Source organism: Chlorocebus sabaeus, chromosome 24, assembly GCF_047675955.1.
Source record: "Chlorocebus sabaeus isolate Y175 chromosome 24, mChlSab1.0.hap1, whole genome shotgun sequence".
NCBI lineage: Eukaryota > Metazoa > Chordata > Mammalia > Primates > Cercopithecidae > Chlorocebus > Chlorocebus sabaeus.
Genome location: NC_132927.1, coordinates 64,172,536 through 64,316,714, shown reverse-complemented (window position 1 = coordinate 64,316,714; position 144,179 = coordinate 64,172,536). Strand labels below are relative to the sequence as shown.

The 144,179-nt window shown below is 38.7% G+C and overlaps 2 protein-coding genes across 5 annotated transcripts; one reads left to right on the top strand and one right to left on the bottom strand.

Moving 5' to 3' along the window:
• Positions 1–20,291: 20,291 nt before the first annotated feature.
• On the bottom strand, positions 20,292–31,919 carry GPR65 (G protein-coupled receptor 65). The gene is made up of 2 exons (XM_007987506.3): positions 31,843–31,919; positions 20,292–25,694 (listed from the first exon to the last, which is right to left on the bottom strand). Exon 2 carries the CDS (start codon positions 25,242–25,244, stop codon positions 24,231–24,233), a length of 1,014 nt encoding a protein of 337 aa, XP_007985697.3. The 5' UTR covers positions 25,245–25,694; positions 31,843–31,919; the 3' UTR covers positions 20,292–24,230.
• A 10,560-nt stretch (positions 31,920–42,479) lies between these two features.
• GALC (galactosylceramidase) lies at positions 42,480–99,749 on the top strand. 4 transcript variants are annotated; one of them, XM_007987503.3, is made up of 17 exons: positions 42,480–42,700; positions 47,148–47,216; positions 47,463–47,526; positions 49,095–49,208; positions 51,194–51,333; positions 53,495–53,533; positions 59,278–59,408; positions 67,234–67,389; positions 70,133–70,257; positions 72,489–72,616; positions 82,009–82,098; positions 82,840–82,926; positions 84,917–85,067; positions 87,097–87,277; positions 91,246–91,409; positions 92,820–92,896; positions 97,893–99,749. In XM_007987503.3, the coding sequence occupies exons 1-17, from the start codon at positions 42,506–42,508 to the stop codon at positions 98,037–98,039; spliced, it is 2,058 nt and encodes a 685-aa protein (XP_007985694.1). In that variant the 5' UTR covers positions 42,480–42,505; the 3' UTR covers positions 98,040–99,749. The 4 variants fall into 4 exon arrangements, with proteins under 4 accessions (XP_007985694.1, XP_072867337.1, XP_007985695.1 ...); XM_073011236.1 differs by lacking the exon at positions 42,480–42,700 and adding an exon at positions 42,753–42,853; XM_007987504.3 differs by lacking the exon at positions 42,480–42,700 and adding an exon at positions 42,818–43,350.
• The last annotated feature ends 44,430 nt before the right edge of the window (positions 99,750–144,179 follow it).

Here is a 144,179-nt window from a genome sequence, read left to right as displayed (position 1 = left end):
AAAGATGGGGCCATTAGAATTAATTTATTTTGTAAGATCTAAAAATCTATCACCTGGCCGTGTTCACTCAGTGAACACAGAATATACTCCATTAACCAAAGAAATAAGGAATGCTGTGGTCAGAGGGAACTGACAATTGTTTAGAAGTTTAATGGAAATTATCTTTGTAAAAAGGACTGATGGTTAGAGATGCTGCCATAAAATTGGGCTCTATATTATCAGTGGGGATGACAGGATTCTAGGGTGGCAGAGCTTGGAATTCTGATAGTTGAACTATCAGAGACATGGTGGACATAATGTCTATAATGAGCACCAAGGTCAGGCTGTCAATCAAAATGCCTTAATGGGGATCTTTGGTGTTGGCTAATAGACCATGGTGTTCTTAGATGTGAGATAGCTAGACTGCTGACAAGGACTGCTGACTTGCACTATTTTATTTTAAAAAATGGAGAACTACAGAAGTATAACATCCATCACCACAATGAAATCTGCAGTCTTTCTTCCAGTTTAAAAATTTGTTAATATGTAGACCTAGAACCCACTAATTGAAAGGGAGGCTGAGTTCCCTTAAGGAATAACATTGCAATGCTGTTGCAAATATATATACACATATGAAATATTCCTTATAATCCTTCCCCAAAGGGACCTATGGCCATTGATAGACCATTGTACACTGGGGTAGGAAGTACACATTATTTGGTTTTGAGCACTGTTAAATATGGAATCCGAGCCTTCTGATGCTAGTGCACTCAAAACTTCATGGAATTCCAGTTAGAGTAGGTATATGGAAGCTAGGTGATAAATGAAATGTTAGCTCAAGTTTATTTCAGTTATTTTTCTAGTCTCCAAATACACAGTTATTTTAAGCATCTGGCAGAACCCTCCCATTGTTTCTCCAACTTGTAGATTAAGGGCCATTATGGTAGAAAGAGCTCTATAGAAACCCCTGCAATTTCTGCAATTCCTTCTCCTCCTACACATACACACATACACAAATGCGCACACGCGCACACACACCTATGTACACATTCATGCCCTATATGGTAAATAAGACGCAATCTGCATCCTAAAAGGAATTACACAGATTTTCACTACCATTAAAGATTTAAAAAATGAATGTGTGGTGGTCTCATCATATCCCTATTCAGTTGGTTTATCTGTATCTTGAAAAAAACGTATGGGTCATGGCAGACAAAATGTGGAACCTTTCATGAAAAAGACCAACACAGTCTTTGGCATTTTATATGCAGCTACTAATCTGGAAAGCACTTTGTTTTTAAGTCAAGGGTAGGTAAACTACAGCTCATGGGCCAAATATGACCACAGACTACAAAAGCAGAGTTGAATAATTGTAACAGAACCATGTGACTAAAAATATTTATTGTGTGACCCTTTACAGAAAATGTTTGTTGACTAGATTTCCATCAGCAAAAATGATCAAAAGGAATCTGTCTTTACATTTAGAGGGACAACTCTACATACTTACTGTTGTGTTAACTCTCCTGTTCCCTGTCACGATATAATAGCTAGGTATTTCCATAATCTTAACCTTCTGCAGAACGTCACAGTATCATACTTTTCTACTGTATTGATGATGCCATGCTTACTGGAAATGTTAGTACCCTAGGTGACCCAGTAAGATACATGCATATCAGAGAGTAGGAGATAAACCCAATGAAGATTCAGGTTCCCATGATATTGGTCAACTTAGTAGCTATCCAGCAATCCAGATTATGCTAGGATATTATTCCAAAGAAATAAGCGCATTGTTCTACTTGCAACTCCTACCACTAAGAAAGAGGTACAGTGCTTGGTGAGCCTTTTTGAATTTTGGTGGAAGAATAGACTGCATTGAAAAATACTGCTTTGGTCTATATTCTGGGAGATACAGAAGTTTTGCCTGGGCCACAGTTAACAGAAGGCTCTGCAAACCAGACTATTGAACCATAAAACTCAGTAGATCTAATCATCATAGAGCTCTCCATGATGAAGGAACTGTAGGAAATGAGAATCCCCTTCAAATCTGACAAAGAGTTATCTGGCTTTTGCAAACTGCCATTTATTTTGCAGCTCCTGGCCTGCTACCAGATATTTGTAGAGATTTAATGCCTGGTTATAAAATCACAAGACACCAAGTGTGAGCTGTTTCTGAGTCCGTTTAGTGTTGCTATAAAGGAATACCTGAGGCTGGGTAATTTATAAAGAAAAGAAGCTTATTTGGCTCACTGTTCTGCAGACTGTACAAGAAGCATGGTGCCAGCTTCTGTTTCTGCAGAGGGGCCCAGGCTACTTCTACTCATGGTGGAAGGCTAAGGGGAGCCAGCATGTGCAGAGATCACATGGCAAGAGAGGAAGTAAGAGAGAGAGAGATAGAGAAGCAGAGGTGCCAGACTCTTTTAACAACCAGCTCTCATGGAAACTAAAAGAATTCACTCACTAATGAGAATTCACTCACTAATGAGAGAATGATACCAAGCTATTCATGTGGGATCCACTCCTCATGACCCAAACACCTCCCACTAGGGCCCACCTCCAACACTGGAAATGAAATTTCATGATAAGATTTGAAAGGAGCAAATATCTGAACTAGAGCAAGCTGTGTGTTGTTAGATCCACTAAATCATAGATTGGGTTAGCACAGCAGCAATCTACATTGTGGAATGTTGTGCCTGGAAATGGGCCTGAGGCAGGTCCAAAAGGCAAGAGTAAATTGCACGAAGAGGTGGCCCAAATTTGCATGTCATCTGCTTCTATCACTTCGATATCTTTTTATCTCATCTTGCACTTAATGGTTTATAGGGGATTCCCTATGACCAACTGATAGAAGATTGAAAAAGCTTCAGGCCTGGCTCACAAGTTGTGTCAACAGATGCTAGTCAAAAATACACTGCTGACATATTATAGATCCACTTAGTGGTATCTCTAAAGAGCAGTGGTAAAAGTAAATTAGCCAGCAGGAAAGTGGTGAGCAGTAAATTGGTCATCTACTTTGCATGAATGACTGGTGAAGAGTCTGGAAGAAACCAAATTAGAAAACTGGGAAATGATGATGTCACAGAAAGAGGCATATAGATTGACCTATAAAAATGGACACAAATTTTGCAGCTATTACTACCTACCAGAGAACATCTATCACCAACAGGTATCTCAGCAACCAGTGGGGAAGGCTACCTCATCGTATATGTCATTTCATCTCTCTTTCATTGACTGCTTCTATGCTGTACAGTAAGCCCAAGAAAAGGGTGGTCGCATGGCAGAGATAAAGGTTTGCATGAACTCCTTCTAGTCTAGCTAATGATACTCTTGAATGCTCAATTTGTCAACAGCAGAGATTGAGGAGATCAGTCAGCAGGCTCTTGGTGTCAGGTAGATTACAATTAGACATCTTCTACTCTAGGCGGTTGAGGAGTACAGAAATTTGTCCTTATGGGAATTGATCCTTAATGTGAGTAGACCCTGGGTTTGCCCTCCTCATCTGTAGTACCTCCACTGGCTTACCAACCAAAAGCTTTTAGAATGCTTGACTTATCAACGTATATCTCACACAGCGTTGCCACACACCAAGGGAACTGTTTTATAAGAATCAAGGTGATGAGTGCATGAAACAGGATCTAATAATTGTTCCTTGTATCCCATCACCCAGAAGCAGTCATCCTAAGAGAATGGTAGAAATCATATTAAAGGTTCACTAAGATCCCAGCTTGGGGACAACACCTGGCAGGGTTGAATGTGATCTTCCAGGATACGGCATATACATTAAGCCCATGACCAATATGTGTTTTTGAATCCCCAGTAGCTCAATTATATAAAACTGGGAACCAAGTGATTATGGAATTTGTGTTTACCGTCTTGCAACTTTAGCCTTTATTGGATTATAAATCTTAATTGTGATTGTGGATGGGAAAGAGAATAATTCTGCCAGATAAAATGTAAGGGTCCCCTGAATTTGAAGCTGAAAATATCAGTTGAACTCCTCATGCTTGTGGGCCAGCAGGGGAGAAAAAGTTAGCACATCATTAAAAATAATAGCTCCTGACTCTGCTAAATAACTAGAGTTGCTATTCCCAGTGAGGTCAACAAGAAGCACGTGTGGAACCCAAGGATTTCACAAGGGTATCTCTTGGTGCTCCTAGGTCCAGTGATAACAGATTTGTACATAGTTTGTATTGTACCTACATAATTGTATTGTCAAAGGTTGATACGTAATTGTATTGCAACAACTATGGCCCAAAGAGGATAAGACAAATAAAGGTTCAAGCCCCTCAGAGATGAATGTTTGTGTCATCCCACCAGGAGACCAACACAGATAGCTAACGTGCTGGCCCATAGTGAGGGAAATATAGAATTGCTGGAAGAGGTTGGAGATAAATATTACTATGATTTCAGATCCAGGTCCAGCTATGGAACAGAAGTTTGTCTTGCTTATCCTCAATCAGACTCTGGTGGACCATCCCCTTGAAGGGGACGTTGTGACAGATTGGACGAGTGCTTCCCCTCTTGTAGAATAGATCAGGACAACTTATTCTCACAAAAATGGGGACCTATATTGCAGTATGGGATTTGGATATAATGATTGGGGAAAGTGGTCCTGAATAGTACAGAGGTGGACTGTATTATTCACCTTTTATGTGCTAGTTTATACGCTTTGGCCCACTGATTTCATTCAAGCTGCCACTGAGATAACTTGCTTTTAGGGCATGTTCTGATCACTTGCATGCAAGCGCAACCTGACATTATTGCAACTTCTCACCTCCTTCCCTGGGGCCACCCTGATGATACTTACATAAGAACCTTGTTACACTCAAATATGTGTAATGTGGAGGTGCAGGGAGTTTCATGCTCTGTGAGACAAATCTTTGACCAATTGGAGGCTGCAGCCAGTGGTTAAATTCTTCACTTTCTTTTCTCCGTGATGAAATTATACAATTTCTCAGAAGATGGTCCTATGGGATTGAGCAGTCAGTCATACCTAGCAGCAGTTAGATCTATAATGCATCCTCCTATTACTCTCCGTCTTTTTCTATTCCACTCCCTTGTTCCTCATTTCTGCTCCCTGGAATTGTACAATCTAATTTAGGCTAGGATATCATCCCACTTCCCAATCTGATCCACTTGTGGCCTTCTGGTGATTCCACTGCCACAGTGAACATTCCCTCCCACTGTACCATAACTGAAATGTGGCATCTTCTGAGGACACAAATTTTCCTGCAGCCCGCTCAAATGAAGACTCCTGGCTCACCAAGACTATTCCCAGACCATTCTTTCTCCTTGCTCCTTTGAAATGTATGTCATCCAACTAAAATGCCTTCTTGTCCTTCTACGTATCTTTTATATCTGTTCTTTTCTTGCAACCCCAGATGCCACCTGCCTAGGTCAGGTCTCCACTGAATCTTGCCTGTTTGTTTGAATGGCTCTGTCTTTCCAACATCGAATAACTCTCTGCTTCTCATTTTGCCTCCCTCCACCTATTTTGGACACTGAGACAAAAATAATCTTCCTAAAGCACAAATTGGATCGTGTCATTCACCTACTTAAAACTTTTTTGTGGCTACTTATTGACTTGTTTCTTTCCAGCCTTTATCTTCTGCCACTTCCTCCCTCACCGTCAGCTTCAATAACACTGAACTACTTTCATTTTCCTAAAATGGAGCCTGTCCTTTGCATGTGCTGACCCTGAAACAACCTCCCACACTTGATTAATGCCAACTCAGCCTTTTGGGTCTCAGAGGCAAGTGTCCTGGACCCTTTCAACATTGAGCTAGTAGCGGACATCTTATCCAACCTTCTTGCTTAACTCTTACTGTAGCACTCACTATTTTGTAATTTTTGTCTTTGGATCCTCTGTCAGACTTAAAGCTTCCCAATTCTCCTAGCATCTAGTAAAAATCAAGCATTTGGCAAAAATTCATTGCCAGAATGTCTAGATGAATTGTTTTTCTTTTCTTCCTATTAACTTGTTCACCATCTTTTATAATATTATTAAAAAGATGAATGTACATTTTTTCTTATGTATTTTCCCAATGTACTTAAAAAGTGAAATGAAATGGCATATGAACAGCATGGAATTAACTCGGACCTTTCTCAGGCACAGTTTATATCATTGGGCTAAACCTCTTACAGTTAGCATTTAGGAAAAATAGATTAAATTCCGCACATAGATTTGTAATCATTTATTATATTCATATTCCTTTTACATTTTTATATTTTTTTAAATCATGTGCCGTATTTTTTATCACAATAGTGCATTGCAAAGCTGAACATACCTCCTCTTGAACATTTATCACTAGTGGCCTTGAATCTTATGTGATACCATAATCAGAATTTCTACTTCATAGTGACTGATAGAGAACAGCAGTCTCAGCTGTAAAAATAGAATCCCCAGGGAATACTGATAGCCTCTTTTCCAATAAAGCGAAATCTATTTGCAATAATAGGTGTATGCAAAGACCTCCTGAAATTACAGAAGCAAACTCCTTCCACATCTCGACCTAATTAAGATCCATTACTCAACAGTGATCAGTCAGATTTTACTGTAAGAGGGAAGAAAACAAGGAGCCTGCTGGAACAACATGGAAACAGATAGGCTATATGTATGGTGGTTACAGTCACAGACATTTGGGTTCAAATTCTTGTTCTGTTTTTAGCCTCTCTAGCTCTCCATCTTGTAGAGGACTACGTGCTCGCAAACCAGACGTTCCGATAAGTCCTGCTCTTGCAAACCAAGCAGGGCGTTCCTTCCCTGCAAACAGGGAGGACAAAGGAACCAGCTGCAAACAGCAGACCCTGGGGGCTTGTTTATGTGTAAACATCTTGAAAATCTAGAAAGTCAGGGAAAGGTCAGAAAAACAACAATGTGTCTTGTGACTTGGCAACATTCCACAAACGACTGTATAAAATAAAGCAGAGCACGCCATTGGGGCGGCCGCCATGTTTGTCTTGTCTTGTCTTGTGTGTTCATTCCTTTGTTTAGGAAACACGTGGACCCCAACACCATCTCTTCTTGTACAATGGGGAAAATAACACCTACTTCATAATATTGTAGGAAAATTAAGTGAAATATCAGATGTGGAGTTCTCAGCACATAGTATCCTCTCAACATACCCATGGCAGCTATCACTGATGAGTTCCCAGAAACCTGGAACAATAAGGAAATCTATTACAAGAGCCTTAGGAACCAGCATCTTCAGGGATGGGGGTCAAGGAGCCAGAGGCAGGTGAGAGAGGATGAAGGGAGTGGGGCCATTTCTCTAAAGTAGTTTTTATTAAACTTTAGCAGCTTCCAACCTGGGGTTCAGAACTCTAGGCAATGACCCAGTAGTCAGTGAGGCAAGAATAAATTGTGATAAGTCTGGTTCTATTATGGAAAACATTCTCAACAAACTGCAGGGGAGAGATAGCAGGAAGATCCATGGCTAATGCACTGCTTTTAAAGGACTTTCATAACTCACCGGACACACAGGGATGTTATGTGCTTTTGTCTAGTCATGGACAGACAATAAACACAGTGACTTACTTGTCAGGCAGAAAACTTGATTAATTTTTTTAAGCAGTAAGCAGAATCATAGGAAATCATTTCCTTAACGCAAGCCTGAAATAAATGGGAGGTTCATTTGTCACGAATTCATTTTGGTGTTCACATGGTAAAAAAATACTGCCACATGTGGAGTGAGCCAAGGCGGCTTTAGAACTCTGAAATAAACATTGCAAAAAATCATGCCCATAAAAACATTAATCTGTATTTCTTATGCCCACATTTTAAGGTTGAAAAGATCAATATAACATTAGTACTTTATCACTCTCAAATGCTTTTATATCCAATATTTCATTTGCACTGAATAACAGATACCATTAGGTGGGCAGGGTAAATATCCTCCTATTACAGACAAGGACACAATATCTGAGCGGTTATCTCTTTTTTTTTTTTTTTTTTTTTTTGAGACGGAGTCTCGCTCTGTCGCCCAGGCAGGAGTACAGTGGTGCGATCTCGGCTCACTGCAAGCTCCACCTCCTGGGTTCCCGCCATTCTCCTGCCTCAGCCTTCGAGTATCTGGGACTACAGGCGCCCGCCACCATGCCCGGCTAATTTTTTGTATTTTTAGTAGAGATGGGGTTTCACCGTGTTAGCCAGGATGGTCTCCATCTCCTGACCTCGTGATCTGCCTGCCTCCGCCTCCCAAAGTGCTGGGATTACAGGCATGAGCCACTGCGCCCGGCCATCTCATTTGTTAAAAGTCACTTAGCCTGTAAATGAAAGAACAAAGGTTCAAACAAACCTCATGCCTCCAAATCAAGAGGAAGCCCCAATGGACCACACTGATGCTGCTGTTAGATATGTTCACAGTCTCATGTATTTTAATGTTTACACAGGCCGTTTTTAACATACATGTTTAGCAGTCAATGCCACAGGAAATGAACTTAGACCAGGGCATGTGTTTAGACATCTTATGGATATTTCCCTGATCGGGCCCATGACTAGGGTGTAAAAGTGGTTAAGAAACTGACTTCCTGTTTGTTTCTCTGTTCCCACATTTTGTCCTTCTCCAGTTGTGCCCTGGGAGGCTGATCTTAGGACCTACAACAGAGATTTCTCACTGGCTTCCTGGTGGTTCATTCAGTAGGGAATTCCTGCAGCATGTTGGAGGGAGGGAGGGAGGTAGGAGAAGCAGGTGTGGATTTTTGTTTCTTTCCCTAGTTCTCATTTTAATGCCTGGCCATAGGCTGGCTGTGCCTGCGGGTCATCTGCAGGCAGACTTCTGTGCCTCCAGGTTTGGTAACCACCCCGTCCGCTTGCCCTCTCAGAGCCAGGGGCCTCAGGGTGCCCAGATGTTCTTATCCCCAGTTCCCACATCAGCCTTCTGGCTTCCCTGTACCCTGCCCATCCTTTGTAAATATCTCTTTACTAAACCTTCCTCAGAATACCTGAATTTGAGTCATGGATCCATTGCCTGCCAGGATCCTTCCTGACATTACCTTCCAGAATGAATATTTCTGAAGGTGTCTATTCTCTATGCAAAGAAACTTAATTTCTCACCATGTATAAAAGGAAATAAACATCGTTTTCAATGGAAAATAATGTAGGGGACATGTCTGATGTCACAGGTTTGTTTGGACCACACAGCCCAGAAAGGTGTAGTCACAGACCCTTTTCTCTCTTTCATTTGGTAACAGCATCCTGATTTTCCCTTGAGAAACCATCCTCTCTTCTCCTTTCAGTCTCTGTCGTTATGATGGCACCGACTCTACTCTCCAGGGCAGGCATGGGGCCCCGCCTTGGCTTATGAGAAAACTATACGCCCCTAACCACAGTGATCGATTTGAAGATGGAAAGGAACAAGGGCAGGGGAACCTTGACATTTTCCAGAGATATCAAGAAAGACGCTCTCTTCCCACTGGATTTTCTAATCTGTGGAACCTAGGCTTGGAGATGCTGTTAATCATCTTTGACATCATATAAAAGCCAAAATAAATAGCAAACAGTGGAATCGAGAGATGGTGAAAATGTCCTCCTGGCTACATAGGTTGAGCATTTGAATTCAGCCATACCTGAAAGTGTCCCTGCACTTTTCTTCCCTGGACCAGTAATCTTTTTTTTTTTTTTCTTTTGTGTGATCTGTTGTCATCTTTATCCGGAAAAGTCTATAGTAAAGAAAAAATTTCTGAACTGAGAGACTTGGAATTGGGCTTAGATCTTAGATCCCTCACCTATAAAATGAGGGTTTTGTACTGGATGTTCTTCAAGTGCCTTTCTAGAGCTGAACATGGAGAAGGATCAACAGTAGCCAATCTTCCAGGTCAGCTAGAACTGAGAAAAGTTATGCCTCCAAGTGAGCTCATTCTCTGTTCCCAGCATGTTCACTGCAGCACTGCTGTCCATCCAATAAAGGACAGACATCGTTACAAATAAGGGCTCTACCCAGCCCTGGTCAGCCCTATTGATAACTCCCAGGAGAGCTCATCCCATCTTCCCACTTCAATCCAATTAACCAAATACACTATATAATTTTCATGATACCTTTCTTAAAATCTAATCAGCACACCAAATGACCAAAGAAATATTCAATGTCTACCAGAAGTAAAATGTGGTGCTAGGTATTGTGACTGTTAGCATTCCATCGTAATGTCTATCCTCCTTGAAAGGGACTCAAAAAAACCCTTCCAAGCCCTCCAAGTTTCCACCAAGTAATATCTTCCTTCATGCACTGTGGCTTTTTGATACTTTCCTCTGGCAGCCATTTGATGAAAATTATTTTCATCAAAGGATGCCAGAAAAACAAGTGAGTTTTAAAGTAAAGATGAAGAAAAATTTTGTAAAGTACTTAATTTCCTTGTTATTCATCCATTCATTGTTCCACTATCCAATGACTAAAACACTGTTTCTGGGTTGTTCACAGCAGCTCTATTTTCTGCTATTGTTTTTTAGTTGATGAAAATTCAGCTTAGGTAAACCAGGCTTATGTAAAATCAATGTAATGGTACAGTCCTGCATAATTTGCCAAGCATTTGATGAAAGGTCACATATTTGCACAGTACATTTAGATGTGGGAAAGAAACGATTGTCATAGTGCCCTGAAAACCTCATTCCCACCATTGGTGGGGGACGGAAAAACCCTAAATTTGTGCATAGAAGATATTTCCGTGTCTGATGGCTTAACTAGTCTTTTAAAGACTTGTTTAATATCTTCTGGATAAAGACTCAATCAAGTTTAAGGTCCACACCCCTCCTAGTACTGTTTCTCATCTTAGACATCCACTCACTAGATGGCACTTACCACAAGAGGTGCCTCTCACAAGATGTAGTCTTCCATAAGATGGCAGCTGGATGGAGAGGAAAGCTTACCTGTCCTCTTTGCTGTGAGGATGTCCACCTGCTGTTCCTCATACTGTCTTCTGGTCCCCTCTGGCCTTTGAAAAGGTCCTGTCTGTCTGTTAGGCATCCCCCTGACAGAAGCTGCTGAGACCTCAGCCAGTGTAATTGGTGATCTGGTAGCCTGCTGGGGGTCTACTGTGTCCCCTTCCTGTTATACTCCCTTACCTTGGTTCTTGCTAGTGCAGCATCTCCCCATGGTCTCAGTTGCCTCCTCCATGCACCCCAGGCCTTGGTTGTCCACCCAGCAGCCCAGAGACTGCTTGACCATGGGGTCAAGTTTCCCTCCCACAGGGATCCATGGAAGGCCCACTGGCCCTCATCTCTCTTCCTTACTCTTCTTCCTCTGGGAGTAAGTGACAGTGTTTGGATTCCTTCCTTATCCCACAGCAGAGGACTTATTTCCAGTCATCTTTTCTTCTTAAGTATCATCACCATGGTATACCATCATGTCGATTTTTCTGTTCTGTTGCAATTTTACTGTTGCAGGGGTTCCCTAAAAGGTGATGTCTTCCCTGAAACCCAAAAAAGGCTTGAGTTCCGTCTGCCGCTCTGCTTCTGGGTTTCCTTGCTGATCTCTCTTGATATGAATCTGGAAATATGTCCTATCTCTTGCTCTCGCTTTCTGTACCTCATGGCTTCTTCGTAGAATCAGAAGGTATATCTACTTCATCTTTCTGTTGTTAAAAGAAAAACTTTAGCTGAATTAAATTTAAGAGAGTTTAATTGAGCAAAGAACAATTTGCAAATTGAGCAGCCTCCTGAGCCAGAGTAGGCTCAGGGACTCCAGCGCAGCCACATGGTGGAAGATTTACAGATAGAAGAAAGAGACATACAGAAAATGGTGTGAGGTACAGAAACAACCAGATGGGTTACTACTTGATGTTTGCATCGTTTGAGCACAGTTTGAACAATTGGTCACCTTTGAATGGCCAAGACTCAGTGATGACACAAGACTACACTACAGTCTGAGTGCAACTCCATTGAGGTTACAGTTCATGATGTACACAGAAACCTTTAGGCTGAACTTAAAATACGTAAGGAGGCAACTTTTAGCTAAACTTGATTTAACACTGTCCAGCGGGGCATCACCAGGTAATATCTTCCTTCATGCTCTGTGGCATTTTGATACTTTCCTCCTTTTCCCTGGGCAATAAACTGGGCTTTCATGATGGAAAACCTTTGGGAGAACCATCACTTACATGGAGTGGAAAATTTAACAATTTAATATCTTCTAAACAGGATTTCTGTTACACCTAGAATACGTAAAACTCTGCTAGTTTCTAGGAAGGGAGCTGAGGATAGGCTCAAAGGGATTAAGACATGAATTAAACATGATTTCTGTTCTTAAATAGCTTTTAACTTGGAGGAAGAGAGGGACATGAACACCATTGGCCAAGGCATGGCATAGGAACAAAATGTGGCCTGCACCACTGGGTGATGAGATCAGACAGGGGTGAAAGATCACCTAGATCCCTTAAAAAGCTGGCTGCTTTCAGTTTGCTTCTTCTAAATTCCGTAGGTTAGGGACCACAGCCTGAAACCTGATTAGCTGCAGTCTTTGAGCCTAGACATTGGCTTGAGAATTTCTGTCTCAGCAAACATCAGGTTGGGCCTGAACTTGGAGGTAGGAAGGATCCATCTCTTCACTGGGTGGGACTGTACCTTTTTTCTGGTAGATGGCAATTAATAGGAGGTACTTAGGAATGGGCTGCCCTCTATTTGAGACCAGTAGTTCTCAAAGTGTGTCCCACCCACATTTGTGTTATCAGGGAACTTGTCAAAAATACAAATTCTCAGGTCCCACCCCAGGCCTGCTGAATCAAAATATCTGGGGATGAAGCCCAGCACTCTGTCTGAACAAGCTCTCCAGGTGATTCTCATCCATGCTAAAGTGTGAGAACCTCTTCTCTAGACTCTAAAATTATGTAACTCCACACCTGCACCCAGGGCCCAGCAGCACTGGCATTACATGGGAATTTCTTAGAAATGTAGACTCTCACTGGCCGGGCATGGTGGCTCAAGCCTGTAATCCCAGCACTTTGGGAGGCCGAGACGGGCGGATCACGAGGTCAGGAGATCGAGACCATCCTGGCTAACACGGTGAAACCCCGTCTCTACTAAAAATACAAAAAACTAGCTGGGCGAGGTGGCGGGCGCCTGTAGTCCCAGCTACTCAGGAGGCTGAGGCAGGAGAATGGCGTAAACCCGGGAGGCGGAGCTTGCAGTGAGCCGAGATCCGGCCACTGCACTCCTGCCTGGGCCACAGAGTGAGACTCCATCTCAAAATAAATAAATAAATAAATAAATAAATGTAGACTCTCAGGCTGCACTTCAGATGTATTGAATAAGAATCTTTTAAACTAAGATTCCTAGTTAATTCTTATAAACATTAAAGTTTGAGAAACATTGCACTAGGTGATTGGACCTATATTCAACCTGGATTCTAGATCATAGGTGGACAGTATCATTTTTTAAATTATTGTTGTACTTTAAGTTCTGGGGTACATGTGCAGAATGTGCAGGTTTGTTACATAGGTATACATGTGCCATGGTGGTTTACTGCACCCATCAACCCGTCATCTACATTAGGAATTTCTCCTAATGCTATCCCTCCCCTAGCCCTCCAACCCGCAACAGGCTCCAGTATGTAATGTTCCCCTCCCTGTGTCCATGTGTTCTCATTCTTCAACTCCCACTTATGAGTGAGAACATGCGGTGTTTGGTTTTCTGTTTCTGTGTTAGTTTGCTGAGGATGATGGTTTCCAGCTTCATCCATGTCCCTGCAAAGGACATGAACTCATCCTTTTTTTAAAAGGTATGTTTTTTTCTCTCTGTTCCAGAAAGGCCACCTCCTGTCAAGGCTGGGACATCTGAGAGACAGTGGTCACACCACAACTCAACTGCAAGCACACCTGAAACAGTAGCTTATTTTCTCTGACTGTTTATTCTTCTTTCTGATTTACCAACCTACTGGGTATCGGTGCAAAAAATTATTTTACTTGCGAAATTAATGATATCACCACCTTTTCTTGCTTAAACTGTCTTTTTAGGTTAGCTCAGCTACTTTGGGCTAAATATTCAGTCTTTCAGATATACTGCACTTACCCTAGCTCCTCCCATGATGGCTCAGGGTGGGAGAGGCTTACATGACCTTGTGGTAGCAGGGCAGGGGCAGGGCTATGCTGCTCATGGGGCATTCTGTGAAAACAAGAAGTGTCTTCCTTATGATACCTTCCTTCCAGATGTTGGAAAGTTGTCATACTGCTTTTATTAGAACAAGCACTTTGTTGCCATATGCTTTAAAATTGACATAACAAACGTGTAAATCTTCAATGTCTATTAAATGAATGGTGCCCTCTGAGACATGGATTTCTTGTGCAGTACTCAACCTGCACAACTGTATGCCAGTCTCTATTTTTGTACCACAGTAAAGTGCATGCATAAGGCAGAATATGGAGTTTTCCCCAGAGGCTTGCAGCTATCTTCAGGAAAAGCAGATTATTGGCATTGACTATCCTGGCCACTCTGAAAATTCTATTGCTCTCAGGCCATGAGGATCAACATTGGTCCCTGACATCCTCATTTTAACTATTCCTTGCCTCCTCCCTTTAGACCCCTGGGGTCAGGAGCCCAGGCTTTTTCATTTCCCTGAATAATAGAAACTTTGTTTATGTCATGACTACTTCTCACTACCCACTGGCATACAGAAAACTCCAAGTTTAAGTCAGCCAGGCCTGCTTCCTGAAATGATATGGGAGCCTAAGAGGTCTAAAAAATTCTTTCATTTCCCCATAATGTCTGGCTTTTGAGACTGCACTCACTAGTGACTCACAAACAATTCTAACTTGCTTTTTCTAGCTAAAGTTTACCCTTTTCCTGAAGCATAAAACACACTGTTTCTGTGTGTAGGCCCCACAGGGCAGCAGTGTTTTCTGGATTTGAAAATTTAACAGAAAAGCGCTCACAAAATTTGTATTATGTTATCTGTCTCTTGTGGGACTTTATTGAAGGCTACAAGAAGAAGCCAAAAACCACCAACATTTTGAATTTTTCCTTCCAGTGTGTTGATTCCAGACCCTTGGTGGACATTATCTGAGTCTTGGGATATAGCAGGCAATAGTTTAACCAGCAATGGGCTGCTAACATCACAACTAGCTCTATCTTCATTGCCCTCTCCACTGTAACTCTTTAGCTCTGCCTATTCAACAATCTGGAGTCTGTAACATCACCCTGACTTCCATGTTCCAAATTCCATTAGGATCCTTTAGGATTCAAGGAAGAAAAATACCAGATTCACACTAAAATAATAAGGAAGTGTATTTGGTTCATGTAACTGCGATATTCAAGACTCTCCGTATCTTTAGGCTGTAGCTCCAATGTTGTGTGATTCCCTGAGCTCTCCTTTCTCCCATGCATTGGCTATTTCATGTTAATAAAATGGCCACAAAGATTCCAGGCATCTCATTCACATACCACAACATCCAGATTAAAAGAAAGGGCCTTTGTCCCAGAATCTAAGCAGGTTCAGTAGCATGCGCACCACTGAACCAATCATTGTGGCTTTGATTGACTTATTTAGGTACTACATGTTCCATTCCTAAAGCCAACAACCATGTAGGTCTGGAAGTCAGGCATTCCTAAAAAGAGGTAACTCTGAAGTGTCAACTGAAACATCATGAGATGTTACATTTAGAATGGAGACTTTTTATCTCATAAAGGGTTACAGCCTGCAGGGTGGTCATTTTGACAGGCTGGGAAACATAGCCTCTGGTAGAAGCCAGAAGGCAGGTACTTTGTGGGAGGGGAGGATGAAACACGGATTTATGCTGAACAGATTGGCCAAGTATACATATTTAGTAGGTTATAAAAGTAGCTATGAATATTCATGAAGGGTGTCCTAAGGCATGTGCACTGAATGAACATGCATGTTGCATGTTCACTTTGGGGTGGAGACCTTACATACAAATGCATTACAATTAGGCCTTGTATGTCAAAAGGTGAAGCAGAGACACAAAGGCACTCAAGTGCGCAGCCTCTGCAAACCAGCCAGAACCAGTCCATGGTTGGTGGTCTTTTATCAAGAGAAAGTTACCAAAATCAACTTCTTGTCTAATCAAAGCTGTAGTGATGGCTTGTGGAACAGAGGGGTGAAATCAGGCTGCATCTGGCAATTGGTGAGCTGTAATCGTTTCAATATTTCTTATCTCGAGGCCAGTGCTTGTTTAGCTGCTAGAGAAAAAGAAAAATTTTGTGGCAGGTGGAACATAGTTTATTCTTTAAGTACAGGGGGTACATGACTTAACTCTTGCTTGGCGTGGCCTTAGGTCTTGTACATAATTTAGTATCTATTGCCATAAAGAGTCCATTTTGTCAGTCTTTTGATCTCCATTTTAACATTAATACTGGTCAGTTATTGTGTCTAAGTTGTAAAACGGAGTGGGTACAGTGAGGTGTGTACAAGCTCCCATACTGTCATGGCTAGGAACTCAGTTTTTCAAGTTTCTCTGGGGTCCCCCGGCCAAGAGGGGTCTTTTCAGTCAGTTGGGGGGCTTAGAATTTTAGGATTTTATTTTTAGTTCTCATGAGGATATACAACATTTTGAAGGAAACTCTACCTGATGCACAAGAATCTGGGCCATTAACTGGGCTTCTACCAAGTCCTGCCCTGTGTCCCAAGAGATTCAGTAAAGGAATCAAGCAACCACTAAAAGGTTAGGCAATACTACCGTCACTGGTGACTATAAATCAAAGACCCCTTTCATTTTCTTTTTTTTTTCCCTGAGAAATTTCTTACACATTTTTATTTATTTATTTATTTATTTATTTATTTATTTATTTATTATACTTTAAGTTCTAGGGTACATGTGCACAATGTGCAGGTTTGTTACATATGTATACATGTGCCATGTTGGTGTGCGGCACCCATCAACTCGTCCGCACCCATCAACTCATCATTTATGTCAGTTATAACTCCCAATGCCATCCCTCCCCCCTCCTCTCTCCTCATAATAGGCCCTGGTGTGTGATGTTCCCCTTCCCATGTCCAAGTGATCTCATTGTTCAATTCCCACCTATGAGTGAGAACATGTGGTATTTGGTTTTCTGTTCTTGTGAAAGTTTGCTGAGAATGGTGGTTTCCAGCTGCACCCATGTCCCTACAAAGGACACGAACTCATCCTTTTTTATGGCTGCATAGTATTCCATGGTGTATATGTGCCACATTTTCTCAATCCTGTCTGTCACTGGTGGACATTTGGGTTGATTCCAAGTCTTTGCTATTGTGAACCTCCCCGATTCTGGTGTAAACCAAAAAGAGGAAGACAATCCCATAATGCCTAAGATGGAATTTCCTATAGCTTGGTGGTATGTGGGTTGGGAGTTACAATTAAGCTGACAAAGAAAATGTAGCAATGTTTTTTCACAGCACTGATTCCATGAACAGAGATTCATGCCACTGTGTAGTCTGCAACAAAAGTAAGTCAACTGATGAACAGCTTACTAAAAATTTAGGGAAGGGATATCCTAAACACATTTCTCATGAGCAAGGAATGATAGCTGGAAATTAACATGACAATTCTTGTTACTACTAATTTAAGATGGATAAAATGTCAATTGCTAATGTTTGTTCCTACTATTTTAGTTCAGCAAATGTAAAAATTATTAATAATGGCTTTCCTAATGGGAGACTCTTTCTCTTTAACCTTACTTTCCAATATAATCTTAAAGCTTTTCAACCAGGAATACAAATATCCCCAAGGGTTTTAGGAACTGAATACAGTTACGACAAACTGTAAAATTGCAGCATTTTTAGTTTGTTTGATTAATTAACTTATTATTTATTTATCCAACAAACAATTGTGATTACCGGTGGGAACACCCTTAAAAATACATTGTCCTTTCTGGAGATCAGAACAAGAATTGTTTCTAAATTTTCAATTGAGGTTTCCAAGTTAAATTTTTTGCTAGTGTCAACAGTCTTGGAGGAAATACCAGAAATTTTAGAGTAATTCTGAAAATATTTCTTTTAGAAAGATGTTTACAAGCTCAAGCAAATGTCTACGAGCTTTCAATGAAATGCTGAGAACTGAAGTTAACATTTTTAACAGCATTGGCAAATTGAGTCATTGCACAGCAAGGTTTCTTGCTTGTGTTAGATTTGAAGTTCAATGAACACACATTTCCTAGATACAGAAATTTATACTTTTATTCTAGAGCTCACACTGAATAATAATATGGAGACCTCTCCAGCTCATTCCTTTATGGCTATGTACATGGATTGCTTTTTGAACATCGAATTGTAACATTATCTGAGGAGTCACAATCTATTTTTTAAATAAAAATGCACCGGTGCTTCATAAAGAGCTTCAGAAAATCATAGGCGGAAGAAAAGTAAATTACAGGCCATTATATTTTTAAGATATGTAAATGCTAGTAAATTAGAACATGATTGTATTACTGTTCTTTGCAGGGAAGAGATTTAAACAATTCAAAATACTAGATGTAATTTTTTAAGTGCTGAGATCTAACAATAAATTAGAAATTAAAATTATACATATGTTGAGTTACATCTTAAATTTCATAGATAATAATTTCATAGTAGTAGACAAAAATGCAAACTGCATATAGCTTAAATGTTCTGTTTCTATTTATATGAAAGTTGGCCACTCTTTTCTTACATGGGTAAGATAACTATACAAAGACATATTTTTAATGCTATACCCACATTTCTGCAAGAATTAGACAACTTAGCCTATGCTCGCTTACATATGGGTGGAACAATTTTCACAAATTTTTAAGTTTGGAAAGACGTATGGAATCTAAGCCAAATGAAATGACCTGATGATTGCTGAACTTTCCAGAGAGAAGATAAAGAATAGTGCAAATGAGATTTCATCATTTCCCCATTCATTTCCAGTTCCTGGGAGGTACTTCTTGTTTCTTGGTTGACAAAATATCATCCTGGGTTCCTCCTCTCTTCTAGAGTGGCTGGTGGTGAACGATTAGTAAGAGGTCCCATACAGAACACGATCGCCACCTAGTGGCCACAAACAAAACTCCTGAATGGCTTTTCCTGGCCAGCCACAAGTGATGCAGTAAGAACAGCATCTTTGGAAGAGAAAAGAGGTAACTTAACCCCCACATCACTTCCCCCTCACCCCAGATTTGATCCGTTTTCCCCATGCAGGCTTATGCCTTCAACCTAGGTGCATTCAGCTAATGTAAGTAATAACACAAAACTAACCATGCTGCACTCCATCTTTAAGCTGTTTGAAATGTCAAAGAATAAAAGAGAAGATAGTGGTCAAATATTTTTTTTTCACGAGTCGAATCAGGTTTTTATATTATAAATGAAAACTAATTTCAAAATAGTAAATGTCTACTTTCTTTCCTTTTCTTTTCGACGGAGTTTCACTCTTGTCGCCCAGGCTGGAGTGCAATGGCACCATCTCGGCTCACCGCAACCTCCACCTCCCAGGTTCAAGCGATTCTCCTCCCTCAGCCTCCCAGGTAGCTGGGACTACAGGCGTAGCTGGGATTACAGGCATGCGCCACCATACCCAACTAATTTTTGTATTTTCAGTAAAGATGGGGTTTCACCATGTTGGCCAGGCTAGTCTCAAACTCCTGACCTCTGGTGATCCACCTGCCTCAGCCTCCCAAAGTGCTGGGATTACAGGCGTGAGCCACCATGCCCGGCCCTACCTTCCTTTAAATTAAATTTCTATTATTTCTCCCCAAAGGTGTCTACCTAGTAGATGTAAATAAAACGCAGTCAGAACTGGATTTTTCCAGTACAGTAGTGTAAAAATGCAGTTAGAAGTTTTCTTACCATAACTCCCTTGGCAGACCCTTCTGGTTGCGGGAGAAAGACGGAAGGAGGGACTGAGAGAGAGAATCTTAAAAATGCCCCCCAGATGTTGATTTTGCAAACGAGAAAATAAAAGCAACCTGATGGTGCATTATTTCAAAAGTTAAGGAGGTGATGTGTGTTCTACTAGTTGGTATTAGGACACCTTAGAGGACGTGCTCAAAGGGCCCAGGGATTTTTGCTTGTTTTTGTGAGATGGGCAAGTTGTTTGTAAGTATACTTTCTGTCTGTGCATCGGCTGCCGGAAGTTTTCTGATTCCATGGCCGGTCACCGGATAGACCAAGACAAAGGAGTCTATCATTACAAAAGCTTCCTGGGTTAGGGTGCTATAGTAGCCATTGTGTTTCCATAGCAACCAACGGATGGGTTTATCCAGGAAAGCACAGGGGCCCGCCCATGCATAGCTAGCAGAATGATGAACATGAGGATTGGACGAAAAGAAGCATAGGGCAAGATAAACGTGTTGTAAAAAGAATGTGTGTTCTGTATTACAAATTCTATTCTAAAATCAGTGCTAATTAAAAAGAAAGAAATCAACAAAGTCCACAGAGGCCTTTGGTAAGTAATTATTTATTTGATCATCACATTAAAGAATAGAAATCTAATGTCTTGGGGAGTCTTATTAGCTTAGCTTGAGACAGAAAAAGGAATAAATCAGGCTGGGTGAGCAGATTTGCTCAGGATGCTCTGGGGGAGATAATGTTACATAATTTGAAAAAAATGAGTTCATTCTTTTGGGTGTTTTTAAGTTCCTCTTCATCCATGAAGCCTCCCCAGACTAGGTAGAGAAGATGGAAGTTTTACAAACTTATAATCAGTCCTTTCTCTGGCCTGTCCAAGAGGTTTATTTTCAGTTCATTATATTAGAAAATAACATTTTGAATGAGAAAACCAAAAGTCAACAATTTTTAAACAAGTGATAAATGGACGTCAACCTGTACATTGATGTCCACAGTGTATGTCTCCTCAGAATCACGAACTCCTAAGAGCAGGAAGGTACTAGGGGTGAGAATGGTACACAGAAAAAGAAAAATGAAGGTCTTTAAATTACCTTAATGGATGTATTTAACCCCTTGGAGAAAGTAGCTATAGCAGTGGTGCCCTACAGCCAGCTCCTGCCAGCTGCCATTGCTACATTCCTACCCCAGTGTTGCTCCAGGGACTTTTTATCTCTTGGGTTGCTGTCCATTAATCCTAATAAAGATGAGAATAACTAATAATTACGAACATTTTGACAAACTCACCACAGATTACAAAGTGTTTTCACATCTGCTGATTAAAAGCAGGTATTACTACTGTCCCTGCATTTTGTAAAAATTGAGTGTTGGGAAAAATCACAAAAATGTTTGGAGGTCAAACAGCTAGTAAGTGGGTGTTCTGGTCCTCTAATCCAGGTCTTCTGACAATAAATCCCAGGTGATAACAGCTAGAAGGTCTTATCCCTTCCGGAAGTACTTTCAGTTTACTGGGAAAATTTAATAAAAAACCTAAAAAGCCTTTAAAAATTAAATAACTCTCGAATGCTGAAATTTTGGATAATTTTAGGTCGCTGCTAGAGTGTTTTGTCTGAAATCATATAAGTATCCGGTCAACATGGATTCTCCATGATAGACTCCGATAGGAAAGATAGGCTGCTAGAAGGCATGGGAAGCTGGTTCATCTGGGGACTCATCTCACAACATCCCAAATCCATGTTTTGCTGTTAATCATGAAGTACAACGTTCTTATTAAGGGTGCCACAAATATGTATTTGCTACGTCTCTTTGTATAACCAGCTGAGGAAAAGTCCTAATAGATTCTCTATTACAGATCACTTTAATTACTATCTACATGATATATTGTATTTCCAGATGTATTAATTAAGGAAATAACTCTCCTTTTTCCTTTATCATGACCTAAACCTCATCACTACACTGAACAGCTTTCCATGCATATGTCTTTATCAAGCCTAAAGAAAGAAATGGTAGAAATGAGCAAAAAAGATCACAAAGAGGGAGAAACAACTCTGGAGGGAAGTCAGCATTCCTGGGTTCCAGATCTGGCTCTGTTTGCAACCAACTGTGTGATCTTGGAGAAGACACTTAATCTGCACCTGAGTTTCCAGACGTGGGCAACACTGGTTTTGGATCTTTTACAAATGTGCGACTCACAGGCTGCCAATAATGTGTCAGTAACGAATCAGTCAGCCCAAATTATTTTCATTATTTTTCATGTTAATGAATATTTAGTCTTTAAACATATGTGTGTCTCAGAGTGCCCAGAGGAAATATTAACTAATTCTCTAAAAAGGTTATGATCTGAAGAATGCAAAGAACAGAGAATGTGCGTATGTCCTCGAAGTAAGGTGGTTTTCTGTTATGTACACACACCATCATGGAAGACTTTCATGGGTAATGGAGTCAGTTTGTGCACTCACTGATTTTTCAGTGTGTGTCTAGATGTTAATTATTGAAAAAATATTGATCTTTCTTATTACCTCTATATATTTTTGAGACGGAGTTTCGCTCTTGTTGCACAGGCTGGAGTGCAGTGGTGCAATCTCGGCTCACTGCAACCTTCGCCTCCCGGGTTCAGGCGATTTTCCTGCCTCAGCCTCACAAGCAGCTGGGATTACAGGCACATGCCACCAGGCCAGGCCTGGCTAATTTTTGAATTTTTAGTAGAGATGGGGTTTCATATATTGGTCAGCCTGGTCTTGAACTCCTGACCCAAGGTGATCTGCCCGCCTCAGCCTCCCAAAGTGCTGGGATTACAGACATGAGCCCCCATGCCCAGCCCAGTATTTTGTTTTTTAATGTGAGGGCACCACATGTTATCAAGGTATTTGCTATCTGATCATTTTGGGGGCAGTGGAAAGAACAGGCAAGAAAAGGAAAGGAAAGAAAAGGAGAAGGGTAGAAAAATCCTTAAAAATATTTTGGTGAGGAAAATGTTTACTGAGTGTCTACTTACAACTAGGCAATTTCCACAATGAGGATTCAAAAGAATATGTTGTATCAAGACTCTCTTGGCCAGGAATGGTGGCTCATGCCTGTAATCTCAGCATTTTGGGAGGCCTAGTTGGGATGATCACTTTGAGGTCAGGAGTTCAATCGAGACCAGCCTGTGCAACATGGTGAAACCCTGTCTCTACCAAAAATACAAAAATTAGCTGGGTGTGGTGGCAGGTGCCTGTAACCCCAGCTACGTGGGAGGCTGAGGCAGGAGAATCGCTTGAACCTGAGAGGTGGAGGTTGCAGTGAGTGGAGATCGCACCACTCCGCTCCAGCGTGGACAATAGAGACTCGAACTCAAAAACAAAAAAGAACTCTCAAAATATTCAAATATTCTAAGATTCTAAGTCCAAAAAGAAAGATACAATAGAACTATTTATTTTCTATACATTAAACTTCTGGTAATTTCAACTATGTTATACCCAGTTATAAATTAAAAAGAGATCAAAATAAAACTCAGAGCCTATTTCCTTTTCCTTTATATAGAAATCTTCAAGCTCAGAGACTACACTTTTGAACTAATGTAAACTTCGTGAGGCTTCATGAGACCATTTCCTTCATAGTTCCAGCACTTAACTCAAAACCTAGTTTATGGAATGGATTCAATAAATATTTGTTAATGAAGCCAAGTGATTAGATAAACAAAATGTAGTATAACCATGCAGCAGAATCCCATCAGGCCATAAAAAGAAATGAAGTGCTGATACATTCTATGTATGGCTAAAACTTGAAACCATTATACTAAGTGAAATACGTCACAATAGGCCACAAATTGTGTAATTCTATTTATATGAAATATTCAGAATGTGAAAATCCTTAGAGACAGAAAGTAAATTAATAACTGGCATGGACAGGAGAACAGGGAGTGACTCCTAAGAGTATAAGATTTCTTTGGTGGGTGATGAAAATTTTTTGAGTGTGGTGATGGTTGCACAGCTCTGTGAATATACTAAAAATCACCAAATTGTACACATTACAAAGTTGAATTTTAAGTTATGTAAATTTTGTGTCAATAAAGCAGTTATTTTATACAAGATAAAAAAAAGAAAGATTTGTTAATGAATGAGGAGATTAGAAGCAGTATTCAGTAGCTGGGGTTGTTGAAGACCGGTACAAAAAATTAGGAGAACTGATGGCTGACACCCTGGAATCCAAAGAAAGAGTGAGAAAAATCATAAAACCCAGACACAAAGGAAGAAACAGTCCTACATACTTTACTGACTCTAAGGGATTATAGCACAGATACAAAAACAATTGGCATTAGCAAATGTCCCTGAGTCATTAAGAAAATATTGAACTTTGTTCAATATATGTCATTTAATAAAACTCAGGGAGGGAGCTGTACACGGCACTCTTAAGATATTTTTATTAGACAGGATTAAAATATCATTCTGAGAACCCTTAGTCCCCTCATATGCTAGATTTCCTTTTCAAAACATAATCTTGATGATATAATAATATGTAACTTAAACCTCCCTTCCCTTCAAAACATCCTTGGTTCTACTCAAGGACCTCTAATTCCATAGTATCTTTTGTAGACACAGAAAGTATGCGTTTTCTTTGTCTTTGTGATGTATTACACCTCTCAGTGCAGAATTTTAATATATTCCACATATCATATCTTCCTGTTTCGGTTACAAAACAGTACAGAATTGGATCAGCAACACAATTTAAACTTGTTAATGCAACCGTGATTCTATACATTGTGTAAGTTCGCTTCCCAGACTTGCTGTGGTCTTTGAAGTACACATCATGCTCTAAAATGCAGCGAATCAGCAACATCACATGAAAGGGAGTAAAGCATAAGACAAAGGTAACTGTGATGCTGACCAGTAGTTTTATGATTCTCTTCTTCTCCATGTTTTCTGTGGCTTTATTGTGCCGCACAGCTTGGTAGACTTTCCGGTTGCAGATCAGGATGGTGACCAAGGGTACTGCATAGCCTGTACACGTCCTGAACAAGTTGAGGTTGATTTGCCATTTCTCTAAAGGGTATCTGTCATAGCATAAAGTAAAATTAGATTTTTTGTCATCGCAATATTCAACAACTGTTTCATCTTCCCACAACATGACGGCATTGAAGATGGTTTCCAATGTCCAGATGGACAGGCTGACCATGAGGGCAAATTTTCTTGTCCTTAGGAAAAAAAACTTCAAAGGGTAGACAACAGCCAAATACCGATCAATGGCAATGCAGGTGAGGAATGCTGTGCTGCTGTAAAAATTCATGTACATGAGAAAAGCACTGCCTTTGCACAAGGCAGGAGAGAAAGTCCAGTTGTCCTTATTCCAAGTATAATCAATCCATAAAGGGAGAGTTAATGCATAGAGCAAATCTGATAGTGACAAACTGAAGAGGTAAATTCCTAGTTCACTTTCCTTCTTTGCTTGCAGGAAAGACACACACAGAGATCCAATATTGGCCGGAATGCTGACTATAATCACAAAGATGTAAACAATGGGAAACAAATAGTGATCCAGGTCATGCTGTTCTTCAATACATGTGCTGTTCATTTTTTTTTTAAGGTAGCAATTATATTAGTTCTTAGGAAGTAAACAGAAAAGTCTTGTCTCGTCGTAGTTCGTTTTGAACATCGAATTCTCTTTTACTGAGAATTCTTTTTCAATTTTTCTTTGTTGTCTAAAGTTCTAATTAATTCATCGATGCTTTTAAAGGGTGGACGTAGATCAATTTTTACACAGATATCAGCAGTTGGAAGTCAAAATCCAGGCTCCTCGCAGTTGGCTAAAGAGGTCAATTGAATTTAATAAACAGAAGTCCATGTGTTCATTATCACAGAATGCTGACAAGCAGCCCACAAGGATCAACTGAGGCATTTGTAAGTGTACGTGGAGAGTTGTCCGCAATTTGTTTTTCTTCATAAATCTCACAGTAGATTGGTGCAAACATACAAGGCTTTGTTTTCACAGAGATTGGTATTTCCTTTTAAAATTCCTTTCTTTCTGTAATGAAAGATGAATTAAAATTGTTTAGATGTTTAAGATGCATAAGTTCATTACAATCATGATTTTGAAATAGTCCCTTTTTGTTTCATTTATTGAAGATATTGAAAATGCATTAAGTTACAGTGAGGTGTTTAAAATGGGAAGATTATCTTAGTGACTTCAGTAAATAAAGTCAAGCCAAGATATTTTACTTATTTCAAATAAGAATTACCTGAGGCATGCTAGATTAGAGTGAATTATATTTCTCAATGGACATAACCCAATAACACAAAACTCAAGTTAAAAAGCCATTTTAGCAGCTAAAGATAAAAAAATCTGTTATTGACACTTCTCAAAAGAAGACATTCATACAGCCAACAGACACATGAAAAAATGTTCATCATCACTCGCCATCAGAGAAATGCAAATCAAAACCACAATGACATACCATCTCACACCAGTTACAATGGCAATCATTAAAAAATCAGGATACACCAGGTGCTGGAGAGGATGTGGAGAAATAGAAACACTTTTACACTGTTGGTGGGACTGTAAACTAGTTCAACCATTGTGGAAAACAGTGTGGTGATTCCTCAAGGATCTAGAACTAGAAATACCATTCGACCCAGCCATCCCATTACTGGGGATAACCCAAAGGATTATAAGTCATGCTGCTATAAAGACACAGGCACATGTATGTTTATTGCGGCACTATTCACAATAGCAAAGACTTGGAATCAACCCAAATGTCCATCAGTGACAGACTGGATTAAGAAAATGTGGCACATACACACCATGGAATACTATGCAGCCATAAAAAAGGATGAGTTTGTGTCCTTTGTAGGGACATGGGTGCAGCTGGAAACCATCATTCTCAGCAAACTATTGGAAGAACAGAAAACCAAACACCGCATGTTCTCACTCATAGGTGGCAATTGAACAATGAGATCACTTGGACACAGGAAGGGCAGCATCACACACCGGGTCCTATTGTGGGGAGGGGGTAGTGAGGAGGGATAGCATTAGGAGATATACCTAATGTAAATGATGAGTTAATGGGTGCGGCACACCAACGTGGCACATGTATACATATGTAACAAACCTGCACGTTGTGCACATGTACCCTAGAACTTAAAGTATAATAAAAGAAAAAAAAATCTGTTATTTGTCTGTTATTGATAAATACTTTTGCATGTATGATCAACTCTATGGTTATATGATTTCAAATTTCTAATTTCATATGCAATCTAGGTGTATGGCATTTTCAAAACTCACCTTATTATCCAAAGAAATACTATAATAGAAATACAATAAAGTTTTAGAATTTTAAAATGTAGCAGTTTGTTAAATCTTAGCATATAATTAGACAATCCTACTTCTGTTTTCTTTTTGTTTCCTCTGTAGACTAACTCACTTTATTTTTCTTATACTTTTATAAATGAGAGGACAGAATGTTCTCAATTCTGGGTAAAATCTTGGAATCATTAATTTCCATCTTTATATCTGATGGTTTATTAGGTTAGTGTCTGTTTTAAAGCTCTGATGTTATAGATTCACATAAAAGTAAAGGTTCTATCCTTCTCTCCATACTGGAGTAGAGAAATATTTTGTCTATATCCTTTTGCTGCTGAGGCTTACTGGTGGCTTATTCACCTGGTGAATACCTTCACAGAAAGCTTTGTAGAAACACTCTTCAGGGCACCAGAATCACTCCGTCTCAACTGTTGATTAATCCTGAGCACAAAAAGACCTGCCATCACAAGTCACAAGAATCCTACTAGCAGAGTAAACCATATGGGAGAATATATCATATTTCACTCTTAAGCAGAGAACTAAAACTCCTGAAACCTTTTAGCTTTATCAACCTGAAAAACAGGAATAAAATGTGAAAAACAGCCTTTTAAATAAATAGGGAAGCTTCCAAAGAGGGGAGAAATTCCTGATGGAAGAAAGGAGGTAGGAGCTGCTATCAGGGAGGTGAGTGAGCGTTGGAGCTCTGGATGGCCTAAGGCATATGAATCACTAGGGATCCAAATCACTAGGGATCAGAGAAACTAGAGACAAAGCTTGGGCCTATGCAGGTAAGAAGGGGTCCTTGACCATCCCAAACACATGGGATCCAGGAACCTCTGCTGTCAGGGAAAGGGCGAACTAGAAAATAAACAAAATAACAAATTCCACAGAGATTTGCAGATAGTAGAGAAAAGATGGCAATTTCCCTGCCTCTGCTTGGTTTCTGTGAGGAGTTACAATAAAAAATTCTACCCTAAGTAGTTGTGGCCTGTGGGGTCCTCACTTGGAAACTGGGTCTGGGTCTACATTATTAGTTTGGTCCTGCAAACTTCAGGCCAACCTACATGTTCAACTTCATTAGTCATCAGAGGAATTCAAACTAAAATTAAAATGATATACCACTACACACCCAACAGAATAAATAAAATGAAAATAAGACAAAATATCAAGTGTTAGGGAGGAAATAGAACGCCTTGACTCATATGCTGTTGATTAAAAAAATCATTTGGCACTTATGCATACCATATGATCCAGCAATTCCACCTCTAGGTATGTGGTCAACATAAATGCATACATATGTTAACCAAAAGACAGGTACTAGAATTAGAATATTCACAGTAACACTACTTGTAATATCCCCTAAATAGAATGCCCATTAGTAGTATAATAGATGAGTAAATTGGGATATAGTAACACTGTTGAAATCTACACCTCAATGAATAAATTATTGCTACATGCAATCACATGGTTGAAAATCACAAATATAATGCTGAGTGATAAAAAATGACACAAAACAGTATGCATTACCTGATACAAACCAGGCTAAGTTAATATATGCTGTTAGGAGTCTGGGTAGTGGCTATCTTTGGGGAAAGGCTGGGTACTGCTGGAAGAGGGCTTGAGGAGGACTTCTGAGATTTGGTAATGTTCTATTTCTTGATAGGGGTGGCTGGTTCCATGAGCATGTTCAGTTTGTAGAAATGCATCAAGTTGTACACTTAGGATATGTGCATTTTGCTGCATGTGTATTGTATTGCAATGAAAACATTAAAGAGTGGAATCGAAAGGCTGTGTGAGATGGCATGTAGAGCATCTTGACAAACACACATCTGTTTTAGCTGCAGATGGAACATATATGCCTTCCTAAGAAATTTGATTTTATTTCTATCCTCATATATAAAATGTAATTGAGAGGAACAAAACAATAAATAAACAATTTACATAATTATGAAAATACATTCACCAAAAATAAAGGTTAACTATATATGAAAAAATAAATTCTAGGCTCCTGGAAGAAGTAGACACAGATTCCCCCTTGAACAAGTCCTCTTTAACTCAGGCCTCAAAGAATCCTACAGATAAGAGTTCCAACAAATATGACCTTATTCACACACACACACACACACACACACACAGAAATAAGTAACTATGTTTGAGATTGAGCAGAAACAGCAAAGTAAATCAAATCCACAAAATTTTAGAGATAAAATTAATATAACACAAAATAAGTATGTTTAATAAATAGGGAAGTATGTTAAATAAATAGGGAAGCTTCCAAAGGGGGAAAAATTCGTGATGGAAGAAAGGAGGTAGGAGCTGCTATCAGGGAGGTGAGTGAGCGTTGGAGCTCTGGATGGCCTGAAGGCGTATGAAGGAACTCACTAGGGATCAGAGAAACTAGAGACTAGGTTTAAAGAAACAAAATAAGGGATTTAAAAACATGAGTAAGGAGGAAAAGATTATTAAAAAATGACAAGCCATATTTTTAGAAAGACTGAAAAAGACTTTCTAAAAATAAAAAATACAATAATTTAAATTTAAAACTCAACACAGGGACTAACCAACTGATTAGACCCAGCTGAAGAGAAAATCAGTATATTGCAGGATAGAGATAAAGAAGTAACACAAAATTATCAGCATGTTAAGGACAGGGGAAAACATAAAAGAGATATGGAGAAAAGGTGAAAAGGGTAGCATATACACAATTGGAATTCCATAAAGATTGAAAAGAGAGAATGTTGAAAAGGCAATATTCACAAAGATGATGAGCTTTCTAGAACTGATGAAGGAATCCTGAGGATGGATGAAGAATCCTCATGTATCTTCAATCCTCATGGAATCCACAGATTAATGAAGCTTAGAAAATCTCAAATAGGATTAAAAACACAAAAATGGAAACCTATACCTAGACACATCACAATAAAATTGCAGTTCGCCAAAGACTAAGGAAAAAAGAGCCAGAGAGGAAAGAGGGACTACCTATGAAGGATGGAATTGAGACAGACAAAGGACTTCTCAACCGCGATAATAGACAGCAGAAGATTAAAAGGTCCAAATTGCTAAGAAAATATATGTCATCCTATAATTATATACTCAACAGAACTAAATTTCAAGGACCAGAGGAAGAATTAGGACATTTTCAGATAAACTACCACTGAGAACATTTACATCCAAAATCCCCACTAAAGAAACTTCTAAAGGATAGAATTGAAGTAGGAAAAGGACACTAGAGTAATGGCTGAGATGCAGAAAGGATTGAATCAGCCCCCACGGATGGGACTCTGATGCACATACAACACGTCCAACACTAGGCTCGTGTGTCTTGGGGAGAACATCTGGACCATGAAAACATCCTTCCTTAAGACCAGGACCGAGAAAGTCGGGTAATGGGCAGTGTGTACCTCTTCCTCCTCTGTCTGTGTTACTCAATAAATAGGCATCATTTTCTTTAAAAATGGGATGATAGGTTAAATGAAAAAAAAATGATTTTTAGAAAGGCTTATAAGGTTTTCAATGGAATACATTTCTCTAGCTGTAAAAGCATTTCCTGCCTTGACTTAACCACAAGACAGGATGGGTTGATGAAGCAGACAGAGGCCCTCTTCTCTGTAGTGACGCAGAGGCAGTACAGGCTTGTGGTTATGAGCGTGGGCTCTGGAGACAATTCAAATGCCTCTCAAAAGCACTCTGGGCCCATTTGTGTTTCTTCACCTCTCTAAGTTCCCGTTTTCACATGCGTAAGTTAGTACCCAGTTTCTAAGATTGTTGTGAGGGTTAAATGAAATGACATATGAAGCAAAGTTCCTAGCACATGGGAAGCATTCACTGTAGGTTAGCTGGTAATATTGCTTTAATGACATTGGTAGTGTGCTCCAATCTTTGTGCTGTCCCCTACATTTCCTGAAAAGAAATAATCCTTAGCCATCTAGCCAGAGCATAGCAGAAAAGCTGGAGGTGCTCAGAGTGTAATTTGTATGGTAACATTTCACGTATAATACCAAGCTCTGCAGATAATAGTTGTTCATTTAATTTGGGTGGATCTGAGATTTTCATGGAATACTGCATATAATTCCTATTACAGTATTCATATATCTTTTCAGATCTTATTTTGGCTCCTTTAATCAAATTTTGAGAAAATTGCTTTTAGAACCAGAACTGAGAAATTCTGGCGAGTTTTTCATTTTTAAATTTTTACCAGATGTCAAAAAAGACAATCTACAGTATATTAAAGTGTATCTATTCTTGAACAGCTCTAAAAATAGTACAAATCATTGATGACGATGATCAAAAGTAAAATATTTTCCTACAGTGCTATAGAAAATGCTTGCTTTCATGTATCAGTTTAATAGTTACTTATTAAGACTCTACTATATATTTCAGGCACTGTGGTAGTCACTTATTAACTAATAATTATTACTTGATATTTATTAATACTGGAAATATTTGTTCCTAACATCACATTTTTTTCCGATGGATATAAAAAATATTTACTGGACCATTGTACAGATGAGGGATTGGTGCCAGATAGCTCTAAAGCCAGGAGGTGGTGGTCGGTTTCTTCCTAAATACTGAATCAAGTTTGCCAAGGCACTCTTTCCTGGAAAGAAAATAAAGTATGAACAACCCCCCAACCCCCTTTTTCTATATCTATAGTTTTACCTAATTAGTTCTAAATTTAAAGTTTGGCCCTTTACCACTGCTCAAAGTAGAGGAAACCCTGTGTCTTCCTCATTTCTTTCTCTCTTATAATAATTTGCATTACTACATTTATACAGCCTAAACCAGGTAGAATGTTGCGAACATCGCTGACAATTATGCCAAAGTATGTTATCTATTTTAAAATCTTATTTTTATTTTTTAATCTTATACTTACCCATGTTTCTTCGGGTGATGCGTTTGTTGACTGAGGAGCTTGATAAATCTGTGCCTGCATCAAGTCAAGAAGAGAAACCAACACTGCTGAGGGGACAGGAAATTGCACTCATATTTCACCACAAACCAATGAGGAAGTAGCATCTCAATGAGAAGGACGTGCATTATCCAAGTTTGAAGCAAAAACTCTCTTAAATACTTTTAAAGATGTTTCTAGTTATTTTTTACCGTACTGTAATTTTTATAACTCACTCATCTCATTGCATCTTAATTTCAAGTGTGTACAGATATAATATGCCCCTTACTTAATGGAATATATATTAAATATTTTATTTCTTTATTCATTCATTAATTCAATCATTCATTCAGTCGTCATGCCAGCAGTGTGCGGGGAGATATATACGAACTGGCTATCAACCAAAAGGAGTTTTTTTTTTTTTTACCTAGTAAAGGAGAAAGACATGTTTAATAGTGATTGTAATGCAATGGCAAAATGAAGAAGCACTTCAAGAGGGGTACAGATAAAATAGAATGAGCCATTTGGATGTGTGACATAGGGGAGGATATTGTAGACAGATTCAGGGTGATGAAGTTCCTGGGAGAAAAACAGAAAAGGGAGAATTGAGGCTGAGGGGTTTAATGATGGCTGTTGTGCTGTTTAAGGCTGGGGTTAAGGTAGCCAACTTCATACAGTCTTTTTTTTTTTTTTTTTTTTTTTTTTGAGAGACTAATGGGATTGGATATATAGTATTTGATTGTAGAACTATTTTCTTCTTTGAGTCTCCTCTTGGAAACAGAGATGGCTAGGAGCAGTTGAACTAACTAGCTGAGACAAATAATTTTATGAAACTTGAAAATTTTATTTGAGAAAGATTTTTATTGTTATTACAAAAACTCTTGTACTTTAGCAAGTTAAAGTTAATGCCAAATCTATAAGCGGTTTAATATGAAGTGAAATTAGCTCCTATAACTTTCTTGCTATTGATATATAAAAAAGTCAGAAATATCACTTTTGAATCTTGCCCTCACAAACTTTTATTATAAATGAAGGGAAAATATTATTTAAAATAACATAATTGATTTGGGATGAAAATATTTAACCTAATTTTAAAGATGTAATCAGGACATTTTGAATCTGTGTTTGTAAAAGGACATTAAGGGTTGTTGTTGGTGGTGGTGGTGCTTTTTTTTTTCTTTTTTTCTCCTACCTGAGATGGAAAAGATGAGCCTGTATATAAGCAAGGCTTTTCATATTGAAGTTGATCAGGGTATATCAGGAATGTAAAGATTTTCAATACTTCCTTTGTAGGTCTTTCTTTAAGAATACTAAAACTAATACCTTACATTTATAAAGTACAGGAAAGTTTATAAAGTAATTTAGCATATAGTAAATCATAAATCAGAATATGTTACTGAAATAATAAAATTTATAAAGTAAAAAATTAATAATAAGTGTCTTGAACTTTTACAAAAATGAAAGTAATGATTTCAGTTTACTCAAGACTCTAATTCAAAATTCTCATTTTTGCTTGGTTTTGTACATCTGCTTATCTGTGGTTTCTATACACAGGATATCTTTTTTCAAGTTCGGGGTACAAGGGCATTGTTACGTAGGTATTTCATTACTCTCATGATCTCTTATTTTATCTGAATAGACTATACTTCTGCTTTTAGGGAAAGGATATTTTTTCACGTCCATATCAAATATGCATGTGGTTTGTTTTTCAAAGAAAAAAAAGGTTGTAGTTAAGAAACATAAGAAACACAAACTTTCATTTCTCCTGATTTAACAGGAGAAAAAGCTGGAGCTGAGCTATGCTAACACCTTGCCAACTCTACACAATAAGAAATTTACCAGCTTTTAAGAAATTTGCTTCTTAATATGGAAAATATGGCAATACTGTATTTTCAATGATAGGGCTATCTTTTATAATGAATGGTTACAAATTTTAAATCATTGAGTCACTGTGACATTTTAACAACGTAACGCGAGATAATAAGTAGTAGTAGATAATAAGTAGTAAGTAGTAGTAGATAATAAGACAATAAGTAGTTATTCAGAACACTGCCTTAAAGGGGTTGGCATTTCTGACCAGTCCATTATTTGGTCTTCTTGTGGTCACAAACTGGGGACCCAACACTGGCCAGTTGGGCTACTCATCGTGTAATGGGGAGAAGATTGTGGATCCAATTCTCCGTGGGGCAGACAGTGCAAGAGTGTGTTCTGCTGATGAAGGCATCCTTTGTGAGACCACACTATCTGCTAGGTGTAGTTTCACTAATTAAAGCAGCAACTAAATATGGCAAGGTAAGATTTTGAAATAATGCTATATTTTCCCAGCCACATTTCTTTTCACTCTAGCCCTATCCTGACACTATCAGTCAACCATTTTGCATTTATTGCCTCGAGGAAATTTCTGGCACAAGCAGGGGAAAAAAAGAAGACAATGTGAGTTTTGAGTTTCAAAAGATTTAGGGAACTCAAGGCCATGGAAAAGACTGAGGCACAGACACTATGCTTGGGAGAATATGTGTTGAAATAAAGTAAAACTTCCCAGCCCCCAAAACTGAAAAAGATTGTCCGGCTTGGTGGGGGTTGGGTTTACCGTTGTGAGAGAGGAAGTATGTTCAAGAGCTTAGATGTGGTCAGTGCTTGAGAAAGGGGCCCTGCATCTTGATTGCAGTCCTCACTTCCAAGCAAGCCCTGAGGTACGGGTGGGTGACAAACACCCTAGATGAGTTGTGTGATCTGGGGAGGAATGAACCTGTTCCTCATTTCCAAGGAGAGACTCAAGAGTATGTACCTGAGAGATCTCACTGTTGTAGTTGGGTATGGTTCGTTTGCCTTTACAAAGCTAGTGTTGATTTGATTCCCAGTGTGGCAGTAGTGGGAGGTGGGGCCCAGTGGGAGATGTTTGGGCAATGGGGGTAGATCCCTCCTTAATGGCTTGGTGCTGTTCTGAAGTAGTGAGTGAGTTCTCTCTCTGGATTAGTTATCTCAGGAATAGATTAGTTCTCGACAGAGTGGGCTGTTGTAAGTGAAGGGGTGGCCTGCCCTCTAATACTAGTCCTCCTCAGCACAGACCCTTCACGGGTGTAAGACTGGGGGACGATTAGGTCTGTGCTTTGGGGGCCATATCCAAAACATCATTGCCCAGACCAATGTCATGGAGTTTTCTTCTATGATTTCTTCTACCAGTTTTACAGTTTCAGGTCTGTAAAGAAACACAGACCCTTTCCTCTAATACTAGTCCTCCTCAGCACAGACCCTTCACGGGTGTCAGACTGGGGGACGATTAGGTCTTTCTCTTCCCACGAGGCCATATTTCAGACTATCACATGGGGAGAAACCTTGGACAATACCTAGCTTTCCTAGGCAGAGGTCCCTGTGACCTTTGGCAGTGTACTGTCCCTGGGTACTTGAGATTAAGAGAATGGTGATGACCTTTCACAAGCGTACTGCCTTCAGGCACTTGTTTAACAAAGCACACCCTGCACAGCCCAAAATCCTTTAAACCTTGAGCCACCACAGCACATGTCTCTTGCAAGGACAAGGTTGGGGGTAGGGTCACAGATTAACAGCATCTCAAAAACAGAACAAGATGGAGTCTCTTATGTCTACTTCTTTCTATATAGACATAGTAACAGGCTGATCTCTCTTTCTTTTCCCCATAGTAAGAGCCTGGATACCTCTCTGGCCCTCTTTGCATGTGTCCACTTTCCTTTGGACTTTCTCTGCCATGCTGTCTCACACCATATGCAAAAATTAACTCAAAACGGGTTAAGACTTAAATGTAAGACCTGAAACTGTAAAGCTGGTAGAAGAAATCATAGAAGAAAACTCCATGACATTGGTCTGGGCAATGATGTTTTGGACATGGTCCCCAAAGCACAGGCAACAAAAGTGAAAATAGACAAATGGAATTACATTAAACTAAAAAGCTTCTGCATATCCAAAGAAACAGTCAACAGAATAAAGAGACAACCTACAGAATGAGATAAAATATTTGCTAGTCACACATCTCAGGGGTTAATATCCAAAATAAATAAGGAACTCAGCTCAATAGCAAGAAAATAAATAACCTGATTAAAAATGGGCAAAGGAGCTGAATAGACATTTCTCAGAATACATATAAAAGGCCAACAGGTATATTAAAAAATGCTTAAAATCACTAATCATAAGGGAAATGCAAATTGAAAACATAATATCACCTCACACTTGTTAGAATTGCTGTTATCAAAAAGAGGAAAGAAGATGTTGTCAGGGATACAGAGAAAAGGGAACTCAAGCACACTGTTGGTGATAATGTAAATTAGTTTAGCCATTGTGGAAAACTTGCAGTTCCTCAAAAAATTAAAAATGGAACTACCATGTGATTCAGCAATCTCACTACGGGGTATATTGCTGTTGGAGAGCATTGTAATAGATGTTTCAAAAATATTTTGAGTGGTGAGAACCTCTTGTACAGTCATTTTCTTCATGCCTGGGGCCTGGAGCTAGGTGGATTCTAAAATTCTTTTCCTGGCAGGAGTGCAATAAAGTAGGTATTTGCAATCCAAGGAAGAGTAGAAATATCATAGGTAAAGCATAGGAGGACAATACAATTTCCTGGTATTCCTTTATTTGAGCAAATCTATGCTGTAACAATTACCAGCAAAAGGACTACAGGTGGTGAAGGCAATTTTTACAGTGGAGAAATGCAGACACAGAGACTGAGACTTCTTTGCAATGATCACATCAGCTTTGGATCATAACCTGGTGTGTCCATCAGAGTTCCTTGCTGCAGGTAACAGAAACCATCTGTGGGTAACCTGAGAAGAAAATGAATGACTTAGAAAGAAAGAAATCAGGATATGGAACAAATTGATGCAGAAACTTCAGAATGAGACTTGTAAAATGGGTTAGAGTCAAAGGACCAAAAAGACAGCCAGGTCACTCTGCCTGAGCATTCAGGTGAGAATGGCACTGCTTGATCACGCTGCTTTAGGTATCTGAGGCCACTGCTGATGAAGCCTCTATGCAGCTGCCTCTTCTGGACTCTGATATGGCTCTTGTGGGATTTCTCAACTGTGCATACATCTAGTTACTCTTCCAAGGTCAAATTTGCAGGTTCAAGGAACTGACTGAGAAAGCCTGGTCATTGTCAGAGCCTGTACTTCTAGGGACAGTAAGAGGGAGGATCTAGTTCCTTTACTTCTGAAGGAGGCAGAATTCTCCTTCACACCAAGACTCTCACTATGAGGAATCAGCCACACACAACATGGATTTGGATAACTGTAGACAACAACCCAGCAAAAAGAAAAATTGAGACCAATAGAAAGACAGGAATAATCTGTTTTTGCAGAATTAATTGTGGGGAAAGCAGTAAACTCAAAAGTTATACTATAGTTACATAGGTATGTCATTTATGTTATTTATATAATAAGCACTCATATAACACATAGGATGTGTGGGTCACTCTTCTAAGTGCTATATAAATATTAGCTTGTCCAATGTTCACATTAATGTATTGCCATCATTATCTCTATTTTATGGATGGGTAAACTGAAGCCCAAAGAAGTTATGTAACTTAACCAAAATTACACTGCTACAAAGCCATTGGAGAAAGATTTGAAGCCAGGCAACCTGGGGCTCCAAGGCCAATATTCTAACTACTATACTACATTGCTTTTTGCTATAGAAGTTTTTATTTGTAGTTATACTTAAGAAAATGTTCAGTAAGCAATTTATAATTTATTTCATTAGGTGGATTCTGTCCTCTGAATTATTTTCATTTTGTTTATATAAAATCCTGAATTAATAGAGCCTTATAACATATTTTAGAGAGAAGTCACTGAACAGGGCAGTGTAACTAACAGTTGCAATCAAGAAACATGTCCAGAGTTGAAAGACCAGACAAATGGCAGATGTTGAATATATACTGAAAGGAATATAAGTCATTCTCCCATAAAGACACATGCAAGTGGATGGTCATTTCAGCACTATTTGCAATAGCAAAGACATGGAATCAACCTAAATCTCCATCAATGGTCTATCAGTGAATAAAGAAAATGTGTTACACATACAACATGGAATACTCTGCAGCTATAAAAAAACAATGAGAAGCCGGGTGCTGTGGCTCATACCTGTAATCCCAGTACTTTGGGAAGCCGAGGCGGGCAGATCATGAGGTCAGGAGTTCGAGACCAGCCTGACCAACATGGTGAAACCCCGTCTCTATTAAAAATACAAAAATTAGCCAGGCGTGGTGGCACACACCTGTAATCCCAGCTACTCAGGAGGCTGAGTCAGGAGAATCGCTTGAACCTGGGAGGTGGAGATTGCAGTGAGCCGAGATTACACCACTGCACTCCAGCCTGGATGACAGAGCAAGACTCTGTCTCAAAAAAAAAAAAAAAAAAAAAAAAAAAATTAGATTACGTTCTTTGCAGTAACATGTATGGAGCTGGAGGTCATTACCCTAAGAAGACTAACACAGGAACAGAAAATCAAATACTACATATTCTCACAAGTCAGAGCTAAACATCGAGTACATAAGGACACAAACAACAACGAAACAACAGGCACTGGGGCTGACTTAAGGGTGGAGGGTGGGGGGCAGGGGAGGATCAAAAAACTACCTCTCGAGTACTATGCTTATTAACTGGGTAATGAAATAATCTGTACATCAATCCTAGGACATACAATTTACCTTGTAACAAACCTGCACATGTACCCTGAACCTAAAATAAAAGTTAAAAAATATAGCAGATGTTACAGGACAGTTCGAGAAAACACGCTACACTCTTATGTCCCAGGGGATTCCTACTTTAAGAACTCAATTATACTTGAAGGTCAAAGCTCTGAGCAATCCAATAAATATGCACATCAGGTCCTCTGATCACCCTGGGTTCTTAATGTACATTAGCTATGATTTGCCTTTAGTTCAATTCAACTAATATTTATTGAGTACTTAGCATAGTTTGGGCACTGTGCTTAAGATGTACAAATAAGAAATAAACCTGGCCTCTGCCCTAGAATTTCTGACAGCCTAATACCAAAAACATGGAATCAACCTAAATGCCCATCGATGGTAGACTGAAGGGGAGGTAGACTGATTTATAAAAGTAAAGTCTTTTCCTGAAGTGAGACAACAGACTACTATCATACTGTTTTATGACAGTCTTGGGGAAAGAAAAAAGAAAAAAAAAATCCAGACTGCTATTAGAGTTTATCAATACATTTTCATTAAAAGGCAAGATCTCTGATCCCTCTCAAGAGACTATTTGATTTTGGTCACATTATTTTATTTAGAAAAAGGAGAGATGTGGGGTGGCTGAGGTGTAGTTGTGATACTTAGAAACACTTGTTATTTAAGAGAAAAATCATCGTGTTTCCTTTGGTAGACCATTTACGAACACTAGAATGGTACAGAGGTCGGTGTGGCCCCTGAGCAACGATAACATGCAAATTCTTGAAGTGTTTCAGATTAAACAGAGAGACAGAAACACTGTCATTACTTTTTAAACTCATTTAAAATCTGAAAACTGGGACCTTCCTTTCTTACCGTCTTATCTCACTGACCCTGATCCACCGACGCAAGGGAAGCTAAGCATATGATCACTTGTGGGATAACTGTCATTTTTCCTTATCTCACATCGTGAGTACATTTGAGGGCTGTGCCCAGCACTCCAAGGATCTCTGTCAGCTTGTATTTATTGGCCTTTTATTAGAAACTTTCTTGCCTCATGTCTGGTCTCATGAATATAGATCAGAAATTAGAAACAACAAATATTTATCTGGTAAGCAATTTCTTTGGTAACTGAACTAATAGGAACTACTGGGACTTCCTGGGAGTAAGGCTACCTTTTCCCTTAGAGTTTGTTTCCTCTTTTGTAGATTTCACACATTGCTCAAATATTTGTGGCATGCCTTCCAACTACAAGGTGCAACTGAGGGCGGAGAAAAGGGAAAAACTTAGTTGGGCAGACAGCTAAAGTTCGTCTTTGGTAAAATTCTTTTAAACAGAAAGACAGCCTGAAAAATCACGCTACAGGCACAAATAGAGTGGCCTGGGGAAAACTCAGGCAACAGCTGCACTGATAAAGGAAGGAAGGCCCAGCATAGAAGCCTTTTGTTCTTTGTGTGATTAGCAGGTTCCCAGGAAAAAGTTTCTCCCCTTTTTCAGGCACATACATGGTGGGCTCTGTGGGAACGTGCATGGGGGTGGAGAGGGTGCTTACCTAGAACCCAGAGTTACACAAAAAAGAGAAGCTGAACTTCATCCTTACCCAAGACATACCCACAGCTGCACAGATAAGGGGAGTTGCACAGATAGCTTTACAGTAAGTTACACGAACAGCTACAGAGATGAGAGGAGTTTCTTATAAAAGCTTGTGGATTCAACTGTAATAGTGGCAACCCATCTGGGACCCCTCTCCGCTGCAGACAGCTTTCTTCTTTCATATAATAAACTCTCTCTTCAACATCACTCTGGTGTCCACACTCCTTAATTCTTTTGGTTGTGAGACAAGCTTGGATAACACCTCAGACAACGAGACCACTGACCACTGACCCGTTTGACAATGATGTGCTACAGGATGGTGTATGCTGGGTATTCATACATCATCATGCAACTTCCTAACTTTATGTTTAAGGTGGTTTCCTCTGTTATCACTTTGGTATTTCCCATCTAGTCACAGTATTACATGGGTCTTACGCGCTTGTTAAGAGCTGATAAGAGAAGCTTAACATTCACTTGATCGAATGGTTACTATGGCTTGTATCCACAGGAGCTCCAGCTCATGCTTAATATATTGTGTTAGAACAAATGGATCAGAGTGAATTCTGTAACAGTAAATCCACAGAACTGGAAAATTACTGACTTGCATCATAAACTGATTGCAGTGGGAAGGCAGAGAGTTCAGATTCCTGTTGTACTGGGGAAAGAAGAAACCGAAGAAAATAAGTGGTTCAGACACAGGGGACTATTTAACTGATCCAAGCCAGAAGACTACTGAGGGTGAAGGGAGCATTATCAATAATTACGTTCAGACAAAAGTTGTGACTGGCCTTAGTAAACCAGGATAGATGTAATTTAAAAAGAAAGAAAGAACAAACATAGCTAATGTACATTCAGGGATATCAGAGGACCTGATGTGCATATTTATTGGATTGCCTAGAGTTTTGACCTTCAAGTATAATTGAGTTCTTAAAACTTAGATTTAGGTTTGTGGTTAAGGGGCAAAACAATCAGATTCCAAATAGGGTTCTGCAGACAAATCCCACAGGTCCTAAAGTCTCTGGGTCTTTTCCTTGCCATTGTGGTATCTCAGGGGCTTGTGTAGGCAATGACAACCAGCTCCATACTTCTGCTAAGAGAAATTTGGGGATCAGAAAATCTTTCTCTGCAGCTCTTCAGAGTCTCTTTAGTTTACTTCAATAACAAGGAAATCAGAAATCTCAGGACAGTGCTGGATGTGGCAGAAATTCCAGGGCAATTCACGACTTTCCTACCAATTTAGAGTTATCTGTCTGGAATCACTTCAACTGACAGTGGAAGACAGTTTATAAAATTGTAGGGGAGGCAAAATTTCACCTTCACCCCTGTAGGGTCCCAGCAGGGCCCTAGTATTAAATCAATTTAAGATATTTATGGACTGTCAGGAGAGAACCACACGAATTTGTTTATTTTAAATGGCACGGGGTGGTCTCACTAAAAAAACAAAAACAAAAACAAAACCTAAAGCAGCAGTTAAGAGTCAACTGCTTATAGAGTGAAATGGACAAAAAACAGTAAGTTGTGAAACATAAGGCGAAGGGGCTTGGGCTAATTAACTGGGTAGAGAAGTGACTAGAAAGATAGGGATTAACAAATTTTGTTTGGACAGATTTCCCTCGACTTCAACTTTCTGTCCTTGAAGATAAGAACGTTATTTTATAGGGAAGACATCTTTCACATGGGAATTTCATCTCCTCCTTTTAAGACACATAATATCCATGAGAGTGATCTTGCACCTGCTGTTTTTAAGCGCCTTTAATTTAAAATAGTCAATATGCCACAGCAGCATATTTTGAGGTGGTATATTATTAACTCCTTCAAGGCTAAAAGCCTTGAATATGCCGAGGTAGTTTCCAGACTGGAGAACCTTCTCAGCTAACATTTGCCACTTGTGGAATGTATTCCATGTACTGAGTGCTTATTAACTTTTCTCTCAGTCCCTCACTGCTGCTCTTCTCGCCTCATCTCATCCAAGGGAAAACTCAGGCTCCAAAAGCAAACTGATTCCATCAAGATAACAATGTAACTGGGACCTGGGGTCCAAGCCTGGTTCTCGCACAAGGTAGATACTCCCTGAGATGCTGGGGAAGAGCCATGGTAGGGCCACTCATTGCCCTCTTCCCTGGGTGGACCTTGGACATCCACCTTCCCTGCGTTAAAGTGCTCCACTAGGTGACGTCGGAAGACAAGTACATGTGAAATCCTGTGGCTGACCACAGACAGGCGAGCAGTAAGGAAAAGCTCGCCGCTTCCTTCCTCAACCCTGCGCCGGCTGCGTCAGTGGCCTTTCATCCGCACTCAAAATGGCGGCGGCGGCGTCAGCGTCAGCGGTCTCCTGCCCGTATCTATCGTGGCGGCGACGGGACCCGCCTCCCTGGGCGCCGGAGTCATGTGACCCACACAATGGCTGAGTGGCTACTCTCGGCTTCCCAGCAACGCCGAGTGAAAGCCATGACGGCCGCCGCCGGTTCAGCGGGCCGCGCCGCGGTGCCCTTCCTGCTGTGTGCGCTGCTGGCGCCCGGCGGCGCGTACGTGCTTGACGACTCCGACGGGCTGGGCCGGGAGTTCGACGGCATCGGCGCGGTCAGCGGCGGCGGGGTGAGCGGCGTGCTGCGGGGATACGCGGGGGGCGACAAGAGCCCGCCCCGTGAGGCCCGCCCCACAAACCCCCGCGGCGTTGCCCTGCGTTTCGACCCGCTCCACCTTCGGCCTCACTCTCCTAGGGTGCCAGTCAGCAGGCGGTTGGGGCGGGTGCGCTGCGGGGCTGGGGCGGGTGCGTTCTCGTTTAACACGAACCACAGAGGCAGTTAGGTTTGAACAAATGAGGATCCGGAGGTCCAGAGAGTAAAGTGACAGGTCTAAGCAGTGAAGAAGCCGGGGCTGGAACCCTAGTCCCAGGCAGTGGGGCCCAGGCTGTCTTCATCTCGGAGATGGCCGTCGAGCAGCGTCGCTCCAGAAAGGGCGAGGGAGTGCGGGAGCGTCCGTGTGCGAAAGAGAACGCCCCAGCGGGATACTTTGGCTGTGTCTCTTCCTTTTGGGGGAGCTGGTGGGTGGTGGAGTCGTAAGTCCCGGGCAGTCGTTAGTGCAGGGTAAGAATGCGCTTCTCCAGAGACGGTAGCGCCGAATAGGATTTTGTTTGGAGGCAGGACTGGTGCCTCAAGGTGTCTTTAAAAGGAATATAAGCAAGCGGCCTGAAACTACCAGGTACTCCCTCTGGGCCCACGAGCTTCATGGTGGCCAACCTTTGGGTGAGAAGGTTTTTGTTTTTTGGTTTTTGTACCTGAAATTACATCTAGGGCTAATTCTTTTTGAAAATGTTAACGTTGAACTCGGGTTTTTGGGGTTGAGTTGGATGGAGCTTGCATCCTTACATTCAACTCAGAACAAGCTTGAATGCCTGCTGCAAGGATGACCTGGTCGGTAGTCTGACCACATGATATAACCTGCTAGGGGAATTTTTTTTTCCCCTGGAGTTAGCTGATCCTTTTTGATTTTATGTTTTTATTCCCTAATTTGCAGTCTCTCCAGCAGTGCTGGTGTGTGTTTCAGGGGAAACCTGTGGGTCGATGAGCTAATGCATTTATTCTTTGCTACTACTATTCTCCTTTTTATGTTTTTGGTCTAAACCTGAAACAGCCAATATTTCATGAAATGGGGCCCCGTCTTTTTTGTAGCTTGTGATACTAAATCTAGTGTAAGAGCTTACCGAAAAATGGAAGTCTTTGTTTCCATTAGATTTATTAAGCCCAGTTTAAAATTACTAAGATGAGACGAATCATTTCATAATTCAGAGTAGGAAACTCCTATCTAATCTGATAGAATATACAACAATTATTAGTATCCCTGTATAGTGCATTACTCCTCGTAGGAACTCACTAAATAATGAAAATTATTGCAACATTATATTTGCATACCACGTTAAACTTCTTTGTGGAGTCCTTGGTCCCTAGCCCAAGTTGTGGCAGTAAGTGTTTAGAATGCTGTCATTTAATCTTTATGTCAGAGAGGGAAAGCAGTATGGTACAGTAAGTAGTTAAGAATGTAGGGCCAGGCGCGGTGGCTCACGCCTGTAATCCCAGCGCTTTGGGAGGCCGAGGGGGGTGGATCACAAGGTCAGGAGATCAAGACTACCCTGGCTAACACGGTGAAAAACCGTCTCTACTAAAAAATACAAAAATTTAGCCGGTCACGGTGGCATGTGCCTGTAGTCCCCAGCTACTTGGGAGGCCGAGGCAGGAGAATCGCTTGAACCCGGGAGGCAGAGGTTGCAGTGAGTCGAGATCGAGATCGCAACATTGCACTCCAGCCTGGGCGACAGAGTGAGACTGCGTTCAAAAAACAAAACAAAACAAAACAAAACCCCAAAACCAAAACCAAACAAAACAAAGGATATAGACTAAAGAGAAGATTGCCAAGAGTGTATTCTGGGTTCTGCCACTTCACTGTATGACCTGGCAGGTTATCTATTATAACTCCTCTCTGTCTCACTTTCTTTTTTTGGGATACAGTTATACTTACGTGGTAGGAGCATCGTGAGGATAGACCTGAAGTACTTAGGATGATGTCTTTCACATTACTGATTTTGGTTAATAACCAGTTTCAGGGATTAGGGAGGAGGAAGTTATTTCAAGGCCACTGGATGATGAAATGTTCCCAGGGCGTTTTTCCTGGGCCTGTAAACAGTTCCAGGCCTCATTCAGGCAGTGTGGTTGGTAATCCTATGATTTGTTACTGCTTGATGGTGCATTTTAACATTTGGTTATATTGCCTTTGACTTACGCTGTTGTGTTAGGTGTGGCCGTAGGTTTGCAATAGCATAATTGGTGTGTTTGCCTAAAGCCGATACTTTCTCTGTTAAATGTGGGAGTGCATAGAGGGCAAAATAAACCCTAGACAGCAAAGCGCACAGTTTTAATGGCATAGTGTAGGACAGGAAGCATTGTTTACCTAGGGTCAAGGATATATTAGTGTGCCTATACAGTGTTCATTTAAAGATTGCCTATTTTGATATTGGAGCTCCTGTTAGGTTGCAAACTCTTTGAGAAATATGTATTTTAAAAATTTGTATATATGACACTTGCCTTTATTGAGAACTTACTATGTGCCAGGTAACGTGCCAAGTCCTTTACATACATCTAATTTTAGTCTTACAACAGCTGAATGAGTAAGATAGCCCACTTTACAATGATTTGCCTATGATTACATAGCTTATTAATGATGAAATCAGAATACAAACTCCATTTGACTTAAAGACTCCTATGTTATGTTGCCTGTACCAGTGCAACAAAAGACCCATAAAATATTTAATAAGTGTTTATTGAATAACAAAGAATGAGGATACGAACTTGAATAAGATTCAGTCCATGTCCTTAGGGAACTAAGCTGAGTCAGAAAAGTAAAGGAGTGATGAGGATGTAGGGTTCAAAGTGTTATAATAGAGATATGGATCTGGTGCCAAAGGAGCCCAAAGGAGAGGCACTTACATCAAATCAATGAGCAGGGTCAGAAGGCATCCTTCCTTGAAGAGGTGGAATTTAAGCTGAAAGGTGAATTGGAGTTGTCCAAGAGAGGATGTGGGGTGCATTCCAGGCATAAGAATAGAAAACATTGTTTGATACACCTAGATAGAAGGTGTGAGAGTGATAAGGGGTAAAGTATCAGGGTTGGGAACTGAATAATTAAGGGATTTGGGTGCAAAATTGAGCAATTTGAACTTTATATCCTGAAAGCTTTTGGGGAAGGGAAGATCTTAGCACGTTTACACAGAAGAGTTTCACGATTACATTTGTGTTTTGGGAAGTTGCTCTCGTAAGTAGCATGGGAGATAGAATAGAGGGAGAGGCAGAGGGGATGCCCTGAGACCACTTAGGCTTTTCTCATAAGTGAGGAGGGCCTAGGTAAGTCAGTGGGGTTGAAGAGTAGAGGAAGGATTTGAGAGCTATTAACGATTGGTGATTGAGGGTGCATGAGACATTTGGACAAAAGGTGGCCCAAGTTTATGGTGTAGGCCAGTGTTCGTTACTGAGACAGCAAGCTCAGGAAAAGGAGCAGATAGGTGCAAAAATGCTATGTTTGGTTTGGGATATATTGAGGTAGATGGGAAGAGTGACTAGAGAGCAGCTCCATGGGTCTTTGCCTCACTGGTAGGGACTGGGGATGTTTTGGGTGTGAGAACAAGTAGATATGGGCACTACCAGAATGTCAGTGGTAGCATACGTGAGAATATAAAATAGAAAGTTAAACCCCATAAAAGGGAAGTATTTTGTCCCTGTCATCATACACACACCTGGCAAAGTGTCAGCAGTTTGAACCTAGGACTGTCTGGTTTACAAGCCTGAGGATGTGCTACTGTTTCATGCCAAAAACCGGCCTCTTTTTATTTATTTTTTGGTTATATTGCCTGCCAAAGGATAGATTATAGGTCAATTATTGGTTTTGTGATTTCTTTTTTCAAATAGTTGTATGGCATGGTCCAGGCATGATCCGGTATTGGTCCCCGCACTGTCCACCCTTGTCTTTCCATGCATTCTTATGCCACTCTTGGGTTAAGTTTTCTTAGTACAGCCTGGTCTGGAGATTATTGCTAGTTATTCTTAATAGTAACAGGTAGAATTTATGAGGATGGGGAAAGTGGTGCTTCCTTTCAGCACTGCTGCTTGTGATGTTTTTCTGGAAGATGTTAAGGGGAAAAATTTCCTGACTTTCATCCCTCTCATTTTAGCCCTGAGATATTGTTGCCAGTTGGTCTCAAGATAGAAAACCTGAATTTCAAGATAAGTTTGTGATCATGAAGTTAGCAAGCTTACCTCCCAGTTAACCCTCATCCCAAAAGAAGAGAACCTTTTAGCTGTTGGACAAACAGCAGCCCTGCTTGCCCAGTGATTGGCACAGAAAGGGCAGATAAGCAACTTGTGAGGTGCTTTTCCACAGTCTGACCTTGCCTGAGGCTAACTATGTGTATACCAGGTGGTGTGCATGAACACTGTAGACAAATATTCATGGTTGGATTTCTTTTATTCATACTTTTAAAAACTTATTTTTTTAGGCAACCTCCAGACTTCTAGTAAATTACCCAGAGCCCTATCGTTCTCAGATACTGGATTATCTCTTTAAGGTAATGAAAAAATAATTATTTCTTGATACCTGTGATATTTTAGAAACTGTAGGGTGAATTTCACCTATAATTTTTTAGCCTCAAAATTCTAGTTTTTGAAAAAATGGCGCATTACTTTTGGAATAAATTGCTATTTGAAGTTTTACTTTTGTTTTTGCGTCTGTAAAACGTAAGGCAGTAATTAGTAATTGTCTTGAAGCATCATACAATACAGCACTATGTTAATACTGTTAATTCTTTTCACAGCCGAATTTTGGTGCCTCTTTGCATATTCTAAAAGTGGAAATAGGTGGTGATGGGCAGACAACAGGTAGGAGAATTTGGGAGATAGGATTTCTCCCGTCAACATTTTAATCTATACCTCACCATATGGACTGTGATTTCAGAATATGTGTAAACAGTACCAACACTTTTGAGATTGATTGTTGCTTATTAGAGTGTTCCTCATTTTTAAACTGTAATTATTTTAAAATATTATATAGAATATGGCCCATCTAAAACAACATTCAGACTTTAAATTGCTTATTTAGTTGAAGTAATCGGTAGTAAACAAATCCACAGTTTTCTAAAATCTATATATACAGGACAGAGCATAGGGACAGTTTTGAATTTTATTGAGAAGTTAGAAAGATTTTAATTTTATGTAGAGCATATAAAGTGCTATTAACTTAAAATATGTGATAAAAATGTATGTAACCAGTGTTTCAGAGATACAGCTTTTTTTTCTTTTGAAAACAAAACTTTAATCACTAAATCTTCAGTCTTCATTGTCACTATTTTGATTGGCTTTGTGTAGTGCATGTTACCAATTGGCAGTTTATAGGCCTTTTGTTTTTCAGGAAGAAGAAAAAAATTCTCTCTGTGATTAGATATAGCTTATTGTTTATAGATCAGATTTCATTATAATGAACTCTAGTGTATCTCCTGCATACTTGTATTCCTGCTAGGGATTTGGAAGTAATTCTTTGTTGAACAGATATGTCTATGTGGTGGTATTAGTGTTTATGTTGAAATAAAAAGTACAAAGCAAAAACAAAAGAAACCCCCATAGCAGAAACTTTCCCCAAGCTATTGCATTTTACTGTTAAAACCTTTTAGGCAGAATTGACAATGATGGGCTAATTTCACTTGCTGAAGCTAAATTAGAGGTAGAGATACATAAACAGGCAGTGCTTGTGAATTCTGATGTTTACCTTTAAGAAGAAATGCGCAAGGGCCTCTCGGAAGGCCCAACTTAGCAGGGGCAGATATTTGTGAACTGTGGGAATATATGAGGACTTTAATAGCAGTTACCTACCTCGGTGCTAAGATAATGTAACCTCTACTAACTGCAGATGTTAGTATAGAATTTTGTTATTCTTAGAGTGGATATGTATACTTATTCCAATTTTTTTTTTTGTTTCTCAAAACTCTTCCTATATCAAGACATATTATAGGCTAAAGGTGTGGGTTCTGAAAACAGGGCTCAGGAGCCCAGGGATTCATATCCAGCATTGATAAGCTGAAAGTTGAGGTAATGAGACTTAAAGTTGGACATGGGGATTTGAAAACCACAGAGAGATCAAAAGCCCAAAAGAATGAATACTGGGAATTTTTAGTTATATGAGGTGATAACATTTCTCTCAGTACTGCTTATAATAGAAGGTTGTGGTTTTATTAAGACTTTTACAATGCTTAAGATAATGAAAAAAGGATGAAATAATGTGCTTTTATCATCCATCCTTAAATTGTATAAGATTACAATTTGCCCAACTTCAGGATTAGAACTGGAATACTGCTTTTGTGAAGTGGGTGTTGCGGGTGGGGGTGGGGAGTGAGATGGTCCTAGGGAGTACCATTCATGGATCATTACTTCCGTTTTTGCTCTCCTCTATTCAGATGGCACTGAGCCCTCCCACATGCACTATGCACTAGATGAGAATTATTTTCGAGGATATGAGTGGTGGTTAATGAAGGAAGCTAAGAAGAGGAATCCCAATATTACACTCATTGGTAAGAAATGAAGTTTGCAATGCTTCTTCAGTCTCTTTTCCTTTAACTTTTAAATTCTGGATCATGTTGGTGGAATCTCTATTAGTATGGAAGTGCTCATAATGTCGTTAATACTACCAGTATGCTACCAGCAGCAAAGCATGTGTCAGGGGTGATCGTTTCTTTGCCCTTATATGTTATGTTGAATCCTTATAATACCTGTGAAGTAAGGCATGATTCTTTCCATTTGGCAGGAAGAAGCAGTAGAGGCTTAGAAAGATTATGCCACTGACCTAAGGTCATAGACAGTTAGTAAATGGCAAAATCGGTTTTAGCACATAATTCCATGTTTCTATGATGCTAAACTACTTTTCTTCACAAAATCTGTCATCAGTATTCGTAAAAGGGTAATACTATTCACAAATCTGTCATCAGTATTCATAAAAGGGTAATACTATGCAGTAGTACACCTAACTAGTTACACAATTGTATATTACATGTAGTAGTAAACCCATTTTTAGAAAAGTTACATACAAAAGTGTTTTTTGTTTGTTTATTAGTTTTTGAACTTCAATAATGTGCTGGTTACTGTTCTACGGACTCAGGAAGCCAATCCCATCCCCATCCCTGCACCTGTGGAGCTTAGGTTCTATTGGAAGGATCATTGGCTAGTTGCTTCAATGGGACTATGTACATTTCACAGTTCTGTGAGAATGCGTACAGAGCCTGTGGAGTGTTTCAAACATCAGAGTGATGGGATACTTTCATCGCTTGAAATGAATTTGATTTTTTGAAACAGGCTTAAATTCAGACTAAGTTAAATGAAATTAATGATTCATTTTAAAGGCCCGATTTCTAGTTATTTAAAAAATAATTTTCTCAGCAATCAAATTAAAGGATAAGAGTAATATTTTCTAAGTTAAAAGAAATTAGGAGTAAGTATGTTCTTTATAAATGGGCTTTTGTAAGATTCCAGAAATGCTGTTTGCAGTAAAAACATCACTGAATTTAGCAAATATCCACTAGACTGCTTCCAAGGTCAGACCTCATTTAAATGTAGAAAATATGGCAGGCAAAACCATGTCCTAACAAAGACTTACACATGGTAGGCCTTCAGATTGCATTTAGCATTTCATTGTTTTCAAGAATTCTATTACTTTAATGTCACATTTCTTATGTAATACACTTGGGTGTTCCTCCTGAGTTTAGAAAATAAGCATTTTGTCATTTTTATTTTTATTTTTTTCAGTGGTGAACTAGTTTGGTAATATATTTATTGCTGAGGAACTTAACTTTTGAGCTTATTTTAATATATTAGTAGCAATTTAAATTTAGCATTATAATATGTACTTTTCTACTCTTCTCAGTTTTTTACTTAAACATAATCAGGGTTATTGGAAGAATATGGACTTATTTGATGCATATCACTTAACAAGGGTATATTTCTCTATGGATTCGTTGTCATTTATATTGATATAAGAACAAACTAGTTTTGCTACATTACATTGCCTGACTGATTAATATTTTAAGGACCCTTAAATTATAAGAAGATGTACAAGTGAATGATAAATTTGTGTTATACATAACTCAAAGGAGTGAGTAGTTTGGAATAAGCCTTTTAGAATACTTTGGTTTGACCTCAAAGAACAGAAGTTGAATATTGAACATTCCAACAGTGAGTGGAAATGTTAAGTTAAAACATGTGGTACATTTCTTTCTATTGGTAAGGGTCTTGGATAGAGGTGTTTGTATTTGTTATTTTTCTTTTGCCTGGAAAGAACATTTGAAATTATGGGACCTGACTCTAGGGATCAATAAGGAATTATAGTGTCTATAGATTGGAAAGGATTTCAATAATTTTTATATGGTATATAAACTTTCCTTTAGTCAGATCTGTATTTGTTTTTGCAAGTTGAATGCTTTTCTTAAAAAAATTTTGTTTTATTTTCAATAGCGCCAGCACCATTATACCTCCTCTACCTTTGCCTCCTCCCTTCTCTCTGCAGGGTTGCCATGGTCATTCCCTGGATGGCTGGGAAAAGGTTTTGACTGGCCTTATGTCAATCTTCAGCTGACTGCCTATTATGTCGTGACCTGGATTGTGGGTGCCAAGCGTTATCATGATTTGGACATTGATTATATTGGAGTTAGTAATATATTTAAAATATGATTCAGTTTTGGACATTTATTTGTAATTTAAAATATAATTTGGTTCTAAGGTACTTTTTGACTAACCATTTTATGTCCTGAGACTAATTTATTCTACTGGTGTCTGATAATAACACAAGCTAAGTACATGTGACCTTTAATTGCTCCCCTTTGCCCATCCCAATGTTGCCACTTTTGCAAACTGTACTAAGTGTATACCTCCTTCCTCTGAGCTGGTTTTTTTTTGTTATCAACCCAACTCAAATTCTCCTTCAAAGCTTTCCCTACTTTCTCTGGTTCCTACAACAATGTTGTGTTTCCTAGACAGCTTATGGTTTAGTCTCATTTTATTCTATTGTTGTCTTAAGCCAAAGATTGGCAAACTTTTTAGTAAAGGGCCAGAGCATAGATAGTTTTGGGTTTGTGGGCCAAAAGGCAATATTGAGGATCTTGAGGTAAATATATAGCCATTTAAAATGTAACTATTTAAAACTAAAAGCACTTTTAGCTCTCAAGTTGTAAAATTACAGATGATGAGCCAGATTTGGCAGGCTGGCTGAAATCTGTGTCCACCTGTCACAAACTGTTATTTAACACCTTAACACCTTTTAAGGATTTAAAAAGTATGGAAAATGGTATCATGTCCAGCTTGTCTGTTGGCTGGGTGGAGGCATGCCTCAGGCTGCATCATACCCCACAGAGCCTTAACATACACATACTGGGTCTCCATAATCAGTTGCTTATTAATATACCATCAGTTAAAACTAATACTTAAACATTTTCATGCAATCATGAGTTAGATTATCAGCAAACAATTATTGAGCTCCTACTGTGTTGCAGGAACTGTGACTGTAATATTTTAGGGCTACTAAGATTAATAAGCTCTTGTATTCAGTAAGAGAAGTAGACACTGGAACATATTAACTGCAATACTACATGGTGATACAGGGCATGAGGATGAGCCAAGGGCTGGAGGAAGTCAGAAGAAATGGTATACTAGTTTTTGCTATCCTTTTCCAAATTATGACTGAAAATTAGTTTATATTTGAGAACTTTCCTCTTTTTTTTTTGGCACTGTTGCCCGGACTGGAGTGCAGTGTTGTGATCTCGGCTCGCTGCAGCCTCTGCCTCCTGGATTCAAGTGATTCTCCTGCCTCAAGTAGCTGGGATTACAGGCACCCGCCACCATGCCCAGCTATTTTTCTTTTCTTTTTATTAGAGACGGGGTTTCACTATGTTGGCCAGGCTGGTCTCAAACTCCTGACCTCGTGATCCGCCCACCTCAGCCTCCCAAAATGCTGGGATTACAGGAATGAGCAACCACACCTGGCCGGAGAACTTTCTTAAATGTCGGGACATTTATAACCAATAATGAGACTAAATGTAGGTTTGGTCTAATAGCTTTCTCTTATGGTACAATCACAAGTAATGGGTAATTCACATCTTGTTTAGACTCATGATAACACATGCTATGTTGAGGAGTTTCATTGATAAACTCTTTCCTGTATCGTTGGAGTAAAAAGAGCTGCACCTGGATTCTAGAATCATCTCTTGTTATTAACAGTTTTCTCAACTGTGGAGTTACGGAAGTTCTTTCAATTCTAAAACCCCAGGCTTCATGACTCTAAACCTAATAGATGTATATATTTCCTTTTATCCATCCTCATTCAGAGTTTGCTTTTGTGACTAGCATATTACTGTGATTCTCTGTGTATGCTTAAAAATATGCCTTCTATACAGTATACATATTAATACTTGGCTTTCAGGTGTGCCTATAGGGATCTTGTCATAATTGTTGTAACAGTTTCCATATCTATTTGTTCTCCAATGCCTAGTATAGTCTTTGGCACACATTGCACTGTCAACATGTGTTGAATGAATTAATGAATATTCCATTGTTGAAAATCTTTGGAATAAATTACTTTTTGAAAAATACCCACGAAATATTTTAAAGTTTTTAAAAATAATATTTTAATTTTTAAAAAGTTATGCTGTCTTACAAGTATCTATAAATTCTATGGCAGGATATCCCATAAAGTGAAAAAAATGGCTTATCAGATAATATGAAAGATGATGAGAGAAATGGTATCTTAATGATAATCTACTTTCTGACATTCCATAACTTTCAATTCATACTTTTTTGACTTTTTGTTTTGCAGATTTGGAATGAGAGGTCATATAATGCCAATTATATTAAGGTGTGTACAACTTTAGTATCTTTCTGTCTCTAACATTTTAGTGAATAATTCCTTGTAGTTCCAGACACAGAAATTAGTAGGAAATTTGTGTTGGAAACACCATATTTTTTATACTACAGTTATTTATTTTGCTGGTTGTGACATAAAATTCAAGCAAAATCTTAACAATGTTTATATTCCTGATATTAAAGCATGTATAATTCTTTGTGAGTCCTTAATTACCTTTGTCTAAAGAATTGTGTTGAATTTTTCTATTTTAAAACTCATTAGTTTTGGAATTCTGATAAATTTTATGAAACAATTATATCATTTTAGACTTTTGGGACTTCAAGAAATGTAACAGTTTTTTGTCTTTTATCAAAATTTATGGCATATATTCTAATTCTTGTTTTCTATTGGAGTGTGTTTTAGTACATGTTTCTCTTTGTGATTAGCAAAGAGGTGGCAATAACATCTGCCAATTGTGTTATTTTTGGGGCACTTTTCCTAACTATTTATCTCCATTTAATTCTCACATCCTTACCTATGAGGTAACTACTATAATTGTTATTTTCCAGGAAAGGAAAAACAGAATAATAACTTCTGCCATTGGAAATAAATGACGGTTTTACTTTTCAGATGGAGCTATTCTCTAGTTTACTTTTCACTTCCTTTTGTCTTGTTATATGTATCTTTTCTCCAAGAAATATAATTTTGGGACAATATTTTATTTCATGTTTTAAAAAATTTTTATATTAAAAAAATTTTGTTTTTATTTCCATAGGTCTTTGGAGACTAGGTGGTATTTGGTTACATGAGTAATTTCCTTAGTGGTTATTTTTGAGATTTTGGTGCACCCATCACTGGAGCAGTATACACTGAACCAAATTTGTAGTCTTTTATCCCTCACCTCCTTCCCATCCTTTACCCCTGAGTCCCTAAAATTCATTTTATCATTCTTATGCCTTTGCATCCTCATAACTTAGCTCCCACTTATGAGTGAGAACATACGATGTTTGGTTTTCCATTCCTGAGTTGCTTGTCTTAGAATAATAGTCTCCAATCCCATCCATCTTGCTGCAGATGCCATTAATGCATTGCTTTTTGTGACCCAGTAGTATTCCACTGTATACATATACGGCAGTTTCTTTATCCACTCATTGATTGATGGGCATTTGGGGCTAGTTCCAAATTTTCACAAATCCATCAGTCCTGCTACTGGGTATCTACCCAGAGGAAAAGAAGTCATTATACAAAAAAGATCCTTGCACATGCGTGTTTATAGAAAAAAATTTATTTAAATTGGGTGTTTTATGTTCTTAAGTAGATAAGGTTCAATACATTTCTTTCATATCTTCATTCAGTTAATCATAGAGCATTTATTTGCTCAACACTAGTTTGTCAGTCATTGTGCATATGGTTGTAATATAAGGATAGAGAATGTGGTTTTCTGCCCAAAAGGATTTTTTGTATTGGGGAGGGTGGTATAGAGTCAGATATACACCTACAGGTCTTAGAAGGCACACAGAGGAGATGACAACTCTGCCAGGGTTGATTGGGAAGTCTTTTAGAGGAGGTGATGTGTAATTTGAATGTTCAAGAAGGGATGGATGGGAACTCTCCACGTTGCTAAGGAGGGGCATAGCATGTGCAAAGAACTGAAGATTGAGAGGTAAAGGGATATGGGAGAAAAACAAGTCATGAAAGATGGTTTAATCAATGGAGGAAGAGTGGGGGCACTGACCTCCATCAGTAAGCTGAAGTATTCACTGCAATAATGGCTTTTTTTTTTTGAGACGGAGTCTCACTCTGTCACCCAGGCTGGAGTGCAATGGCGCCATCTTGGCTCACTGCAACCTCTGCCTCCTGGGTTCAAGCAATTCTCTGCCTCAGCCTGCTGAGTAGCTGGGATTACAGGCACCTGGCACCACTCCTGGCTAATTTTTTTTGTATTTTTAGTAGAGATGGGAATTCACCATCTTGGCCAGGCTGGTCTTGAATTCCTGACCTTGTGATCCACCCGCCTCGGCCTCCCAAAGTGCTGGGATTACAGGCATGAGCCACCGCACCCAGCCAGTAATGGCATATTTTAATTAATCTGTAGTTGTAGGGGTGGAGAGGGCATAGATTGAGAAGATCTATTGCAGCCAGAACTAGGTAACTCAAGGTCAATTCCAGGCTGAAGTATGCTGGTGAGAGTCTGCTGGTAGGAGCAGAATGGGTTGGGGAGGTGGGTCAGTGGAGCTATTAATAAGATTGGAGCACAGGGATTGTAAGTGGAAAGTCATGTCTGCTATGAGCACAGGTCTGATAAGAGCAGTAAGTGGACAGAGCAGAAGCCAAGTTGGTGCATGTATAGTGGATAACTCTGTAATCAGGTGGATGGCATTGCTACAGTATCTTCATAGTGAAAGGTGATGAAATTTTTAAATACCCAAATTTGACATTTCAAAGCTTATGTTTTATTTCTTGTGATTATACATGTGTGTCTCTCATGTTCATTTGAAGGAAGCATTAAAAGTATTAGTTTCCATTTTCTTTTAAACTAATGAAATAAGCCAGGGCTATATTTTATTTTATTTTAACTTTTTTACTATTAAGAGTCTGTTGCTGACTTCAGTGCATTCTAATTCAACTAACCTGGTTTGAAAGACTAATTGTTGCTCTAAGACACATTTTCAGTGTTTCAGACAGTTCAGACTTCATTTCCTTTTCTCTGAACCTTTAGTTTTCGTGCAGTAAAATCTCTCAGGATTCAAAAACTTTTTACTTTGTGTTTGCCATTTTTTTCCAGCAAGATTTTATTGAGATCTGTGTTCCGTTTGTTGAAATGCCTATTGCAGGCCAGGTGCAGTGGCTCACGCCTGTACTCCCAGCACTTTGGGAGGCTGAGGTGGCTGGATCACCTGAGGTCAGGAGTTTGAGACCAGCCTGACCAACATGGTGGTGAAACCCTGTCTCCACTAAAAATTCAAAAAAAATCAGCCGGACATGGTGGCAGGTGCTTGTAATCCCAGCTACTTGGGAGGCTGAGGCAGAAAAATTGCTTGAACCTGGGTGGCAGAGGTTTCAGTGAGCTGAGATCGCGGCATTGCACTCCAGCCAGGGCAAAAAGAGCGAGACTCTGTCTAAAAAAAAAAAAAGAAATGCCTGTCACAAAGAGTTCAATAATGACAGATGAATGTAGGTGCTCAGATTGGATAATTTTAATGAATATACGTTTTTTGGGATAATAAGATGACCCCTGGAAAGAATAAAGATTTGTTTTCTTTTTTTCTTTTTTTTTTTTTGAGATGGAGGCTTGCTCAGTCACCCAGGCTGGAGTGTGGTGGTGCGATCTGGGCTCACTGCAAGCTCCGCCCATTTGTTTTTAATAGCAGAAATAAATATAATACAAAGGAGCAATTTATCTAAAAATGACAAGGGTATTGTTTCTTTAAAGTTTTTTTTTTTTTTTTTGCTACTGATATTCATGATTTATCGTGGTTTTCAGTGGTGTTCTTAAGTTTTCTAAATTGTGTCTGGAAAATCTCATCTAGGATCTGAGGATAGTGAATGGAAATGGAAGTATGGGTCTTTGGACCTTCATTCAGTTCAACCAGAACAAGTTCCTTTCCATTTATCTTATAGAACTCCTATTTAAGCTTTTTCTGGAGGAGAAAGTTCCAAAACAAAAACATAATCTGAAAATATGTTAGATACAACTGCTCAAAAGAATGCTGCTATTGATAATGACTTTGGGGTGGAAACTTATTTAGAAATCATAGCATGAGACTTGAAATTTTGGAATGTTATTCAAATACACTGTATAAAAAAGTAAGCAGTCTTACTGGGATTTTCTAGGACTAGGACTAGAAAGACTAGATCCATCCATAGTGAAAAATGCAAATTTGACTAAGTTGCTCTTCCTCTTCGCTGTAAGAAGAAAGAGGCCGGGCTCAGTGGCTCGCGCCTGTAATGCCAGCACTTTGGGAGGCCAAGGCGGGCGGATCACCTGGGGTCGGGAGTTCGAGACCAGCCTGACCAACATAGAGAAACCCCATCTCTACTAAAAATACAAAATTAGCCAGGCACGGTGCCTGACTGGGATTCCAGCTACTCAAGAGGCTGAGGCAGGAGAATTGCTGAACCTGGGAGGCAGAGGTTGCAGTGAGCCAAGATCGCACCATCATACTCCAGCCTAGGCAACAAGAGTGAAACTCCATCTCAAAAAAAAGGAAGAACTTCAGGGTGATGAAATTCAGGATTGATCTCCTGCTAGAGGGATAGGGATTCTCAATCCTACTGAATCTTGAGAGTTGGTCTTGGTTTGCTATGAAGGATCTGTTCATGCTGCTTCTAGGGTGTCCTAGGACTCAACTGATCTGGTTTGAAAGATGAAATTAGATTGCCACCTCTAATTTTCACCACGTTTTCTAAAATCCTGTAATATATCTGTTTTAAGAAACCATCTGTTGAAAAGTATACCATGGATTTAATTGGAGCTTTTATTATTTGCGTCCTAAAAGAGCACATTAATTGGAAATTCCCCTAGTTCAGAGAAGTTGCAATGTGAAGAGAGGGCTTGTGAAATTCTTTGTTCTTTCTTAATTTCTTCAGCCAGTAGTATTGGGCATCTGCTGCAATGTGCCAGAGATTTCTGAGTCCTTGGGGGTATAATGGTGGGTTTATTTGTATCCATTCATAAAGAACTGCTTATGGTATGAAATCTGATCTTCCTGATCCTGAGTAAAATGATGTCTCCTTTTCTCTGCTCTTGATTTACATATAGGCAATCCATACGTTTTGGTATGTTACCTTCCCTTTGGTTTTCTAGTATGCCCTGTTAATGTTGGTGTCCCTGTTGAGTGTGTTTGCCACCTAAGGGTGAGGACTCCATCTCATACTTCTTTTAGAGTCTTCATGGGGTCCAAGTATTGAGTACTAAAATAGGTGCTGTTTGTTTCATTTATTTCCCATTAGAATTTATCTTGTTACTTTTAATTTTGTGGCTGGACGGTCCTACAGGTAAATTTTATGTCCTCTCCTGTTTAATAATGGCAGAATATTTGAAGACATTGGAAAATACTTAAAATGATAAGTTAAAGCATTTTGCCAAATGGTATAATTAATATGTTACCCATTTTATTATTGTGTCTGCATGGGAAACTTCCTGGAAGAATGCATAGCAAAAGAATAGTGGTTATTTCAGGGTAGTACTACTTGATTATTTTTGTTTCTTTTCCCCCACATATTTCTATGGTTAAATGTAATTTTAAAGTTAAAGTGAGAATCCTCTAAAACGTTTTACCCCTTGTGTTTTTTTTCTTTTTACATTCCTAGTGAAGTAGGTTATCTTAATGGTAATGCTTTTATTTTCCGTAGGAGGCATGTTTCTATTGAGAAAATTATAGTATTGAAATGATCATCCATGAGGTCAGGAGTTCAAGAGCAACCTGGCCAACATGGTGAAACTTTGTCTCTGCTAAAAAATACCAAAATTAGCTGGGTATGGTGGCACATGCCTGTAATCCCTGCTACTCAGGAGGCTGAGGCAGGAGAATCATTGGAGCCTGAGAGACAGAGGTTGCAGTGAGCCGAGATCCTGCCACTCCAGCCTGGGCGACAGAGTGAGCCTCTGTCTGAGAAAAACAAAAACAACAACAACAAAAAAGCTATTATCCAGAATGCTGATTTGTAAAGATATTTTATCTATCTTGGTCATAAATTCAACAGCTAAAAATTCGTTTGTATCCTTTCATATTTTCTGTTTATTACTCCAAAAGATATTAAGAAAAATGCTGAACTCTCAAGGACTCCAGCGAGTGAAAATCATAGCAAGTGATAATCTCTGGGAGTCCATCTCTGCGGCCATGCTACTTGATGCCGAACTCTTCAAGGTGGTTGATGTTATAGGGTAAGGCATGTTTTACTTGGAAAACTAACAGTTTCTGATTGCTTGCCCTGTGTATTGACTGTTTCTTGCCTTCTCCCCATTTGATTACATTCTCAGAAGGTAGCTGTCCTGTATTTACTTATCTGAAGCGTGCATGGCTCATGGTTCATTACTTTCTCTTTTAAATGTATTTTAGGATCTTTCTGTGACAAACATGTATTGATAACTTTTAAAAAACATACTGATGTTTGGGATCATAAAACAGAGCTTTGTTTTAGATTAAGGGGCAGAGTAATACCTGTATTTAATTTTAGAAATTATAAAGGCAAAGTCATGAAATTAATTTCTAACTCTCAGATATTTTGTGGCTGGAAGTTCTTGCATGAGCACTTTTGTTTGTAAGTGGTTCATTATGGTCACTGACAATAACTTTTGTCATGCCTCCTTAGTAGTATAGTTTTGAACCCTACTTCTTATTCCATTTCTGCCTTTTAGCCCTCTGGGCCCTGACCTCATTGAGTTCATTTTTTTTAAAAAGTGAATTTACGTTTTTCCTACTGTGCCACAGGATATAAACATTTGAAAAATAGAATGTGTGTGTGTGTGTGTGTGTGTATGTATGTATGTGTGTAGATTCTGTTCTTTATCCAGTGTGAACACTGATTGATCTCTCCATGTGCTTTATTTTTTCAATGAAGAATTTTGAATGTCCACAAAAATAGGCAGAATGATACAGTGAATATCTTTGTTCTTACCACTCAGCCTCCTGAACTGTGAACCCATGGCCAATTCTTCATCCATGCGTCTATCTACTCCTCTTCCCTTCCTGCCTACATTACTTTGAAAGAAATCCCAGACATTATTTCTTCCATAAAAATATTACTGTATGTCTCCAAAGATAAGGATTATTTTTCTACTTACCATAAACAATACCATTATTATACCTAAAATATAATAGTTTTTTATATTAAATATCCATTATTATTATTTTATAGTTTTATTTGATTGAATCTGGATCCATTTAAAATTCATACCTTGTGATTGGTTGATATGTAAATCTGTTCTAATCTTTAGGTTCTTGCTCTTCTTTCTGTTTAATATGTTGAAGAATAGGGTTGTTTGTCTTACAAACTTTGTGTCAGTCTGGATTTTACTGATTTCACCTCTGCAGTTTAATAACTTGCTCATCTCTCCTTTTTCAGTGGTTTTTGAAATTGGTGAAGGTGTGATTAGGTTAGATTTAGGCTTAATTTTTTTTTTTGCAAGATAAATAAAATTTCTTCATTATATTTAAACATTTTATACATTGAAATTAAGATTAAAGTTTTGCTGTTCTTAAAGCTTTCATAAATAGTTGAAGTCTTGAAGGAAAACAAAGTTGTGCTTATCTAAATGTATTTTCTTAATATTAAATGAAAGTATGGGTTTTACTGTATCTTCATGAAGGACTTGGATATGTACTTCATTTTTTATTGATATAGGTATTTTAATATAATGAATTTTCCTCTGAGTACTGCCTTAGTTTTATCTCGTAGGGCTGTTTTATCATTAATTTCTAATTTTATTGCATTGTGGCCATTTAATACCAAATGTATTATTTACAATTTTGGGGGAAATTTCTCAGGAGCTTATTTTTAAAAATCTGAAAAAAACCTTCGCATTTTTCTTGACTATCTCAAGAGCATATTTTGACTTATTAAGATGTATTCTTTATTAGGATGCAGAATTGAGTTTATAACATCTACCTTTTTGATTATATTGTTCAGGTGTTTGGATCTTAACTATTTCGTCCACTTGAACTGTTCAGGGCTACCAGGTGTATTTGTTTCCTTGTGTTAGGTCTGTTTCTCCTTTCAATCTTAGGCAGTTTTTGCTGTGTGGAAGCTTCTGCTTTGTTGTTTGGTGCATAAATACTGATGAATGTTTTATCTTCATTATGATTTATTTCTTATCATTGGAAAATGCCATTCTTTGTCTCGTTTAAAGCTTCTTGGCCTGAATTCTGCTTTCTGTGTGTTTAAGAGATCCCTGCTTTCTTTCCATTAGGATTTGCTTAATATATTTTTGCCCTTTTATTCTTTACCTTTCAAGGCCATTTTCTTTTATGTGCATTGCTTGCAAATACCATAGAGTTAGATTTTGCTTTTTTAAAGCTCCTCTGAAAATCTTTATATTTTAATCAATGAGTTAAACTCATTTTTAAATATAACTAATGTTTGTGTTTTCTATGCTATTATATTATCTTTTGTTATTGAATAATTTATACTATCCGTGTACTAATACAAGCTATTCTGCTATGTGATTTGTTTACTTTGCACTTATTTAAGGAGGTGCTTCTTTTGTTATTTAGCAAGTTTTGTTTTTTGTTCTATCAATTATATTTATGCTGACTTATACAAGTATTTTCAACTGAGAATAATTTTTCCTCCCAGGGGACATTTGGTAATGCCTGGAAATATTTTTAATTGCCACAAATAGGTAGGGTGGTGCCACTGGAATCCAATGGATGGAGGCCACGGATGTTTCTAAATATCCTTTAGTACACTGGATAGTTTTCCCATAACACAAAATGATCCAGCCCAAAATATTAATAGTGCCGAGGTTGAGGAACTGCTTCATACTAATACTCGTGGTTTCCTCTTCATTTAGTTATTGTCCATTGGTTTACTATGAGCAATACTACAATTATTTGATAACTTCTTCCTCCCCTTTTCTCCCCTACCATGGAATTTTAATTACTAGAATTATCTTAGTTTTAATTTTTGTGCTCTTAAATAAACTTACACGAACTTAAGCTTCTACTATATTGATTTGACAGCTACAAGTTTTAACTGTTTACTCCCAGATAATCTGCAAACTTAGTTTACATTTCACCTTCTTTCCCTCTTATCCTATTTCATGTAGCTATATGAGTTGTACTTTAGCCAAGTGTGTAATATTTATATATAATTTAATTACTATTTCTTTTAATCTAGCTCTACCATTAAACATATTAAATACTCACCTTCAAGTCTTTTGCCGAAGTTTCTCCCTCAGTTTCTTGGATGTCAGAAGGGTAATTATCTATTAAATGTCTCAGAAAGTGCTAATGGAAATAATATTTCTTGATGTGTTTAGATGTTTATTGATGTTTATCTATGACCTTTATACCTGAAGGACAGTTTGACTAGATATAATCCTTTTTCAGTCCTTGAGTATCATAAAATTTGCTCCATTGGTTATTTACGTAAAATGTTGCTATTGAGAATTTCGACTCCAGAGATATTTCCTTTTCCTTATAAGTATCTCGACACAATTCCTTTATGCCCAAAGAATATTTTTATTCATCTTTAAAGTTTAGTTGTTGTATATACTTTACCATTTCCAGATATATAGTGTATGCTCTCTTAATGTCTATATTTAAGTATTTTCTTAGTAAGGTTTACTTAAGTTATAAGCTAAATCATTATTCCACTCCATTACTTTGGTTTTCTTTTTTGATGCCCCAGTTATACATTTTGCTCTTATTTGCATAGCCTTTATTTTGTATTTCTCTGAATTTTTCTCTACCTCTTTATTTATGTTTTCTATTATTTTATCCTTACTATTCTATATTCCTTACTGTGTTTTCCACAGTGTCTGTTCTAATATTCCTTCTAGTTTAGCCTTCATTTCTAAAATGTATTTTTAAAAATAATTCTTCTATAATTCTCTCATTTTAATTTCCTATGTCGCTAACAATTCATCTTTAAAAAATGTTTAATTGAAGTATAGCATACAAACATACATACATAAAAGTACAAAAATCATTGGATTATAGCTTAATGAATTATCACAAAGTGAACGTACCTATGTAACCACTACCCAGAAAATTATCAGTGCCCAAGAAGCTTGGTTATTGATACCTCCTCTTGGAAAGATTTTTCCTTGGAAATCTTTCTAATCATTAACCTCTGTTTTTGCCTTAAAGATAACTACTAATCTGACCTCTAACACCATGGACTAATTTTGCTGGTTTAAAAACTTTATTTAAATGGCATCTTATAGTAGCTGTTATTTTAGTCAATATTATATAAATGAGATGAATGCATGTTGTTATATATAGAGGTAGTTCATATTTATTGTTTAGCATCCAATTGTTGGATGCTAAGTGTAGTATACCACAACTTATCTGTGTGTTATTTTTTTAATGGTCATTTAGACTGTTTCCAATTTTTAGCTGTTGGAATTTTGTTCAGGAGATATTTCTTGGCTCACATCTTCATAGGAAGACTATTCCTTCCTGCCTCATTCATGTTGTACTTGGCCTGTGCTATATCTGAAGATTTTTGTTTTACAGTTACAGTACTTTCTAGAGTCTGTTTCTGCTGGGCCCCATTCTTACTGACTGAAAGTTGTTCTCCTTTACACGAAGTGTTCCTGCCTTGTTCAACTTGGATTCTACTTCAAACAGCTTATTTTCATGTTGAAGCTCTGTCATTCCTGATTATTTGCTACCTTCTCCTGAAATTGTTATTGCTTAAACCTGTGTTGTTCAATACAGTAGCCGCTAGACACATATGTTTAGGAAGCACTTGAAATGTGGCTAGTTTGAGTTTAGGTGTGTTATAAGTATAAAATACACACTGGGTTTTGAAAATTGAATATAAAAATATTATTTACAATTGTTTTACACTGATTACATGTTACATGATAATATTTTGGGTATATTGGGTTAAATATATCATTAAAATTATGTTCTCCGTGTTTTTCTGCTTTGTAAATTAAATTAAATTTTTTTCATTTATGTGTTTTATTGTGGTAAAGACCTTTGCTGGTTTTTAATGTGGCTGCTAGACAATTTAAATTTATAATGTATGTGTAGTTCATATTACATTTCTACTGGACAAATCTAGTTTGAACTCTTACGGTATTGGGTTTGATCTCCTAGTGAATTCACTGTTTTGAGCATTCTCTCCTAACTTCAAACCTGTGAAGATGTTCCCATCTTCCTGAGTCGGTCTTCTATTCTTCCATTTAGGATAGGGTCTACTCCTTTTGTGTGAGTACCAGCCATTCCCCTTTCACTTCCAGTTTCCATATACCATCTGCTGATCCTGGGCCATTTCTGATGTTGTGAGGCTCCGGGGAGAGTCCCTGTCACCTGGTTTGATGGCAGTGTTATCTGTTTTTCCTTTCCCTTATCTGGTTGGTCTGTTTGGTTTCAGAAGGAGTACTGAGGAGCTTCAGGAACTGGGCTGCTGTCATGTTCTGCCTTGGCCAAAAATTCTAATTTTTTAAAGTACAAATATGTTCCTCTGTTAGGATAAACCATGAAGTTGGTTTACTTTCAATGATCTTAATTTTGTCTGTAATTGAAGTTTGAAAAATAATGCTTTGAAATGATAGAGAATGTTTGCCTCCTTATGTACATTAAAAATTTATATTCTTAAAGAACCTTTACATTTTGTTGCACTAGGAATAAATATATACATAGAGAAAGACCCAGATCTTAGTATTAGTTCTGCCTTTCTTTGCTCAGATCATGTAATAAATCATTTGGGTTTTGAATGTAGTAACAGTTTCATTTTCTGAATGAAGGATATACCACCTATTCCTGTAACTTCAGTAAAGTTACTTTTTCATTTTATAAATACAATATGCTCATTATAGAAACTTTGGAAAATGTAGAAAAGTATAAAGATAGAATTTACTCATAATCCTAACATCTATAGCTTATTGGTAACATGTTAGCATATTACTTTCCAGGGTTTTCTTTAATATAGAAATATATTTTAACCAAATACACCAAACATGCATTTGGCAACTAGACAACTGGATGACAACTAGATGAGTATTAAAAATTAACATTTGGCTGAGGTAACAAAGCTGAATTTCATGGAAACAGAATGAAGTTGTGGGATAGAAGAGTAAATCTAAAAATGTAGTTTTTTGAATTTATGTTAGTTAAAAGACTAGTAGCCAGATTTTTCAGGTTGGGTGTTATAGTGCCAGAACAATGATTGCTTAACCCTGTTAGATGCTAGATTTCTGTTGGTATCTTCGTAGTGTAGTTTTGCAATATTGAATAGGTGCCTGCTTTCACTTGAGTTCAGTGACTCAGTAAAATCTTAGTGGAACCTCGTTTTTGTCTAATACTTCTTTTTATGTTCTCCCTTATATATTGTATATTATTTTCTTACTCATGAAATCCTGGAATGCCAAATTGATATTGTGCCCTAATTCATCTTCACTAGGTATAAAGAATTACCAAATAGGATTTTTTTCCTAAAAGATTTGTGACCTAAAATGGAATTAAATAACTAAAAAATAACACAAGTATTCACAATCATTTTTTTTGGTGTTATAAATACTACTATACCAAACTACAAAGATTAGAATTGTGGTATAACTTAATCTCCATTATTTTGCTTGTATTATTTTTTTGTAAATAATTGTTAAACTAAAAGGTAGATGCCCTTATTCCTACAGTTATTTAGCTAGTGTGCTCTCTTATTGGATTGCCAATCTATTTTCCTTTTTTTTTTTTTTTTTTGAGGCGGAATTTCACTCTTGTTGCCCAGGCTGGAGTGCAATGGGACGATCTCCGCTCACCGCAACCTCTGCCTCCCAGGTTCAAGCAATTCTCCTGCCTCAGCCTCCCTAGTAGCTGGGATTATAGGCATGTGCCACCAGGCCCAGCTAATTTTGTATTTTTAGTAGAGACGGGGTTTCCCATGTTAGTCAGGCTGGTCTCGAACTCCTGACCTCAGGTGATCCGCCCGCCTCGGCCTCCCAAAGTGCTGGGATTACAGGCGTGAGCCACTGCGCCCAGCCGCCAATCTATTTTCTATTTAAAATTTATTAATTGTCTTTATTCTTATAATCAGTACTTCCACAGTCATCATTATGGGAGTATTTTACTCTTGCAGTAATGAATATGCATTTATACTTCCACTGACTGACTCCCCTCCCATCGAATGATAGGATGAAGGAGGCATTCATTTTCTGGGGCAGTTTCTCACCTGCTGCACAATTGATATTTTTAATGGCCAATTTTTTTGTTGTAGGGGTTGGTCCTATGCATTGTAGGATGTTTAGCAGCATTTTTGGCCTCTCTTCACTAGATGCCAGTAGCAAATATCCTCGACCCCGGGTGAGACAGTTGAAAAAATGTCTCCATATAGTGCCAAATATTCCCTCCACGGACAAAAATCATCTGGGTTGAGAACCACCTCTGCTCTGATACAGTAATTTCTAGTTTTCCCAAGGTAGTTTATTCTTTTTATTCAAGAAATAACCATTTGTGGGTATTGTTTTTTGTTTTGTTTTGTTTTGTTTTTGGCCTGGGAGTAAATGCCAAGCTATCTTTCTGTGTTCTAAGGACAGGAGTAGAGGGGAGAGTACTACTTTATATAAAGGTTTCATTAATCTTATTTTTGGCCTCCTCCTCACTCATTTACTATTGCCCCAAGCTCCTTAGCTTCCCCTGGGAAGTCTGAATCTTATCTTTACTTCATTCTCCTCTTGGGGTATTCTAGGCTGTGGCCCTCTCTGCTACCTCCATCCTTCAACATGCTTCCATCCATTTTGTGAGTTCCAGAAATAGACTGAAATTTTCTATCTATTGATGATTTTCCTTCCTATCCAGTATGCTGTTGTAGGTTTATCCCCTTTTGTTTTATTTGCTGTCATTTTAATGGCATGCTGAGACAGAAGGGCGTAAAGCAGATGCTTACATTCATTATCTACCTAGAAGCTACCCAACTGTTTTAAAATAGAAAACCTTGGAGAAGACTTGTGTTTTTATACACTCAACAAATATATATGTATATAAGTGCCACATTGTGACCTTTTGTCATTGACTCCCACCCTTTTTTTTTCCTAGGGCTCATTATCCTGGAACCCATTCAGTAAGAGATGCAAGGTTGACTGGGAAGAAGCTTTGGTCTTCTGAAGACTTTAGCACTTTAAATAGTGACACGGGTGCAGGCTGCTGGGGTCGCATTTTAAATCAGAATTATGTCAATGGCTATATGACTTCGTAAGTTATTAAAAACCTTTTAGAGTTTTTATCATAAAAAAATTTAAAACAGAAGAGTTAGAAAAAAGTGGACTTCCTTATTCTTCCAGCCTAGATTCAATGATTGTAAACATTTTGCCTTATTAGCATCTTCTATTTTTATACCTATACTTAATCTACATCTAATTTTCTATATTTGAGCATGGTCTATATGAAATAAAGTCTGGTTTATTGAGGTAATTTATATGTAGCAAAATACATGCAGCTGTCTGATTTTTGACAAGCTACATATATTTTTAATAATTATATGGTAAATAGTGTATGTAAGGACACTTTATCTCTAAATATTTTAGCATGTGTCTCCAAAACATAAGGATATTCTTCTACATATCACAGTATCATTTTTTCATACATGAGAGTGTTTTTAATACTCAGTCTATATTCAAATTTTCCCAATTGTTCCCCCAGAATGTTATTTGTAGCTTTTTTTTAAGAAAAGGAATAGTCAAACACACACATATTGCATTTAAAAGTTACGCCCCTCAAGTCTCCTGTAATCTAGAGTAGCTTCCTTATTCCTCATTTTTGATGACAGGGATCTGTTGAAAAGACCAGGCTGATTGTCTTGTGGACTGTCTGCTTCCCAGCCTGTCTGATTGATTCCTCATGGCATCACTTAATGTGTGTAATCTGTTGTTTAAAAACAGATGTTCTTAAGGGAGAACACAACTTTTTCTGTTCTTAAGGGAACCATTTCTTAAATGCTTTGAAAAACACTTTAATTGTGAATAGATTGCCATTAGTTTTCTAAACAATGAACCACATTTTGTTTTTAAATTTTGTTCTTTTTTGTTCTGAAAAATAGAACAAAAGCAAACCAATATTTATATATTTATTGTGATATTAATGTGGGTTGCTATATATTGTATTTGTTTTTCTTCTCTTTGTGAAAGAAAAGATACTTAAGGAAAGTTTGGTTATAACTTAATTTGGTCTTAAGGTAAGGCATGTTCATGGCAGAGAATTTAGAAAACTGAAGATAGGTACAAAGAAAGAAGCAAAATCACCTACAGTCTTATGATCCAGAGCTAACTATCCTTAATAATTTTAGTGAATGTCCTCCTATTTTATATTGGCATGTATACATTTTTAATACAAAATTGAGACCATACTATAGAATCTGTTTAAAAAACTGCTTTTCACTTGACATGACATTAGGAACTTTTTCTCACATTTACCTATATTTCTACTTCATCATTTTTAATACTATAAATGCATTTAAAAATATTCTGTTACATAAAGCACCATCTCCCAAACTTGTCTTAAGAAGCACCTGAGACACTTGTTGTTATACCTTCTCCTTGGCAGCTGCCCAGACATTGTGAATGAGAATCTACAGGAAAGGCTTCTGGGGTTTTGTCTATCTAGTCAGTGCCCCCAAGTGATTCTGATGCCACACAAGTTCGGAAACACTGATGTGGAAAATATATTATTCCTTATTGAATGTTCTCCTCTTTTTAGAATTGGAAGTTGTCTCTGTTTTAATTAATAACTTTGTACAAACTGAAATGATCAATTGTATACCAATATCTTTGTACATACCGATGACTATTTTTTAGGCTGTATTCTTAGAAATGGAATGGTCAGAGATATATAGATTTTGAAGGGTTTTGTATGTATTTTACAAAATGCCCTCCAGAAAGCTTGTCTTGAGTGATACATCTATCACTAGCCAGAAAGGATACCACGCATCTTGCAAACCATGGGCAAAATTACAAGAACTTAAAATATTCACTAATAGTAAGGTGTTTTGAAAATTAGGACTATTATTTCTACTTTGTATTGATAGAATTAGAAGGCTTTCATTTGCTAAGAATGTCAGTCTGTTTTTTAATGCTGGATGAGGACTTGATAAAAAAAGTAAAATTCTGTGGGTAAGCTCTGTGCTTTTTTAATCTGTGAGAGACTCAACAATACCAAGTTCAAGAACTTCCATTTTGCCTTTGAATTTCCTGAGAACCAGAGAGTCAAAGTTTTAGGGGTTAGCACCTGCTCTGACTGTTAGGGCCTGATCATCTGAGAAAGAATGGGCCACAAAGCAGATCAGCAGTCGGATCCAACTACTACTTGTAGATGAAGTGGAATCATATTTAATAGCAATACTACAGCCCAGACCTTGTTCTGTACTCTTCCTATGCATTAGTACATTTAATCCTTACAAACTCACATGAGAGAGATGTAATTATTATCCTCATTTTACAGAGAGGTTAAGTGGAAACCATGGTTTAAACCCAGGCAGTCTGACTCTAAGAATTCTCATTTGTAAAACTTTGGAACAGTTCAGAGTCAAGTTCATAAAAATTATGTCATGAAACTGGGGCATTAAGAAGGCTGACTGTTGAAAGTAGGTATGCACAAAGCCTTTATTTGTATTTGACTCAAATTTGTGATGTGTCGGGTACTAGTAAGGCATGATTTGTCTTCTGGCTATACCACTTTTCAGTAAAAATCTTGCACATAATACATTTGTATTTTTTATCATGTGATTCACCAGTAAAAATATTAAAATGTACCCAACACTGGATTTTTCAAAATGTGAATAAATTTAGACAACTTATATTTTCTTATTTTGGGTGATCCTTTTATTGTCATTTACATAGATGTGTATTACTATGATAAAGTCTTTTTACTCCAGGTTTTTAGACATTTACATTTTTATCACAAGTTGTCTTGGTGTTTCTTTTTTATCAAACACATCTTTTAGCACAATCGCATGGAATTTAGTGGCTAGTTACTATGAACAGTTGCCTTATGGGAGATGCGGGTTGATGACAGCCCAGGAGCCATGGAGTGGTCACTACGTGGTAGAATCTCCTGTCTGGGTGTCAGGTATGGTTCAGTTCCATCTCTCACTCCCTAAATTCTTCTCTAAGAGACAACAGAAAAACACTTAGAGAAGATTATATAAACTGCATGTCTATGCGTGTTTTAAGTATGTGATCTAAGCAAGATTTGCCAGTGTTTTATAAGAATATTTTGGGTAACTAGACTACTCTCTGATTATTGTAAGACCAGGCTTTTAGAAAAGTGTAGGAGAGGAGGAGAAAGAGAGGGAAAGGAAGAGCTGTGTAGCGATAGATACAGAAATTAATAATCATCTAAGGATATAATTACAAATGATGATATTGCTAACAAAATTATGTATTTGTAAACAGAGTATCTAGAAGTCTTAAGATTAGCTTTGGAGACACTTTGTTCTTTTATATTAATATAGTTTCAATTAGAATAGTATGCTAGCAAAATCAAAGGTAGATGATTAAAAATACTATATTTATTGAATCATCAAATGAATAAGTAAATATGAAAGTTCTGTGAAATATGGCTTTATATTGTCCCCTAAATCTGTGAAATGTGGGTTGTGAAAAGGTAAATTTCAAAATAGGTGACAATGTAAAGCTTATAAAGATTTAAAATGAGCATATACTGAAGATTTTATGTTACCTATATGATACGAAGGATCCTGGCAGATGGCAGATGTTAGAAACAGTTCAAATGAAAAGTCAACATAGCACACATTTTTGTAGTGTTAGGGAATTGGAGATGAATTGTCAATGGAGGTAAGTTGGGTTTCCCACAACAGGGAAGAAATTAATTAAATTTCTACCAGACAAGACATAATTTATATTGCTCAGAGACAATGAGCAGGGCTATAGATAATACATCCATTTTTTATTGAAATACAAAAGTTTCAGTACAGTATCATTCCTTAGTCACAAGGGAAGTTGAGATTATGCGGGGATGCATGGCATAGTGTCACTTTTTCATGAAGAGATATAACCATACTAATAGTGAATATAATTTAAACAAAATAACAAAATCTGTTGCTGAATAATGTTGAAATTTTTCTGCATTTTTTTTTTGTAAAATATTAAACATTTATGACCATTTTTAAAAAAAATCCTAATAATCTTTCTAAAAAGCTAATTTCTTTAAAGGTAGAATCCTTTCAGAAGAAAATTATGAATTTGGAGTGAATTTGTTTTTATTTTAAACTTAAATTTGGTGGTTTTCCCTTTTAGTTGTGCTCTCCTAAGACAGATTTGTAATCATATTAATCATGTAATCATGATATTGCCGGGCATGGTGGCTCAAGCCTGTAATCCCAGCACTTTGGGAGGCTGAGACGGGCAGATCACGAGGTTAGGAGATCGAGACCATCCTGGCTAACACGGTGAAACCCCGTCTCTACTAAAAAAAATACAAAAAACTAGCCGGGCGAGGTGGCGGGCGCCTGAAGTCCCAGCTACTCAGGAGGCTGAGGCAGGAGAATGGCGTAAACCCGGGAGGCGGAGCTTGCAGTGAGCTGAGATCCGGCCACTGCACTCCAGCCTGGGCGACAGAGTGAGACTCCGTCTCAGAAAAAAAAAAAAAAAAAAATCATGATATTATTCTAAACTCCTTAAATTGTCCTCCCAAAAATATGAAAAAATTAAGGTTACACTTGTATATTAAACTTGTATATTCTAATATTGAGAATTATATGAGAAAATTAAGGTTAGACTTGTATATCAGCCCCTTGAATGTTGAAATTGTTGGCCCCACGTTATTTAGATGAACTAATACTCTTAATTTTGTGACTTTTCCAAGGGTTGGGACATGGTATATTGCTTAGTGCATTTTCAGGACGCGCTTAGGAGGTGACCAATAAATGTACATGTAGTGGCAATAAATATGTTTGAAACCATAAAGTTAGTTTCTGAAATTCGTTATTAACTTTTTTAACCTTTTTATTGGTAGCTATTTTAGGATGGGTTAAATAGTGAGGAACTAAGGTTGCGGGGGAATAACTATTGTGTTCTTGAAAAAAAGACTGATCATATTCTTGAACTGACACTTTCATTTATTTTTACCTATCGTTCCGGGAATCTTCTTGCAATTGTTTCATTTATCTAGATTAATTATTTAAAAATTTAAACATGAGGTTGACAGATACATTCCTCCAAAATAGAAAACAGCTTGTTTGAATCAATCAGACCCAAACTGATATACAGCTTTTTTTTTTCCAAAAGAAATACTATTATTGCCATTTTTATCTTATTTCAAACTTTGTTTTTCTATAGCTCATACCACTCAGTTTACTCAACCTGGCTGGTATTACCTGAAGACAGTTGGCCATTTAGAGAAAGGAGGAAGCTATGTAGCTCTGACTGATGGCTTAGGGAACCTCACCATCATCATTGAAACCATGGTAAACTTTTGTTGTTGCTATTGGGTTAACTCACTTCTTTACTATTGGAAAAATAACATTATACAAAACTGAGTACTTTTTTCACATGTAAATACATAAGCATACAGACAGATGCCAAGATCTTATGGCTTTTATTTAAAAAATTTTAGCCATGAGTCATAAAACGTAGCACACAACTCACTGATTTATACAAAATAGTCGGCTCTCATCTTTTCTCTACTTTGTTTCTGGCAATTGGGACAAAATTAAGGTTACCTATTTACCAATATTTGTGGAGAAGACCTTCACGACCTTCCCTTGCCCTGATATGTCATCTTACGGAGGCTGTGACTTTTTCCTTTTTCATCCTCAGGTTGTTTTGGGTTGTTTTGGGGAGACCTTAAGTCTGTTGAGAGCAAGGAGCTTAAAATTCAGGTGATTGAGGGGCTTGAGTAGGAAGGGAATAGGTCTGACAGGTGGACAGAGGCATGGGAAGAGGTAGGAGCTTGAAGGCGGACATATCAAGGATTCAAGAGAACTGAAAGAAAGAATGAAGGTGAAAAAAGGTGGATGGAGAAGCAGAAGCAGATGGAGAGAAGAAGTCTTAGAGGTACCAGTTTGGGGAGATCTCAAGCTTCCCAAAGAGGTCAATGAAGTTCCAACAAGAAGGAGGTAAACAGAATGGGAAGTGCATATAGTCAGGAGGGCTTATGTGAAAAAGGATTTCTAGCAGTCAAGTTCCCATGGGAGAAGTAAGATCCAAAACAGAGAACAGAGTAACCTTTAAAAAAGTGTGTGTGTGTGTGTGTGTGTGTGTGTGTGTGTTTATGTGTATCATATCAGGTTCTGAATGTCAGCCTATAGTTTGTCCAACTCCTGACCATAGACTCTTAAAAAAAATTCTTTCAAATAGCCTACCATCAGGTTTGAGCCAGGACAAACAGTAAATATTCCTGGCAGTATTGATTTTTTAAACCAAAGATATCTATTAAGTGACTCACAACGCAAACCAATAAGCCTTTTATGTCTTACCATGGATGAAGAGGATTCTCAAAAGAGGGTGTAAAAAGATGCAGCCCTCCCAAAATCTACACTTGATCACGGAGAAAGGATGAGAGCCAAATATTTTGTATAAATCAGTGAATTGTGTGCTACGTTTTACGACTCCTGGCTAAAATTTTTTAAATAAAAGCCATAAGATCTTGGCGTCTGTCTGTATGCTTATGTATTTCCATGTAAATACAAGTTGTGTCCTATGTTTTGTGACTCATGGCTAAAATTTTTTAAATAAAAGGCTGAGAAGTGATCCTTCTAGACCTAGAACCACTCCCAAGGATAGTCAAAAGAAAGACCCTGATAACCTCCCTACTCCCCACTCCCCATCAGAGCTGGCAGTAGTTGGTAAACTAGCTGCAAATGGAGTGCAAATCACATTTTTGTCTGGTTATACTCTTGGGGCCCCCACCTTGAAGTTGGCTGCCTGCATATGCAAAACTGACAGCTGACACATCCCTGACAGGTGTGAAGTCAAGCCAGGTTCTCAGTGCACAAAATGGGACAAATAGGAAAGCAATAGCTGACCCTGGGAGGGAAGGGATCTACAGGTAATGAGTACCCAAAACTAAATTTATATGAGTCACAGACCAAACAAATGTTTTTCTTCTGCTAATCTGAATTTGGAGAGGAAGGGATGAGAAGTTTTTTTTTTTTTGTTTGTTGGTTTTTTTAATTGTCTTCTCTTAATCAAGTACTCCAGGCAGAGACCCAGAAGAGCAGGACTTGGTGAGAATTCTTACCTTTCTGCCAGCTTTTTGTCAGTGTCTCAGGATCTCATCTGCAGGCTCGTAGAGTGAGTAGGCATCTCATCTTCACCAGAAACTGTCTTCAGAGATAAGGAATATAGGGAGAGCACCTGTTGAATGAGGGTCTTATGACCTGCTTCAGAGGAGAAAGGAGAAGGTCAGAGAGTAAACTTCCTGCTTCTGCATTTTTCTTAGATTACTTCACTTTTAAAATATTTGGGGGCAGTGTGTCTTGAACCCCGTCATGGCTGTTATGACTAATGATGTGGATTAGCATGTGTGTACAAGTTTTTCTGTGGATGTGTTTTCAGTTCTCTTGGGTATATATGTAGGAGTGGAATTGCTAGGTCACATGGTAACTCTGTCTTTAGGATTTTGAGGAACTACCAAATTGTTTTCCAAAGTTACTGCACCATTTTACATTGCCACCAGTAGTTTATGAAGCTTACAATTTTCCACATCCTCCCCAACAGTTCTTATTGTCTGTGCCTTTGATTATAGCCATCCTAGTGGATATGAAATGCTGTTATTGTAGTTCGATTTGCATTTTCCTAGGGACTAATGATGTGGGGATCTTTTCATGTGCTTATTGGCAAGTAGTATATCTTCTTTGGAGAAATATCTGTTTAAACTCTGCCTATTTTTAAATTGGAATATTTGTGTTTTTATTATTGAGTCATAAGTGTTCTTTATTCTATATAAAAATTCCTTATCAGAAATCAGAAATATAATTTGCAGATATTTTCTCCCTTTATATGGGTTGTCTTTCATTTTCTTAATGGTACCCTTTGAATTAAAAAAAGTTTTAAATTGTGATGAAGTCCACTTTGTTTTCTCTTTTGTTTCTTGTGCTTTTGGTGTCATATCTAAGAAATTATTGCCTAATTCAAGGTTCTGAAGATTTATGTTTATGTATTCCTTTAAGAGTTTTAGAGTTTTAATTCTTAAATTTAGATTTTTGGTCCATTTTCTTTCTTAACTGGGGTTATATGTGTGTCCAACTTGATTCTTTTGCATTTTGATATCCAGTTGTCCCTGCACTATTTTTTGAAAAGACTGTTCCTTTTTCATTGAATTGTTGTGGCACCCTTGTTGAAAATCAATTGGCAATAAATTTGAGGGTTTATTTCTGGAACCTCAATTTTATTCTGTTGGCCTATATATCTATCCTAATGTGAGCACCACACTGTCTTAAGTACTGTAGCTATCTGGTAACCTTTGAAATCAGGAAATTTTTGTTTTTTATTGACACACGGTACAATTTGATGTTTTGATACATACATGTGGGATAATGATCAACTCAGGATATGCCCATCACCTCATGAATTTATCATTTCTTTGTGATGAAAGCATTCAAAAGCCTCTCTTCTAGCTGTTTTGTAATACACAAAACCTTACTGTTAACCATCTTCACCCTAGTGTGCAATAAAACACCAGAGCTTATACCTCCTGTGCAATAGGTACTTTGTAGCCATTGACCGACCTCTTCCTGTCCTTCCCTCCCCAGCCCTACCCAAGTGTCTGGTAACCACTGTTCTACTCTCTGCATCTGTGATGTCAACTCTTCTTTTTTTTAAATTCCACATATAATTGTGATGAGGTGTTTGTCTTATTGTGTCTGGCTTATTTCATTTAACATGATATCCTCCATATTCCTCCCTGTTGTTGCAAATATCAGGATTTCATTCTATGACTAATAATACTCCACTGTGTATATATATCACACTTTCTTTATTCATGCATTCATTGTTGAACACTCAGGTTGATTCCATATCTTGGCTATTATAAATAGTGGTTTAATAAACATGGGAGTGCAGATACCTCTTCAACATACTTATTTTATTTTGGGGGATATATACACAGTAGTGGGATTACTGGATCCTATGGTAGTTCTTTTAATTTTTTTTTTTTTTTTTTTTTTTTTTTTTTTTTTTTGAGGCAGATGTCACTCTGCACTTCCAGGCTGGAGTGCAGTGGTACAATCTCAGCTCCCTGCAACCTCTGCCTCCTGGGTTCAAGCGATTCTTCTGCCTCAGCCTCCTGAGTGACTGGGATTACAGGCGCCTGCCACCATACCTGGCTCATTTTTGTATTTTTAGTGGAGACGGGGTTTCACCATTTGCCAGGCTGGTCTCGAAGTCCTGACATCAAGTGATCTGCCCACCTCAGCCTCCCAAAGTGCTGAGATTATGGGCGTGAGCTACCACATGCCCCGCCTATTTTTAATTTTTTAGGAATCTTTCGTAGTGGCTGTACCAATTTACAACCCCACCAACATTAAGTAAGTATTTCTTTTTTTCCACATCCTCACCAACACTTATTTTATTTTTGTCTTTTTGGTGATAGCCATTCTAAGTAGAGGGAAGTGGTATCCTATTGTGGTTTTGATTTGCATTTCCCTGACGATTAGTGATGTTGAGTATTTTTTCATGTACCCGTTAACCATTTATATGTCGTCTTCTGAGAAATGTCTGAACAGTCTTTTGCCCAATTTCAAATGGGACTGTTTTGTTGTTGTTCTTGTTGTTTAAGTTCTTTATATAATCTAGATATTAACCCCTTGTCTCATGTATAATTTGCAAATATTTCCTCCTATTTTGTAGGCTGTTTTACTTTGTTTCTTTTGCGACCTGCTTCAGAGGAGAAAGGAGAAGGGCAGAGAGTAAACTTCCTGCTTCTGCATTTTTCTCAGATTACTTCACTTTTAAAATATTTGGGGGCAGTGTGTCTTGAACCCCTTCATGGCTGTTATGACTAATGTTGTGGATTAGCGTATGTGTACACGTTTTTCTGTGGACGTGTTTTCAGTTCTCTTCAGTATATATGTAGGAGTGGAATTGCTGGGTCACATGGTAACTATGTGCAAAAGCTTTTCAGTTTGATGTAATCCCTTTGTCTGTTGTTGCTTTGTCTGTGCTTTTGAGGTCTTATTTAAAAAAATTCTTGCCCACTTCATTGTCATAAAGCATTTTCCCTTTGTTTTTTTCTAGTTTCATAGTTTCGGGTTTTATATTTAAGTATGTAATCAATTTTGAGTTGACTTGTGTGTATTGTGAGAGGTAGGGGTCCAGTTTCATTCTTCTGCATGTGGCTGTCCATTTTTCCCAGTACTGTTTATTGAAGAGACTGTCCTTTTTCCCAGTGTGTATTCTTGGCACCTTTGTTGAAAATTAGTTGGTCATAGGGCATGAATTTATTTCTGGACTTTCTATTATGTTCCATTTGTCTGTGTGTCTGCTTTTATGCCAAAACCATGCTGTTTTATTAATAGTTACTATAGGCTTTTAGTGTATTTTGAAGTCAGGTAGTATGATGCCTTCAGCTTTGTTCTTTTTGCTCAGGGTTGCATTGGCTGTTTGTGGTCTTCTGTGTTCCTATATAAATTTTATGATTGTGTTTTCTATTTATGTGAAGAATGTCCTTGACATTTTGATACAGATTGCATTAAATCTATAGATTGCTTTGGGTAGTACGGCCATGTTAACAATATTAATTATTCACTATATTTTTGTGAGTTATTTTTTTGTGATTATTCTAGGGCTTACCATATACATCTTAACTTACTGGACTCACTTCAGATTTAAACTAACCGAATTCCAGTAGATTATGCTGAATTCCCTTGTTGGTCTGTTCCCTTTCCCCTTTTTTTCTATTATTAGCACACATATCACAACACTGCATGATGCAAACTCAGTAGGACATTGTTACTTTATATATAAATTTATGTTTTTAAACCAATAACATGCTGTTTTGGTTACTATAGCCTTATAGTATAATTTGAAGTTAGATAATGTGATGCCTCCAGATTGTTCTTTTTGTTTAGGATTGCTTTGGCTGTTTGGATTCTTTTTTTGGTTCCATATGAATTTTAGGATTGTTTTTTCTAATTCTGTGAAAGATGATGTTGGTATTTTGATAGGAATTACACTGAATATGTAGATTGCTTTGGGCATTGTAGTAACATTTTCACAATATTGATTTTTCTAATCCATGAGCATGGGATGTATTTCCATTTGTTTGCATCATCTATTATTTCTTTCAGTAGTGTTTTGTATAATAGTTCTCCTTTTAGAACTATTGGTTCTTGGTTAAGTATATTCTTATATATTTTTTGTAGCTATTCTAAAAGAGATTGAATTATTGATTTGATTCTCAGCTTTGTCATTATTGGTATATAGCAGTGCTGCTGATTTATGCACATTGTTTGTGTACATTGATTTTGTAACCTGAAACTTTCCTGAATTCGTTTATCAGGTCTAGCAGTCATATATCAATAGAGCAGAATAGAGAACCCAAAGATAAAGCCAAATACTTAAAACCAACTGATCTTTGACAAAGCATTCAAAAATATAAATTTGGGGAAAGGACATCCCATTTAATAAATGGTGCTGGGAAAATTGGATAGCAACATGTAGAATAATGAAACTGCATCCCTACCTCTCACCTCAACATATACAGAAATTTACTCAAGATGGATTAAAGGCTTCAACCTAAGACCGGAAACCATGAAAATTCTAGAAGAAAATCTGGGAAAAATTATTCTGTACATTGACCTAGGCAAATAATTTATGACTAAGACCGCAAAAGCAAATGCAGCAAAACAAAAATAAATAAATGGGACCTAATTAAACTAAAAAGCTACTGCAAAGCAAAGAATCATTGTAGTAAACAGACAACCTACAGAATGGGAGAAGACATTTACAAATTATGCATCTGACAAAAGACTAGCATCCAGAATCTATAAGGAACTCAAACCAGCAAGAAAAGCACAAATCCCATTAAAATGTGGCAGGTGACATGAATAGACATTTCTCAAAAGAAGATATACAAATAGCCAAAAAACAGATGAAAAAAATGCTCAACATCACTAATCATCAGGGAAATGCAAATTACAACCACAATGAGATACCACCTTACGCCAGCCAGAATGGCCATTAAGAAACATCAAAAAACAATAGATGTTGGCATGCATGTGGTGAAGAGAGAGTGCTTATCCACTGCTGGTAAGAATGTAAGTTAGTACAACCTGTAGGGAAAACAGTGTGGAGATTTATCAAAGAACTAAAGTAGATTGATCTACCATTCATTCCTGCAAACCCACTACTGGGTATCTACCCAAAAGAAAATAAGTCATTGTATCAAAAAGTCGCCTGCACACATATGTTTGTTGTAGCACAGTTCACAATTGAAAGATATGGAATCAGCCTAAGTGCCCATCAACTGATGAGTGGATAAGGAAATATATATATATATATATTTTTTCATGGTATATATATATACCATAAAATACTCTTCAGCCATAGAAAAGAATGAAATAATGCCTATTTCTTTGAATGTCTTACTTTTTTGTGTGTTGTTGGAAACTGGACCTTATATATAATATATGGTAGCAACTCATGTATAATATATGCTAGCAATTCTGGGCATTGATCCTCTCCCGCTTAAGGCTTGTTGTTGTTTGTTTATTTATTTAGTGATTTGCTGGAGTATTTTAGTTAAGTCTGTTCCCTCCCTCTTCCCCCATACACACTGTAAAGCCTGAAATGTTGCTCCCTGGAGAATGTGGCTTTGGGCATATCCACAGTCACCCTGGGATGACATTGGTTTTTCCAGGAATCTGTCTGGTTCCTTGATCACACCTCACTGTAAGTTACACTAACTGCTGGTGGATTTCTGTATTGTTTTAAACAATGCCCTGGCGGCTTAAGTTGTTGCAAAGACTGATCCAATTAAATTCCAGCTCATTTTCAGGGGTGGTTTGAGGTTAGTATTTCAGTTTTCTTCTGACCACAGGAGATTTTTTTTTTTTTTAACTGTCACTTTTTTTCTTTTCTTTTCTTTTTTTTTTTTTTGGTTCTCAACAGGATGCTAGGCTGGGCTGTGGTTTAGCTTATGCCTATGGTGAAGCTACTGGTCTCTTATTTTCTTTTCACCAAAACCTCCATTATATTTTAGAGCAACATTAGTCTTAAACGTCTCTATGCTCTGTGTCAAATATCAATTCCTTTAAGAAAAGGTTTGAAGCTATTTCATGCCTTGCCTGTCCCCTTAGGTAAATCTCTAATCTCTAGTGATGTCACCTTTCTTATTGTTGAAATGTATATTTTCTGTCAACCTGATCTTTTATTAGTCTGGCTAGAAGTTTTTCAACTGTATTGATCTTCTCAAAGGATCAGCTTTTGGTTTTATTATTTTCTTGTGGTTTTTAAATTTGTTTTTGTTTAATTGATTCTTCTTCGCTCATTATTATTTTCCTTGCTTATTTTGTTTTTTTGTTTATTTTTACTTTTTCAAAAAAAATTATTTCCACAGTTTTTTGGGGAACAAGTGGTATTTGGTTACATAAGTTCTTTAGTGGTGATTTGTGAGATTTTGGTGCACCCATCACCTGAGCAGTATACACTGAACCCAATTTATAATCTTTTAAAATTTGCTCCTATTTTTCTAGTATCTCAAGACAGAAGCTGAACTCTCAAATCCTTTCTTGATTTCTAATCTAGGTATTTAGTACTGTAAATGTCCTCCTAAGTATTGCTTTAGTGGCATATCACAATTTATGATGTGTTTTCATTTTCATAAAGCTGAAAATTCTAATTTCTCTTTTTATTTTGCCTTTGATCTATTGATTATTTAGAAATTTGATAGTTTGTAAATATTTTTGACTTTTCCAGAAGGTTTTCAGTTATTCATTTCTGATTTAATTCTATTGTGGTTAAAAAAGTACTTTGTGTGACTTGAATCTTCCTGTATTTATGAGGACTTGCTTCATGGATCAGAGTATGGTGTAGTTTGGTCAATGTTCCATGTGCACTTGAAAAGAATTTGCATCCTGCTATTGTTAGATGTAGTCATTTATAGACGTCAAGGCCCTTTGTTTGGTAGTGTTGTTCAAATCTCTTATATCCTTGCTGATTGTCCATCTAGTTGTACTATCAATTACTAAGAGATGGGTATTGAAATCTCTGATTATGAAAGTAATTTTTTAATTGTCTGCAAAGCCTGAAATAAAACTGTGTACTGTAAGTATTCTGTGACTGTGGAATCTCTTAAAGTAGGGATTATATCTCATACTTCTTTTGATCCCAGCCCATAGTAGTGACTATTTAGTGAAAAATGATGGCAGTGTGAGAACTATGTTACATATATTTAGCTGACCTTAGTGTGTATTTGATATCTATATATACTATATATATACACATCCATTATATATATATATATTTTACTTCTTACATGAGAACGAAAGTTATATGTAGATGAGATATCTTTTCAGTGAAAACAGCCTTGCTCTTGCTTTTTATTTGATGTATTTTAGTTGGAAAACAGTTATAACAAAAAATTAATCTGCATGCCATATGTTTCTACAGTTTAGCTGTGAATTCAAAATTTGATCCAGTTGAAATGCCACTGACCTTTGCATTTGACTAGGAACATACAATACACATTCAGTAAAGATAATATCATAAGAAAGTCTTTAAAAATGTGAAATAAACTCATATTTGTTATCTAGTATATATTAATTTCTGTTAATCTTGGGCATTAACTATTGAACTTTTTTCCCCCTAAGGTAGCTTATACATCATTTGGATAATGTATGTGATTTTTTCTTTTCAGAGTCATAAACATTCTAAGTGCATACGGCCATTTCTTCCTTATTTCAATGTGTCACAACAATTTGCTACCTTTGTTCTTAAGGGATCTTTTGTAAGTAAATATGTTTAACTTTATTTTGGTTTTGATTTAAGAATTTGTATATTCTATCACAGGCCAGTAGTTCTTAAGTGAAGCCTCATATTATGAACTATTAACAGTTTATATATGAATTGACAGAGGCCCTGGTGTCTTCTGTCTTCTCACTTGCTTTAATCTAACAGGACAGAAGCCAGTAGGAGGTAAAATGCTCTGTGACTTTGAGGAACACGTACAAAAGTCACTTGCCAGAAAGTGGTTCTTGGTGGCAGAAGCATTGTATGGTCTAGGGAACTTTCAAGCATTGATATTGACAGTATACTATGCCAAAAATATTTTTAAAAAGTACCAGATACTTGCTATTTCTGTGAATTGTTAGGTTTGAATTGAGAAACTGCAGTACCCTTTCTGATTACTAATGGCATAAGAATTGTTTTTTAATACCAGAAAGTTGTTTTAATTTAAATTTAAAATAATTTAAAGGTTTTTTAAACAGGTACAGTAATGAATGTTTTTGAAGCAAAGACACTGTGATTTTTTAATCATTTGCCAAAATTCTTTAGTGTTTAGAGAATAAAGTATTTGCTTGAACAATGTTTTCCTATTTTTAAAAATATTATTTAATATTTGAAGTGGTTCTCCTGATAAATAGAGATAATATTGTCATTGGTACATTCTTGCTGGTACTGAGTTTGGAAATCCTCAAAGAGGACGTGATAAATTACTCAGCCATGCTTTTTTGTCTTTTCTTTACAGAGTGAAATACCAGAGCTACAGGTGTGGTATACCAAACTTGGAAAAACATCCGAAAGATTTCTTTTTAAGCAGCTGGATTCTCTATGGGTAATTTTAAAGTAAATTGTTATATTTTGGGTATTACAACAGTAAAACAGTAAAAGGGAACAGAAATTTCATTAATTAATAATTTTTATTTTTATGTTTGTATGTTTATAGATGTGTTCAGCTCTTAGACATTTAGTTTGTCTTGGTGGATGGTGACGCCATCACCTGACTGCCCAGGTCGGAAATTTAAGTCCCCTTTGAGACTCTCTGTCTTTCCCATTCACCCTCTGTATCCCACCAGTGGTCAAGTATAGATGATTGTATCCACAAATTTCTCTTACTCACTCCTTATTCTCCATTACCACTGTTACTTCTGTTACTTCTTGTTTCAGTTCTTCATTCTCTCTCTCCTGGATTTCAGAAACTGCCTCTTGTTTTTCCAGTCTGAATTTCCAGGTCACCCATCACTGCTACAGAGTGAAATGTCAAAAATGCAGATCTGATTTTTGTGACCACTGTGCTCAGACGAGCTCAGTGATTTATTTTCTTAGCAGTTCACATTCCTTAGTGTAGCACATGACCCTCATTATCCTCCCAGGAGGTAGAAGACTGGTCTTCTTCCTAGAGGTGTGTCCTACTAAACTGGCCTCTCTTCACAGACTAAACTTACATTTTTCAAAGCGTAGCATGCCTGTTTATTTACTTCTGTGACTTTGTGCATACTGTTTTCTTTGCATAGAATGACTTCTCCTCATCTTTATCATCTTTTGAGACTCAATTCAAGTGTCTCTTGCTCTGAAGCTTCCTCACCAGTCTTAGCTCATGTTCACCTGGGGCCATGTGTTTACCTAGTTAAACACTTGTCCTGCTCCACCAGACACCTTGAAGACTGAGCCTTGCCTTATTTAGCTTTATATCTCAAGTGCTTCCCACAGTGCTTCATCCATGGTGGTTTCTGGGGAAAGGTTCAAAGAACGAATTGACCCAAACAAGCACATTATTTCACTTAATTGACACAAATCTACCACTTTTTCTGGTTGTTATTAATGTTCTGATAACCAACTAGTCACTAATAGTGATAAAATACCTTATTATATATTAAGTTCTGAAAAAAAGGTTCCTACTTTTTGTGTAACAAAATTGCTAGGAATAGCATAATAGAATTGATTTTCCCCATAAGAAAAATAATGTCATTTGGGGTTATTCTTCAACCTGAATATAACATCAGGTATTTCATAGATCTGATCATCAACCTACCATTAAAACAAGGATAATAACTCCTTTAATTCAAAGTAGAAAAAAAAGGTTCTAATTTCATAAAATGGGCATAGATTTAATGCCTTCAGTGATTATGCAAAGGATTCCAGTGTCTTCAGAGGTCTACATTTAGCATAGAGCAGCTTTGATATTGGGAGTGTTTCCCATTGGTCGCACACTGGGCTTAGCACTTTAAAAGCATTATCTGGTTTAATCATCACAACAGCTCTATGAGGTATGTATTTTTTCCTCATTTTGTAGATGAGGAGATTGTGGTTTAAAGAGATTAAGTTGCCAAGATTGTAAGTGTGACATAAGCCTAACTTGCTAGTTGAAATATATATTGAACATAAAATGAGCAGGATTTTCCTCTCTTAATTGTAAAAGGATTTCTGTGATTAACAACTGGATCAACAGTGATATTTTATGGAGTTTTCTACCTTAGTAAAACTACTGAGAGGGAAAAAAGCAGGTCTCTTAGTTGCATGTATTGAATATATCCAAGCTTTAAGGAGCTTACTGTGTAGTGGAAAAGAGTAGGCTAATAGAAATAGATTTTGAGATTATTTAGTCCTTCCTTCCATGAATTAAGGTTGTTTAAAATTATAAAGCATAATTTTATGAAGTTTTCTAAAATACTTAGGAAAAAAAGATTCCAAGGGCCTTGGTATTGGTGAGTTTTCCACAAATGTTTAGGAAGTTCTAACAGAAATGATTTGGACTTTTCTTTAAGCTAATTTTTTACAAAAGCTATTTTGTCCAGTCTTGAATACAGTAGTGTCTTCTTTTTCAGCTCCTCGACAGCAATGGCAGTTTCACACTGAAACTGCAAGAAGATGAGCTGTTCACACTCACCACTCTCACCACTGGTCGCAAAGGCAGCTACCTGCCTCCTCCAAAATCCCAGCGCTTCCCGAGTACCTATAAGGATGATTTCAATGTTGGTGAGTATTTTTCACTGAAACTTAACTTCGTCTCTATAGTGTGTTGATTTCTACCTGTCATACTGGGTGCATGATGGAGTGGCTGTCAAAAGCACATTCATTTAGCTCCTACATCTCATATGTGGTAAAAGGAGGGCTAATTTTTTATACTACTTTGTGGCAAATCTAAATTTGAGGACCCTATATTTTTCAGTTTCAGAAAAAAATATAGAGTTCATTGTTAGAATGAAAGTTATAATTCTAATTTGTTTTTGGTGAAACTTAAACTTTGTAACTTTGCTACTGCCCCATTAGCCATTACTGACACCTTCCTTCTGTGTGGAGGTTAAGACACATTTATGTGTGTCTTTCCACATTTATATGTGTCTTTCCGCGTTTATATGTGTCTTTCCGCAGTGCTAGTGAACTGAGTGCTTATGGGCAGTTATGTTGTCCTTGGGTGATCCAACTCATATACTATCCCATGCCTCCGAGATTTTTATTGAGCTCTCTTGATTTTCTAGGAAAATCTATCCTAAAGTTCTTAGAAAAGTTTTTGGTTATAGGTGATTTAGGAAAACCACTTGGAAAAAAGTTAGAAGATATGGTCACTGTAGTTATATTCCTAGTCAGTAAGTAACAAAATTTGTTGACTAGTTGGTAGTGTTCTATAGGTTATGGGTCTCACAGACAGGGTCAGGTGGCTTTGTAATCTGCTCCTACAATCTGTAGCAGGAGAGTAATAGGGAGGGAACTGGCATTGCTGGAGCATCACTTGAACCTCCTGTTTGCTGCAGAGCTGCTTTTTCCACCAAAGGTGGACACTCCTATCACCCTTTCCCAGTCACTGCTGGAGGGTCTCACCTTTCTTTCTCGGGAAATGATCTAGTTGGCTGGAGTAGCAGGCCTTTTGGACTGTGTAGTGGAGTCCTCTCAACTATAATACAGACAACAGTGACCCTCAGGGGGAGCTTGGTGGTTTGTTTTTCTCCAGCCCTCTGAAATGGCCTCTTAGATAAACCCATTAATTCTGTGAAACATAGGTCTTTAAAATCTGTTGCTTGGTTGGTTGTCTGTTAGCAAAGGTGACTTTTGCCTTCAGTAAGTGAGGAATTTGTGTGGGATATGGCCTAGTTAATGAGATTGAAGAACTTCTGCCAGCACCAAGACCAATATTTTGTGACCCTGAAGACCAAGAGGCAATTCTAAACCTTCAGATATAAAATGTAATACTTTATGAGCTACAATATAAATTTAAAACTAAAGTTAAATATTATAAACTAGGCTCTGGAGATACTTGTTAGGGTTCTAAATGTCTCAAATGAGGTAATGAATGCAAAAACATTTCGAAAAGCATGAGGTATAAGAGCTATAAGATATTACAACTAAAATTTCTCCTCTACAGCATTCATTATTGTTAAGACTAAAATTTAATTTAGTAAAACTAAAAAGGGATTGATAACTTAGGCCCCAAACTTTGCTGCAGTTTAGAAGTAGAAGAAAATTTGTAAATTTTATGCTTCATATAGTAAGCTTTTCTTATGCTCTTTTGGCAGGTGATTGTGACCCATGATTTGGAACCTTGCTTGACAGATATTAGAAATAATAAAGCTATCCTTTATTGAGCCCTTGCCAGATGCTGGCTTATGTACACGTTTTCTTTTCTTTAATTCTCTTGTCCTCCTGCAAACCTAGAAATGAAGAAACTTTAGATGCAGGGCAGTTAAATAACTTGTTCAGGGCAAGATACTGAGCTCGAATTTGAACCTATAGGTCATACTTACTTCAAAACTCATGACCTTTCCTCTATACCAGATACCTGGATTAAGTATTATGCAGCATCTGTATGTCAAATTCATCATCTTGATATTTAGTAATGATGATACAAAAATTAATATATCTTTATTAGACATAGGCCCTAAACTTTGGTTTAGATTTTATTTATTTATTAAAAACTTTCAGAAGTGTTTCAGATATACTGTAAAATATCAGCAAGGAGAACTCCTGAAGGATTTGATACTAAACAGAGAATTTCTTATATTCTGAACAGATTACCCATTTTTTAGTGAAGCTCCAAACTTTGCTGATCAAACTGGTGTATTTGAATATTTTACAAATATGGAAGACCCTGGTGAGCATCACTTCACGCTACGCCAAGTTCTCAACCAGAGACCCATTACGTGGGCTGCCGATGCATCCAACACAATCAGTATTATAGGAGACTACAACTGGTAAGATTGATGTTCTCAATGCGATCTCGCTGAAATACCCTTGTAATATTGTCAGGTACATTTTGAAGTGAAGAGCTTTCAATAGTCCTCCTTGTTCAAGAACCTAATAGATGTGTAGTATGTAATATTAAGGGTTGTTGAATATTATGGTGATGACCACAAAGCTGCACATTGTTTTGCTGCCTCAGTGTCCTTCCCTCATCTTTGCCCTATTTAATAGTGATTATTACAGGAACAATTTTATTTCAGTATAAAAACTGAGGACTTTTGGACCCAATTATAATTTAATATTTATTTATAAATAGACGGATTTGTGAGGTGTTTTTAAGTTTTTGTTTTGCTGGAGAGTTGATTTGTTGATCTGGTGTTGCCATCTGGTGGACCAATCATAGAATTACACCGTCTTAGCCTTATTAAAAAATCTATTTACCAGGTGACAGTAGATGGCAATAGTAAAAAGCAAATCAGCTTTAGTTGCCTAGTGAATTTAACTTTTTATTTAGTCATCTGGTAAAGAGACAAGTTATATTATTCACGTAAAATATAATGCCAAACTAAAACTTTCCCTTCCTCTTTAGTTTAGTTACAGAATTTCTATGTGCTGACTTATTATACCTGTCTTATGTGTTTCTTTTTCATTTTTTCCTATAACTAGTATGATTCCACTGTGGGAAAAAAACAAACAAACATTCCAGGTTTAGAGCTAGTACTAAGAATACCAGGCCACCAAAAAGCCATATCCAAAGCTTGGAAACTTGAGAGGGAAGAGAAAAGAATTCTGAAAAGGGCCTTGAATTGCCTGTCTGTGGAGTGTGCAGGAAGTGTTTATCCCTCCTGAAGTGCCTGACTCCCCGTTAGAAATCCTGATTCTAGTCCCAAGCTCTGACATAAGTCTCAAGAAACTTTCAGTTATCCAGAGCCCCTGGAACCCTTATAACACCAGGAAGAGTTATTGAGGTGCAGTGAAGAATTCTTTCCTAATGTAGGATGACATCTATGGCTTGTGTTTTTACACAGCAGAATTTCTGCTTGTGCCATTGTCTCTGAGCAGGAAACTTTACCTAGATTTTCCGATTATGGCAGTGGAATTCGTGGCATCCTCATTTGTGACGATGGTCTTATTGTAAGTCCAGTGGCTGGGTTTAAGTATCCAAGGCATGGGTCCCATTGTTTTGATCTCCAGTTTTGAAGTCACCATATAGGAAACTTTTTTTTTCTGTGATGTCCCCTATACCCTATGCACTTGAATACTATAGAGGGCTCTTTCTAAACTCAAACTCAATCTTATTTCTGGCTGAGACTCCAGAAAGATTGAGAAGCCCCTTAATTGTAGTATAGAAATGAGATACAGCACCGTTCAAAGATTTACTCCCCCATATCTTCATATATTTGAAGATTTTACACAATTTAAGTAGCAATACTCAATTTTTACTAGGATCTATTGCAGTGGATAAGGAGGTAGGGATGAGGGATGGAGAAGCGTGTAGAAGAGGAAGAGAGTGACACATTCTGAAAGGAAAGGAACCAGGAAGTTGCAATTATGCATGTCAAGAAAGGACTGCCCTCATCTTTCTGAATCCCTGTTTTCATCATGTTATTCCCCTGCTCAGGAAGATGCAGTGACTCTCCCCTGCTACCTGTGTTTTCCACTTCTAGGCCTGATTTCCAAGACGCTTTGTAATTTGGTCTCATCTATTATGGGTTATTTTCCAGTATTTCACCCTCTATTTGAGGCAGCCAGATCTACTCAGAGATCCACACAAATCCCTTGTTCATTTCTGTTGTCTGGCTGCTGTGCCCATTTATTGTGGGAAAAGGAGGGAATAAAAATTGGATAATAGTAGGCACTTTGATGGATTTCCCACACAACCACTTTATGGTGGAGATATCATCGTCCCCACCTTGCAGACTGAGAAACCGCATCTTTGGAGTAAGATTTACCCAAGATTTCACTGGTAAGTGGCAGAACCAGGGCTAGAAGCCGGGTCTGTATGACTCACTAGCCCATTCTCTTTGGAGTCTATCTCACAGCCTCATTTTAATCGTCTTCTTACTAAAGGTAGGAAATGGGAAATTTGTCTAGTTTATCTGTAGTGCTATTTTAGTAAATCTGCCCTCAATGTGTGCACATTACTCACAGTTTTTAGAGTTGTGTTTTGAGTAGAACTTCCTCTCTTATACCTAGATTTAGTTATTTACCAGCACAGTAATTTGATTATACTGGGTATATTGTAGTGTAACTGGCTACTTCTATCTTGATAGTGAGCATTGGTTGGAATTCTTTAAAGACAATCACAAAATTACCTTTACCTGCACACAGCTGAACTCTCTCTTTGATCAAATTTGCCTTATATATTGGCTAGTTTTTGTTCTTTCAGTACTGAGAGATTGTGGCTGTGGAAGAATAAACCACACTTTTATTCTATTTCATTCATTATCTATGAAATTGCCTGGCAAGTTCTAATGCAAGAATCACTTTTTCTGGAATGTGGTATATAAAAAAGGAAAAAGTTTGATCTTCTCTCATTCCAACTCTAAATGGAATAATTGTATGGTGCTGATGGTATTTGTAGCACTTTCAAACTTATGATGAACCAGAAAGCAGGTAAGGGATAGAAGAACCAGTGTTGATTGCTAGTGGTTTCATGCTGGTGATAATCTATGGAGAGAAAACTCCCTCTGATGTCAGAGGACATACAAGAGAGACTGGGCTTGAGTTACTGAGCATTTGATCTTCCTGTAAAGTAGCTCAGCTCTGCTTAATTAAGTGTGGATTGTCCTCCGTGTGTACCTGATATAGGTACTTTTGTAATATTTCCCTTTACATAGTAAAATTTCACTGTGCAAAATTCACTGATAAGACACAAATGTAAAAGCCATATAATTCTAGATCTCATTCCCCCCAACCCATTTCTGGAATAGATTTATTGGTGTTTCCAGTTTTATGTGAGATATGTGTGCAGGCTTTCTTTTTTCTTCCTACTTGCAGTTAGATACTGAGTAGGAAGTAAAATATTTTCAGAGCTCATGTTGGTTTGGGGTGGTTGTAGCATCCCAGAAGGAAAGTGTTGTACCTGGTAGCATTTGTAAGAGGAAACCTGGAGGAGAGCTTACTGTAAAAGCTCAGTCCCTGGACAGCTGAATCTTTTTCCCATCTTTTATAGACTGCTGTGGATCAGTGAGCCTAGAACCAGGATTTTATTGCTTCTTTATAGACAGATACTTCATAGGGGAAAATGGTCCTCAAAGTGGCATTCCTGGATAAGCAGCATCAGCATCACCTGGGAATTTGTTAGATATGCAAATTCAAGGGGCTGCCCCAGATTTACTGACTCACGCTGTGGGGTAGGACTAGTGAACTGAGTTTAAGAAGCCCTCCTGGTGATTTCCGTGCTGTTCAGGTGTGAGGAGCCCTCCTAGAGAGTCAACTCTGTGGTCTTTGCAGAGAAATAATTTTAGATCTTTTCTTCTGGAGTTTTAAAGTTTTGTTAGATTTAAATGTAAAAATTGGCCCTGGAATAGCTTATGTTCTCCCAGAGGCTCCTAGTATTACCTTAATTACCTCTCTTTGTTGCTGGAAATTTGAATAAACATTTTCCCTCAGAACTGTGTGGAACTTTTTACTTTTTATGTGTTCATACACAATAGTGGCTTTTTAAAATATTGTATTCTTAAGATGAGAAGTTGTTTTATTGTAGAAAAAAATATTTTCTCAGGAAACTTAAAAATCATAACTATTATTGTCCAATAATCATTTAAATAGGGAATGAAATGACTTAAGTCATGTAACATTTAAAACTGTTGTCAACAAAGATTCTTGAAGCCCATCTCTGCTACAGGCTCAGACTTAGCAAATCACATTCTCACCTCAATTAGAAGTTTGGAGACATGTGCTGTGAAATGACATATCTGTACTATGTTACAAAGGGCATATTTTAAGAGTATTAGTCAGCCGTTTTATTTTGCAGGACGAATCTGACTATAAAATGTGATGTTTACATAGAGACCCCTGACACAGGAGGTGTGTTCATTGCAGGAAGAGTAAATAAAGGTGGTATTTTGATTAGAAGTGCCAGAGGAATTTTCTTCTGGATTTTTGCAAATGGATCTTACAGGGTTACAGGGGATTTAGGTAAGTGACTTTTTTTTTTTTCTTTTTTTAATACCATATGACTTATAGGCTATGTTACTTTGAGCACCTACTTGTTATTTGTGGGAGTGATAAAAAAGTTCATCCCAAGGTGTTTGGACAGCTAATTGGGAAGAGATGTAAGCAAATACCAAATAGTTTACAATTATAGAAAGTTATTTAATTCCTAGAGATGGGGGCAACTCTGTGGAAGGGAAAATAATTGTACAAAGCTTTTTAGGGTATTGTGAAGTTGAACTGGGCTGTGAGGATAGGATTTGCATAGATAGTATCAAAACCATCTGAGGTAGTGGTGGTAGGGGGAGAATGCTCAGGAGGCACCATAAATAAAAGCAGGAGTATAAGAATGTTGCTGCTGTACTTATAGAAATATAGGGAGAGGGACTGATCTGCTTAAAATGGAAAAATCTCATTTTTGAATTTAGTTAATACTTGAAAATAGCTTGATTTTTCTCAGTCATCTTTACAGCCGTTGTGTTAGGTAGGATGATATTTTATCCAGAATAAGTGCTTCAAATATGTTCAGATTGAACTGTGTCCACTTCAGATTGGTTTTGGTACACACCACTCCTTTGAAACTAGACCTTACTAGGGGTGACTTTTCTTGATTCTCAGTCTCTTGACTTTCCTCTTACCTTAATTTAAAAATATCTTTTTTATAGTTTGCTGCTCTTTGCTTTGACTCCATAAATAAAATAAAAATTAAAGAGGAAGTAGGTAGTAAGGATATTAGAACAAGAGTTACATATTTGTAACATTACCAATGTGAAGTTACCTCAGTGATACTGAAATCAAAAACAGAGAACCAGCGAGGTTAATTGACTTGCCTAATGACTCAAAGCTAGTTAGTGGCAAAACTGGAACTAGGAGTTTAAATCTGTGTCTGCAGTCCCCACTGTCTGTTTTAAACTGCCTACTTGAAATTTTATCCTGGGGTTCTCATAGGCATTCAAATAACAGTAATTCCAGAAATTAACTTATTATTTTCTCCCTCTGAGTGAATACTATTACCATGTAACCAATTTGACTGGTTGGAAATTTTATATTCTCTCTCTCTTGTCTTCCATATTCAATCCAGTCATGTATAAATGTGTACTTGAACTATAGATGCTCATACTGTCACTGGCTTTTAAGTTTATTTCACTGGTTCTGTTGTGAGCTCACATATAGTATACAGCTTAGAGTAGGATCTCAGTATATGCTATTAAATGCATGGCTAAATGAAAAATGTTTTGGCTTAACTCAGTTGTAGATTCGGGAATGAAGGGACAGCTCTCTATTGAGGCTGACTTTACTACATACAGATGACACTTGAGAACCCCACTGAATTAAATGACTCTGTGATTGAGATCTCAAAATTATATCTATTAGGATAATCTTTTTGTGTTACAGCTGGATGGATTATATATGCTTTAGGACATGTTGAAGTTACAGCAAAAAAATGGTATACACTCACATTAACTATTAAGGTAAGTATTGCTGATTGGAGGATCTGGAGGTAAAATACTCTTTTGTTGTGCCTTTCTAGAATTTTCTGTTATAAAATAGGAGGGGGAAAGTGTGACATATAATGAAGAGAGACAAGGAATCTGCCTTGGTGCTGGGAAGCCACTCATCCCTAGGGTGGTTATGTGTGTGAGGCTAACCTACGTGAGAACCATCAGCAGTTGACTTTATCAGGTCTCTATTTTGTAAAAAATTTGATTTTGTTTTTTAAACTGAGGCATAATTGATAAAGTCAATAATTGAACTATTTTTTCAAGTTTGCTTGAACCCAGACTGTACATGGAGCTTATAGATGTAAGCAAAGTCATATACATTTATGTTTGATGGTTAAGAATAATTTGCTTTTCAGTTATAAGCATAGTTTTTTAGAAATTGGTTTCCATGAATGTTTTTTGTCAGAGAAAATACCAGATTAATTTTAATATAATAGAAATATAAAAATATTCCTCAGAATCACTGGGTGATCATGAGTTACTGCTCGACAGTGCTTCCAAGGGATGCTGTGCAGAGAAATTTTTTGTGTATAATGTGCTGGTCTCTCCCAAGATAGCTCCCTCACAGTTTTGTTTAGGGTGCAATAGAAATTAAAAATCAGATTCCAATAACTTTGGAATTTGTTCTCTCCTCTCAACCACCAAAATGACAGCACTAATTTTTTTAGCATTAATAATAATGTATATTGAAGATTTGTTTGGATGTAGCATAGATTATTTAACTATACTACACTAGCCAAATTGTAGCCATTTTATAGCAATTATAATAATATTCACTATTATTGAATTCGAAGATTTTTTCCAAACTCATAGATATGATTTGTATTTCCTTGATAATTAGGGAGCTTGCACATGTAATGTTTATTGGCTATTTGTATTTTCGCTTCTCTGAAGTTGCCTGTTCACTTCTTTCTTCATTTTTCTATCGTGTTGTCTTTTTCTGGCAAATTTGTGTGAATTTAATATGTATTCTGGATAGTAACCCATTGTCTGTTACATATGTCACAACTATGCTCTCCCATCTTGTGTATTTTAATTTTGCTTATGGTATTTTTGATGACTATAAGTTTTATATTTTGATACTGTCAAATGTTTCACTTTTTATTCATTGCCTTTATGTTTCATGTTTTAAATAAGGCCTTCTTGTTTCTCAAGGTTAGGAACATTTTTACCCCAAACTAAAAAAAGTTTAGGATTTATTTTTATGTGTGAGTTTTTAATACATCAGAAATTTATTTGTGAATTTTAAGGGGAAGTATTGAATATAATTTTTTAAAAAATGGATAGCCATCATTTATTACAATAGACTATCCTTTTGCCCATAATTTAAAGGCTACCTTTTTGATGTAACAAATCAGCACATATGCATATACTTGTTTCTGAGCTTTTTTCTGTTCTCCGTATTGTTTGTCTATTATTATCCGAAATCACACTTTTAATTGGTGTTAACATTCTAAAGGCTTTGATGATACAGTTACTCCCTTGCTTCCTTCAGAGTTTTCTTACCTGACCACTTGATAGAAAACATAGCCCCATCTCACTCTCTAACTCCTTTCTCTTGCTTTTTTTTTCTCTAAAGGTTTTATCCCAAGCTGACGTCACACATATTCTGTTGATTGTTAATGTGTTTTCCTACTCCCTTCACTAGCACATAACTCCTTTAGTGACAGGCCTTTCTCCATATTCCTCACTGCTGGCTCTGTAGCACCTAGAAAAGTGCTGGACAGCCAGGCAGAGCAAGAGTCCAAATAATACTTGGTAAATGCATGAATGGATATCTCGTGGGGCAACTTCCTCATTGTTTCTTTTTCAAAATTATCTTTGCTATTCCACTATGTATATGTTATTCGATTTGACTTTTAAAAAACAAACTTTCAATTACTTGAAAAATGGTGCTGGTATTACATTAAATTTATACATCAATTTGGGAAAAAATTACATTTTTTAAAATAATAATGTGTTTCCCCATGAGAGAACATAGGAACAAAAGCATGCTGTATTTCACCATTTATTAAGATTTGCCACTAGGTCCTTCAGTTTTATTTTTGCACACCTTTGATTAAGTTTGTTTTAGTAACTTTATGAGTTTTTTTGAAATCGTGAATGAAATTTAAAAGATTTTCTTAATTTTCTTCAGGTACTTTGCATACCTGGTTAAAATGTCAACAGGACTTATTGAAAACAGCTGTCTCCTGCCTCACATCCTGTTCCTTCTTTTTGACCCCCATTCTGTGTTCTGTACTTCTGATACAGCCACTCCTCACTATTCTGGCTGTTTTTTCTGGTGTGTCTTTAATATAATGTGATTCACTACTTTTAGAAATTGGCTCTTGTCTTGCTACTAGGATGGATAGGACTTTGCTGGCTTTCACCCACCTCACTCCCCTACTCCTATTATTTTGTGTTTCTTCAACTATGGGCATTCTGCTTCCTCTTGAATCTCAACTTTTGCCACATACTCTGAGGGTCTTCTCCAACTATCGGCAGTAAAGTAGTCTGTCAGGCACCCATTGTCACTTTGACCTGGCTTAATTTTTACATGCTGCTTATCGTGTGTGTGTGCATGTCTGTCCATCTCCTCCTACTAGAATATAAGCTCCATAAGAGCAGGGACCTTGTCTTCTTGTTTGTCTTAAATTCCCAGTGTATTAAACAGTATTTGACATATAAATCTTCTTTGCATACATGAAAAAAACAAAACATCATCTTCTATGTTGCCCATATTCCAAATTTCAGCTAATGTGAGGATTTTGTCACTGACTGTCAGCCACCTGTTGAATTCTTCTCAGCACTTGTCAGGTGACGTGTCCCAGCTCTGTTGCATAGTGGGTAGCACAATGGACTTTGAAGTGTACTGTATTCTACTTGCAAGTATTTTATATTGCGCAGCTTCAATTTTCCCATCCATTGTATCATGAAGAACACTTTTCTTATGAAGATTCAATGAGAAAAAAAAAAAATATATATAGTACCTGAAATGTGGTAAGCACTTAATGAGTCAAGTTAATATTCTTACGAGTAGGAGTGTTTGGAACCAGAAGAACAGCATTCATATTTCCTCACTAACACATACTGAGACTTCTAGCAAGTTATTCCACCTCTTTGAGTATCCGTTTCCTTATCTGTAAAATGCAGATAACTTCTGTGAGGTTGTCTTGAGGGTTAAATGTGTTACATTCTTACATTCAACACATTTTTATTAAGCCCCTACTATATGCACTCTACTAAGTCCTAGGGATACAGCAGTGAATGAAATAGACAAGATTCCTGCTCTCTTAGAGCATATATTCTTCTAGGACAGGAGTTGGCAACTTTTTCTGTAAAGGGCCAGAGAGTAAATATTTTAGACTTTGTGGACCATGTGGTCTCTGCTGGCACCACCCACTTCTGCTGCTGTTGTGAGAAAAAAGCTGTAGACAATATGTAGATGAATGGATGTGGTTGTGTTTCAATAAGGTTTTGTTTATGAAAAAAAAAAGGTCATTGGCATGTAGGTCATAGTTTGCTGAGCCCTATCCTGAGATAGTAAGCTTGTAAATAAGTTTATGATTATGAAGAAAAAATAGAGTCATAAGATAAAGTAGCTCTGTTACCCTGATTCTCTAACCAGGGAGGTGAGGAAAGACCTCACTGAGTGGGTGGTACTTGAGTACAGACCTGAATGATGGGAAGAACAATTTGAGCAGACCACATGGCTGGTTCAAAAGGCAGGTGTAGCTGACATTGTGTGAAGAGCAGCCTGGAGGCTGGGGTGGCTGAAGCCTGGGGAGGCAGGAGAGATGAGGTCCTCTTAGACAGGTTTTGTGCTTAATGGGATTTGTGATATGAGTCCCTTGGCTCAATGTTAATACTGAGTGTTTGATGGCAGCAGAAGATGTTCAGTAAGCACTTCTAGAGCTGAAGATAGCTGTGCAAGTCTGTAGTAACAGGAATGTGGCTCTGAATTTGGAGCTAAGTGACTTGGAGCAAAAATCTGTGATTTTGAGTTTTAATCTATTAAGCCTCAGTGTTTCCATGCATAAAATAAAAAGAACTACATTAAGGTCCATTACGTTATCCTTCCAAGACTTAAAAGCAGATTTATTCTGGTTCTTGGCCCAATGCTTTGAATTTTGAGCTCTTTACCTTTTGAGAGTAGCTAGTTTTAAATGATTGGCTGTAGTTAGTATGCTGTGAATATATGCTCATAAATGTACTATCATAAAGATAATAAGAGCTGAGATTTATTGTTTACCATGTGCCAGGCACTGAGCTAAGTAGAATGGCAAGCTTCTGAGGAAGATGTAATTTTTTCTTTCACTGTCAGTAACCAGTAAGTAACACCTTATAGATGCCTCCCTTCTTCCACCCACTGCACCCTACTCCATCTTCACTTTAACTGATGGTTACTGTTTTTTCAACTTAAGGGTAGGAGCTTCATATGGCTTTGAAGTGATATTCTGTTCATGGCAACACAACACAGAAGCTAAGGTTAATTATTTTTCTTGTGGCTGGGCAGAGGCTGCTTAATGAAAACCTTAGAGAAGCAATGAGGTAGAAGCAGATGTTTTGGCTCCAGCACAGTCATGTCTGAAGAGTTGGTGGCTGTTAGCCACAACACTTGTACATGTGACTACTTATAAATAATGTTTTTTTTATTTTAATGAGCTTTTGTCTAAAACTTTATAATAATGCATGAAAAGTTTTGCATTTTTGTTGGTTTTACATTTTCGTGGAGCACAGGAAATAGTGAGGTATTCCTTGTACGTTGGGAACAATTTAAGTAGGTAGGTAACAATTTCTTGCCGGAGTTTTCTTCTTTATTTTAAACTTTTGCTCAAACTTGTGGATTTGTGTTTTGCTGTGGTTAAGTCTTGAGTGAGAAGTACATTTGCTCCACTAAGTAGTGGGCCATACATGATCAAGAAACAGACTTCAGAGGACCATTTTCATATGGTTTCAAGGAATGTGTTTCTTTCTACTCCAGGGTCGTTTTGCCTCTGGCATGCTGAATGACAAGTCTCTGTGGACAGACATCCCTGTGAATTTTCCGAAGAATGGCTGGGCTGCAATTGGAACTCACTCCTTTGAATTTGCACAGTTTGACAACTTTCATGTGGAAGCCACACGCTAATACTTACAGGGCATCATAGAATACTCTGGATTTTCTTCCCTTCTTTTTGGTTTTGGTTCAGAGCCAATTCTTGTTTCATTGGAACAGTATATGAGCCTTTCGAGGCTAAAAATAATGAAGAGTAAATGGGGAGAGAAATTTATTTTTAATTTATCCTGGAAGATTTTGTTAGAATTAATTTCAAGGGGAAAACTGGTGAATCTTTAACATTACCTGGTGTGTTCAAACTGTGCATTGGCCCTGCCCTTAGGAGTGGTTTGAGTAGTACAGACCTCGAAGCCTTGCTGCTAACACTAAGGTAGCTCTCTTCATCTTACTTGCAAGCGGTCCTGCACATGGCAGTAACTTGATCATCATGGAGATGTATTTATGCATGCTGACCGTGTGTCCAAATGAGCCAGTGTCTTCAGCACAAGATGATGCTGCCATAATAGAAAGCTGAAGAACACTGGAAGTAGCTTTTTGAAAACCACTTCAACCTGTTATGTTTTATGCTCTAAAAAGTATTTTTTAATTTTCCTTTTTAAGATAATACTTTTGAAATGCAGGATATCATGAGTGGAATGATTGAAAAAATGCCTCTTTAATAAACTACCTCTAACGCTATTTCTGCAGTAATAGATATTATCAGATTAATTGGGTTATTTGCATTATTTAATTCTTTTGATTCCAAGTTTTGGTCTTCTAACCACTATAACTCTCTGTGAACATTTTTCCAGGTGGCTGGAAGAAGGAAGAAAACCTGATCTAGCCAATGCTGTTGTAGGCATTTCCTCTGCCTCATCTCACTGTGCTGTGGTCTGTCCTCACATGTGGCACTGGTAACAGACTCACACAGCTGATGAATGATTTCTCTCCTTATGTGTGGAAGGAGGGGAGCACCTAGCCATTTGCTAACTCCCAGAATTGGATCATCTCCTAAGATGTACTTACTTTTTAAAGTCCAAATATGTTTATATTTAAATATATGTGAGCATGTTTATCATGTAGTATGATTTATACTAAGCATTAATGTGGCTCTAAGTAGCAAATCCGTTATTCATGTGGGTAAAGTAAATCTAGAATTATTTGTAAGAATTACTCATTGAACTAATTCTACTCTTTAGGAATTTGTAAGAGTCTAACATAGGCTTAGCTACAGTGAAGTTTTACGTTGCTTTTGAAGACAGGAAGCTAAGTACTAGAATAAATAAGGTTACAGAGAACATTTTTCAGTTAAAACCAAGTGATTTCCAGCTGATATATCTAATGTTTTTAAAACTAACATTGTAGAGTCATAATTTATTTACAATAAAATGTTCCCACTTTAAGTATATAATTCAGTGAGTTTTGATAAATGGATATACCCATGTAACCAACACTCCAGTCAAGTTTCAGAATATTTCCATCACCCTAGAAAGTTCTCTTGTATACCTGCTCAGTCAGTTCCTTTCACTCCCAATTGTTGGCAGTCATTGATACGAATTCTATCACTATAGGTTAGTTTTCTTTGTTCCAGAACATCATGAAAGTGGCCTCATGTACTATGTATTCTTATCAATGGTTTCTTTCTGTCAGCATAATGATTTGAGATTTGTCCTCATGTTGTGTGATTCAGTGGTTTATTCCTTCTTATTTCTGAAGAGTTTTCACACATTGTATGAATATACCACAATTTGTTTCCTCCCCACCAGTTTCTGCTATTACAATTAAAACTGTCCACATTTACAATCTTTGTGTCAAATATATTTCTATTTAAGATGAATACAGAGGAGTGAAATTTCTGGGTCTTATGTTAATTGTGTGTTTAACTTTATAAGAAACTACCAAACTGTTTTCCAAAATGATTGCATGGTTTTACACTTCCATCAGCAATGTTTAAAAGTTCCAGTTAGTCTGCATTCTTGTCAGTGCCTTGTGTTGTCGTTCTTTTTAATTTTAACCCTTAATTGTGGGTGTATAGTATGTACATTTCTCTGATGACTAAAGCTGTTGAGCAGACGTCATGGACTTAATAGACATTTATATACTTCGTTTTATGTAATATCTATTCAAATCTTTTGCTCATCTAAAAAAATTCTGTTGTCTTTTCTATTGAGTTATAAGAGCTCTTTACATCTTCCAGATACATTTTTTTAAAATGTTTTGAAAATTATTTTCTCTATTTCTACAAAGAACCTGATGGAATTTTCATTTTGATTACATTTAAATTATAGATATATCTGGAAAGAACTGATATCTGACTAATATGGACCCTTCAAATCCATGAGCAGTTACACCTTTTTAAAAAATATTATTTTACTTTAAGTTCTGGGATACATGTGCAGAAGGTGCAGGTTTGTTACATAGGTATACATGTGCCATGCTGGTTTGCTGCACCTACTGACCCATCCTTTAAGTTCCCTCCCCTCACCTCCCACCCCACACCCCCCAACAGGCCCTGGTATGTGTTGTTCCCCTCCCTGTGTCCATGTGTTCTCATTGTTCAACTCCCACTTATGAGTGAGAACATGCAATGTTTGGTTTTCTCTTCCCATGTTAGTTTGCTGAGGATGATGGCTTCCAGCTTCATCCATGTCCCTGCAAAGTACATGATCTCATTCTTTTTTATGGCTGCGTAGTATTCCATGGTGTATATGTATCACGTTTCCTTTATTCAATCTATTGTTGATGGACATTTGGGTTGGTTCCATAACTTTGCTATTGTAAATGGTGCTGCAATGAACTTAACATGTGCATGTGTCTTTATAGTAGAATGATTTATATTCCTCTGGGTGTATACCCAGTAATGGCATTGCTGGGTCAAATGGTATTTCTGGTTCTAGATCCTTGAGGAATCACCACACTGCCTTCCACAATGGTTGAACTAATTTACATTCACACTAACAGTGTAAAAGCGCTTCTGTTTCTCGACAGCCTTTCCTGCATCTATTGTTTCTTGACTTTGTAATGTTTTTATTTTGACTGACATGAGATGGTATCTCATTGTGGTTTTGATTCGCATTTCTCTAATGATCAGTGATGTTGAGCTTTTGTTCATGTTTGTTGGGTGCGTAAATGTCTTCTTTTGAGTAGTGTCTGTTCATATTCTTTGCCCACTTTTTGATGGAGTTGTTTGTTTGTTTCTTGTATATTTGTTTAAGTTCTTTGTAAATTCTGGATATTAGACCTTTGTCAGATGGGTAGATTGCAAAAATGTTCTCTTATTCTGTAGGTTGCCTGTTCACCGTGATGATAATTTCTTTTGCTGTGCAGAAGCTCTTTAGTTTAATTAGATCCCATTTGTCAATTTTGGCTTTTTTGCAATTGCTTTTGGCATTTTCATCATGCAGTCTTTGCCCATGCATATGTCCTCAGTGGTATTGCCTAGATTTTCGTCTAGGGTTTTTATGGTTTGGGTTTTACTTTTAAGTCTTTAATTCATCTTGAGTTAATTTTTGTATAAGGTGTAAGGAAGGGGTCCAGTTTCAGTTTTCTGCATATGGCTAGTCAGTTTTCCCAGCACCATTTATTGAGTAGGAGATCCTTTTCCCACTGCTTGTTTTTGTCAGGTTTGTTGAAGATCAGATGGTTGTAGATGTGCGGTGTTATTTCTGAGGTCTCTGTTCTGTTCCATTGGTCTATATGTCTGTTTTGGTACCAGTACCATGCTGTTTTGGTTACTGTAGCCTTGTAGTATAATTTGATGTCAGCTAGCCTGATGCTTCCAGCTTTGTTCTTTTTGCTTAGGATTTTCTTGGCTATACGGGGTCTTCTTTGATTTCAGACTAAATTTAAAGCAGTTTTTTCTAATTCTGTGAAAAGCGTCAATGGTAGTTTGGTGGGAATAGCATTGAATGTATAAATTACTTTGGGCAGTATGGGCATTTCACGATATTGAGTCTTCCTATCCATGAGGATGGAATGTTTTTCCATTTGTTTGTGTCCTCTCTTATTTCCTCGAGCAGTGGTTTGTAGTTCTCCTTGAAGAGATCCTTCTCATCCCTTGTTAGCTGTATTCCTAGGTATTTTATTCTCTGTGTAGCGATTGTGAAGGAGAGTTCATTCATGATTTGGCTCTCTGCCTGTCTGTTGTTGGTGTAAAGGAATGCTTGTGATTTTTGGGCATTGATTTTGTATCCTGAGACTTTGCTGAAGTTGCTTATCAGCTTAAGGAGTTTTTGGGCTGAGATGATGGGTTTTCTAAATTTAGAATCATGTTATCTGCAAACAGAGACAATTAGACTTCCTCTCCTCCTATCTGAATACTCTTTATTTCTTTCTCTTGCATGATTGCCCTGGCCAGAACTTCTGATACTATGTTGAATGGGAGTGTTGAGAGAGGGTATCCTTGCCTTGGTGTCGGTTTTCAAAGGGAATGCTTCCAGCTTTTTCCCATTCAACCTCATTGGCTGTGAGTTTGTCATAAATAGCTATTCTTATTTTGAGATATGTTCCAGCAATACCTAGTTTATTGAGAGTTTTTAACATGAAGGGATGTTGAATTTTATCAAAGCCCCTTTCTGCATCTATTATCATGTGGTTTTTGTCTTTGGTTCTGTTTATGTGAGGATTATGTTTATTGATTTGCATATGTTGAACCAGCCTCGCATCCCAGGGATGAAGCCGACTTTATCGTGGTGGATAAGTTTTTTGATGTGCTGATGGTTTCGGTTTGCCAATATTTTATTGATGATTTTCCTGTTGATGTTCATCAGGGATATTGGCCTGAAGTTTTCTTTTTTTGTTGTGTCTCTTCCCAGTTTTTGGTATCAGGATGATGCATCATACAGTGAGTTAGGGAGGAGTCTTTGGAATAGTTTCAGAAGGAATGATACCAGCTCCTCTTTGTACCTCTGGTAGAATTTGACTGTGAATCCATCTGGTCCTGAGCTTTTTTTGTTGTTAGGCTATTAATTAGTGCCTCAATTTCAGAACTTGTTATTGGTCTATTCAGGGATTCGACTTCCTTCTAGTTTAGTGTTGGGAGGGTATATGTGTCCAGAAATTATCCATTTCTTCTAGATTTTCTAGTTTATTTGCCTAGAAGTGTTTATAGTATTCTGTGATGGTAGTTTGTATTTCTATGGGGTCAGTGGTGATATCCCTTTATCATTTTTTATTGTGTCTGTTTGATTCTTCCCTCTTTTCTTCTTTATTAGTCTAGCTAGTGGTCTATGTATTTTGTTAATTTTTTCAAAAAACTAGCTCCTTGATTTATTGATTTTTTGGAGGGCTTTTTGTGTGTCGTCTTCAATTCTTCTCTGATCTTAGTTATTTCTTGTCTTCTGCTAGTTTTTGGATGAGTTTGCTCTTGTTTCTCTGGCTCCTTTAATTGTGATGTTAGGGTGTCAGTTTGAGATCTTTCTCACTTTCTGATGTGGGCATTTAGTGGTATAAATTTCCCTGTTAATACTGCTTTAGCTGTGTCCCAGAGATTCTGGTATGTTCTCTTTGTTCTCATTGGTTTCAAAGAACTTCTTGATTTCTGCCTTAATTACATTATTTACTTAGGAGTCATTCAGGAACAGGTTGTTCAATTTCCATGTAATTGTGTGGTTTTGAGTGAGTTTCTTAATCCTGAGTTCTAATTTGATTGGACTGTGGTCTGAGAGACTGTTACGATTTCAGTTATTTGGCATTTGCTGAGGAGCAGTTACACCTTTTCATGTATTAAGTCTATAATTTCTCTCAGCAGTTTCTGTAGTTTTCAGCATACAGATCTTGAAGATGTTTTTTATTAAATGTATCCTTAAATATTTTATGTCTTTGATGCTATTGTAAATGGTGTTTATTATTTGTTACTCATACATAGAAACACAGCTGGTTTTTTGCATATTGACCTGCAGTCCTGCTCCCTTGCTAAATTCACTTATTAGTTTAGCTTTTTGTGGGTAAATTCTTTAGAATTTTCTACATATATAATTATGTAATCTGTGAATATAGACAATTCTGCTTTTTCCTTTTCAATATTTCTGCTGTATTTCTGATGCTTTTGTTGCCTTATTGCACTGACCAGGACTTCAAGTACAATGTTGAGAAGTGGTAAGAGCAGATGTATCAGCCTTGTTCCGCATCTTAGGAAGCGTCTCTTTCACCATTAAGTGTGAGTACTGAATTTGTTAAATGCTTTTTCTCTACATCTAATGAGATAGTTATACTGTCTTTCTTCTTTATTCTGTTAATGTGATATATCACATGGTTTGATTTTCAAATATTAAAGCAACTTTGCATTTGTGAGATATGTCATGACCAAGTGGGGTTTATTACCCTGTTTATGTACTGGTGAATTTAATCTGTCAATATTTGGCTAAAAGTGTTTGTGTCTGTGTTCCTGTGGAATATTGATCTAGTTTTATTTTCTCCTAATGTCTTTATCTGGTTTGGTGGCAGGGTGATACCTCATAAATTCAGTTTGGAAATGCTGCCTCCTTCTTTATTCTGTGAAAGTTTGTGAGGTTCTTAAACCTTAGAATTCATCAGTTATGTCAGTCAGGGTCTGATCAGGAGACAGAAACCATGCCAGGACCAATCTAATGTTAAGAATTATTAATTAGTAATGAGATTAGCCACTAAGGGGTAGAGAGAACTCCAAAGAATACAGGAAGAGCAGATGTAGAGACCAGCCACTTCCTAGGCTGGGGCAGGGTACTTACAGGGCAACAAACTCAGAAGAGATCCTCCTTACATGACTGAGGCTCAGATCTCACTGCAGATGATATAGTGTTGATATAGTGTGACCCTGGAATGGCCTAGAGTTTGCTGAGATGCTGTGTGCTGGGGCTGGCAGTGGGAAACTGTCTTCTGGGGTATGTGTCAGACTCATTGGGAAGCTCCTCCTGGAGTGCTGCTGAAACTCACTAGGAAGCCACCCTTTGTGGTGCTGGTGAAAGTTTCAGGGAAACTACCTGCAGGGTTGTTGGTGAAAATCCCTGCAGAGTAAGTGCCACTGGTTGTTCCAGCTCCTACTGGAAGAGGTGCTTCACTGAGTGTCCCAAATGCTGCTTGCTAGTAGCCACATGGCACAGAAGCAAGAAGGAAAAAGCACACCGGGACAGAGAAGAGAAGCTCCTTCCTCCTGCAGTGTCCCTTTAGTAACCTCTGTTGATAAAACTTAAGTATGCCGCCTGACACAGGAGAAATGTTGACAAGACCCAGCTCCACTATCATAAAGCAGGTCAAATGAGTGGGTTTGAGGCTGAGAAGCTTTAACAGATACAAGGCTGTTCCAATTTTTCTTTTTCTTTTTTTTTTTTTTGAGATGGAATCTCACTCTGTCACCAGGCTGGATTGCAATGGCACAATTTCAGCTCACTGCAACCTCTGCCTCCCAGGTTCAAATGATTCTCCTGCCTCAGCCTCCCAAGTAACTGGGATTACAGGCGCACACCACCATGCCCAGCTAATTTTTGTATTTTTAGTAGAGTCGGGGTTTAACCATGTTGGCCAGGGTGGTCTTGATCTCCTGACCTCGTGATCCACCCACCTTGGGCTCCCAAAGAGCTGGGATTACAGGCGTGAGCCACTGCACCTGGCCAATTTTTCTATTTCTTATGTCCGTTTTGACAATTTGTCTTTTAAGGAATTTGTCAACTTCATCTAAATTGTCTAATTTATTGGCATAACATTGTTTAAAATATTCCCTTATTTTAATGTCTATAAGACATTTCTGATATGGCCAATTTGTGCTTTCTTTTTATCTTACTTGGTCTAATTAGAATTTTGTCAATTTTATTTATCTTTCAAAGAACCAGTTCTAAATTTCTTAGACTTTTTTCTGTTTCACTGATTGCTGCTTGTACCTTTATTATTTAGTCTACTTTTGGATTAAATGTACTCTTATTCTAGCTTCTTCAGATGCAAGCTTAGATCTTCAATTTTAGATCATCTTTTTAAAAATATGTTAGCATTTAACACTAAAATTTAAACATTTATTTAGTTATATCTCACATATTTTAATATCCACGTTCTAATTTTCATTCAGTTCAGAATATTTTCTAAATTATCTTGTACTTTTTTGAACTTTGTGCTAATTATTGTAGAAGTTCAATGTTTAATTTCTAAGTATTTGAAGATTTTCCAGATAACTTTTTGCCATTGACATTTAAACTTAATTCTGTTGTGATTAGAAAATATGTTGTGTTTCCTTTCAACTATCTTAAATGTATTTAGACTTGTTTTATGACCCAATTTATCTTAGTCAGTGTACCCTTAAAAATAATTTGCCTTCTGCAGTGATTGGCTGTAATGTTTTACAAATATTAATTAGGTCATGTTAGCTGATGGTGTTGATGTCTGTGACTTACTGATTTTCTCTCTACGTTTACTGTTAATTACTGAGTGAGAAGAGTTAAAATCTCCAAATACAGAAAATGTGTGTTTTCTATTTCCCTGTTCAGGTTCAGTCTGAGAGGTTGATTTTCCTGGGGCATTCTAGCTCTAGTCTAGCCCTGTTCTTAAGGCATGGAATTCCCTGGGAGCTGAATGAGTTCTCTCCACTATATTTGTTCACATCTTAAATATCTTCTAGCCCTGTGATAATTTTGATAGTTGTTCAGCTAACACTTTCCTGATTATTCTTTGGCCCAAGGGCTTTCACACTGTGAATGCTTAGTTTAGAGCTAAAGACACAAATAGACCCCCTCTGAGATTTCTGAACCTCTTTTTCTACATAGCACCCTTCTCTCAGATACTCTGCACTGCAAATTTCAGGTGCTGCAGCCTCTTTGAACTCTGATCTTTATCTCCACAGCTCCACAAGACCCATATACTCTGCATTTCCCCTCCCTGCACTGAAATCTGGTAAATGGCTCTAGACAGAAATGGGGGATCACAAAATTCACCTCATGGATTTCTCCGTTTTTCTCTGATCACAGTACTGGGCTTCCTGCTGTCTGCTCTCTGAAACTGTTGTTTACAGTGGGCTGATCCAGTTGTAGTTTTTATTCTCTCAAGGCTGGAAATGGAACTTTCCATTCATTTACTTGAATACCTGGCCATCCTGAGCCTTTTTTGATTTTTTTTTTTTTTTTTTTTTTTTTGAGAAAGAGTCTCACTCTGTCACCTAGGCTGGAGTGGAATGGGACCATCATAGCTCACTGCAGCCTCGAACCCCTTAGCTCAAGCAGTTATCCTGCCTCAGCCTCCTGAGTAGCTAGGAATTACATGCGTGTGCCACCACACCTGGCTAATTTTTGATATATATGTGTGTATATATATATATTTGTGTGTGTGTGTAGAGATGGTGTCCTTTTCTGAAATATTTTGACACTAAGACAGTCCCCAACTTATGATGGTTCAACTTAATGATTTTTCTGTTTCTTTTTCCTTTTTTCTTTTTTTCTTTTTTGAGATGGAGTCTCGCTCGTCCCCCAGGCTGGAGTGCAGTAGCGCGATCTCAGCTCACTGCAAGCTCCGCCTCCCGGGTTCATGCTATTCTCCTGCCTCAGCCTCACGAGTAGCTGGGACTACAGGCGCCCGTCACCATGCCTGGATATTTTTTTTTGTAATTTTAGTAGCGATGAGGTTTCGCCATGTTAGCCAGGATGGTCTCGATCTCCTGACATCGTGATCCGCCCGCCTCGGCCTCCCAAAGTGCTGGGATTATAGGTGTGAGCCACCGCGCCCAGCCAACTTTTCAACTTCATGATGCTGCAAAAATGATACACATTCAGTAGAAACCGTACTTCAAATTTTGACCTTTTCCTGGGCTAGTGATATACGGTACAATACTCTCATGACACTGGGCAGTGGCAGCAAGCAGTATCTCCTATCAGCCATGTCATCCTGAGGGTAAACAACAGATATTCTATAGTGTACTGTGTTGCCTGTGTTTTTTGAAATAATTTTGCCCAACTACAGGCTAATGTAACTATTCTTAGCACATTTAAGGTAGGCTAGGCTAAGCTATGATGTTCATTCAGTAGGTTAGGTGTATTAAATGCATTTCAACTTGATATTTCAACTTATAATGGATTTTTCTGGATATAGCCCCATGGTACATTGAGGAGCATCTGTGATTTGCACCACATATTCATCATCATGATTTAGACACTGTTTCAGCTGGTAGCTTTATTTCAAGTAGCTTTGAAGTATTTGGATATAAAGCATGTCTTATGCTTCTACATTCCTTGTGTTGCTGCCCACATATTAATAGGTGGTCATCAAGGACTTGATTTTTGATCAGGTTTGATTAGATAGGCTGTACTGGTAGATGGCTACCAGTAACCATGAATTGTATTAATTAAGTAGACTCATCAGAGCCTCTAAGTGAAACCACTTTGTAAGTGGCCAAAGTTACTTTACACACTAACAACACCTGGAAAAGCACCATGGTAAAATTACTGAAGTTGAGTCCTAAAATCTGGGTTGAATGCCAGACCTGCTGCTTATTTATCTGACTTTGGTTGAATCACTGAAACTGCTCTTTCTGTAAAACAAAGAAATTAGGCTGGATAGTCACTGAGACACCTTCCAGCTCTTACTCTGTAATGCTGATTTAAACATGTGTATTTTTAAAATTTAATTCAAATATTTAACTAGGCTCAAGTTGCTTACCAGAAGAGGTTTTTTTTTCTTAGTAAGATTTACCATGTATTGTTTCCCACACTGAAAGATGACCAGACAGTGCCTTGTATGTTTAAACTTGGCCAAATGGCTTCATCAAATGAAATTATTTTGCAAATGGATTTAACTTCGTTAAATATATATATATTTAATATATATGTAATATATATGTATATATATTTAATGAAGTTAAATATATATACACACACACACAGACACATAAGCTTTATAGCAGATTCCATTCTCTAAACATGTGACCTGCTTAAAAAGGACCATCTTTTATTATCCTCACAGGTCTACTGGTAGTATTTTAAACTGTGGGGGCCGGGGCGTCCAAGCATTGTGATGTGATTTATACCACTCCAAATCATGAAAGCAGGATTTAAAAATCATAGTGTTCTACAGCCTTTGCTCATAGGTAGATTTCGTCCTTACACTTGATTTTTCTTCTGCTTTGTTAGTGCTTTACATTCACTTGAAAGAAAGCCTGGCTTTCTTTGTTTGGAATATTATAGTTGGATCATATTATACTGAAAATAGCACCTCTGTTTAAGTCCATAGATAATTTGAAATTGTTCTGAAGTGTTTCCTCCCACTCTTTCTCCCACTCCTCCTCCTCTGTCTCCTCCTCCGTCTCCTTCCTTCTCCAATAAAAGTGAACTTGATGCTCCATAGAATTGGTAATTGCTATTCAACTAGGAAAAATGCAAACACTTTGAGGGATTGTGATTGATTGTTGAACAAGATACTTGAAGTGATTTTTTTCCACCAGGTTATTTATAGTTTTCACATTCACTGGGGGAGAGAAATATAGAATTAAGTGATTTGAAAATTATATTGAAGAGACAGTTTATTACTTTCTGCATCTGTTTAACAGGATATACTAAGTATTGTTTTTACATTGTATGGTATATATTTAACAGGATGTGGGTAGTAGTTAAGACCATGTTAATGATTTTATATGTGAGGTGATCCCTTGTCCTTTGGAAATCAGCATAGGCTTTGGCATCTCTGAGTTCATTACAATCCATTTACTACTCTATTTGATAAACAGGCTGTCTGCCACTCAATTAGAGACCATACTAGACACAGGGAGAGGATACAAGTTCCTTAAATGTAGGTAAATAATAACTTACCAGTATATAGATGGCACTTCAATGTGGGGATCCCAGTGGCATCCCCCTAAGCAGCATTGCACAATATCTGGCCCTGAGGCTCACAGGGTTCTTAGCTACCTATGATACTATCTGGTGGCGGTGGGAATATGGTCAGGAACTTTGCAACTGGAAGGTCTCAAGGTGTCTCTCCTCACTTGCCTGTTTCTAATGACTCTGGAGACTAGCTATATGCTTGACTACTCCTTAGGTGGAACTAGTAACAATCCCAGAATAATTTGAATATTTACTGCAAGACTGAGTGAGTTGAAGGTCACTTTCTCAGGTGAAGCCCCTGCTATAGTTTTGGGTGTGGTTTATTTGTCCTCACCAAAGCTCATGTTGAAATTTGACCACCAGTGTGGCGGTGTTGGGAGGTGAGGCCTAGTGGGGAGGTATTTGGGTCATGAGTGGGGGACCCATCAGGAATGGCTTGGTGCTGTTCTTGCAGTAGTGAGTGAGTTATTGCTCATATGAGACTGGATTGGTTCCCAAGAAATGGATTCATTTGGGTTTTTATAAAGTCAGGATGCCCCTCAGATTTGGTCTCTCTTCACATGTACCCACTTCCCCTTAGACCTTCTCCACCATCTTTTCACACATCATGAAAGTCCTTACTAGAAGCAGAGTGGATGACCATGCCATGATTCTTGTAAAGCCTGCAGAACTATGGGCCAAGTCTCTTTTCTTTCTAAATTATCCAGCCTCACATATTCCTTTATAGTAACACAAAACTGACTGAGAGTCTTCTTTCCCTCTTGTAGGTTCAGGCCACAGACCCTCCAGAAGTGTCTTTCCTCTTATATAGCTTGTGATTATCTTTGCAAATAATTAAGGTTTGCAAATAAAACTAAGATGATGTGATGGTTAATCTTGTGTGTCAACTTGCCTAAGCCACAGTACTCAGATACTTGGACAAATACCATTTTAGATGTTTCTGTGAAGGTGTTTTTTAAAGATGAATATTTAAATCAGTAGACTTTGGGTAAAGGAGATTACCCTTCATATTGTGGATGGACCTCCTCCAATCAGTTGGAAGCTTTAATAGAAAAAGACTGACCTCTCTATGGAGGAATTCTGCAAGCAGATGGTTTTTGGACTTGGACTGCAATTTGGTGTCCGGCCTGCTGGCCTACCCGGTAGATTTTGGATTTGCTACATGCATTAGTCTGTTTTCACACTGCTAATAAAGACATACCCGGGACCAGGTAATTTGTAAAGGAAAGGGGTTTAATTGACTCACAGTTCCACGTGGCTGGAGAGGCCTTACAATTATGGCAGAACGCAAAGGTGAAGCAAAGTCACATCTTACATGGCGGTAGGCCAGAGAGCGTATGCAGGGGAACTCCTATTTGTAAAACCATCAGATCTCATGAGACTTACTCACTATTATGAGAACAGCATGGGAAATACCCACCCCCATGATTCTATTACCTTCCACCGGGCCCCTCCCATGATGTGGGAATTATGGGAGCTACAGTTCAAGATGAGATTTGGGTGGGGACACAGCCAAACCATATCACTACACCTCTACAATTCCACGAGCCAATTTCTTAAAGTAAATCTCTCTTTCTCTATACACACACGCACACAGAAACACACAGACACACACAGACACACACACACATACACACACCCCCTGTTGGTTCTGTTTTCTTTGGCGAACCCTGACTACTACAGATGCCTTTCTCCTAGAACTCTACTACAGATGCATCTTGAAATTATTAAATGAAAGGTAAAATCTATTTGGAGCACTGCATTACATTTTATGATAAAAATATAACTATCTTAGAGCACAGGAATTTTTGGCTGTTTTTGTAGAGGGTAGAAGAATGCCTGGGAAATATTCAAATCATAAATACTTGTTGAATGAATGTTGAATAAAAAACTTGCAATTAGTTTAACTGTGATGACATTTTGTCCCCAGCAATGTAAAAGGTGTAAAGATCCATTAATTTAGTTGTCTAAAGAAGATGCATATGGCTTGCTGGGTTATAGTGATATTTAACTAAATTTTTAAAAGAAATAGTGACTTTTGAAAATTTCTCTTTTTCATGTTTCAATAGCATTTTACCTTCAACATATTTCTTTTTAAAATTGCTGCTCATTAGGGGGAAAGGACTTGACCCTTCCCATTTAAGGAGACTTGCTGGGAAAGACCAATGTATATGTCATTGATCAGAACTTAGTAGAATTCTAGCCAGAAATTCACATGAGAGGCTGAGACATACGGCTTTTCAGCTGGGCACGTCAACACTTCAAATAAAACTTGGGCTCAGTTACTAAGGAGGGAGTGGAAAATGGATGTTGGGGTTTTTTGTTAATGTTATTTAAAATCTCAATCAGTGGACAAGCATTTTACCTAGTTGTTGTCAGTATTAATATACTAAAGCTGGCAGACATGAATCATCATTGTTTTTAGGGAACAAACAAAAACCACACAGTTTAAATTATTGAGAAGTGTGAGAGCTGGCAGAGATCTTAGAACACATTGGGCACAGCTACTTCATTTTGCAGAGGAGAAACTAAAGCCCAGAGAGGTAAAGTGACTGAAGTGGTAATGAAATGCCCTGGGAAGACTTCCTGAGAGCAGAAAGATAGTCTTCTGAGGCTGTATCTACACACTTGTAGGCCCTGTTATTTCAAGTTTAATCAAAGAAAGTTATCCAGCCCTTCAGTGCTGTGTGGTTTCTGCCCATGAAACGTCACTCTACTAATACCTGCCATTTGGGAATCAGCATGCTCAAGTAAAAGTTCATGAATTCTTGCTGTACCACTTAAACTATGTATTTTTAGCAGTGAATGGATTGTTCCCATTCTTAGCATCTGGAAATAATAACAGCAGGAATTTATTGAGAATTGGGTTTATAAGCTCCATGAATGCAGGGATCAAGTTTGATTTCACGCGCCACTGTATCTGTAGTGCCTAACACAGCCCTTGATGCGTAATGTATAATCCAACAAATAAATAGCTGTTGGTTGGGTAGATGTAGTGTTTATGAGGTGGCAGACATGGTGTTAAGCACTCTTCATGAGTCATCTCATTTCATCCTTGTAACAGCCCTCTGAGGTAGATAATATTTGAAACTAAAATTTGAAAACATGCCCATGGATAAAAACATAGTGAGTGTTGGGACTTGGGCTAGTTTGTCTGACTCCATCCTAAATTACTAGGGAAGCTGGAGGTTTTGGGGTTGAATATCATATGAAACAAATAAAACTTCTCTTAGATTAATTATGAAGAATTTAAAAAGCCTGACTAGTTGATGTGTTATCTAGCACTGAAGATAATTAGCTTAACAAAAAAATGGAAGAAAAAATAGGAAAAGGCTGACCTGTTAGGTTAGTGAAAGATTCTTGGGTATTTTGGGGAGGAGTGGGATAGGGTTGAGTGGAGAAGTGTTAATCAATAAAGTTTTCACCCTCTCTTGTTTGAGAGACTTTCTTTTGAGCCATGCATTAAATTTGAAAATGCTGTCCTGAAGTGTTACCAAATCTAGATCATGGATGAGAGACATTGAGTCTTACTCCCAGGATCCCAGGATTTATTTCCATGGTTCTAAGTGTTTTTTTTTTTAAAGGAAATGGTGACTCTGTGTAGAATAGAGGACAGCGGTGAGCTGCAGGGATTTCCTTTCTGTGGTTTCTGGGCCCTGACCTTGCTTTTCTATGTCTACTGGGAGAGAGCTTGTCTATTTCTGTGTACATGTTTTTGTTATTTGCTGCTGTTGTTCCTAAGGTATTTCTAATGTCATAAGCCTGTCTTAGGAGGTGATGACGGTGTGACCCTGCATCTTAGACTCCTACAGAGAGATCCAAGTCCTTGTATCTGGGATAGAATCCCCAAAGCAGACCTGTGGGTCAGGCATAGCTTAGGACCCTTGTCTTTGAAGGGGGGTGTGGGCTGGAGACCATGTGGCCATATTCCTCTGAAGGCTGTTTTTTCCCCTCCTGTTGTATTTCCAGAACCTAGTTGTTCTAAACTCTGGATATATGTTAGAATAATCTGAGGAGGCTTAAAATATGGATTCCTGGGTTCTACCAAAGAGTCTGAGTTGATTAGTTTGGTGAAGGGTCAAGGCATTCGTATTTAATTTTAGAAGCACCCCAGGTGAATTTAATTGTATAGTCAGAGTTGGGAGCCATTCTTGTAGCCTAACAAGTCCCCTGTCCCAAAACCATGATTTTTATTTGCCTTTTTCTCCTGTTCCGTATCTTGTGTCATCTAGCATTAGGGCTTCTGCTTCTGCTGGATGGCATTTCTAATGACCATTAAAGGCTGTGCATTAGATTGAAGTCAGGAGGACAGGTAAGGTAAAGTTTCTATGACAAGCACAGAGTGAGATGTATATAATAATGATTTGTCTTTTTAATTAAAAATCAATGAATAAGCAAGGAAAGAAATAATAAAAATGAAACAATTATGAGCTAGAAAAGGTTTATAGATTTTCTGTAACCAATAGATCCAAATACAGATAATCTGTCAAGAAATAGAGAAATTAGGATAAATGAATGCTTTTCCTTTAAAAGGCTTTAATTAAAAAAAAAAAAGGTCTCAAAAAGAACTGAAAAAAATGAATCTGACCAATTGTTACAGAAGAAATTGAGCCAGTTATCATAAAAAATCAGGCACAAACAGTTTCCAGTTGGAGAATTTCAAATTTTTAAGGATCAGATGGCTCTTAGGCAGTTTGAAAGTGTTTCGGAACAGAGAAAGTGAACCTTCTGAATTATCTTTATGAAGCAAGCATAACATTAGTATAAAAAATGAGTGAGAATGGCACTTAAAAACAATTAGCTATGCAATGTAATCTTTTATGAGAATATTGATATGAAAATCCCAAATAAAGTATGAGCAGAAACAACCTAGCAATGAATAAAAGGATAGCACCACAGCCAAGTGAGGTTCATTTTAACAAATCAGAGATGGATCAATTGTGGAAATCTGCTTGTGGAATTCTCTAGGTTGATGGGTAAAGGAGGGAAGAAAGTGCCACAACAGATGTGGCAAAGGCATTTTATAAAAGTCAATACATATACTAGATAAGCAGTAAAATAGTAACACATCATATTTGGGTAATTTCTATGAATTATTTCCATTGTACCTAATGGTGAAGCACTAGAACCATTTTTTAGTGTTAGAGAAGAGGATACTCACAGCAATAACCACTATTATCTACCATATGTAGCAAGAGATTTAGAGCACCAAGTGAACAGTGCTTTCCCTGTGCTGTGCAAATCATTTAATCCTCCCCAAACACTGCAAGAGAGATACTGTTATTCCCATTTACTGATGAGAAAAATAATAGCACAGAGAAGTAACTTGCCCAAACTCACACTACTCAGAAGTGGCAGAGCTCGGATTTGAGTCCGCCTACACTGCCCCTCTAGGAAGAAAATTAATGATGATAGGATATTTGAATAAATGAAGATTTGATGATAATTTTGAAAGGATGGTATTTTTTTTCTAAATTTATTTATGGATTACATTATATTGCAATTATAATTCCAATAAGATTTTCTTAACTTAAAAATCATTTTAAAGTTTCTCTAGATGAATAGACATTAAAGGATAGCCAGAAAAGTTGTATAAAGAAGTATAATAAGAAAGGACTTAAAGTTGTGGTAATGCAGTGAGCACGGAAATGGCTCAGGAGTAAACCAAAAATGGAGGATACAGAACAGGTGTCAAAGACTAAGGTTAGCAGAGGCGAAACTAAGGCCCGCAGAGATACAGCCCCAGTCAACATTTACATATGATCTACGGCTACTTTCACACTACAACAGCAGAGTTAAGTACTGACAGGGATCATATGGCTGGCCAAACCAAAAATATTTACACTCTGGTCCTTCACAGAAAAATTTTGCCAATCCCTAGCATAGAATAAAGTCCCAACTTAAGTGGATTTAGAAGGCACTTAAAAATCAATCAGCGGGCTCTTAGAGCAAGATGGCTGGCTAGATGCAGCCAGGTGGAACAGCTGCCACCCAGGGAACTGGAAGACTGGTGCACTCCTACCATCTTCAGAGGGAAGGCACTGAGAGTGGATCCAGAGAAGACACAGAAACCAGCTGAAGTGGGAGGGAGCTGGGAACCCTGCATGGGTCTACTGCACAAGGGGAGGGACTGGTTCCTGGCCCTAGATGACTCAGGGAGAACGGGGTGGGTGAGTTGAACTGGTAAGGAGCAAGTTACTCTTGCCACAGGCCTCTGGAATCCCTGCATGAGGAGACCTCTCGATAGCCACGGACACTTGAGTTGGCAAGGAGAGCTACTCGGAGAAATGGTAGGGGCAGCACTCCAGCCAGTGAAGCGCCCAAAGGATTTGGTGTGGAAGCATCTGTAGTGGAGTGCGGCTGATGCCCATCCCCTAGGCTCCACTTGCTCCCATAGTTGACTTTAGCTCTAGGGGAGCTGTCGGACCTGAACTCTGCAGGGCAGTGCTGCCCATCAGGTGTGGCTGCTCCAACCTAAGCAACCCTCGGTCTGCTGGCCGCTCCCGGGGTCCCAGCCTGGCTGCGTCTGCTGGCAGTGCAGCCTCAGGTGCCTTGAGGGCCTGCATCCTGGCTCCTGTACTGGCAGACAGCGCCTGACAGGAGACCTCCAGCAGGGCGGCCCCGTGGACCCGCATCAGCCCGTCTGCTCCTTCCTTCACTGCAGCTCACCCGGCCCATGACCACCCGTCACACCGCTTTGCTGGTGCTGTGTGCCCCGGCGGATCTTACCTTCCCTCCCTACGCCACCAGTGCGCATGTGCGACTGCACACTGCCCTGCCACTGCTGCCAGAGTGAGTGCCTTCGCTCCCCCATCGCCCCCGCCTCCGGTCTCCCGCTGTACCTCCACTGCAGTCTGAGCCTTGGCAGGCACACAACCCTCCAACCCCGCCTCTACCAGCGTCTCATTCCTGCACCAACACTGCCCTCAGAGTGAAACTAAGGATGGAGAACAGCAGACCCTCTCCTGCCCTCTGCGACCGCCTTCGCCTGCGTGAACACGCCCTGCGCCCCAGCCCCGTGCTACCACCATCGCCAGTGCAGCTGTGTGCACAGTCACCCGCAGAGACCCCATCCCCGGAGTCGTGCTGTCTCCATCGCTGCTGTGAATGCCCGCATAGAGGCTGGCACCCTGGCACCCGCTAGCACTCTATTGCAGTCCATGAGTGTGTGCTCTGCCGTGCTGCTGCTGCCTGCTACTGGCACATGCAAACGAGGACGGGATGGCTGCTACCGTCCTAGGAAAAGCTTTAGCTGGCACCATCCATCAGAGTGCTGGGACCAGCAGTCAGGGAGCCCTTCAGCAACTCCCTCTACCCCCCAACACACACCAGTGCAGTGGGGTCCTAACCTCCAGGAACCAGAGAACAAAGTTGAAGCCCTGTTTTGGTTTCCCAGAGTTAGAGCGTGCAGTACGGGAGTTGTGAACTGAGCCTTGGCTCCCTAAAATACTCCAGAAATGAAGCCAGTCAACTGAACACACCTATACCACAATCAAACCCTCAAGATCATCAAATAGGATAAAAGAAAAAAGAAACCCATTGAAAGGACAGCAGCTTCAAAAATGGAAGGAACATCAGCCCACAACGATGAGAAAGAACCAGTGCAAGGACTCTGACAATTCAAAAAGCTAGAGTGTCTTTTTTCCTCCAAAAGACTGCGCTAGTTCTCCAGCAAGGGTTCTGAACTGAGTTGAGATGGCTGAAATGACAGAAATAGAATTCAGAATATGGATAAGACTGAAAAGCATCAAGATGCAGTACACTGAAACCCAATCCACCAAAGCTAAGAATCACAACAAAATGATACAGCAGCTGACAGACAAAATAGTCAATATAGTAAAGAACAAAGATACAGCATACCAGAATCTCTGGAACACAGCCAAGGCAGTGTTAAGAGGCACACTTACAGCACTAAATACATCAAAAAGTTAGCAAAATCTCAATTTAATAACCTAACATCACAACTAAAAGAACTAGAGAACCAAGAGTAAACCAAACCCAAAGCTAGCAGAACACAAGAAATAACCAAAACCAGAGCTGAAATGAAGGAGACTAACTAGACTAATAAGAAAGAAAAGAGAGAAGATCCAAATAAACACAATTAGAAACAACACAGGGGATATTACCACGGACCCCAAAGAAATACATATAACCACCGGAATATTATGAAAACCTCTATGCACATAAACCAAAGATCTAGAAGAAATGGATAAATTTCTGCATGCATACATCCTCACAAGACTGAACTAGGAAGACATTGAACCCCTGAACAGACCAGTAGCAAGCTCTGAAATTGAATCAGTAATAAACAGCCTACCAACCAAAAACAGCCCAGTACCAGACAGATTCAAAGTCAAATTCTACCAGATGTACAGAGAGGAGTTGGTACCATTCCTATTGAAACTATTTCAAAAAATTAAGGAGCAGGGACTCCTCCCAAATTCATTCTATGAGGGCAGCATCATCTTGATACAAAAACCTGGAAGAGACACAACAAAGAAAACTTCAGGCCAATATTTTTGATAAACATTGATGCAAAAATCTTCAACGAAATACTGGCAAACCAAATTCAGCAGCACATCACAAAAAGTTTATCCACCACCATCAAGTAGGTTTTAGCCCCAGGATGCAAGGTTGGTTCAACATATGCAAATCAATAAATGTGACTCATCACATAAATAGGACTAAAGACAAAAGCCACATAATTATATCAGTAGATGCAGAAAAGGCTTTAGATAAAATTAACACCCCTTCGTGTTAAAAACTTTCAATAAACTAAGTATTGAAGAAATAGTCCTGAAAATAATAAGAGCCATCTATTAAAAACCCACAGCCAACATTACAATAAATAGGCAAAAGCTGGAAGCATCCCCCTTGAAAACTGGCACAAGGCAAGGATGCCCTTTCTCACCACTCCTATTCAATATAGTATTGGAAGTCCTGGCCAGAGAAATCAGGCAAGAGAAAGAAATAAAGGGCATCCAAATAGAAGGAGAGGAAGTCAAACTATTACTATTTGCAGATGACATGATTCTATCTAGAAAACCCCATAATCCTGGCCCCAAACTCCTTAACCTGATAAACAGTTTCAGCAAAGTCTCACAATACAAAATCAACATAAACAATTGCTAGCATTTTTATACATCAACAACAGTCAAGGTGAGTGCAAAATCAGGAATGCAATCTCATTCAGAATTGCCATGAAAAGAATAAAATACCTAGGATACAGCTAACCAGGGAGGTGAAAGATGTCTATGGTGAGAATTACAAAACACTGCTGAAAGAAATCAGAAATGACACAAACAAATGGAAAAACATTCCAGACTCATGGATAGGAAGAATCAACATCATTAAAATGCCCAAGACAATTTATTGATTCAATGCTACTCCTATCAAACCACCACTGACATTCTTCACAGAACTAGAAAAAGTATTTTAGAATTCATATGGAACCAAAAAAGAGCCTGAATAGACAAAGCAATCCTAAGAAAAAGAACAAATCATGCTACCCAACTTCAAACTGTACTACAGAGCTACAGTAACCAAAATAGCATGGTACTGGTACAAAAACAGACACATAGACCAATGGAACAGAATAGAAAGTCCAGAAATAAGGCTGCACACCTACAACCATCTGATCATCAACAAATTTGACAAAAACAAGCGATGAGGAAAGGACTCCCTATTCAATAAATGGTGCTGGGATAACTGGCTAGCCATATACAGAATATTGAAACTGGACCCCTCCCTTACACCATATACAAAAATCAGCTCAAGATGGATTAAAGACTAAACTGTAAAACCCAAAACTATAAAAACCCTGGAAGACAAACTTGGGAAGGCAATAACATTCTGGAATAGGAATAGGCAAATATTTTATGATGATGATGCCACAAGCAATTGCAACAAAAGCAAAAATTGATAGTTGGGATCTAATAAAACTAAAGAGCTTCTGCACTTTAGCAAAAGAAACTATCAACATGGTAAACAGACAGTCTACCAGATGGAAGAAAATTTTTGCAAACTATGCATCTGACAAAGGTCTAACATCTAGCATTTATAAGGAACTTAAGCAAATTTACAAGAAAAAACAACCCCATTAAAAAGTGGGTGAGGGACACGAACAGATACTTTTCAAAAGAAGACACACATGCAGCCAAGAAACATGAAAAAATGCTCAAGATCACTGATCATTAGAGAAATGCAAATCAAAACCACAAAGAGATGCCATCTCACACCAGTCAGAATGGCTATTATTAAAAAGTCAAAAAATAACAGATGCTGGAGAGGTTGTAGTGAAACAGGAACACTTATACACTGCTGGTGGGAGTATAAATTGGTTCAGCCACTGTGGATGCCACAGCAGTGTGGCAATTCCTCACAGAGCTAAAAACAACTACCATTTGATCTAGCAATCCCATTCCTGGGTACATACCCAAAGGAATATAAATCATTCTATCATAAAGATACATGCACACGTATGTTTATTGCAGCACATGATTCCATGTCTTTGCTATTCACAAAGCGATATTCACAATAGCAAAGACATGGAATTAACCTAAATGCCCATCAATGGTAGACTGGATTAAAAATTGTGGTACATACACACCACAGAATACTATGCAGCCATAAAAAGAACAGTATCATGTTCTTTGCAGGAACATGAATGGAGCTGGAGACCATTATCCTTAGCAATCTAATGCAGGGACAGAAAACCAAATACCACATGTTTTCACTTATAAGTGGGAGGTAAATGATGAGAACACAGGGACATCTAGTGGAGAACAATAAACACTGGGGCCTACCTGAGGGTAGAGGGAGGGAGGAGGAAGTGGATCAGGAAAAGTAACTAATGGATACTAGGTTTAATACTTGGGTGATGAAACAAACCCCCATGACACGAGTTTACCTATATAACAAACCTGCACATGTAACACTGAACTTTAAATAAATAAATAAATAAATAAATAAATAAATAAATAAATAAGCAGGACTGTTGATTATGGCAGTTGTCTTATTCTCCAACACATGCAGATTGCAATTAGTAAGTAATAGGAATAAGAGAAAACATTGCTTTTGTAAACTTGGGAATTACGAGTTTTTTCAGGAATGCTATAAACCAGGAATCACAAAGAAAGAATTTCAAAATATTACTACAAACATTATTTAAATGGCAGAGAAGCAGTGAAAACAGTATTGATAGACAAATGACAAACCTGGAAAATATTCATAAGATATGTTTAGCATGGTTTAACATTTAGTGTTCAGTGTTCAGTTATGGATTATGGAACCCACTCTGGTTCTTTATGTAGGAAATAATTTAATGTACAGAATTAGGTGATGATTAAATAATTGTAAGGGCCAAAGGAGAAAATTTTCAAACTGGCCTGCCAAGCCAACTGCTGCTCTGGTTCACCCAGGAGGCTGCTGAGGAGGCTGTGATCTCTTCTGATGGTCATTGTCACAGGGCCACAGCTGTAAGCCACAGATCAGGAAGCTGTGGCCAGAACTGTTGGATCATGGGCCACACCAAGCCCTTTGACTCCACAGCAGCAAAAGTGAGTAACATATGTGCCTCATGGACTGACTTTCTCTCTCAAGGCTCCTGCCATTATGTCCAAGTGGTGGAATAACATCACATTTGAAGTGTTAGCTGCAAGGGAGTCTGGAAAATGTGGGTTTTACCTCTTCTGGAATGGGAGGTTAGGACAGATGTTGAAGGAGCTAATTTTCTCTACTTCCCATAATTATGCACACTAGCATGTACATAGTGAGAGCTGTGAAAAGTGAATCAGGAAAATATGAACACCCTTATATAAAAAGCAGGCAAAGGAAAAGACAGGTGACTCAAAGAAAATCAAGATGTCAGTAGAAAGGAAAGGCTGTGCAACCTTATTATGGCAAGAACTGCAACTGAAATCAGCAATGACAAATCTGGTATTGTCCAAGATGCGGGAGATAAGGCACTTTCATACCACTGTAAACAACCTTTGTAAACCTTTGTAAAGGGCAGAGAAAATCATCTGATTGCATAATCCCACTACAAGGAGTATCTGCTAAGGAAGGAGGTAACCCATGAGGTTGAGAGGAGGTATATGCAAGCATGTCTATGAGAGTATTGATTGTAGTTGCAAAGTTTTGCAAACAATCTAATTGCTCATCAAAAAGGGACTGAGTAAATAAATTATAGCACACGTACACCACAAAATATTATACTGCCTTTGAAGAAGAGTAGCATTGCTCAGAGACAGTATCATGGGTCAACTAAGTACATAAACTTTGGAAGCAGAGTGCAGTTGATTCTACCGCTTAGTAGCTGTGTGATCTTGGGAATTAATCTTTTAATGCATCACTTTTGCTACTTGTAAACCAGAGATAGTAACAGTAAAATAGGCATAATCATAACAGATAGTAACTTACTTGGCTGGAGTATTATGAGAATTAAATGAAGTTATACAATATTTTCTTTTAATTTTCAATGAATATTAATTTTTGTTATGTTTATTGCTAAAGATTAATGACCATAGCAATTTTGAGTAATGTGGTTTCAGAAGATCAAATACAGTATGATCCCATTTGATATAGAAAGCAGTGTATGTATGAGCACGCACACATAAGTAAGTGTGTTCAAAATCCTAACAGAGGTCCTCTTTGAATGGAATTTCAGGTTATTTTACATTATTTGCACTGTCCTGTATTTGTGTATGTATAAGTACATGTGTTTATGATGTGTCATGTAGCATTTCATAAAAGCTATTTTAAAAGTTATTTAAAAGACAAAAGGCCGGGGTTGGAATTCTCTCCTTTTATTATTTGGACTAAAGTAAGACACAGCCTCCACTGGCAGACAGGGCTCTCAGGTCCCTGAAGAGAAGCGGAGAGTGTCAGCCAAGCCTGGAAACTCACTGCACTGCAGCAGGGAGCCTGGGCTCTCCTAGCAGGAGTCAGGCACCAGCTCAGATCACCATGGCAACCATATGGAAAGTTAAGAAGTTTTGAAGAAAGAAAATGCCTCTCTTTATCATTAATCACATAAAAATAAGAAGCTTTTAATTTTAATTTTATATTTTTTGACAGCAACCCTCTTAACTCCATCCCCAGAGTCCCAGAGCAAGAATTCCAGTCCTTTGACCATAGATCCAAATAACAAATGGATGATTTGGCATATGAGATCCTTTTATAAACAGTCCTCTTTGGCAGGCTTTTCTTGTTCTGATGACCTGTGGACTCTACGGAGATTATTGTTTAATAAGCACGTTGGAAATGAGCAATCCAAATGAGTGGTCCCTTTTTTAAAACAGAATTAGGAAACCTTTGAGTAATTTGAAAGTTGACTTGGAGCCTGGATGAGGGGGAACCCCTGCTTCTGCATCTCTCATGGGTGATGATTTAGCTCCTGTGTGACTGCTCTCCTGATAGGTGTCTGTCCTCATCCAGAAGACGAAGGAAGCATCCTTCAGACAGAAGCTAAAGAGAGATAACAAATGCTTCTAATGATTATAACTATATAGAAAGCAGGCTATATAGTTACAATCATTAGGTAGCATTTGTTTTGAGCCCAAAATATGCTTTTCTAAAACTTTCATCAACTAATTCTGATTCCAGATCAGAATCAACTCTGAGAAGGTCTAATTCTTATCCTACTGCAAAGTCCTTTGAATAGATAAAGACCACTTCTCAGGACTATTTGGGAAGAAGTATGTATTTTCTCTGACAGGGGATTTTAGGGGTTCTTTGGTACTAGTGGTGTAAAAATAAATTGAACACTTCCATTTATGGTCTTGTTTGAAGAACTAATGTCGTCTCTCCTCACCTCTCCCCTAACATTGTCCTTTTGATCTAATTTGTCTTTGAAAGTCAGGACAAATGTCATGCCTATGTGTTTCCGGTTCTCTGAAGAGAGCTGCTTGCTCTGTTGCCGCTCATTCCGCCTGCGGTGTGAGGATTTGTTTCCAGATCCATCTCCTTCCTTAAACTAACAGTCACTCAAGTGGGGATGGGCACAGCATCCACCTCAGGTTCTCTAGTGCCTGGCCTGCTCTGGGATGTCAAATGTACGGTGCTATTGGTACAAAGGGCAGGGAGACAAGGCCCTCATATCTGGCACCTCTGCCAGTGCAGTCCAAAAAGACATTCATTTCCTGATCTGCTAGTGTCTTAGTCCGTTCTGACTGCTATAACAAAATGCCATACACAGGTGGCTTAAACAAGAGACGTTGACTTCTTATAGCACTGGAGACTGGAAAGTCCTCTATTGAGGCACGGGCAGCTCCTGTGTCTGATGTGGGCTCTCTTGCTGGCTTGTAGACAACTGCCTTCTCACTGCATCCTCACCAGCTGAACAGAGAGCAAGCTCTCTGGTGTCTCTTCTTATAAGGGCGCTAGTCCCACCATGAGGTCCTACCCACATGGCCTCAGCTAGTCCTAATTGCCTCTTAAAGGCCCTGCCTCCAAATACCATCACACTGGGGGTTAGGGCTTCAGCAGAAGAGTTGGGGGAGGGGGCCGGGTGTGGTGGCTCATGCCTGTAATCCCAGCACTTTGGGAGCCTGAGGCAGGTGGATCATGAGGTTAAGAGATCGAGACCATCCTGGCCAACATGGTGAAACCCCGTTTCTACTAAAAATACAAAAATTAGCCAGGCATGGTGGCAGGCGCCTGTAGTCCCAGCTACTTGGGAGGCTGAGGCAGGAGAATCGCTTGAACCCAAGAGGCAGAAGTTGCAGTGAGCCAAGATCGTGCCACTGCACTCCAGCCTGGCAACAGAGCAAGACTAAATCTGAAAAGAAAAAAAAAAAAGAATTGGAGGAGGGGGCACTTTCATTTTATCACAGTGAGAATGTGGTTCAGCTACTGACAGACCTGAGTTGTCCTCTTTTATTACCCAGTGAAATGTCATGGACCTCTGAGAGCTCCAACCAGAGACACACAGGGGCCTCCTGTTGGCTTTACGCAGATTTTCAGTGCAATGTTTTTGAATTTTAATACTACTATCCGGTTTGGTCTTAGGCTGTTAAGAACAGTGTAACAAAGCCAGGCACGGTGGCTTACGCCTGTAATCCCAACACTTTGGGAGGCCAAGGAGGGCAGATCACCTGAGATCAGGAGTTTGAGACTTGCCTGGCCAGCATGGTGAAACCCTGTCTTTACTAAAATACAAAAATTAGCCAGGCATGGTGGCATGCACCTGTAATCCCAGCTACTTGGGAGGCTGAGGCAGGAGAATTGTTTGAACCCGGGAGGCAGAGGTTTCAGTAAGCAGAGATCATGCCATTGCACTCCAGCCTGGAAAACTCCTTCTAAACAACAACAACAAAAGAATAGTGTAACAGGCTGGGGTAACGTGTGAAGTGGGGCTATTTGCCCCTAGAATTGCCTGCAAAGCCCCACAGCTGAGACCCAAAGGTGCTAAGCACCCCATGTCCTGAGTTCAAAGAAGTGTCAGCAGTTGGACCTGTCCCATTTAGGCGTGTTTTTATGAGAGACACCAGTTAGAGAACTGGCCCTATCCCTGTTGCCCCAATTCTCTCCAGGTGAAAGATGGCTGATCTCCCTCATGGAGAGAAAAGTAGCCTCTAATGGGGAAGGTATTGTTGATTGTTGAATAGAGTGACTATTACTTTTCTCTCCTCCTCAAAATAAGGGTGAGAGGCTCCAAATCCACAGAGGGTGCCTGAACTATTCTCAGCTACCCTTGCTTGGGAACTAGTGGTCACCTGTTGTCTCCTCATCCAAGCATCGAAGCTTCTGGAGTGTAGAGGCAGGGACTGGAGAGAGAAGATGGAGCCCAGACATGGCCCTGGAGAAGCTGCTCACATTGCACGCAGGCGTGGTTGGGACCTGTGAGCATCCTGTGGTTCTAGTGGATGCCCAGGAGGTAGAGCTCTCTGTCTTATAGGTCTCCCCAAAAAAAGAGTTGCCGCCTGGGAGAGGGGTCCCTAAGGTCTCTGGGGGTGCTGAGGAGGTAGGGAAAGCACAAACCCAGCAGGGTTTATGTTAGGGGTACTGTGCAGCAAGGAGGCTCTGCAGACCCTTCTCCCTCTGAGAATCCACAAATGTGTTCCCAAGGGCCCCTTACACATAAAGTGAACTGGTGTCCAGGCAGGGGTAAACAAACAAATAGAGGCAACCAACAAAATGGAGCTGGCAGACTGACCAGAGGCAGCTCAGAAATTGGCATCCAGGCCAACTCTCTCTATCCTTCTGCCCCAGCACCACAGCAGTGGGAACCAGAAAGAGAGAGAGAGAGTGAGCCAAGTCCCTCTGTCCCAAGTCTAGTCTGCCTGTGGGGAGGGATTTGAATCAACCATGAGTTTGCAAAGCTACAATGAAGACAAGTCTTTAAGAACTGGAATTACACTGTTTTAATAATTGAAAGTGACCAAGAAGTGATGGAACTGGGTTGAGATATTTCTAAAATCCCCTTTCTTCCAGTAGGGAGGTGTTTGCAGAGCAGACGCTTTGCTGCAGGAAAGTTATTGGGGAAAGTAAGACCATTTTATTTTTATAACAATGAGTGAAACCACCGGAGAATCAGCCTCTTTGGGTATTGTATTATGCCATTCTTATGCTGCTATAAAGAAATACCTGAGGTTGGGTAATTTATGCAGAAAAAAAGGTTTAGTTGACTCACAGTTCTGCAGGACTTATAGAAAGTATTGTGCTGGCATTTGTTCCTGGTGAGACCTCAGGAAGCTCCTAATCATAGTCAAAGGTGATGGGGGAGCCAGCATGTCACATGGCGAGAGGTAGAGCAAGAGGGGGTGGGGAGAGGCGCCAGGGTCTTTTAAATAACATGTTTCACATGAACTCAGAGCAAGAACTCACTCATTACCATCAGGGTGGCACCAAGCCATGACCCTAACACCTCCCACTAGGCCCACCTCCAACACAGGATCACAGTTCAACATGAGATTTGGAGGTGGCAAACATCCAGACCGTATCAGGTATGTCTATAAACAATCCAGGAGCCCACAGAACGGTGCCCTCATGGAAGGCTGCTGGGAGGCTGGTCACCTCCCCATTTTTAGAAAGTTACCTGGGAGTCATCAGTCTGGTGAATGAGGCTGAGAAGTGACAGCTCCCTCCTTACTGCAGGTATGAGACATAGCGATGGTGTGGAAGAGGCAGGATCTGACTAAAGGAAGGAGATTCATCAAGAGTGTACGATGGAGTTACCCAGCCAAGCAGCTAGGATGAGACATGTCCCTGAAACAATAACCATTTGGAAGAACTTAGGATTTCAGGAAAGTTGGAAAGCCTGTTCATTCATCCATCCATCCACCCATGTGCCTCCCACCCTGTGTTTCTCTTTTGCAGCATTTATCACATGCGCATAAATATTTGTGTAACTCTGGTTTACTGTCTGCCTCCTGCACTAGACGATATGCTCCCAAGAACACAGCCATGTCTCTTGGGCTCCACACTAGATCTCCATCCCCAGCCCAATAGTGGGTGTGTGGCAGGCACTCAATCAATATTTATTAATTGAATGGATAAATGAACACTTAATCGTGGCCATTAAAATAATGTTCTTTAAATTGCCAGCTTTATTGTAAGCTAAATGTCATAGTCTCAGTAGGCTATGATCCAAAGTAAGATCACGTTTCTAAGTATCCATATTGTAAGCTCTACACTGTCTTGACTGTAGAATTCCAGTCCCCAGAGTAATTCTAAGAGTTGTCTGAAGGGCTCTCTCTCAACTCTGCTCAAGACTGGTTCTCTCCATTGTTTTTCAGCCTGCCTGTGACATGCCCACACTGCTACCCCACTTCCTGGTGGGCCTTAGGGGGTGCCTCTCCAGGAGCAAGGCTGCCCTGTGCTCATGTCCCTCTCCAGTACCCCCATTCTGGCTTTGGGGTGAGCATGAGCTTCTTTCTCCCCTTTGCCCTTTCATCTCTAGCTTGGACCAAGTTTGTCCTCTAATTCCTGGTAGCACTTTACAGACCCCAAAACCACAGAGAACAACTTAAAGCCTCCACTAGTCACTATATACAAACTCCCAAGCTTAGGACTATCTCATACAGTCTCTCTTAGGTCCACTTCCCTGCCTACCTCTAGACTAGACACCACAAGTGAAGGACAGCTCCTCCTCCAGCACTGGGAAGACCCCAGGCCCCTTCCTTCCTTAGGCTCAGAACACACTTCCCTTAGCACTCAGAGAGAAGCGAGAGTTTGTGGGTGGTTTTGTTGTTCTTATTTTTTTCCTTTCCTTAACTTAGAGCCCATAGCTCTGCTGAAAGAAACCCCCGATGTGCATTATTTACTGAAACAGTCTGGAACGTCAGCATTCCAGTTCCTCCACACAGCTCTTCCCCAGGGGTAACATGTGGAAACTGCTTATGTGGGGTAGTTTTCCTAAACCAAAATATGGTCTTCCCTGCAAATAAATTCAAACCTCCTCCCTTAGAAGGAAGAAATCATTTGCAGCATCAAAAGTGTTTAATTCATTTTCAATGAAAACCATCCCATTACCTTATTATTATTACAATCCTTGTCTTTTGTAGGACATTCACTTGGATGTCAAATTCTAACACTTTTGTTAGAAATCCAGTCACTGTTTTGTACTTTTATCTCATATTCATTTATTGTTTGTTTAACAAATATTTATTGAACATTTTCGAAGTCGCTGTTTTCATGGAATTTACATTTGAGAACAGGGATCAATTGGCCAACTTTTTCTGTAAATACTGGACAGTAAATATTTTAGACTTTACTGGCCATACAATGTGTTGCAACTACTCAACTCTGCCATTGTAGCCCTAATGCAGCCAGAGACAATCTGCAATGAGTGGTGCAAGAGAAAAATCTTGCAATGCATGCTTGTTAAAAATGGCAAGACAGATTTTATTCAAGCTACTGTAGTAAGTAAGAGGGACTTCAGTATAGAATTGCTCAGTTCCAAACATAGCACAATGAGGGGGTTAGGGGATGGAAAATTGCTAAGAGAAACTTGATTAGACATCAGGGGAAGAAGGATTCTCGCCAAACGAACCTAACAACAGAATTCTTAGGACTTAGATATCAAGGGTGAAGGGTGAGGAATTTGATCAGGTATCAAGGGTGGGAGGACTTTTGTTAAACTGACTTAGCAGGATTCTTACTAAAACTGGGCTCTAGGGGCTGAGGGCAAGAAGGCAGGCTAAGGTCAAGCCCTGGTTGAGAAGTGGGCTCAGAAGAAACTGAAGTTTGGCCAGGGAGACAGTCTTTGTGAAGGGGCATGCATGCCTTCCAATAGAATTTTGTTTATAACACAGGTGGTGAGCCTAGGGGCTGCAGTGTGCTGACTCCTGTTCTGGACTATACAACCGATACATAATATGGCAGGTATGACTAAGTGCTAAGAATTAAAAAAAAAAAAAAAAAGAAAATGTTAAATGGCAGGGCCAGATCGTATAGGAATTTATGCTGAGTAAGATAAGAAATCCTTGGAAGGTTTGAACAGGGAAATGGCTTGATTTGACTCACTGAAGATGTGGCTACTGTGTGGAGCAACTGCAGAAGGTATGGACACTTGGAGGCCAGCTGGGAGGTGACTGCAATGATCCAGTTACCAAGACATGGTGGTTGCTACCGAAATGGTAGTGATGAATGAGATGGTAAAAAGTGGTTGGACTCTAGATACAATTTAGATGGTAGAACCAGCAGGCTTTGCTGATGGTCCAGATATAAGGTATATGAGAAAGAGCTAAGTTCAAGGATGACTCTAAGATTTTAGCCTGAGCAGTTGGAAAAATGGCTTTTCCATCTACTGAGATGAACAAGAGCAAGGAGGAGCATGCTTTGGGCAGATACCAAGGGTTCTGTTTGGGACATGTGAAGTCTAAGATGCCTATCAGACATCCAAATAATATGCTGAGTAGGCAGTTGGATATCCTAATTTGAGATTAAGGTGAGGGGTCTGTTTGGTGTTACAAATTTGAGTGCTATCAGCCTATGGATGGTTCTTGGAAGTATGAATGAGATTTGATGTAGAAGAGAGCCCCAAGGATTGAGCCCTGGGATGTTCTGGTGTTTAGAGGTCAGGGAGAGGAGACAGATGGTAGGAGAGAGGCAAGGGAGAAGGAATCGAGGGGAAGAGTTTCTTGGGGCATCTAATGCTGCCCATGAGGTGACCAGGATGAGGGCTGAGAATGTCTACTTCTCAGACCTTGCACCAGGCTTTCTATGAGTGGATGCTAGAGCAGCAGGAGAGCTCTGAAGATTTCCTCTAGGAATGTGCATTTCATTTCCCTCTGCAGTTTCCAGCCACTGCTTTCAGAGATTTCCCAAGCCATCACTTTTTGCAAACGCCTTGTCACTAGACAAGTTGAATTTCCTTCGTGACTTGGCAACTTGGCAGGGAAATGATACCTCCCAAATTGCTCATAATCCTTGGCTAAGCTTCTCCCTTTGTACTGAAAAAGGAAGCCGGCAGAGTCACAGAATGATTTTCAGAATGAACAGGAACATTTACTGAGAAAAACGTGGGCACATCATAAACCCGCACACCCCTTTACCCTATTCCCTGGGCAGGAGGGATGAAATCTTGAAGTCTCTGCCAATATGGCATTTTTCCTCTCACAGGGTAAAAGCACAACTACGCCTGAGAGGTATAGGAAGCATCCTGGCTTTCATATGGAGGTAAAAGTTACAGGACTGGTCTTCCATGAGTGTGTGAGTGTGTGTCTTTATGGGCAAATGTGGGGTGACAGGAGAGTGGGCAGAGGCGACAGAGAATGACCTGGCCAAGGAAAGCAAGGAAAGACCAAAGCAGAAGACGTTGGTGACGGAGGCAGCAGGCTTTTTTTGTGCATCACCTTGAGTGTTTTTGACCCAGAATTGGCCCCATGTTTAAGATTATGGATCCAGGAAATCCATCCCCTCCTTCCTCTCTTCTCTTTTTGCAACAGCAAAGATGACATTTAGCTCTTTGGGCTTGCATCTGCTGATGCCTTTGTTCTATTTTTTCCTGCCCTATTCAATTTGGGTATTGGTGTGAGAGATGAAGGTTTGAAAGTGACACTCCAGCTGTTCCCTCCATGCCGCTTCTGCTGAATTATCTTGCAGTCCCCCCCACTTGGCATGGCTTTCTCCAGTTCCCGCCAAGGACAGTCTTCGGCAGGCCCCTGTTTTGACATGGACTCATGCTCTTGGCACCTCCTGTCAACAGTCTTCTTGGATTATTGAACCTCTATCTGTCTTCTAGGCTTCAAATCTTGTGGTTGGTGGATGATCAGCTGTCCCTGAGTACAGCTGAGAGCCACACAATTGATGGGGCCTCTAGATGGTTTGGGTTCCAAGCCAAACAATATACAGGTATGCCCTGTGTGTGTTCAAAACAGCTCAGGCCAGCAAAGTATTTAGATTAGGGAGATGCTCATAAAGATGGATTGTTTTTTAAATTATTTAATGATTATTATTGTTACTGGGCTTTATCAAATTAGAGTATAGCATTTGTTTATGTCCTGCCTACTAGATATCTAGTCGCAAAAAAGTTGGTAGGGAAGAAAGAGTATTGTAGGTGGTAGAATAATGTATTATTTTCACATCTGCCACCAGAATTATTCTCAAGATGGAAACTATTTTAAGAAAGTATCTTGACAAGTCATTTGGGGATGTGATGGGGAGCACTGAGGGGTTGCAGGAGTTAAGACAACCAAAGGAATTTCAAAATTGTTGTGCATTAGATATTGAAGCTTAGGAACAAGGAGAAAAGAGAGAGGAGCTAGTGTGGTGGCCAGAGGCCAGTGAAGTGCTCCTGTTAGTGGAAAGGAGGGCTAAGGAATGTGCCCGGAGATGATAAATGGTCAGTTTGAAGGGGCTGCATTTTAGTCATGTCACTCTTCTACCTCTTGCAGTTTTCTGAAATTCTCAGTCAAGTACATTGCTCACCCAAATGCACAGCTTCTGTAAGTGATGTGCATGTGTCTGTGTGCACATATGTGTGCATGGATGTGTGTGAATTGAAGCGTGTGTATGTACACGTGAATATGTATATGTCCGTGTGAGAGAGGGAGACACACAGAAAGAGACAGAGACAGAAACAGAGAGACAGAGAATGGTTTGTGTAGATGGAGAGACCTGAGCTGCTCCTTAGGAGGGTTGCTGCAGTGCAGAACAGGGAATGGATGAGGAGATAATACAGAAATAGAGTGAATTTCACAGAAGCAGGATTCTAAATCAGAGGCGGCAGGAAGGCATGCATACACAGATATCTTGTGGTGGGGGGTTGAGATGAAAGGGGAGTTACAGCCAGTCTTACCTAGATCATAAAGGGCTTGGTGATGACGGTTACGCATTCTGCAAGCTCCATTAACTCTTGGTAAAACACACATGCCTGAGGCTAATAGATTTATATCCAACCATAGCTGTCCTCCACTCTCAACAAAGCAAATAATCCAGATTGTTCCTTTGCCTTCATTCCTCTCCAGTTGCCATTTTATGGCAACTTTTCATCTCTTCCTTTATCAGAGACACTTTAATCTCATTTTAGCAGACAAAATGGTAAGAGGTAAGTGTGTGATTTTATGCAATGGCTTGGGATATCTAACCCTTTCAATAGGATTTTCATTTAGGGCATTGAAAGTGTAATTTAATAAAGCAACTTGGTTTACATAGAAGTACTAGGACACTAGTTGTATACAACATATTCTATGTTCATGTAAGTTTCTGAAATGCCAAACGACAAAACACTAGTACAGTGTTTTCCTGAGTCTTAAAAGGCCCTGTAGAAGTGAATTAATCTTATCACACCCCACATTCTCTTTGGAGGGGATCGACACTATCCTTTCCCTAGTCCACTATAGTATATATCATCATTAGTATGTATCAGCTGCAGAGACTGAGCCATGAAATACAAATCAGGTAAGAAATATATTAGGGAGGAGTCATATAAATTGTATTTCCAGAGTAAAAATAAATGCAGTGCAAATTTAAAATTCACAGTGAAGCTATCACAGCTATTTAGAATGCACTAAAAGTACATTTTAATAAGTGTCCCATAGTTTACCTGTGGCCTATTAAATGCATTTTAGAGATGGGCAAAGTGAAAAGTGTAATCTGGTTTTAAGCACTTTCCACTAATATAAATTACCCAGATGAAGTATTTGGGCATGCTTGCACTGCAAAATGAGGAAGAAAACTTTACCAAACTTTTGTGTTACTGATACTCCTTACGGGCTTGGCCGTGTTAGAAATGAGTCATGTAATATAAGGGAAAATTCCTCCATGGGCTTTGAAGGCTGAACAGGCCCTCAGCTCTGTTTCTTGTTAGCTCTCTGATCTTGGGCAAATTACTTCTCTGGGCTGCAGATTGCCTGTGTGTAAAAGTAGATAGGTTAATTAATCCTATGAGTATTATTGTTTGGGTTAAATGAGATAATGCATACAAAGTGCTTAGCTCAAGTTTGGTATCTAGTATGTTCTCAAAAAATGATAGCTATTTTATAAGCTTGTAGTCTTCTGGCCTCACCTGGCCATCCATGACCTGTGGGAGCAGGACTTTGCATGTACAGAGGAGCTGGAAGGGTCTAGGTTCAGGTTCAGGTTTCAAGTTACCAATATTGGCTTAATCTCACAAAATCTCCACATGGTTGTAAAATGACCATCTTGTAAGACTATAGTGAAGAGTTAATGATATGATGTACATAAAAGTGGTAGCAAGGAGTCCTGCTTATACAGAGCACATTATAGCCTATATCCAGCTATTGATCTTTCCTGGTTTATGTGTTTGCCTGTCAAATCAAGGACTTGGAATAGATGATCTCTAAATTCCCTTTTCTCTTTAAAATATATATGGCACTTAAAAAGCCTTTAGCAAGGAGAATTTAATATTCCCTTTACTTTCTATTTTTCCTCCTTTAGCAAAAAAAAAAAAAAAGGAATTATTGGAGCACATGCAGATAGATTAAGAAACCAAGTGACAGTGTTTGAAATTTACCGGTGGGAGCAAAAGGGTTAAAGGAAGCCAGAAGTGGGTCATATGAGGATGAGCAACGCGGTGCAGGTGGCTTGCTCTCCTGCTCTTCCCTGGAAAGGTTTATTTCACTATCCAATGCCTCTGTGTTTTATTTTCTCTAGACCAGTGGGCCTCAAGCTTTACTGCAAATTGCAGTCACTTGGAGAGCTTTCAGACTACTTCAAAGTCCCAGAAGCACCTCCTACCAATTAAATCTGGGTGGATCCCAAACGTCAGTATTGTAAAAGCTCTCCAGGTGATTCCAGTGTGCACCCCCAAATTAAGATCCATGCCCTCCAGTAAATGAAGGGCTCAGAATTATGAATCCCATGTGTCAGCTCCCCACTGAGTAGACAGAGGCAACCCTTCTCTCCAAGACTTTTCAGATAGCACTGAGGACCTGATACCAACAGAGGAGGGTAAAATGAGGGAAATCTTGCAATTGTATTTTGTTTGCAATCCGGGCACAGTACTTGCTTTGTTCATAGGGTGATTAGCTCACATACAATATATCTTAATGTGCTTTTGGGCAAGGAGGTGCTTTAAGGATTGCCTAATGCCACTATTCATTGAGCAGAGGGAGAAACCGAGGTCAGAGAAAAGAAATGACTCATTCAGGCCTCACAGCTGAGAAAGAAGCCAGATTCTTTGCTTTGTCCTTCATTTCCTCTGTCGCAATTGCTGGTGAAGGAGTAAAGTAAAATGTCCCTGTCCAAATAGGAGTGTGTTTGTCACATAGCGGTGTTCATAATTGTCTCAGGAAAACAACAAAAAGAAAAAAAAGGAAATGACCTGTCAGTGTGTTTGTTTAAGGCCTCGTCCCTCAAAGATAAACACCATGGATCTAAAAAAAGGAGGCAGGTTGTTGCTCGTCTGATGGCACTTCTTTCCAGGGGGACACATTTTCTCTTGTCACACTCTTCTCATTTTTAGACAAAAGCAGAAAAACAGAAATTCTCTTCCAGCTCACTGAGTGTGACTGACACATTTGAAAATATCTTTCTACTAAGACGGGAGGGATAGTGTGAAAAATACTCTGATCTAAGCTAAGATAAATCTATAGAGGTATTCAAAAAATTAGTCTCTTACAGAAAAATAGATGTCAGACATGAACCTTCAAACTTCGAATTCTTTCCTGACAATTTCCAGAAGACAGAAGACCCTCAGGTCTAAGAGATGTCCACTAGATGGCAGCATGACTACGGTTAAAGTATCCGGCATTCTCGGGCACAGAAAAGAGGATTTATTATACTGAATGGAGATTGGAACTCAAAAGATTTTATGGATACAAATCTATTATTAAAGAATTCTAAACTATAGAATATATATCTCTCTCTATATAGGTGTATATAAAACTAATATAGAATTCTGAATATTATTGTGTACAGTATCATACTGTCATTCTTACTATAATTCTTACTATCGTTACTTAAATCGTGTGTGATTTAAACAGGTTTGACGTACAGCTGAAAGTCCTTTGTTGCCTACCATAACCTTTTCTTGGCCTATCTCAGCTTTTGCCTGGCTAAACTAAAACTACATTCTTCAAAGGGCAGGGAATGTTTACTTATTAAATGGCTCTAGTCTAAATCATCAGCCACATGGCTGTGGTCCTACTAATTATTCTTCTATCATGATTTTCACTCAGTTATAGGCACTGGGCAGTTTCTTCTTCTATAATTTAATATTAATGACAACTCCCAATTTTTGATATTTCATGGGTGCAATATGTTAAATAATTAAGTTTTTACAGAGTGCAGGTCATGTGTGAGTTGTTGGGAAGGCAGAACAAGACTTTGACGGAGGTTGCACTCTAGTGGAATATATCATGACTCATATATGAAGTGCACACCTTAGTAAAATGTAAATTCTTTCTTCACAAGTCCTTTTAAGTTGAGATATCTATCCTATTGATTGTGGAAAATTCTTTTGAAAATAGCTGGGTGATCTACAAACAGCCAAAAAGTTTGGACTGGAAAGCAACAGTGTTGACTTTCCAAGTTTAAGGATTATTCAAAGAAGACTGAAGCTAGCCATGTTCACAGGGGAACCAGGTCCCCACCGCAGCTGTCTACTGTTGTCACCATCTGTCATGTTTAGGACACATCCACATAGCCAAGACAGAGTAAATTAGAAATTGTAGACAGTCAATCTGGTTAATTTATTAGTTAGATAACTGAATATACACACAGACTGGTCAACCAGCAGCACAAGTTACCCTCCTAGATTTGGCAAGGTAATTCTTTCCTTTTTAAAGTACTTTGTTAATAAAGTATGTTCAGATATATCACATGTGAATTTCACAACCCTATGTTCAAAAAAGAGGCAATCTGCCCCAGCTTACATAGCTAGTCAGAAAAAAGAGAATCCAGAGGTAGAGTGGTAAAGCATATATCAAGTGCACATCAGAGGTCCAGTAAATTGCCATTTTACTGTGGCTACTGTTTACTAGAAGCCTGGTTTGGTACCCAGACAGTAGTCTTGTATCATGCTGTTTCCAGTTCAGTCATAATTCAGTCATTTATGACTCGACGTTTTCATATGCTTCTATAAGCTCCTGCTTGGACTGTTTGTGGGTGATCTTCAAATTCTGCTCCCGGAGCCTTTGTACACTGCGTATCTGCTCGACTTGTGTTTTAGGGAAGTTGAGGAAGGAAGGGGCATGCCTTGTCAATCTGTGGTTGGCAAGATCATAATCGAAACCACCATTGTTAGTGCACAGAGTGTAAATTAAGCAACAGGCGTGTCCAAGGATAAAATGTGAGAAGACTATGCCTCATGCTATTTGCCTGGAAAAGGCCTTTCTTGCTGCCATGAGTGGGTTTGGAGTGTGATGCTTGTTTATAACCTGGACAACTGGTGCTCTCACTGGTGCAGTGACTGTGAAAGAACACTGAAATGTTAAAGGGAAAAGCTGTTGTCCACAACCTTATAAAATGGGCTTTCTGTTTCCAACAACAACAGAAATAGACAAACAACAACAAAAACCCATAAAGAGTAAACACAGCACAATGATGGAAAAGTGTGAGCCAACGTGGAGGAAAGGTGCCAGGGTTTCTAGGGCCTGAATTTTCCACCAAGAAGCAAATATATTTAGAAAGAGGCAGCACCTTTTGACATTTGCTAAGTGACTTTGATGATTGCCTTTTCAACTGAGTTTCCGTAGTGAGCAAAAGAGGGGTGTGAAGAAAAAGCAATTTTCCCAATGGGAGTATAAAATCCTTCAGACTAATGAAATGCTTTTTCTGGTTTAGAGATAACAACCCACTTTTGGGTTTTATGCCTAATATTGATTCTTTGTGTATTTTTTATAGAAGCCTTCACGAAATTCAGTTAATTGTATTTTATTAGACTGAGAGATTGTCTTTTTTAATATTCTCCAAACCTCCTCACTCATCGCTCCCCATCCCTTCTCCATTCTCCCTATCAATATTTTAACATTGATGGATGGTTTGTGGTCGTTTTTTTTAAAAAACAAAACTTGCTCTGCCTTTTCAATCTCCTCCTAGTTCGAATGATTGCAAAAATGCTGAAAAAGCCAAGTTCCTTTAAGGAATAAGACACTGAAATATGGTCATTAAATCCTGATGGGTTTTTTGTTCTGCATCTCATAATTTTAAGGAGAACCACTTTCCGAGATGGTTGGATAAATGCAACAAATATAATGAGGCGGAAGTGAGGTCCCAAGGCAGCTTTGCAATCTACAGGGCACTCAGTTTATTTAGTTGCAAACAGTGTAAGCTATTAGGGTCTGTCTCACTAAGCAAAGATAACCCAGGAACAAAACACAGTAGACTTGGGGGAGTCAGCAGTTTGGTGGCTGCTGGTGGGGGCTGCTGTGTCTTCTATCTTTAAATGTCCTTGGTGTTTTATTTAGGGAAAGCATTATCTTGACAGAACTGCTTTGCTGTTAGGCAGTAAGATGAGTTACTTCTTGGGATAAAAGTTCTCATAAAAGAATTTGGACAAGAAGACTTTGTGGTTTATAGAAACTGTAATCTTTACTGAATGACTGGGGTGGGCATGGCAAGAGGAATTACATTTATGATTGCTTAAAGGACAAAAAGGTTCAGTTTGATTTAAACCCAGAACACGAAAGAATCATGATCATGAAAGGAAAGGGAGAGACAAGATATTATAGTGAAGAGTGCTGTCCTGAGATTTAGAAGACTTGGGTTTTAGTCCTGATTGTGCTTAGTAGTCATATGTCCTTGGGCAAATCACTTAACTTCTCTGAACTTCAGTTTTTCTATCTATAAAATAGGGTCTTCCGCAGGCATACAATGGACTAGGCTAAGCACTTCACACGTGCTACCAATTTTTTTTTTTTTTAGACAGAGTCTTGCTGTGTCACCCAGGCTGGAGTGCATTGGCTCGATCTTGGCTCAGTGCAGTCTCTGCCTCCTCCGTTCAAGTGATTCTTCTGCCTTAGCCTCCCAAGTAGCTGGGATTACAGGTGTGCTTCACCACGCCTGGCTAATTTTTGTATTTTTAGTAGAGACGGGGTTTCACCATGTTGGTCAGGCTGGTCTCAAACTTCTGACCTCGTGATCCGCCCGCCTCGGCCTCCCGAAGTGCTGGGATTACAGGCATGAACCATCACACCTAGCCAATGCTATCCAATGTAACTCTCTCAATTATTAGGTAGATTAAATTATGAGGTAGGTACTATTATTATTATTACTCTTACTACACAGATGAAGAAACTGAAGAATGTAGAAGGTTGGTAACTTTCCTGAGTCACTGATGGGGGCAGAATTTGGACCTAGACAGTCTAAGACCGGTGTGTGAACCACTATATATATATCACAGGACTGCCATACCATAGGACCACTCTAGAGAGATGATCCTTGGCTTGTTTACCTGATTGTGGTATGAATAGGATAATATTTGTGAAAAGTGTTCTATAAAATAAAAACTCACATGGATGTAAGAGAATATAATTTTTAATTTATTACTAAAAGCCTCCTGCTATGGTTTGAATGATGGCATCTCTTTATAAACTCAAATTGAAAATTAATCCTCATTGTGGTGGTATTAAGCTTTTGGGATGTGATTAAATCAAATCCCTCATGAATGGTTTGGTGCCTTATAAAAGGGCTGGAGGGAAGTAGCACAGACCCTTTTTGCCCTTCCATCTGTTTGCCATGTGAGGACACAGTGTTCAAGGTGCCATCTTGGAGGCAGAGACCAGGCCCTCAACAGACACTAAATTTGCAACTTCTTGATCTTGGACTTCCCAGCCTCGAGGACTGTGAGAAATACATTTCTATTACTTATAAATTGCTCAGTCTCAGGTATTTTGTTACAGTAGCAAAAACGAACTAAGACATCTTAATGTTAGATGTGGAGAGTGTCCATCCAAGATTGTAGACTCAAGCAGCTATAAGGCTACTTCACCGAGTGGGTATATTAGTTTGCTAGGGCTTTTGCAACAAACCACCACAAACTGGGTAACTTAAAACAACTGAATTTTATTGTGTGTGTTCTGGGGGCCAGAAATTTGAAATCAAGGAGTTGGCGGGGCCGTGCTCCCTCTGAAGGCTGAGGATATAATCAGACATCTTTCCTAACTTTCTGGGAGCCTCAGGCATTCCCTGGCTGTAGATGGCCACCTTCTCCCTGTGTCTCATCACAATGTCTTCTCGTTGTGCCAGTCTGTGTCCAAATTTCCCCCTTTTATAATGGCACCAATCATGTTGGATTAGGATGTACCTCATCTTATCTTGATAATCTGTGAAGACTCTATTTCCAAATAAGATCACATTTACAGATATAGGGGATGAAGGGGTCAATACTTCATGGTGGTACAATTCAACCCAAAACTCTGGTAAACACGGGATGCAATTTGGAGTCAGACACACCAGTGTTCAAATCCAACCTCCACCATTTACTAATGCAAAGTGACTGTTAGTTTCCTATTGTGACTGTAACAAATTATACACATATAGTGGCGTAAAACATCAAGAAATTTAGTGTCTTGTAGTTCTAGGTTTTCTACTGGGCTGAAATCAAGGTGTCAGAAGAGATGTATTCCTTATGGAGGTTCTAACGGAGAATCTTGTTTCCTTGCCTTTTCCAGCTTTTTGAGGCCACCTGCATTTCTTGGCTCATGGTCCTTTTCTCTATCTTCAGAGCCAGCAGTGTAATGCCTTCAAGTCTCTCTCTGAATTTGACTCTGACCTTCTTCCATCTTTTGTCTCTCGTCCTCCCTCTTCTATCTTTTAAGGATCCTTATGATTAACATTGGGCCCACCTGTATAATACAGTATAATATTACCATGTCAAGAGGCTAAATATAATCACATTTGCAAAGTCTTTTTGCCATGAAAATATTTATAGGTTCCAGGGATTAGGACTTGGACATCTTTGGGGGGAATTATTCTTCCTACCACAGTGACTGTTCTAAGCCCCCTCTGTAAATCAGAAAACTTAGTGTTGTTATTTCAAAGTGTTGTTGAGAGGCCGGGTGCAGTGGCTTGTGCCTGTAATCCCAGCATTTTGGGAGGCCTAGGAAGGCGGATCACTTGAGGTCAGGAGTTCGAGACTAGCCTGGCCAACATGGTGAAACCCTGTCTCTCCTGAAGATACAAAAATTAGCCAGGCATGGTGGCATGTGCCTATAGTCCCAGCTATTGGGAAGGCTGAGACAGGCAAACTGCTTGAACCTAGGAGATGAAGGCTGCAGTGAGCCCAGATAGTGCCACTGCACTCCAATCTGGGTGACAGAGTCAGACTCTGTCTCAAAAAAAAAAAAAAACAAAAGTTGTTAAAATAAGTTATTATAGGCCAGGCGTGGTGGCTCACACCTGTAATCCCAGCACTTTGGGAGGCCAAGGTGGGTGGATCACCTGAGGTCAGGAGTTTGAGACCAGCCTGACCAACAAGGTGAAACCCTCTCTCTACTAAAAATACAAAAATTAGCTGGGCATGGTGGCAGGCAACTGTAGTCCCAGCTACTCAGGAGGTTGAGACAAGTGAATTGCTTGAACCTGGGAGGCGGAGGTTGCAGTGAGCTGAGATCGTGCCACTGCACTCCAGCCTGGGCAACAGAGTGACACTCCATCTCAAAACAATAAATAAATAAAATAAAATAAGTCATTCTTGTGGAGTACTCAACCCAGTGTCTGGCACAGAGTAACATTTCATTACATGTTACCTGTTAATAATATGACTGGTTTCATCCATGTTATGTTCTTATGGAAAAGTTTCTTTTTAAATCCTTGTAAGTGGTGGGGAAACATATGCAAAAATTCCTGATGTTTGTATGACTCTAAAGCAAAGCATGGATGTTCTGTTTTCTGAGCAATTGGTAAAGCTACTTGTACCTAATGAGGGTGGTGGCGGGTAGCGGGAGGGCTTGAACATCATCACTGCGTTGTCTACAATTCTGTCCGTTTGGTTCCCTATTCAATCAAGCGGCAATTACTAGGGATCACGCTTGGGAAAACAGCCAATTTAATTTGGTGATCTTAATACAGTTAAATATTCCATTTTTAGGTACCTTAATGTTTAAAACATTTTAATGACCACTGTGACACTTACTCTGTCACCTCCCCATCCCCAGCCTCAATTTAAATCTTTTTAGCGTGTTTAATGTATCTTATATAAGCAGCCTAAAGCCATACCAATAGAATGGAATAATAAAAATCATTGTTTTTTTATAACTCCAATAACAATATAAATAATTGAAGAATACTTTATAGTTTTACAAAAGGCTTTTTCATAGCCTATCAAATAAATGACTGATTTGATGGTTGCACAAGCATTCTGGTGTGTGGACAGAGATTCTGACTCTGGCCCTAGAATCAGACTGACCTACTTTCTAATCCTACTGTTGCCCCTTGTGAAGTCTGTGACCGAAGCCTAGTCAAGACCTTCCCTGAGCCTCAGTTTCCTCCTGTGTTAAATGCAAACATCAGAGTTTCCTCACAGGATTGCAGTGAGGATTCAATAAGAAAATGCCCATAAACCACTCAGTACAGTGCCCGATGCGTCGCAATGAAAAACACTCGCTGCCACTATTATCATGGCTACTAGTATGGTAAAGAGATGTTAACGCAAAGGTCTTCCAGTCCCCTAAAGTATGTTTAGGGGACTTTGTGTGAGGGGGATGTCTTTCTGTTGTCCTATCTTTCCTAGGAAAGGGCATTAGTCATTTATTATTTTATAATTTCACAGTTTCAGCTGTGCACTCAAGTTAACAGAGCCTACAGTCCAAAGTGAGGTGCACAACCACAAACGAGACTTGCAAAAAGAGCTGAGCCCAAACTGGATATTGCCCCACACGCGAGCACTGACCTCTAGCCTCTAATGGGTTAGAAAGATGGACAAAAGGGTGGGACTTGTATGGCAAATCTCTCCAGTAAGTTGAAGGGTGAGTTCTTTCACCTCAGGTCCATGTTGAGGGGTGTGAGGAAACTACCCAGAGAACCTAGCATGTGTGTCTGGCTGTGTGGCGGGCTCCACAGACCAGCCCTTGACTCAGCTCCAGAAATCCAGAGTGAAAGAGGCAGTGTGGTTGCTAAGAGAATGGAGTGAAGAAGAGATGTTGCTGCCTTGGGATGGGCTACACTCAGAGCGTTTCTCCAGGCAAAGCAAGTGGGTCCCATGGAGAAGATGGAGGCCATGTCTGAGCCAGTGCTGGACATCTTAGATCCTGAGCAAGATGGCAGCCTCCTTGGAGGGAGCAGGGTTCCAGGTTTACAGAGGTGAAGAAGGATCCCAAACTATCAGGCAGAAGAGAAACATTTGCCCAAGTCAGTGAAACTACAGGGGGAAAGAAAAAAAAAAAAAAAAAAAAAGGCCCAGCGACGGGGCGAGGGAGCACGTCTCAGAGACTCAAGGAGAAGCTGGGGAGAGAACCTGAGGGCGCATGCCTCATCATCCTGCGCGGAGACCCCTTTTCTTCTCTCGTCTCCATACTTTCTGATCCTGAAGGGTAAGAAGCCACGATTAACAAGTTTGAGGAGAAAGGACGAATGTGCAAGGTGGAGAAAGAGAGGTCAAACACCACTTTCTCCTGGGCAGGCAGCCAGCCTGCTTGGGCCAGCGGTGAACATGGAGAGGTTGTGAGTGAGAACGGAAAAACGGAAAGTTTTATTTATTCCATTGGATAGAAGATAGGAATTTCCGAATCAAGCCTTCTTTGATTACTTGAAAGTATCCAGAAGAGTTATAAAACTTGCTCTAATCGGATCCAGGGACAAGAAAAAGCCAGCCCTGTGGAATGAACTGGAAGGGCCCGTGGGAGAGAGAGCGGAAGCAGTTCCTTGGTCCTGTTTCACAAGCTATGCTGTGTGTCCTAGTGGTTACCTCATTATTCTCACAACAGCCCCAGGAGGTAACTATTATCCTGAGGAATAATAATAACCCTTCCACAGATGAGGTCATCAAAGCTCAGAAGGGTAAAGAGTTTGTGCCAAATCCCAGACTGAAAATAAGTGGAGGCTCACTCTGAACCCTGCTTTCTGGACTCCACTTGCTCCACCGGAGCACAGAGCGCCTTCATGTGGTCGGAAGGGGTAAGGGCACCAAAATCCACCAGTGAACCCAAAGCATATTCTCAGAAGTCCTGAATTTCTCGTCAGGACCCTTGTGACTGGCTTGAAGAGTGTTACTCTTCATCCTAGGCCCAGATGTATTTAACTGGGCTATTTTGTGGTAAAATACAGAGCCATAGAATGGCCTTTTCTCCCTTTTCTTTTAGCACAAATATGTTTTACGGGACTTTGTTTGAGGGGGATGACTTTCTCTTGTGCTATCTTTCCTAGGAAAGGGTGTGCCATTAGTCATTTATTATTTTATAATAAATATATTGACTTTATTGCTTTTGTGATCAGGCCATTCTAAGTGGAATTAACTAGAGGAGAACCAAGATGGTGAAGACAGAAATGGCTACAGTGGGTCATAGATCAGATTCCTTTGGGAGGCCTGAAGGCCCTACTGAGGCTCAATAAAAATGAATGATCTTTCCTTTTTCATGGGAACAGATTGTTTAACTGAGTATGACCGTTGTCTGTGTGCTTAGGGGACTCATGATGAGGTTTGTGTGCCTTTTCCTGCAGGAAGGTTATGGCAGTCCCACGCTAAGTAGCACTTGTTTGCCTGGGTACTGTGCTTGCTGGCTTCTGTGGAGTTTGTGAAGATCTGCCCCTTAACCCTTTATGCCTGAAGTTGCAATTTTTTGAATTTTTGCAATCAGACCTCGGCCACGACCTTGAGCATTAGGATGTAAATAACCCCCACATACTTAGCATTCAGAACACTAGACATAAATGTTAATGACTTAAATGAGGTAGAAACGTTTCTGCCCCAGGGGAGGAAATAAAAGGTACTCCTCCTTACATTGAATCTGTTTCCTGGTCATGCCCACTAAATTGGCTGTGGGGTGTGACACCCCTCTATGTCATCCCCTATGTGTAAGTGATCAGTGTCAGTTTAGGAGGCCATGACTCCCCTTCATTCAATGAATCAATCCTTTGGCCAAGGGCTGGAAGCAGGGGCTGGGAGAGCTAAATATTACAT

Bases quoted from the DNA above. Each gene is read 5' to 3' on its own strand.
- GPR65 (XM_007987506.3), bottom strand. From the start codon at position 25,244: ATGAACAGCACATGTATTGAAGAACAGCATGACCTGGATCACTATTTG.
- GALC (XM_007987503.3), top strand. From the start codon at position 42,506: ATGGCTGAGTGGCTACTCTCGGCTTCCCAGCAACGCCGAGTGAAAGCC. The intron at 47,527-49,094 runs GTAGGAGAATTT...TCCTCTATTCAG, and splicing joins TGGTGATGGGCAGACAACAG to ATGGCACTGAGCCCTCCCAC. The intron at 49,209-51,193 runs GTAAGAAATGAA...TTCTCTCTGCAG, and splicing joins TCCCAATATTACACTCATTG to GGTTGCCATGGTCATTCCCT.